The sequence below is a fragment of the Glycine max genome, chromosome 3, assembly GCF_000004515.6.
Source record: "Glycine max cultivar Williams 82 chromosome 3, Glycine_max_v4.0, whole genome shotgun sequence".
Classification (NCBI taxonomy): domain Eukaryota; kingdom Viridiplantae; phylum Streptophyta; class Magnoliopsida; order Fabales; family Fabaceae; genus Glycine; species Glycine max.
In genome coordinates, this window is record NC_016090.4 from 1,092,035 (window position 1) to 1,236,213 (window position 144,179).

Genomic DNA, 144,179 nt, shown 5'->3' on the forward strand with positions numbered 1-144,179 from the left:
GCCATATGAAATCAGTAAAACACAAGTAGCCTTTTCATCCAACTGAAATTTTTTTTAAGTGCCGTTATGAAATGAGTATTACCAGAAAGCTTGAAATGAGTATAAGCCATATGAAATCAGTATTACCAGAATGCTTGGACAGTCAACAATCAAGCAATAAGGATCTAGCATGCCTACATCTTAGTACCTTCTACAAAACTGAAGAAAACCAAGTCAACCCAACAAACAGTTAAATCATAAATGCTACGTACCTTTGTGAAGCTCCGCTTATACATAAAATCTTCCTTTGTTTTTTGTACCTTAAAAGGATACTAATTAACAACGTTTCTCTTTACCTTGACCTACACATCAAAAGAGACAACAAATCAACTACCTCTCAGCCTGGAAGATTATGATTGTCATCAATTGGCTCAAAACCAACAAATTCCTATAGCTAGGAAAACTATTGTGGCAATCTTACAACTAGCTCAAATTCATTTACAAAGAAAAGCTGCATACATTCTAGCAGCAACGGTCTTCGACTCTTGGTAAAATCCTCAACCCTAGTCACTGGTCAGCAAGGATCCCAAACTCTTGTAACATCCTCAACCCTGTTCATAAATACGACAATGTTATAAATATTCTAAGTATCACCCTTTTAGTATTTTATTCCTTATTCATAAATAAAGAAAACCAAGCAACCACAAATATCACAATGTTATAAATATTCTAAGTATCATCCAACATCATTAAAGGGCTAATAAAAACATCTCAATGTAGAACCACAACAAACATCTTATGTACCACACGAGTGAGCAACTAATAAGTAAAACAAAGCATTCACAACAAAAATTCAGCAGAAAGTAAAAAAAATGATTGAACAAATGAACAATATTTCACCACATATGCAAACCCTAATCCAAGAACTATTGCAAAGACAAAATTTACCATGAATTGGAATTGGGTAACTCAGAATTGAAGCTCGGCATTCCTCTTTCAGCTCCCTTGTCATCTTCAACAACAACAATCCTCCTGGTAGTTCTACTCCCCATACATCATTCTCACCACCACATCATCAATTCCCCTGCACCTCAACAAAACATGAAAACCTTAAAACCCCTAACCCAAAAAAAACAACAAATTCAACAACAAAGTAGCTTCCTCGGTAAAGTTAAAATCAAACTACTAAGAAATTCTCAGAACTAGTACAACGCAAAACAGAATCAGAAACAAATATAGAACAAACCAATCCTAGGTTTGAGCTTCTAATTGACAAGTCTTTATGTGTAAGTGACTAAATCTAAAGACTTGAAAAGAATCTGATTACCTTGAGACGTCTCCATGCAGAACCAGGCCACCTAATACTATCGATATCTTCATTACCAATTATTGTACCTGCATGTCCAGTTACTCAAACAAAAAGGCAATAGACCTGGTTACAAAAAGTTTCCTTGTAGATACTATAACTACCATTAAAAGCTTTTGTAATTATTTTTTTCCTTAGGGATAGATGCATTTCAAAATAAACCATGCATGACTTAGCCATCTTGTCAGCACTTGCTACCTCAAAACCATCTCTTCTATGGAACTCTTTAACTTGCTCCATTAGTTAAAAATAAAACAAGGATCAGAAAATCCTTCAGAAAAATGTCTTACAATACATATTATATTAGCAGGTCATTCAAATTCTTAAAGTAGTCCAGAGTTTCACCAGTAACCAAAAAAATTGGTCATAAAATTAGTCCTAATCATCAACAACCAAAGATAAGAATTATGATAAAAAGTTGAAAGCTGATGTTGAAAAGAAAGAATGATGCTTACCTCTGTGTCAGGTAAATTTTTATACTGCGGCAGCACCAGTCGCTCGGCAAATTCAGTGTATGAGCATGGAACTGATTCAGTTATACCATCAGAAAATTTGAAAGAAATTGAATCTTCTACAGTTGAGCTTTGCTGGAGAAGACAATCAGGGCTCACTGGAAGTAGAGGAAATATTCAAATCATTCACATGATCCTTGATCACAATGAATTACAACTTGCTATGGTCATCTTCAATTTCAAGATGATTATATCAGCACGTTCATAGTAAATCTAGGTTATAATTTCAGTATACATCTCATAATCAGGAGCATGCAAACAGATTAAACAGCTTTACAGGACTTCTATTTCCAACATAGGAGTGAGGGAAAGAAGATAGATCTGATGAATTTAAAGAAAAATAAATTATGCATAATAACAAATATCTCTAAAACTACAAGGCAGCGTGAACATTGCAAGTGATCAATATCAGAATTCAGAAGCTACTAACTGAACACTGCAAGCATGTTGTATCTCCAACCACAAAGGCAGCAAAGAGAGGGGAAAACGAAACACATAGAAAAATCAAAGAGATAGGAAAAAAGAAAGCTTACAAGATGAGAAGGCTAGGGTTCAGTTTGGCCTTCAAAGATGATTACAACATGAACGGCGGCCAAATACGTTTCACCAAAATAATAATCAATAACTATAGTTATGTATGTAAGGGTAATAATTAATTTACCTCTACAACAGGATCCTGGTATGAAGTAGTTTTGTATGTAAATCTTGCACAGACAGCCAAAATAATAAAGCATTGACCAACCTGTTATTTACCCCTGAATCATCAGCCCTCCCAAGAAGCCTCGGTCCCAACTGCCTACCTAAACAGTCTGGAGAACAAAATAAGTAGTCCATAAATGGTTTAAAACAGGCACAAGGTGAGACATAAAACATGCACTTAAACCAGTATTCATTCCTCAAACTCAATACTAAACTAGCGTTTAGAATTCAGGAACACTTGCCCCAAAACATCACTTACACAAGTTGCACTTAAACCACCTGGTCACACTTCAAAATTCAGAAACTAAAACAAAGTATGTACACTAGCCAGAGCTACAAAACTTTCACCACAAAAATCACTTACACCAATTACTCTACCACACACAACAACACAACTTTTATTTATCTTAGCGGATGACATTAACTACACAGATCAGCAGGCAACTGAAATTCATCAATCTACCAAACACAGATCACTCACGACAAACAACAACAAGAACAATAACAAACAAAGCCTTACTCAGTCAGACTTACACATTAATTGTACTAAAAATGTAAAACACAAAACATCTATACTCCCTGTTAAGAATCTAAAAATCTAAAAATGATTAAAATGATACTTAAATTAACACCAATGAATCCCCTGACTGGCTACCCTGAATCAGCCACCTCATGCCCATTTGAATGTTATATTTTGTCGGGAATTTTAGCGGCTCTCTCTACTCCATATCATCTGCGAGTAGGTTCTGAATGTTTAGATATGGAAATGAAGAAATAACGTAGTACATGGTGCTTTAGGAGATTTGTAAAGTAAAAAAGAAAAAAGAAAAAAAGAACACATTTAACATTTATTCCCCCTCAATTCCTTATTTATTTTGTCTCTGTATCTATACATTTTAGTCCTTATATCTAAAAAATACTCATTTTAATAGGTTTTGTACCACTCTTGGGCCAAAGATCAAATAAATACCTGGTAGCTTGTTCACTGTAGAAAGTATCTGGCCTTGTTCCAAGTTTCATGAACTTCATATCTACTTATTGTGATCTATCCCCAATGATCAAGAAAAAACCTCTACTTGAAAGCCTGCACAAATTCTGAACACTACAACTTTAATGCTACTACAGATCCCATAAAGTAAAGGTCAGGATACTATGCTTAAGTAATTATAGAGGGAGAAAACAGCCCAAGATAGGAATTCACATGATTATGTCATGGTTGTAGTTGTTGCACGATGTTGGAGACCATGCACTCATGGATTATATCATGGTTCTGGTTCATGATTATGCAACACCCCAACATGATAGTAGCACCTTCTATTTCAATAAACAAACTAAGAACTGGAGGAGAGGGTGAATAAATCACTATATACGAAGGTTGAAGACCAGGACATGAATTCACATGAGAAAAACCCAAAAAATAAAGAACAGAAAGAAATATGCAAAAAATCCTTACCTCAACTTTCATATAACAATGGCCCTCACAACCTCATTGGTTTGCATATAACTCTGCAAGAACTTCAATTTATAGATGTGGTGTCCTCATCTACAGATGAAATAAAGCAAGAAACAGTAAATTCCAATTTTTGCCTTCATGCACTGAGAAAGAGTACACAGCACAGTAATTGTATAGAAAAGTACTTGTGCTAGATGCCATGCATTGATGCGAAACAATAAACTGTATAGAGAAGAACTTATGCTAGATGCCATGCATTGATGCAAATTTGTCTCTACCCTAGTGCCTTTGGAAGTTACTTCCAACTTCAAGCTGAACTAGATGGATGAAGAATACTCTAATTTAGTTACACCAGATTTCTGATCCTTATGCCCACAATGCCGGTTCCAGACATGTAACAACTAATAAGAAACTGAAGAACTTTAAAATTCAAATACCGATGACTTATAACGTTACACAACTCATCAGTATTGTTTTGTTCATATTTTGAGCAAGGGAATTGAGAGAAAGGCTATAACAAGAATATTTTTTCACAAATAATTACTAGGATAGACAAAGTAATCTCTTCTTAGACTTTTGATTTATTTTTTCACAAATAATTAAAAGAATCACCCCCATCTTCAAATATTATAAAAAATTATGAACCTTACCTTAAGTACGCACTATACAAAATGGAGTCACAGTTCACACAGTCAGGAGTCATGAAATTTTGAAAACTTGCCATCTGAAACTGAATTATACTACGCTTTTCAATCCCCTAATCCTCTTTAAATCTCTTAGAAATGATTTGGGGAGAGAATTTGTTATCATTCATTTATCAATATTGCAGACTTAAATGACCTCTTCAGCATAAATTTGTGACTTTGTTATGTTGTCACTAGATGAACGACTTAATATACATTTCAACAATTGAAATTTCTTCTAAACCCATGCTTGAGCCTATCTGAGTCAAACTACACATTTCACTTAATCTAAACAAGTGTTTATTGGTAGAGGGTTTCTTTATGTACATGTTTTATTTGTTCTAATTCATTTTCTAATTAAGGCAGATACGACATATTCCAACTAATGGTAAATCTGTACGCAGAGAGGTTTATTCAGATGCTAAGATTGCTTAGCGACAGGGCGAATGAATTAACAAACATTGAGATATTAAAGGTATTTCTCTGAAGTTATTATTTATGTATAACATCTTGCATACTTAGAAGTAAGAATGCCATTTTCTTCCTAGACAAAGGTGAGCCAGCCTTAAATTTTCCAACTCTCTAGCATATGGGAAATTAAGTTACCTGCTTTCCTATTCATCTGTATTATAGACTACGTTGTGATGTGATACTACCATAGAATGGATCAGAAAAGTGACTTACATGCTAAGAATGGAATTTTATTGCAATTCTCTCTTGTTCCATGAAGTGCTCCTCATAGCACAATGTGTAGTGCTTACTCCTTATATCAATAGCTTTGTCTCCTGTGGAATGATGTACATTGGATTTAAAATGTCATCGGACTCTCATTAACAAAATTTCTAGATATTTGTTAATTTCATATGAAATGAGTATAAGCCATATGAAATAAGTAAAACACAAGTAGCCTTTCCATCCAACTGAAAAAATTTTAAGTGCCGTTATGAAATGAGTATTACCAGAAAGCTTGAAATGAGTATGGCTTACAGTATTACCAGAATGCTTGGACAGTCAACAGTCAAGCAATAAGGATCTAGCATGCCTACATCTTAGTACCTTCTACAAAACTGAAGAAAACCAAGTCAACCCAACAAACAGTTAAATCATAAAGGCTACGTACCTTTGTGAAGCTCCGCTTATACGTAAAATCTTCCTTTTTTTTTTTACCTTAAAAGGATACTAATTAATAACGTTTCTCTTTACCTTGACCTACACATCAAAAGAGACAACAAATCAACTACCTCTCAGCCTGGAAGATTATAATTGGCTCAAAACCAACAAATTCCTATAGCTAGGAAAACTATTGTGGCAATCTTACAACTAGCTCAAATTCATTTACAAAGAAAAGCTGCATACATTCTAGCAGCAACGGTCTTCGACTCTTGGTAACATCCTCAACCCTGGTCACTGGTCAGCAAGGATCCCAAACTCTTGTAACATCCTCAACCCTGTTCATAAATACGACAATGTTATAAATATTCTAGATGGAGGTTTTGGTGGGTGGCTCTTACATGGTCTGTATGGCAGCTGAGGAACAAGATTATATTATCAAGTGGGACTTTCAACGGAAACAAACTGATGGAGGACTCCCTATTTTTACTTTGGACGTGGCTCAGAAACTATGAGAAAGATTTTATATCTCATTACAATCAGTGGTCATCTAACCTTAGAGAGACTTTTGTTTTTAGACAAGGGTAGCAGTCATAGTGTATTGATAGTTGTATAACCAAGCTGTCTAGTTTGGTTCCCAACAAGACTGCTGTCAACTGTCTAGTCTGTCTTGGGAACTATTTATCTGGATTTTATTGTAATCACGGTACCTCTGGTACTTAGATTCATTTCTTATATATATATATATATATATATATATATATATATATATATATATATATTTTTTTTTTGCTGACAAAAAAAATAAAAAAATAAAAATTCTAAGTATCACCCTTTTAGTATTTTATTCCTTATTCATAAATAAAGAAAACCAAGCAACCACAAATATCAAAATGTTATAAATATTCTAAGTATCATCCAACATCATTAAAGGGCTAATAAAAACATCTCAATGTAAAACCACAACAAACATCTTATGTACCACACGAGTGAGCAACTAATAAGTAAAACAAAGCATTCACAACGAAAATTCAGCAGAAAGTAAAGAAAATGATTGAACAAATGAACAAGATTTCTCCACATATGCAAACCCTATCAAGGAACTATTGCAAAGACAAAATTTACCATGAATTGGAATTGGGTAACTCAGAATTGAAGCTCGACATTCCTCTTTCAGCTCCCTTGTCATCTTCAACAACAATCCTCCTGGTAGTTCTACTCCCCATACATCATTCTCACCACCACATCATCAATTCCCCTGCACCTCAACAAAACATGAAAACCTTAAAACCCCTAACCCAAAACAAATAACAAATTCAATAGTTAAATCATAAATCAACAAACAGTTAAATCAGTTGGTGAGTGGGTCATGGCGGAAAGAATCCACGCGGTGGAGAAAGAAAGTGGAGAGTGGGTCACAGCGGAGCAGCGAAACAGCGACTACCCACGGCAGTGCAGTAGCAGTCTTGATGATGGACAGCACGGCGAACAGCGCGCTATACTACCCAATGGTCATTCACAAAAACCAATGGGTAATAGTATTATCCTGCAGACAACAACGGCTTGGCATAAAAGTAAAGCAAAGGAGACTATAGGGGGAAACATTGTAGAACGGGTGGCGAGTCATTCGAGGGGGAGTGAGACCAACCAGGATGATGAGAGTGGTGAAGAGGGTAGCTTCATGGGATCTCCGACAGCGGAGAGAACCCAAGTGGTGGAGAAAGAAGTTGGTGAGTGGGTCATGGTGGAAAGAACCCACGTGGTGGAGAAAGAAAGTGGAGAGTGGGTCACGGTGGAGCAGCCAAACAGCGAAGACCCACGGCGGTGCAGTAGCGGTCTCGATGATGGACATAACGACGAACAACGCGTTACACTACCCAGTGGTCATTCACACAGACCTATGGGAAACTCGGTCTAGTCGGATACACTCAATTTCCCAGTTGTACTCTCTCACTTTCCAATACACTTTGGTCTGTCTATTATATCTACTTTCACATAGTCCTACACCTGTCTACTGTTCTCACACGCTGCCCAATGTTTGTTTATTGCTTTCTCACACAGCCCAATACATTACTTTTTTTGTGGTTTAAGCTACTTTTTGTTGTTTGTTAACATGTGAATATAAAAATAGAGAAAAACAACACAAAATAAGATTTGAACCAAAGGTCATTAAGTTTTCTAAACTATTTAAAGCCACTGCACATTTATTACTATTGAGTAGATAACCTTAAGAATTTGAACATGCAAAAATTATATACTTGAAAATACTAAACTATTTTTTTCTCCCCATAAAAAAAATAGATGTCTACACCATAAGATAATTATAAAATTATAAAAGATGAAAGAGAAAATAAATCAGTACTAATGTTATCTTTTTATCCTTTTAATTTTTATTGTTTTCAATTTCTCTCATATCCTTTTAATGAAGTTTATATTATTTTTCTTCTGATAAAATATTAGACTATTTTTTTCTAACATCAAAGAGAAATTCTGGATCTGTCAATGGTAGGATGATATACCTCACGGCATCTTCCTTGAGAACCTTAGTTGGTTGCCGCTCAAGAAGCAGGAATAGTTCTCCTCTAGGACAATAATTAGTAATCAAACAAACGTGAGTTTTGGTTTGCAGGTTTGAAATATTTAACAAATTTAGTAAATTAAATAGTAAAGGAGCCACGTGAAAATCCTTGCTACTCTTTAGCTTCAGAATTAAATGTAATAGGAAATAAAGGCAATAGTCCAGCTCAAGACAATATAATTTGTGAAATCATTATCTATAAAACAAGGATATCTATGATAAAAAGGTTGTGATGTGACATATTGGAACTCTGTCATCGCTAAAGAGATCCTAATGTTCCTACCAGTTATTCTAATTGATAAATACTAATCATTCTGTTACTTATTTTAAAGTAGTATTCGAGTTTCAAACCTGGAAGGAAGCATATAGATAATGCAGGTAGAAAAGGGTGGTTCAACTTGTCAAGAATTTCGCTGCATAGCCGTGGACAATTTGAGATCAGAATTCCCTGCACACAGCCAAAAGATTTGATTGTATCCCGCAGCTTGCTTCCAATGTCAATCATGAAACAAAAAATGTTATTGTCACCATAAAATCGTACAGAAAAATACTAAATTATCAAAAAATGGTTATGTTAAATACCACCATAAAGCATGGAAGAGCAAGAATCCCAGAGTATTTGATATTGGTGTTATAAGTAGGAAAAAATCATGAAATTAGAAAATTAAATATAATAAGGAAATGAATTTGCAATTCCTTCTTACTCACTGTCATGACATTGTCCCATGTAAAAATTTATATAACCTCATTGAAAACCTGGTCCTTGAGATCAATGACAAAAAGTAAAAGAGCTAGGGGAGGGGGCAAAGAATGAGTTAAATTATTTTTTTTTACCAAAACCTGATGCATTCACAGAGGAAAACTTTGAAAGCAATTAAAATTATAGATTTTGCAAGCTTGTCCAATGAGGTGACAATGAAAATACCTAGTGTTACTACCTGATATACAGTTTTTGCTGCTCGTTTTATTGTCAATTCCAACTGCATCAATGCATCTTTAACAAGCATACCACGAACCAGAGCAGCAACCAAGTTGACCTTCTTTGGACTCTAAAATACCATAGAAAACAAGGTATGTAAAATGTGCAACTAGTCAGATATTAATCAGATCCTTCTTAAACCATAAATTAAGGCATTTTCCACAGCAAACCAGGGAAGGCATTTCAATGGCTAAAAAATTAGATGCCAACTTTTCTGCAAAATAACATGTTGGTTAAAACACAGAAGTTTCTTAGCAAGTAGCTAGGCAGTGGCACCACATAAATGTAACAAAACATTGTAATTTTTCAATATTTATGTTATGGCTAAGCTGAACATACTTGTGATAATACTTATGTTCACTTTAGCATGCATACTAGAAATGTGATTAGCAAGTTAAAATTAAATAAAATAGATGCTCTATCAAGATAACACCAAAAGTTAACATATATTGTTCCAAGTGACAATAGTTTCATTTAAATAAGGTATTAAGTTTGAGCTTTGTTAATAGAAAAATTAGGCACTAGGAAAGTTTTATCCCCTTAAATGGGTCCACCTAACCTGAGTTGGATTAGTTAGAGCTCCTTGTGATTTCACATATCAAAGAGTCACAAATAGGAAATAAGATAAAATAAAATAAATTAAAATTTAGTGCAGTGTTATAGGAAACTTTGGTTGTCATGTTTGATATACAAAATGCTATAGGTTTTCTTTGCTGCACTTGTCAACACTTAAAATTAGAATTTTTTCAAATAAATTAAAATTTAGTGCAGTGTTATAGGAAACTTTGGTTGTCATGTTTGATATACAAAATGCTATAGGTTTTCTTTGCTGCACTTGTCAACACTTAAAATTAGAATTTTTTCAAACATAATACATTCAATGTATAACTTTTCAGGTTTATCAAGCATGCCCTTAATGTAAGAAAACCAACTTGAAAACCAAAAGAAATCAATCACGATCAGTGATAAGGCCTCTCAAACATGTTTTATTGCCTTTAATACCGCTTGAACTTTTACTTGCTTAGTAACAACTTTCTGCTTCTGGTCTTCACCTTTTGAACTACCCAATAATGAAACTGGGACTAAAGGTGACAAAACAGGTGTTTCCTCAGATGAATTTGCCCAACACAGCAACACTTTGAACAAAAGAGGTATCCATGCTTCATAGCTATTCTACAAAAGATTAGCAATCAAACAATGTAAAATTAAAAATATAACTACATCAGATTTGATCATGCAAGAATCACTACTATTGATTCCATTCAATCCCTCAGTCCAAGCAAAAGCCTTCTCCATAAAAGGAACTTTGAAATTTCAAATAAATTTATCAATGGTGAACTTTTCTCAATTAGGAAAATGAGTTAAGACATGAAAGAATCCAAATTAGAGAAACCACTAGAAAGGTCCAGAATCCAAATTCTCCTAACTGTGACAAATGAAAGATTGACATATTCTAGGAGAGATTGTAAGCCTTGAGCTTTGCTATGATTAAGATACCAAAAGTGAGATTCCCAGGAAATACAGTCACCCTGAAGAAAACACAAAAGGAAGACTGGTTATGTATACTGAAATTTCATCCTTCTGTAATTACACTTTCGGTTTCTTTGTTTTATGTTTACAGAAGGCTGAAATGAGATGTCTTTTACCCAAAACTTTGCTGGATAATGGATAGTTTCCAATAGGCACCCAAAACAGTGGAGAAAATAACAAGGGCAAAGTTGACAAAGTTTGCAACTATAGTTGGGGTGGTCAAACAAAGATGCCATCTTATGTAAACAAACTGGTGTTCCCTGAGATAGGCATGACTACTTTGAGGACCATAGTCATGCAAGAAGATGAGCTTTTCAAGTTTTCCTGAATGCTGGAAGAGGTTTGGTTTCTCTGCAACATTTTATTTTTCATATTTCCCTTGGAATGTCAGAAAATTAGCTCCTTCGCAGTCTAAACGATTTCAGTATTTTTCTGTCCACCCAAATCCTCAAATAATGAAAGGGAGTAAATAATGAGGGGAGGGATGATAGCCCCTTCACTTCCCCTTCCCCACCAAACATTGACCCAAACAAGCTATTCTTTAAAAGACAAAGGCTAATCCAATACAGACAAAAAAACAGGCAGCCAAAAAGTTGTAGACACAAAGGCTCCCCACCCCCCAACTTCATCAATTATATCATTACATTATTAACATCCCTAATCTTTAGCCTTTTTGTGTTGAAATTCAGACTTGTTAGCATCACTATTTGAAATACAAGGCCAAGCAAATCAAAACATGATAAATATTATGCAAAAAGAATTGAACATACCCTGCAAACGTGCATTCAAGGAGAAGAAAGTAACAGTCATGGCAGGTCCATAAAGTGTCTGACCCATGTCCATAAAGTAACAGTCATGGCAGGTGCATATAATAAGATTTTACACTTTCCTAAAGTTCCATTGGCTGAAAAGTATTTTTCTTTGTTCTACTATTAATGCATAGCATTTTGATCTGGTCATGCTCAAAATTAGAGTATCATAACTGCTGTAATTTAAAAACAGAAATACTAACGAATCTAGTTCAGTTGGTTGAGCAATGTGCGTGACTTGTTGTATACCCCCCCTCCTGTATCTGAGTTCAATTCCTATGGATCAAAAAAAAAAAAAAAACAGAACTTTATGTTCTCAATGTATAGTTTACTCTGGAGTTTGGACAGTGTCAAGACACACATTTAGCATTTAGGACTTATAATAATTCATTGGCATCTTAGAAGCCAGTTCTTATGCCTGATAAGTTTTCATTCTGCTGCAGGATCAAGTAATTGGAATACTAGATTGGGAATTGTCTACCCTTGGTAACCAAATGTGTGATGTTGCATATAGCTGTATGGTATGTACTATATTGTCATTTTTCTGCATCAATACTTTTTGGCAAATAAAGAGGGCGAGCCCTGGTGCAGCAGTAAAGTTGTGCCTTGGTGACTTGTTGGTCATGGGTTCGAATCCGGAAACAGCCTCTTTGCATATGCAAGGGTAAGGTTGCGTACAATATCCCTTCCCCATACCTTCGCATAGCGAAGAGCCTCTGGGCAATGGGGTACGAAGTTTTTTAATACTTTTTGGCAAATAAAGATGTGTTATAATAATGCATTCCACTTACAGTGTGCTTGGTTGGACGGAAATGGAGGAGGATAGAAAACAATCATTCCTTCTTTTCAAATTTCAAAAAGAGTGTAGAAAATTAAGTGAAGGATCTATCAATAATAAGTGAATTGATTTATGTTAGGGCACCACTCACAATGACTGGCTGGCCTGCTCTCAACAATGGCCTACTCTCAATACTTTTTGGCAAATAAAGATGTGTTATAATAATGCATTCCACTTACAGTGTGCTTGGTTGGACGGAAATGGAGGAGGATAGAAAACAATCATTCCTTCTTTTCAAATTTCAAAAAGAGTGTAGAAAATTAAGTGAAGGATCTATCAATAATAAGTGAATTGATTTATGTTAGGGCACCACTCACAATGACTGGCTGGCCTGCTCTCAACAATGCCCAAGTCTAACTAACTAGTTCCAACTCATCATTACTCACTAACTCCTGCTAGCCAGCTTCCTGATCTGTCTTTTTCCTGACCAACTCTTATGTTGTCTACTCCATGACTGAACCATGTGTCCTAACATGTCCCTTTCTTGGAGCTACAGCCTTGTCCTTAAGGATCAAAGAAGGAAACTGGCTACATCGCACAAATTCATCCTCCCACATTGTGATTAATTTTCCCTTCCTCTTTTCCAGCCTTTGTTGAATCTTGTCTCTCCTAAATAACTTGTCTGCTAACCATTACCATTACATATTCTGGCCCCACTTCATCTTGTAACTCAATTTCCAGATGATATACCAGGTGGTTAGGCACAATTTAATTATGAATATTTTTTTTTGGAAGGTAGAAAATATATAGTATTAATATAAACATATCAGTACCTGAGGTACGGATGAAAGATGAACAAATACAAGACACCTATGGTGCCGCCCTCCAAAAAAGAGAAGAAACCCAACCAAGACCCCACCACAAAAGATACAGGAAACCCAACCCAACTTAACCAAAAGATTCCGAAAGATTGGTAGACCAGTGGTTAAAAAGAGTGTTGAAATCTTTCTCTCTAGCTTTTAACCAAGACCAAGCTAGAAATAAAGCATCATCCATCACTTTGGATGAGCACTATATGACAGCATAGGAATTTAATTATGAATATTATAATGCATATTTAGTGATTAACATAAATGAATTTTGAATGTGCAGTGAACGTATCCTTTTTCATTAGCATAATAGACACTCTTAAAAAAAACCATTATACAATTCAAAACTACAACATAATAAGCACAAACAACATTATGCTCCCTTTGTTCTAATTTTTATACCACCATACGGAATACTGATACAAAAGCTGAGGAACAAGGGGCAGTTAACAGAGAACACAAACCAGAGGTCCAAATACAGAAGCCAGGGGTACACCATAAGACTACGTATAAGAAAGAAAGGGAGAAAGGAAGCTGACCTGGAATGAAGAATTGCTAGATGGTTGATGGTCCTGCCTTAGGGAGACAAGCTTACCCATAAATTGTTAGCCAATAATTCCTTAGATATACACCTTTGCACAAAATGTCAAATTATGTTACCAAGGAATTAGTATAAATAAAGCAATTGTAAGGCACAATGGAGATATGAAAACTTAAGCTTACCTTCCACTCTTACCTTGTCTGGAGGTGCTGGCCTCGAATCCAATTTTTCTCTTCGATTTTCTGTATCAAATACACAGCATCAGTAGTATACAATAATACCCTAGGGTATATATATTCAAAACTAGAAGTGTATAATTGTCGACGATCTGGCCTGTATAATCGTCGACGACAACCATGACAGTGCTGGTGTGCTTCACGACGGCAACCAACTTAGAGAGACAAGCTTAAGGGCGCAAAATGAGTGAGGTAATGCGGGCTAGAGTAGAGTGCAAGTATGCTAGGGAAAAAGATGAAAATTTACTTCAGATTCAAAGACGGTGTTTATAAAACCCGTCTTTGGATAATGCAGTTCAACAACGGTGTCCACTAAACCCGTTTTTGTAACGCGCAGATGACGTTGTTTTCAACAAAAACGTAGTTGAAATAAATCTCTTATTTACTATAATGCCACCGCCTCTAAAACAACATCATTTTTGGAACCACCGTTGTTGAATGCGCATCGTAGAATACTATTATTTTAGTAGTATTTATTGCTTTCTCACACAGCCCAGTACATTACTTTTTTGTTGTTGACGCTACTTTTTGTTGTTTGTGAACATAAAAATAGAGAAAAACAACACAAAATAGGATTTGAACCAAGGTCATTAAGTTTTCTAAAATATTAAAAGCCACTGCACATTTTGAGTTGCCTCAAAATAAGTGGCACAAAATCTTGACTTGCCTCCACAACCTGCACATTTTGTTAGTCACCTAAAGAGATCAAAAATATTATTTGTATCTTAACAAACTTGAATAATTTATTCCTCTTCCAAATCAAGACTTTCAGTCCCCCTATTTTTAGAATATCCTAGATGATCTCTTAAGAATTATTCTTCTTTTTATATTTTATGATTTGTTCCCTTATTTAATTAGGATCTTTGTAATTATAGGCATGTTTGATTAGAATGTGATTTATAGGCATATCAAATCATGTATATAAGAATAAAATCTCCTGTAATTATATTTATTGCAATCATACTGTATAAAGCAGACTTTGTTGTGTAGTTAAGACACAGTTCCAACGTCTGTTGTATTGGTTTTTCTGTCTTTCAACAACAGTTTTTCATGAGAGGAATAAGCATATAAATTGTCATTTTATCAGAGAGAAGGTTCAACAAAATCTTATATCTACCTCCCACATAAGGGCAAGTGACCAACTAACAGATCTGTTCACAAAGGTTGTGACCAGAAAACACTGTTATTTCATTTGTAACAAGCTAGGCATGATTAATATTTATGCTCAAACTTGGGATTTGGGAACAATGTTAAAGAGTTATTATGGATTGAGTTAGAATTAGACTATTGAAAGAATATGGGCTTGGCCCAAATATAGTTTGCACTGCATTGTATTTAACTCTTAAAATATTAGCATATAATACAAAAAAAAAATACAACAATAACGAAAATAGCCTTTGAGCATTAACATTTAACCAGACCCAAGGAAAAGAAAATGCAAAAGACAAATATCAACTAAAGAAACATGTCAAACAAATATTGGCATTCAGGGAAGTAACAACTAGTTGCAAGTAAAACTTACATATTATTAGGAAAGAAATGAGCTTATACGCTTGGAATAGATCTATCTTCTACCAAATTGAGTTTTTTGAGGGCAGCTCTAGTGCATTTGGATTTCCGTGTGTCAATAGTAGACCAGACATGACACATAACCAACACCGTAGGAAATAGCATCAAGCATAAATACAGGAGGGAGTTGATGTTTTTATTTTTTCAGAACCCAAGAAGAACATAAGGATCCTCTAGATTATAGGAAACAAAGAGAAAGGCCCAACCAAACCATAATGAAAGATTCCCTTTTTTCATTCACAAAGGTGTAAAAACTGATACAAAAAAGAATTGACCATTTAACTTTAAATATTCCAAATTACATGAAAAATGATAGAAGCAGGGAATGATGGTAAATAAAACAACAAAACAGAAAAGATATCAAAAAGGCATGTTAGACACCTGGTCTAGAGAATCTTGAAGCGAATAATGGGCTTCTTGAAAAGTAGAGAAGGAAAATTCATCCCATGCAAGGGTCATGGACAGAATGGAAATACTTTCCAGCTCATCTAACTCAATCTGGGAGCGGCTAAAGAATTAGTATTTAAAGTTATTAAAGTAATGGCAATAAGAAGTTGAACCTTTACCTGACAGAAGGCCAGTTATCGTGCATCAAATATCAATACCACATTCATAAACCACTCTTAAACAAGAATAGTCACAAATAAAATATAAAGTTCAAGGCTGAAAATATGCTGCTATTCAACTGGATAGTTCCAAAACAAAGATCACTTTGGATTAAGCTCGCCACATATTAGTAGAAGAACATTACAAAACATAAGCATATTTGATAATTAAGGAAACGCTCTCCATTTTACTTTGATTGAATTGAACCCTTATAAGGTAAAATTGTTATACTTTAGAGTGTAAGAGAATCACTCATTACAAGACATAACATTTAGAGTTTGGTTCTAATGATTGGATATTTTTAGCCAGATCAGACTTGACCTGCATTAGAGTTCAGTAGTAGTTAGTAGATTAGGTTGCAGTCCCTACAGGAAAAATATATATCAGCCCATATTAACCATAAACAGTAATAAATTCTTCTTACAAATTTAAAAAAGAATACACATTGAAACCATATTTCTCCAAAATATAGTGTTGGAATTTTGTTTGGTACACTTGAATGCATGAAAGTGTTTCATTTTTAAGTATATTGAATACATGAACACTGTATAAAAAAAAATAAAAAAATACATGAACACAATATAACAAAATATAAAACCAACGTGCATTAAGGATCTCATGTTTTTGTATAAAAGCATAAGTTTTATTTTGATATACTGTCAAATGTAAAAAAAAATTGTAAATTAATTTAATATTGAGTTAATTAATAGGCATGTGCATTGTTTGTGCAAGAAAATTATATTATCAATCAACTAGAAATATTTATCATATAACTTTAATAATAATTATCATGAATATCAATAAATTTATCACACATATGACAGTTTGTGATTAAATAATAATCTAAAAGTTTTTTACACTTTCAATCAACTAACTAGAAATGATGACATATAAAAAATTATTAAATTAATTATTATAAAAGTTAACAGACTTATTATATATGATAATTTATAATTAAATAAAAGTGTAAAAAGTTTTTATAAAATTTCAGTGCATAAATTATTTACTATGTATTATTTATTCTAAAAAATTATTTTAGATACGATTTTTAAATAATTATTATAAAAATCAATACTCTTATCATAATCGATAATTTATGATCAGATTATTATCATAGTTAGTGGATTTGAATTAAACTCTAAAAGCAAATACAATTCAAACCTTGAGGGGAATTAAACTCTAAGAGAAAACTACAAATCAAGTTGATGGAAATAAAAGTAAAAACTAAGTGCAAAAAAAGAGCCAGCAAAGCAACCAATTGAACTCCAATAATGCATGTATTAGCAACAGCATACAGAATGACAACAAACCAAGTCACAGGAATGAAATTAATAAATCATCACACATTCAAAATAAAATAAAGGCTAAAATACACTATTGGTCCCCTATAATGCTCAATCCGCAATTTTGGTCCCCCTATTTCCAAATCAAGACATTCAGTCCCCCTATTTTTCAAAATCAGCGATTTTGGTTCTTCTGTTAGTTGACCGTTAATTGATTATCCATGGTCAAACATTGAGTGAAAAATAAAAGTATCTAGGAGACCAAAATTGCAGATTGAGCATTATAGGGGGACCAAAAATGTATTTTACCCTAAAATAAATTCATGAAAATAAGGACATCCATGTAAAACAAGCAATATTAATGAAACATACAGCAGGAAGAAGGTTGGAAACTGCAGTGCCTGATGATGTAATGGCTACTGCTGGAATGTGAGATCCTCTTCCATATCCAACAGCATGATATGCAAGTGAACGCTCATTGAAGCATGAAATACATGTGATTAATTTGTGACTTGCAGCAGCAACAGCAACAGGGGAAGGTCTAGATCCAGGAGCAATACACAAATACTAAACAAAAGAATAAATCAGAATCATGCATTAATATTGGTGCAGATGTAATATTTATCAGATCATCTCACCATCAAACCAAGTCTTGTGCATTCTTCAACAATAAGCGATGCCCGAACAGTGTTAATATTGGAACTTTCTTTCAGGGAGTTTGATAATTCATTGGCATGATCCAACTGATAATACAAGAGACAAACATAACAAGGACAAACTTCAGACAAATACAACAGAGAAACATAACAACTAGAAATAACCTGGCAAATGAATAATTTTCTTCTTTTTTCTATGGTACATGAATTAAATTTCCCAAAATCTAGGTGAAATAGAGCTTATTTTTAGATCTAGACCATTTGGTTATTTAAATTTTAAAAATCTTGTTCATCTTATAATTGATTTTGAGATAGAATTTGTTCTTAAAAAGCTCAACTCTAAGTTGGCTTTCTTCTAGTCTAAAATTTTCCAAACTTCCATTCCCTTTTATTCTTCCTCTCTCACAGAGTCATTGCAGAATAAGATAAAGGCGTAAAGACCTATACATCCAAAAGTCAATCATCCTGCAAAAAAAAAAATATTATAAATTGAATTTGAATTAGTTTTTTTGTTAGAGCTGTAATAAAAAGAGTATAAACAATTCATAAACTTTACCTAATGTAACATGAATAGAGTTCAAATGTGCTGTCTTCGTTCTTTTAATAAAATGTTGAATTTCAGTACAAGGTAAGTGGGCAGTGTACTGTCTGTGATTCAAGACCAAAGGGATCTTGTGTGCAGTGTTATAACACTCAGACTGGACCAGCCAGTCCAACCGGTTAAACCGGAACCCGGGCATAGCACCGGTTCGGGTCACATATCAAATCGGATATGCATCTAACCCGGTGCCATGTAATCAACCCAACACTGAACCAGTAAGAACTGGGAAACTCGGTCTAGTCGGATACACTCAATTTCCCGGTTGTACTCTCTCACTTTGCAAATTATAAAACATATTTATTTGAAAAATTATTGAATGTTTTGGACTGGTAATTGCACTATAATGCTATTCCTAGCCTTTGTTTAAAGAACGAACACAGTTGCAATTGCATGACATCTATTGTCATATTAATGAAAAGCTCATTACCACATAATAAAATAAACAAAGAAACATTTTTTTTATTTTCTAAATAACTATTTATTAGCAGCTTGATCCTTCACCCAATCCTTTATGACATGCATATTTAATGAAATTTTTATCAGAATAAAATAAGGGAATGGGAGAATGTCAATGTTATAAGGGTGCAAAGCTCCAAATATTAAAATTTAAAAATATAACCTAAAGGTGAAAATATTTGTTATAAATGACTCAGGTTGATAAGGAGTACTCAGACAAATAACTGAATCATTTTAATAATTTACCTGCTTTAAAGGACAGCAATGGACATGCCTAAACTCTCTGAAATGCTTCTTCAGATATTCCTGCAACTTAGGGACATCCTGTCTCCGAAAAATATCCCAGAGAGCACCATCTGAAGCATCCCCCCCAAACAACAAATCACCTTGATTTATTTTTACTTTGTCAACCTCTATGACCTCTGATCCATATGAAATACCATCCTCATTAGCAATGGCAACCTCATTACTACCAGACGGTTGATGAAACTGATCAACTTCTTTCCCATCACATAATCCACCTTCTTGTTCCATGACTTCAACACTACTTTGCCTGTCCAAAGCATTTATTGTAGAAGGTGAATTATTAAGCATGTCAACATTAGTTTCTCCATCCTGATCATCACCAAGTAGCTCCCTTTTCTCTTGCTCGAGATGCTTTTGCTTCAACTTCTCAATGACAGTAAGTTGATCAGAATCCAGTTTCACTTCAGCAATATGAGTCAACACATTTACCTAAAACAGCCAAATTATTAAAAAAAAAATGCTTCAATTCCTTCATTGATAAGCATGCACTCAGGGCCACATACAGCAAAATATACAAAACACTAACAAATGTTTGATCAGGAAAATCTATGCAACTGACATAAGTATATATACGCAAATTAAAGCCTTCTCTAAGCCAAAGGCATCATTCATTTCAAGTCCTTAAACATACTAATGTGATGATTCTACTATCATAACAAGAGTAGTTTTTCTAATTATCAATCAATCATTATAACAATCAGGGAAATAACTCGTCAAATATAGAATCAAATGAGAGTTTATGAATTGAAGACAATGCACAGAACTTAAAAACTGACATGGAATTGAAGCCACAAACTACTCATAAGAAACAGAACAGAGAAATGCAATGGCTTATCAAAGACAACACTTTATACATCCTACAAACTATACACCATCCAATATGAAATCTATTTAAAAAGTTCAAATAATTTAGAAGAAATCCTTGAAAATAACAGCCCAGGAAAGAAATAGGCAAATAGAGCATACTGCATCAGACATATCACAATGGAGCTTAGTCACTGAATCACCACGTCCAAGCTCCTGAGGAAATCCATAAGCAATATATGTTTTTGGCCCCAGGTCTGGCTTTAGAGAACCATTAGGCAACTTCACAGCAAGGTTAAGAGAACCTTTGTGAGGATCAGTATATTCCTTGAAGGGTAAGGAAGATATGAACTCAGCAAATGACAGGCAATTGTTCCTCAAATAAATTAGAAGGAGGCCAATCTTTTAATTTCAATATCTGTGGCCAAGCAAGCCAATCCCTACGACCATTTGTAGAGCCAGTAAAAAGTTGGTGGATATTAATTTCCCCCTGCATTTAACCAATACCTCAAAAGAGAAATGCAGAAATCAGCAGCAACTGAGTAAACAAGTCCAGTAAAAGCAGTAAAGAATTACTAAATCAGTAAAATAAAGCAGATATGATTTACTCTAGTCTGATTACTAAACAGAAAAACAGAATGAGTACAAATCGAAAATAACATTTTCAACAAACTAAAAAAAATAAAAAGTACATTTTACCCAACATCAGCTAGATGCTGTAAGTCTAAGAACTAGACAAACATACCAAAGGATGCAAGGGCAACAAGAAAGGTCTGGGCAGGCAAAGCAAAAACAGCAAAATGGGGCAGGGACAAGAAACAGCCAAACATTGAGATAAAATTTTCTAAGATGATAAGATAAGGAGCAAAACCTAGGACTAAGAAGATGAATATGATGATGATGGTAGCAGGATAAATTGATCACACTAGCCATATTTCTTGAGAATGATGGAGAGACAGCATAAAGCATGAAACAAGGGCTTAAAATTTGAGACTAATATAAAAACTACACTCAGAAAAATGATTTCTAATTATCACCCTAATGTGTGTTTTGTTTACCAACATTCCACCTTAGGCCGGTATCTCTTTATGACCCAGATAGCAGAACATCTACAAACTGTTTCTTAAAGTGGAACCATCCACCAAAAAATTGTAATTTTTCAGTACTTCACAAAATATTTCAAGGACATTCTGTTCTGATGACTCTATGGAATTCAATAACTGACAATATTAAATGCACTGAAATAACTCTCAAGTCTCAATCCAGAAAAGGTGGAGTTACTGAATTCAGGAAACATGTAGGAAATTCAACAACATAAAAATTGCTAATATTAAATAATTCTCCAAATGCCATAACTGCAGTGGTTCCAGTTAAAATAAGTACCAACATTAAACAATTAAACATAATCTTCATGAGAATGAAGGTGAAGAATGAAATTTGTGTAAAAAGCTCTCCATGGTCAATAAAGTTAAAGATTGGGAAATTAAGCAAACCTCAGTCCAATCTAAGCAATCAATTGTTTTCTCCGCCAAATGTTGGCCATGCTTGGTATTAGTTACATGACGTAATGCACGCCACATGACAAGCGGTTCCCAGCTTAAACCAGATGTACATTCAAGCACATTGCTGACAATGACAGGCTCCCCCTTTTCCCAATGCCACTGAAAATGCCTTAAATCCTTGTACTGAGGATCTACAGCTTTAGGACAGAATAAATAGTTGTCAGTCAAATCTTCTCAAGAAGCAGCCTTCCTCATATTACTATAGCTAACATCTGTGTTTCTATCAAGCTTCAAACATGAACAGAAGTTGTCTGCAGTCTTAACTAGTTCTTTTGCTTTACACACTAACTCAGACAAAATGTTGACCCAATATGCTTCTCAGTTCAAGAAAACCATGGTTACATTCATCATTGACTTTTGGACAAGGAATTCAGGTAAGTAACAACTAGTTGCAAGTAAAACTTACATATTATTAGGAAAGAAATGAGCTTATACGCTTGGAATAGATCTATCTTCTACCAAATTGAGTTTTTTGAGGGCAGCTCTAGTGCATTTGGATTTACATGTGTCAATCGTAGACCAGACATGACACATAACCCACACCGTAGGAAATAACATCAAGCATAAATACAGGAGGGAGTTGATGTTTTTATTTTTTCAGAACCCAAGAAGAAGATAAGGATCCTCTAGATTATAGGAAACGAAGAGAAAGGCCCAACCAAACCATAATGAAAGATTCCCTTTTTTCATTCACAAAGGTGTAAAAACTGATACAAAAAAGAATTGACCATTTAACTTTAAATATTCCAAATTACATGAAAAATGATAGAAGCAGGGAATGATGGTAAATAAAAGCAGAAAAGATATCAAAAAGGCATGTCAGGCACCTGGTCTAGAGAATCTTGAAGCGAATAATGGACTTCTTGAAAAGTAGAGAAGGAAAATTCATCCCATGCAAGGGTCATTGACAGAATGGAAACACTTTCCAGCTCATCTAACTCAATCTGGGAGCGGCAAAAGAATTAGTATTTAAAGTTATTAAAGTAATGGCAATAAGATTGTTGAACCTTTACCTGAGGTATGGAAAACCAAAAAGAACCTTTCTTTCTGGTAACTCACATTATCATCCAAATTGACATAGAGTGATTTAGAGTCGGCGTCGTTCTTGGAAACATAAATGAGAGGAAAGTCCGAGGAGGAGTGGGGTTGGGAGCAAAACAAAGTGAAGGTCTTAGGACAGTAGGGGGAGAAGGGGAAGGAGAATTCAAGATTTGGAGAGCCTCCTTCAGTTTCTCAAGTCCCTCCTCCAATGTCAACGCGCCGGAGACAGAGTCCGCGTCACGCACTGCTCGAAAACCACTTCCTTTTCCAAAACGTCGTCTTTTAGGGGCACAGGTCCATCCAGCCTCACTCCGACTCTGACTGCACACTCTCCCACTTCCCATTCCCAAACCATTACCCCCTCCCTCAAGCAAAAACATTGCTCCATTGCGCACCCTCCACCCTCCCAACGCTCCCAATGCCGACACCGACAAATTCACCGCTAACGGATATAAAACCAAACTCTCACTCTCTATATATAAAAGAAAACCGGCAAAGGAAATTATATTATTGAGGCCAAATTCACCGCTAACGGATATAAAACCAAACTCTCACTCTCTCCATATAAAAAAAACCGCCAACATAATTATAAGATTGAACATTATATTATTGATATCGGTAAGAATAGGAGATTATTACATTTACCTTTTATTCACTATCTATATATATATAAAAAGGAAAATTATCAACATAATTATAAAATTGAACATCTTATATTATTGACATTAGGTAAAAATAGGAGAAAAAAAGTCTACTTATGAGTTTTTTTTATTAATTAGGGGTAAAAAAAATATTCAATTTTTCAATCGGAGATATATTTTAAAAAATTACTCAAAATGGGGTAAGTCGAAACAGGTGTTAGGACTTGTAACTCAGAAGTAATAACACCGATTATGACTTGTTATTTTTTTTTTTAACTGAAGTCGTAAAAATATGTACGACTTCAGTGCAAATGTTATTTTTTTTTATGACTTTAAAGTCGTTTTTTTAAAACATTAGTCATATTTTGTTTTACAACTTTAAAATTTCGTAAAACTATTTTTTTCTTTTTGTTAAATTCGTATTTTTTTTCTCTTCTTAAATCTGTTTTTTCTTTTAAATTTAATATTTTTTACGGTTTTATTTTTATTTTAAATAAAAAAAGTTAAAAAATATATTTAAATATATAATAAATAATATTAAGTTGATTTTATTAGTATATTTTTTGTGATTTTATTTGATATGTTATTATTTTATTTTAATGTTTTGTTATTTGAAACATGTTATATATATTTTTAATATAGTTTACTTTAATTTTTTTTATTTAAAGTTTAAATAATCTATCAATAAAAATTAAAAATAACATAATTAATACATTAATATAAAACACACAATACACATAAAACGCATAATTGTTTGGTTCACCATGTTCATCAAAATCATGTTGTTGCTCGTAATCACTGAAGTCGCTAACATTATCTCTTATTATGGGTTGTTCAGTAGTCATTTGTAAAAGAATTATTGATTAGTAAGGAATCATTGGATTCTATGTAACGTAAAAAAGAAAAACTTTTTAAATATCTTTTTTGTGTGTGTAACACTAAAAAAATTATGCCAGTATAACTCTAAGAAACACGTCAAAATCAAAGAACCAATTAATTTATTTGGATGCAACATACGAGGTGAGAATGAACCCTTCTTTTATACATTCCACGAGAGTGAACAGTGTTTTGTTGAACAGTTCATGCTACAACTAAACACTAATATTCTAACACACAAAATAATAATTTAACAAAATTAATTTAACATGTATAATAATTTATGTAACTAATTCGTAAATTAATAATAACTAAACACTATTATTCTAAAACATAAAATAATAATTTAACAAAATTAATTTATCATGTATAATAATTTATCTAACTAAACCCTAAATTAATAAAAACTAAACACTATTATTCTAAAACATAAAATAATAATTTAATAAAATTAATTTGCCATGTATAATAATTTATCTAACTAAATCGTAAATTAATAACAACTAAACACTATTATTCTAAAACATAAAATAATAATTTAAAAAAATTAATTTATCATGTATAATAATTTATCTAACTAAACTGTAAATTAATAATAACTAAACACTATTATTCTAAAACATAAAATAATAATTTAAGAAAATTAATTTATCTTGTATAATAATTTATCTACCTAAACCGTAAATTAATAATAACTAAACACTATTATTCTAAAACACAAAATAATAATTTACCAAAATTAATTTAACACTAAACCATAAATTAATAATAACTAAGTGATATTAAAAATGCAAAACTAATTAATTATTTTCAGCATGCAAACTAATTAATTATAAGAAATCACCGATTACATGAATAGTGAAGTCGTGTGGTATTCTATGACTTCAACAATTTAGCAATTGTCTCGTGAATTAATAGTGAAGTGGTACTGCAAAGTAAAAAGCATAAAATAAACAACAAAGCAAAACCAGAAAACAACATGCCATTAGTTCACTAGTGTAGCAAAGAAAACAAGAAAAAACAGAAAACAGGTCCTTGAAAATATCATGCGTAGTGTATTGTTCATGCAGCAAAGAAAAATAAACTTTAGAACAGTAGTGTATTGTTCACTCACGTTAATGCAGTGCATTGTTCACTCGCGTTACAACACTGAAATAGCAGAAAACAACAGTCAAGGGAATAACTTTAGAACAATAATGCTGAAAACAAGCTTCATAGGCTCCAATAATTTACACCCGTGAAGGTTGCACATGCATGAATAGAATAAAAGTAGTCATGAAGCATGCTTATACGGTCATTTATGGTGAAATGATTTATGATAGCATGGAATCTTGCCAGAAATAAAGTAGTCAAATTTAACTTATGTTGTAAAAATGATTTATGATAGCACGGACCAACTTGCTTTAAGTTGTTAAATTTTTTAAATGCTTTTTTATTATTTGTAGACATATTTTTGTTATGTTAACCTATTTTTTTCTTTTAAATTTAATATTTTTTACGATTTTATTTTTATTTTAAATAAAAAAGTTAAAAAATATATTTAAGTATATAATAAATAATATTAAGTTGATTTTATTAGTATATTTTTTGTGATTTTATTTGATATGTTATTATTTTATTTTAATCTTTTATTATTTAAAACATGTTATATATATTTTTAATATAGTTTACTTTAAATATTTCTTATTTAAAGTTTAAATAATCTATCAATAAAAATTAAAAATAACATAATTAATATATTAATATAAAACGCACAATACAAATGAAAGAAAAACATAAAAATTACAAGTTATTTTAATCATGTACTTGTTTGTATGGACAGTTAGTCCGATTATGTCCTTCACTTCTACATAATGAGCATTTCTTAGGCCTATTTGAAATTGGTTCAGCCATCTCATTATGTCTTCGAGTAGTGGTCGGCTTGCCTGATGTCAATCGTCGTTTCGAAGGATCAGACATAAAATACGAACCTAAATATTGTGGCCATGTGTCTTCACTTCCAAGGGAATGAAAATGATGTTGATAAACTTTGAAAATGTTTTCCAACTTGTATACAGGGTCAACAAAGTCATCATAATTTAAATTGCAAAACACACACGCTGCAATTGCATGCAAGCAAGGTAGTCGAAGTGCTTGAAATTGTCCACAATCACACGACCATTCATTCAATTTGACAATGCATGCCATTGCTCGTCAATCAAGTCGCGTATTTGCAATTTCTTGAACCTCAAACTCCCCTGTTTCTCGAACATACGTGCGAACATAATGTGAGGTAGCAATGTGTTGATTTTCTTGCATCATGACATATACGTCTTAGGAGTACCTATGCCCTGCCTTTATCATATTCATGATTTTGATGTCGTTAGTAACAAATGAATCATTTATTTTATTAAATGTTTCATTGACTAAGGCAGCAATAGGTAATGCTCGGGCTCCTTTCAAAACAGAATTCATACATTTAGCAAGGTTGGTAGTCATATGGTCATACTCTTTTCCTTTATCATACGCCTGAGTCCATTTTAACTGAGGAAAGTAATTTATGAGAGAATTTGAATTTCTGTAATTTAGAATTCATTGTTTGGATACTTTTTATGAAGAATTTAAAATTTTGAAATTTTAAAACAAAATTTTAAACAACTAAAAATCTGGAATTTCAATTTCCTTCTAAAAGGTGAGAAATTGAAATTCTTTTCTTACCGTCTTCTCCGAGCTCCTAAGATATCAATCGAGTGTGAGCATAGAGGAACACGTATAACTAGCACATCAACCATATTTTTTTTATTCATTTTTTTCATTCTCATAATTTTAATTTTTTTTATCCAAACACAAAATTTTAAAAATAAAAGAATTTCAATTGAAGTATTTGAAATTCTTAGAATTTAAAATTTCTCAGAATTTTAAATTTCTCCATTCAAACACATTGTTAGGAATTTGATCCAACCAATCTGCTGCTTGTGAAAACTTTGCTCGCATAGCGAGCATCTTAGCCTCAAATTATGGTTTCCTCATCTCATACTCATTGGTGTAAATGGGAGTCTTATTTAGAGTTGACAATAAATCAGATTTTCAAATCTGATGCTAATTTTCTTAGAATACTAAAAAGTTGGTTTCACCAATATTTTGGGACTAAAAGGTATAGATGTTGCAATACACCAGAGAAAGCAACACAACACAGTTATTATAGATTAAGCATCCACCCTACTGATCGTGAGGCACACCTAAGATTTTCCAGACAGCCTTGGAGGCATCAACAATGTTGTTGATAATCATGGTCTTCGTCACATACGACCACCATGGCCACCCCGTTTTGCCATTTGCACTAATGGTGATGTTGTGGAGGCACCTGCTCCTATTGTTGAACCATCCAGTGGAAAGTGCAACTACTGGTGTGTCATTAGAAAGGTACTGAAGGGCCACCTCCATTCATTTCCACCCTTTTTCAAAACTATTCAGAGTGAGTTGTGCCTTGACACTGCTGGAGAACATTTGTATGTCGTTACATGTTGCCTTGTACTCAACAATCTGAATCGTTCTCTTGGTTGCATTCTCCGGGAGGGGGGTTCTTTCCTATGATGACACTGTTGTGCTTCAGAAAACAAACATTTTGTTGAAACTAGAATGAGCAACAGAACAAAGGATGTTATTGAGGTAGAAACCTTCATTTTGTGTATGCCCTCTCGACAATGGTGTCAGACAGCTTAAAGAAAGGGTGCCATTGATTAACTGCAATAGAACGAACCACTATTTGCCATGGCCCTTCAATTAGGGTGTTTTTATAATCTTCCCCAGCGGAGAATTGGACACAACAATTGTGCAAATCTTGGGACAAATTAGTCCAACATTTAAATATATTTACAATTTGATTCTTAAAGCATGACATTGTACATAGGAGAAAATAACCATTCCATTATGAATTATGATCCCTGAGTGCCTCACCACAAGCAGCTTGACCCCATTGCCACAGCACCATCGCAGTTAAGTTTGAACCTTCTGTGTGGTGGAGATTGCCAACAAGTTGAAATACTAGAGTTTAACTTGGTCCCAGTATTGTTCAACAAACATTCATCATGTTAACTTTTAATAAATACTGGAAATCACATTCCAAATGTTTGCTGCAATACCTGAAGCTGACAGCTTTTTGAGAAAAGATGATATCATTTGTCTAAAGAATTGACAGTGCAACACCAAAATTGATTGTCCAATGATCAACGTCATGACTCTTCTTATGTCCAATGTTATTTAGCTTCCAGTTCCTGCAATCATTTGTTAAGGGAGTTTAACTCAGTTGATTGAGGAAGAGTGCGTGAGTTGTTGTAAAGTTCCTGATATTGTCTTTGATTTCCAATGATAAAAAAAAATCCATGAAAAAGGAAGGACTTCAAGCATCCCCAGACAAGATATTCCCCACCTGGCAGCAATATAGCAGTTACGCATAACATGCATAACAGTATCTCAGGCTCCTCTCTCTGCGAAGATGGCAAATATTTGAACTGCCAATCCCCTATCAAAATGAACATTTTTATTTGTAAGCAGACAATGTTTTCCCATATGAAAGTTGAGCATATGATGTGTGTACGTTTAGGCTCCGATAGATTTGTAGTTCATAAACAATGGGGGGTGCAAAATCCAGTTTTTAAAGTGAACCAAACCGTTTCTAATAGTTTGGTTCTTCATCCAAAAAATGCAAACGGTTTTAGTAAACTGGTTTTGAACTGAACTCCTTTTGAAGAACCAACCGGTTTTACATTGAACTGATTTTAAGAATCAAACCGGCTTCAAATTTGAACTGGTTTTAAAAACCAAAATTGTTTCATAAAACTGGTTTTGAAACCTTTTTTGCTTTTTTTAATTTAAAATCCGGTCATCTAATTTCTAAACGTCTAACATCTAGTTTTAAAGGGCATATTGTGGTTGGGTCGGAGAACAAAGTATAAGCTTTAAGCTTCAAGTTTGCAACTCACAACAATAAAAGGTGAAGAAAGATAAGAGATACTGATCAGTCCTCTTTTGTTGCTTGAAATATCAAGGACTCTGCGATAAAGTACTAATTTTATTCATAATTAATAACCAAAATCACAATTGTGACATTTGGATTAAGAGAGAGTTTACTACAGAAGCTTATTGAACTCCAAAGAAGCATATATGTTACTAATGTAAAAAAAGGGATCTAAATCGAAGATGCTTAACCCATTATGATTTCTGAATGTCATGCTCATCCACACCTACACAATCCCATGCAATCGCAGCTTAAAAATATATAGTAACTATGTTGACTTTTAATTCTACGAAATTCTATTTTTTTATTAGAAAACAGTACCAAAAGTACTTAAGGAAATGCATGTAAGTTATGTCTTTTATGAATTTTGATTAAAAACTCTCTTTATTTCAAAGACATTCCTTATTTACCAATTAATTATATGACATCCCTAGTTGCCATGGCCAATATGTCAGCACTTGAAACCTTATTCTGGCAGCGAGGTACACTGTCAACCGCAGCATTGGCTTTGATCACAGTGTCAAACCCATCACCAGCTAGCACCACAGAAGCATTGTATTTTTGGAAAAATACAATGTATCTGATCGACTTGAGCATCATTTGCACCAATGTATCAACCATTGCGTGTTGTCATGAAAATCTGTTACTCTATTTATCCCTAATAGCAATTCAAATCACCGAGAAAAAAGAAATGAGAAGGAAATTATTTACTATGATATATATACTCTTCAAAAGTATGGAAGACCAATGAAAAAATTCCCTAACCATCATTTAACTGCAGAGGTCAGTCTGATGTTGAATGCTTGGAAAAGCCATACTAGAAAAATGCCTGTATAGTTGTATTGACGGATTTGTATTCAGACTACTATAATTTTAGAACATACTGAGAGTTTTTCAGTAATCTTGTGCATCTTCAGATACTACTTTCTGGTGAAGATCAAATCAATAATTGCATAACCATGAGTTAGAGTCTTCTGATGACATGCAAGGTCCTGCACACCAAAAGCTATTAATTATATCAATTGTTTGAAGGGTCTACCTTCCTATGTTATAGATTCGTAGTAGTGATGAAAAACATTTATTGGTACAAAAAAAAGAAAGAAAAGAAAGACAAAGATAAACACTCGTTGTAAACTCAACACTCAAGTTTATGTAAGATTTCACTTCATCCTTGGCAGAGAAACTCAAATCAAATAACTGCTGATAAGAAAACCAAAGCCGAAAGCTCATCCGCAATATAAAATAAAACTTCCATGATCAACACAAAGCCATCATTTGTAAATATCCAGGATCCAGGGTTAAAAATGTATAAGCCATTCCTTTCCAATCAACAGCATTAAAACAAGTATCAGGTTCAGTAAAAAAAGGAAGCAAGAGTCAGGTGACAGTCACCCAACCAGAACTTCGTTAATGAGAAAAAAATGTTCAGTTATAAGTGAACCACACTTTATAAAAACGGTTTGATTTGAAGCGAACCAGTTTTTAAAAACAGTTCAGTTCTTTTTCTAAAACCAGTTTGGTCCTAAACTGGTTCGGTTTGGTTCAGTCCTAAAATAGTTTGGTTTGAACCGGTTATTTTGCACACCTCTTGAACAATTACACTTGTTTGATTACTTATACCCACATTTCTTATTCCCTCACACAGTCACACATGCAATTAGTCAAATGGCAATACTTTATGGAGTTATCAATACCATGATTGATTAATTACAAAGACACAGGGACTGACTGAGATGGTGGATATGGTAAAGGTACTGTCCTGGAGATGGATCATTAATAAAGGAGATTTTTCTTACACTTTTCTTTGTCATGCTGGTTTAATGATCCTAAGTCATGCATTGCAGAAAGCATATGATGATGTTTCCTGAGTGGTTCATGGCTTTTCGTTGTAGTGCTGGGAATAATTTGCATGAATGTTTAGTGTCAGATTTTTAATCTAGTATTATGCTGGAAAAAGAGAAGAAAACACTGATAGTAACTCCATGTTCTTGGCTATCCTAGGTTCATATTTTTAATCGGATTTTCTCAGAATAATAAAAATTTGGTTTTACCTGTATTTGGGGACTAAAATGTTTGTTTAATTTTTTTCTACCCTAATCCAATTGAACAATTATCCTCCGAGTTCCTTTTTGATTAATTGGCATCCCAAATTTATAACAATATAGTTGAAAATGTATAACAATACCATATAAAGGTATATATATACATACAACAATTTTTACATGACACACTAGACAAATTAATTAACCAACACAACACATAGAGAATAGCTAGATAGAAGGCAGGCATGTACTAGTATAGTAGCATTAATTAGATTAAGCATCAGACCATGTAATTTCTAATCCACCCCACTGATTGTGAGGCACACCTAAGGCTTTCCAGACAGCCTTGGAGGCATCAACAATGTTGTTGGAACAAGGTGGTTGATAATCATGGTCTTCATCACATCCCATGGTTGAGTCACACTCGTCGACCACCATAGCCACCACGCTTTTGCCATTTCCACTGATGGTGATGTTGTGGAGGCACCTACTCCTGTCGTTGAACCATCCGGTGGAGAGTGCGACTACCGGTGTGTCATCGGAATGGTACTGGTTGTCACATTCTGAAGGGCCACCTCCATCTCCACCCTTTTCAAAACTATTCAGAGTGAGTTCAGCCTTTGTGTGCCTTGAAACTGCTGGCGAACATTTGTATGTTGTGTACGCCTTGCCTTGCACACAACAATCTGAATCATTCTCTTTGTTGCATTCTCCAGGAGGAGGCTTCTTTCCCATGATTCTCCCACTTGGACGACACTGTTGTGCTGAACACAAACAATTTGTTGAAATGAGAATGAGCAGCAGAACAAAGGATGCTATTGAGTTAGACATCTTCATTTTGTATATGTTCTCTCTTTTCTATGTTGTTTTTTGCTGTGTGCTTGGTGAAAAGGGTGACATTTAGATGGTAATTTATAGGTGTAGTACTCTTTCATAATCTTCTTTTTTAATTGTTTTAAATTTATTTTGGAAAGATGAGTTTCGTTACTGCTGGATTGTGCTAGAAAAGGACCACTGTATATTGTACTAGCATCCAATGCATGCTTCCATGCCTTAATACTATATAACTATATATATTTATTTGCAATATTGGCGTTCCCTGTACGTCCTTTAAAGTAAATTTCCTTGCTTTCTTGCAACAATTTATTTGATCCAAGTTTGACATGAAAGTTTCACTTATCGAGTTCTTGGCTTCTAGCTATGACATGAAATATTTCTCTGGTTCTTAATATTTAAAGGATTAGCTAGCAAGTGGTGATATTTGAAATTTGAAGCTAAAGGCCTCTATTTTGTCTCTTGGCTTTCCACAGTCGTTGAACCATCCGATATGGCATCTATTTGATTATTTAATAATTTTTTATAGTTGGCCAAATATTGTGGAATATGGCATCTATTTGATTATTTAATAATTTTTTATAGTTGGCCAAATATTGTGGAGGCCAAGGTTGATTTAAAAATCAATATATATACCTTTACCCGGTATTGTTTTACATTTTTGAACTATATTATTAGATATGAAAATTGGAATTATATTGGGTTGCCAATTAATTAGATATGAAATCGGAGGAAAAAAAAAAATTAAACAAACACTTTAGTCCCAAAATACAGGTGAAATCAAATTTTTAGTTCTCTATCAAAACTAGCATCAATTTTGTTCCTTAATTACAAAATTCGATATCAGTTAATTCAAAAAAAGAAAAAAAAAGAATTTTTTGAAGGTTCCTAGGAAATACGAACAAGGAGGGCAGGCAATAATAGATGTAGATACTTCTAACTGAAAATTAATCTGAAACTAGAATAGCCAAGTACTGTAGTTAGTTTCTATGTGTTTTTTTCTTCTTTTCTTTTTAGCAGAATACTAGGTTAAATTGTATTTAAGTAACATGGATAGCACAATCATAAGTTGCATTTATGGATAAACTTAAAGAGTTATGTGCATGCTCCCATTAACTCTGAAGACAAAAAAAAAAAAAAGAAGCTTATAGGAACTAGAACAGAATCTTAATCTCCAGAAACAACATTAATTTTAACTTCCCTATCTCTATCTTATATAAAAATAAGGCCTTGACTGCCTGTTGTCTGTCCTGTTGACACCTGTCCAATAAAAAAATAATAAACCCTCCAATCCTTCTTTGCTCACTTCAATCCACGTGTCCTGCCCGTTTTTGCTTTTTTCCTTTTCCCCTTCCCATTATTGAAGTCCCTTCCTCCATGTGTCCTGTTTGGGTTTTTTCCATTTCTTCTTTTCCCATTCCTATTCTTTTCCAATTCTTACTCCGTTCACTCTCCAATCCTTCTTTGCTCACTTCAATCCTGGTGTCCTGCCCGTTTTTGCTTTTTTCCTTTTCCCCTTCCCATTATTGAAGCCCCTCCCTCCATGTGTCCTGTCCGAGTTTTTTCCATTTCTTCTTTTCCCATTCTCACTCCGTTCACTCTTTCTCTCCTGGTTTTTTTTTCCATTTCTTCTTCTCTTCTATTCCCATTCTCACTCCGTTCACTCTTTCTCTCCTTTGGGCTTGCTTTCACAACTTTCGGTTTGTCATGCATTTGTCTTGCTTTTTTTTTTTTTGTGGTTGCGTGTTCATTCTCTATTTTCCTTTTTTGGTTTGGGTTTTTGTTGATGGGTTTTTGTTTTGCTTCCTGCTCGCTCAGTTTTTTGTTTTGTATTTTGCTTCTTTTTCATTCTCGGCCCTTTGCATGTAATCGTTTTATTTTTATTTGGTTATTATGTATACTGCTTTGAACTGAAAAATTGAAAAAATGCGTGACCTTTGTCTGATTCTGATTTAGTTTGCTATTGTTTATCTGACCTCCTATGCGGTTTTGCCTTTCTGTTCATTTTGATGGCTAAATTTTTTTGGCTTTCCCTCAATTCTTTTGCATTTTTCTTTTCCGGTTACAGATGACCTTTTTTTGTTGGGTTTTGTTGACGTCTGTTGCTATTTTGTTCTTCTATATCCAGGTTTGGAACTACGATTTTGTTCTTCTTTTTCCAGGTTTGTATTTGGTTCCTTTTGGCCTTTATGTTGGTTTTCATGTGTTAAAAGCTTTCACCTTTGTATTTTTTTTATGTATATTGCTTTGAATTGGGAAACTGAAAAAAGGTGTGGCCTTTGTTTGATTCTGATTTAGTTTGCTACTATTTATCTGGCCTCCTCTATCGTTTTGCGTTTCTGTTCGTTTTGATGTCTAAAAATTTTTGGCTTTCCCTATATTCTTTTGCATATTTCTTTTCCGGTTACAAATGACCTTTTTTTTCTTGGGTTTTGCTGATGTCTGTTGTTATTTTGTTCTTTTATATCCAGGTCTGGAACTGCGATTTTGTTGTTCTTATTCCAGATTTGTATTTGGTTCCTCTTGGCCTTTATGTTGGTTGTCATGTGTTAAAAGCTTTCACCTTTGTATTTGGTTTTTATGTATATTGCTTTGGACTGAAAAACTGAAAAAAGGCATGACCTTTGTCTGATTTTGATTTTGATTTGGTTTGGTTTTATATTGCTTTGGACTGAAAACAAACGTGGGGTTTGTCTGATTCTCATTTTGTTGCCTACTGTTTATTTTGCCTCCTCTGTGGTTTTGTGTTTCTGTTCGTTTTGATTGATGTCTAAAAAGATTTTACCTTTGTATTTGGTTCCTTTTTTATTCCCTCTATTTTTCGGCATCCTTCTTTTCCAGTTACTCTTTACCTTTTTTCTTGGGTTTTGCTAATGTCTGTTGCTATTTTGTTCTCCTATCCAGGTTTCTATTTTTCTGCATCTTTCTTTTTTGGTTACTCTTTACCTTTTTTTCTTCAGTTTTGCTAACGTCTGTTGTTATTTTGTTCTCCTATCCAGGTTTTGAATTGCGCTTTTGCTCTTCTTTTTCGATTGCTTTCATTGACCAAGTTTGTATTTGGTTCCTTTTGATTCTCTGTCCATTTGTTGGTTTTTATAAACGTCTCTGATCACTAAATGCTGCAAATACACTATTTTTGAGTCTGTCTATGTCTTCCATTGTCAGTAGTATTTTGTCTCCTACTATTTCCGTGTTCTTTAGTGTTTCATTCTGAACAAAAAGGTTTTGGATGTTGGTATCCTTCCCGTTATTTGCTCCTGTTTGCCACTGTTTTCAGGAACAAAAAGGTTTTTGATTCTCTACCCATTTGTTGTGTACGCCTTGCCTTGCACACAACAATCTGAATCATTCTCTTTGTTGCATTCTCCAGGAGGAGGCTTCTTTCCCATGATTCTCCCACTTGGACGACACTGTTGTGCTTCAGAACACAAACAATTTGTTGAAATGAGAATGAGCAGCAGAACAAAGGATGCTATTAAGTTAGACATCTTCATTTTGTGTATGTTCTCTCTTTTCTATGTTGTTTTTTGCTTTGTGCTTGCTGAAAAGGCTGACATTTAGATGGTAATTTATAGTTGTAAATGTGTAATGTTTTTTTTCCTCAATCTTTGTCTTTTGTTTATTTTAGAACTAGGATTTTCGTTACTGATGGATTCTGCTAGAAAAGGACCACAATAGTACTAGCATCAAATTCAAGCTTCCACGCCTCAATACTATATTGAATTGTTGTAACGAAAATTACATATATATTAAAATTAGTAAATTTATTTGTATTAATGGGAGTCCCTATACATGCCGTCGAAAGTAAATTTCATTGCTTTCGTGCAACAATTTATTTGCTTTCGCTTAAATTGGGCAGGACCATGATATAATTTCTCCAAGTATAGGTAGTGGCTTTGAAATTTTACTCCATAAATTCCATAGTGTTATTTATATTTGATTTGGGTCAGATTTTACCTGTGATTATAATTTATCTAAAAAATATATAAAATCTGCTAAGAGAAGCATGTGGTTTATTCTATGTAATCAACTTCTTGGTGTTGCTTGTGTAGCTGCAATTCGTGTTCACGGTTGCATAATATAATAACTCTTTAATCAGAAGATGTTCAAATACTAGTTCCATGCAGCACACGTGAAGACCTGAAGTGATTTATCTTATTAAGACTCTGTTCTCACACTGCAGAACATTGATGGAAGTCTTATAAGGATTTGTCAATTAATTAGAGTTTGGAAAGTCACTTTTGATTTCTATACTACAAAGATTCATTTGTTAATTTGGGAGAATGACTTAGCTTAAGAATTATTATATTCACTAGTCGAATGCCCATGCGATGCACGGGGCGGTATTTTAGTGTAAGTGACATAAACACTATGTAAATTGTTTGTAAAAGGGTTGATCGTGTTGGAAACTTTTTAAAATTGCTGAAAATAATATGAAACAAACCTAGAAAATAAATAAAAAATTTCTGAATGTATAAACCAAGTTTGAGTGTCTATTAAAAGTTACATTCATCAATTGTATTGTTAAACAACAATCAATAGAATGAATGTGTAAAGATAAACATTAGTATTATCATAATTTCGTGCATCATTAATGAATGGATAACGGCGAAAAAAGGAAAACAAAATTATGAGGTTCAGAACGGTGACGCAACGGAAAAATAAAAACAAATGCGAGTTTGTTTAATAAAGTAATTTGCATATCATTGGAGCAGATATAGTTAATATATTGTCGGATTTGATAAGAAACAGGATAAAATGATGAATTAAATAAAGAAAACTGTTCAAGCTGTTAAAAATAACTATAAAATAACTCAGTTGTCGAAGTTGATCTCCTCGTTGTCCCATTCGATATCTTTTCTGATGAGCACTTCCCATGCATGTTCATCAAAACGGTAGTAGAAGACTACCTCATCTCCGGGTATCATTTTATTTTCATGAATAAAGTTGAACCATGGTTTTGCAATTGCTGGGACGTCATTGTGGATGGTGATGTGCCACTGGGTGCGCTTTGGAAGGTCGCGCTGTAGGGTAATAGTTTTCTTTGAACCACAGACGAATCTGGAAGATGCTGCGGGAAGTATCTGTATGAACAACACAAAGGATGGCCAAACAATTTGATGAGGAAGGAATGATCAGGCAATGGAAGGAAAAAAAAAACAATGACAAACTATTATAAATGAAAAAAAGTGCAGTAAAACCCACCAAAGAAAGGTTGTTTTGTATCATGTCTTGTGTGATATCAGTTGTAAAAATGTATCTTCTAGTTGATATAATGGGCTTTACACGGGACTGGCGGTGTGTAGGTCCGACGACATCAACTGAGAAAGTAGTATTTTTGTCAAAAGAAACGAAACGCAGAATCACACTTTCATTTAGATTGTGTGTCGTTCTAAATTCCTTTAAACCATCAGCAAAGAAACATCTGCTACCATGTGTCCTTACTCGAATGAAATGTTTGTTGCCATCAAAGTGGAATAAAACATACTTTGGGTATTTGCGAATACATTGCCTATGATAAGAGAATGGAACTTGCAGAAGGTTCTGCACGGAAAAGAAGTCAACCGAAGTAGTTGATAATAAATGGAAATGAAGTTAAGTGTAAGATGGTTGTGAATGTGAATTCTGACCTTTTGAACACGGAATGGTGCAGTAAATATGATGGTGTCCATTGAATCAGATGGAGACTACACGAATGATGTAAAAATAGTAAGTAACCAAACGAACAGAGCAAATAGATATAACAAAGATGAAAATGAGAAAGCGCAAGAAAAAAGTTAAAATAGTGGAGCGGGAACCGGAAGTGGTCATGTTTGTTTGTTTACGTAATATGCGAAAAAGTTGAATAGGTGATGTAGTATATATATATATATATATATATATATATATATATATATATATATATATATATATATATATATATATATATAGTATTTGTTGGGCTTGTAACTGGCGGTACGGTTAATTCGATATAAACACCAATTAAATTAAATGGTGACTCCCCGATGATCAGTTCAAAAAAGAGTTGTGAAGAGTCACAACTGATAGATGTAAACAGTGGTGACGGCTCCCGATATTAATATTGTTGAGTACGAATGTATGATAATGATTACATCTAATGTAGTATATGAAGATACAACTGTAGTAATTGTGCAGTGCATTTATTAGGAAGGGGGCCTGAGTGGTGTAACTTTGATTTGGGAGGGGAAAGTGGTTTTTTTTGTAGACAAAGTGGAAGTTCAGAAGGAAAACCCATAGGAGAGTAAGCATGGATAGAAAGTGTGCAGGAGAGGTGGAGAGAGTGGGAAAAGAAAACATTCAGCAACAATTGTGCAGTGCATTTATTAGGAACGCAGTTTGAGTGGTGTAACTTTGATTTGGGAATTGGGAGTGGAAAAGTCATTTTTTTTTTTTGTAGACAAAGTGGAAGTTCAGAAGGCAAACCCATAGGAGAGTAAGGACGGATAGAAAACGTGCAGGAGAGGTGGAGGGAGTGGGAAAACATTTTTATTAAATCACATTAAATTTAAAAAGCATTTCAAATTAATTTACCAAAATATACATTTGTATGTGTAATTTCTAAATTATTGTATCATTTCTACTTATATAAATAAATTTCCATGAAATAAAGTATTTTATATTTACCATGTAAAATAAATTAAAAAATAAGATCTAGAATTATTAAATAAATTTGTCTTTATGTAAGGTTGAATAAATTTGTCTTTATGTAAGGTTGAATTAACACATTCATGAATAAGGGGATCTTAATTTGGTTGAAGTTGCATTGAATTCTCGGAAATCATCATAGCAATTTTGGAATGCAACAACATACATGATACATGTGTTATGTGTAAAAGTAAATAAAACAAACAAACAGAAAGATGCAACGTAATTGAATTGTAAGATGAAAGGATACCTGTTTATAAATTGGCAAATACTTCGTTGTAAACAACATTAGTGGTAATATTTTTTGGATTACCATCATTGTCTTGTATGAGAATATGAAGTCCATATTTGCTTTTAACTCTTGAAAGTGCAACATATAGTTGGTCATGGCTAAAAACTGGGTGTGGCAAATACAGTCCTACGTGTTGCAATGATTGTCCCTAAGACTTGTTTATAGTCATAGCGTAAGAAACTATAAATGGAAATTGCCTCCTAATAAGTTTGAATGGCCATGGAGATTCAGAAGGAGACATATTTATTTTGGGTATGTATGTTCTATTTCCTGTATTAGGCCTAGTAATGACTTCCGACACAACCACATTAGAGCCAAGTTTGGTGATAATGAGCCTAGTTCCATTGCACAGTCCATCAGCCTGGTCGAGATTTCGTATTAGCATGATTGGAGTTCCGACCTTAAGTTTTAATTTATGATTAGGTATGCATGATGTTTGCAATGAATTCAAAAATTCAGGTGGCAATAATCCGAAAGCAGGATTGAGTAGTTCGTCTGATTTATCGATACTATTCGCGTTGCAATACTCCCTTTCGTTATTGGGTATAAGTGATAAGACATAATCATTTATTTTGTCAACAATTTCTTTTTTAGAGGCAAGAACAACTCTTTTTTGCAAGTAACCTGTGTTGCTATAGTTATGTATCAAGTTGGGATATGTGACTTCAACAATAGCATGGATAGGATCGGTATAATCCTTTATAAGAAACTCATATGTGTTGCAAGCACCGGTATATCAAATTTGGAATATGCTGTCCGACCACCAGGTAATAGTAATGAAGCAATTCCACTTGAAGCAATTGTACAAACAATTCCACCATTGGAGCGTATAGCAAATGATAAGGTTGCCTAAACAAATGTTTTACCAGTTCCACCATATCCATAGAGGAAGTAAACTGCAGCTGATTGAGTGTTAACTACACGGATAATGGTATCGACAATAGTTTTTTGCTCATCTCTAATTATACATTGACATATTAAGAAATAGTAATATGCACTATTGTGATTGATGAGTGACTTAATAAAATTTGTAATAATTTGTGAATACCTGTTAGCAAATGGTATATTCTGTTGAATTCTGCTGCGAGCATTTGTTTGTCATATCACTATTAGAAAATATGCTTTCTACATCGGTTATTTATAACTTTCAACATCAGTTTTTGAACCGATGTTGAATGTACCGACGTTGATAGTATTATCGTTAACATCGGTTTTTTAAAAACCGATGTTAACGTAAAATTATCAACATCGGTTATATAAATAACCGATGTTGCTAATATGAATTACACCCAAAAAATGTATATTAATGTTGAAAGTTAACATCGGTTTTTTGAAAAAACCGATGTTAACGTTGGTTAACATCGGTTTTCTATAAAAAACCGATGTTAACGAATGTGTTAATGTTAACAGTTAACATCAGTTTTTTGAAAAAACCGATGTTAACGTAATTTAACATCGGTTTTCTGTAAAAACCAATGTTAACGTTTTCGATATTAACATCGGTTTTTTACAAAAAACCGATGTTGAATTACATTAACATCGGTTTTTTTTATAAAAAAACCGATGTTAACTGTCAAATTAACACATTCGTTAACATCGGTTTTTCCAAAAAACCGATGTTGTTTTCAAAAAAAAAAATTAAATAATATCTCTGTTTTTACAAAACAACCAAAATTTAACCTATAAATTTAAAATCAGACCACACAGCACACAACATATGTCATTTCATTGTGGATCAATTTATTATGGTGTTGGTTGGGCGTATATCCTATTGGGTATGACATGGATGGAAAATCTCACAAGCTTTTTCTGTTGGCTTGTAGCATATTCTCAATATCAGTCAAGCATAAATGAATTGTTTCCTTTTCAGTTAGTTGGATACCTGTGATTAGTAAAATAATAAACATAATGATTATGAGTAAACAATAATTATTTAGAATATATAGTATTACCTTGTTTTCTATGATTGAATTTGATATCATCTGCCATCCATTGCCATGTTTGTTGCCAAACATATTCTGGTCTATCCATGGTGTTCATAAATAAAAGCTTGACAAATAATTTTCTTAGGTAGTGTGTAGTGACCCAATTATTAGCTTCTTGTAGAGCACTGATAAATTCTTGATCACTACCTAGAAAGCCTTTTGCAAAACATGCTTCCCTAAATGTACCATATACCACACCATTGACTGTTCTAATGTCATTGTAAGACTATGCATCTTTGGCAGTGGATAGCATCATTCTAAGGTAAAACAATTCACCAACTAAAGGTGGGACCCATATGAGTCTGCCTATTGTATTCCCTTGTTTTCTTGGTTGCCAACATCTTTTGCGGGCAACATAAACAAATCTCGAGATATATTGATGATAAGTAAGATCTCATCCATAAGAACATATTTTGTTAGAATGTATCCAGGCTGTGAACATGAATTCTTTGATTGTGTTTTTTGATAGGACTTCACCAATTTGTTGATCATCTGTCCAGTAAACATGCAGTTGATTTTCAAGGTGGAAATATAGCCGCTCCACTGCTGGGGAACGTCCGTGCATCGGGAATGCGAAGATATTCCAACATGCTTCTGGGGGAGATACATACCTAATGATTGAAGCATGATAGATATATTCTTGAAGATACAGTCGGATGTTGGTAAGTTTGAGTTAAATATATAATATTATAATAAATAAACTTACGTGAAATGATGTTGTTATTTTAATGAGGTGAGAATAGAAGCATACCTACAATCAAGATATTGTTTAATTTCATCTTGAACCTGAGAGTGGGAACCATTTGAGGTGCGATGATTTAGAAGAGTGGCTATGATACGGTCAGATCCTTTGTTGATGTATTTGAAGAGATATTTGATGGATGTACTTTGATTGCACCATTCCACATTTAGGTGTGTTTTATATTTCAATAACAATTGTGGATTGTATGGTACAACAAATTTGTTATCTAGTTCAATACCATTTTTCATCACTGCGCGTCCATCATTTCTTCTCCTATAAACTGGGAATCCATCTTGGTCAACAATTGTTGCTCCATGGAATTTTTTGGAAAACATCTAATACACTTCCCATTGACCATACACAGTGATCTTTTATTTGCAAACCCACATGGTCCATGCATCTTATGGCTGGAGACTATTTCAAATAATTCTGCATGGGTGTGTTTGTTAGGTACTTCTGCTGAAATGATGTGATCAATATCCTCTGGATTTGGTAACTTGTTTGAAGGGTGCAGAAAGATTAAAATGTGGGCATGTGACAATCCTCTTTTTTGCCACTCAATTGTATAAATAATTGCAATAAAGTTGGATCAGTGATACTATAAACATCAATTTACAAAACTCATAGATCTTTTTATCACTTACATCCAATAATGTTACCAAAGATATTGCCATGTTTTAAGTCATTCATCAATTGATTGAGTTTTATTTTTGAAAACTCGTGTGATAATATCAGGGCAATTATGAGGGGTGAGATTGGATTGTGTGACCTTGCGTTGTATTTCTGGCCATGTTGGATTACATGTTATTGTTAAGAATAAGTCTGGAAATCCAAGATGTCCACAAATTGTCATCCCATCAAAATAGAGTTGCTCCATATATCTTTGACTACCAACAAAACTACTTGGCAGTATGATTCTTTTTCCTTTATCCCTACCAAGTATTTCAGGATAATCATTAGAGACACTTAAATTGATGTATTTGTCAACCCTGAGTTGTTGTTGATGTTGTCTCACATAGTTCAATTTTTGAGACTTAATCATACAATATCCATCAACAATCCATTGTTGAAATAATCTTCTGGAATGAAGTATAGTCTGAGCTTCGTTGGTTCTTGATTGTAGCCTGTAGCAAAAATATTCGCGTAATGTAACTTTTTTCCTCTTTGCAGTATGTATATTGGCATGATCTTTATGAGGTATATCTACTCTGTAACCATCTTCTCCTTTTGGGTATAAAAGTGGATATTGCAAAGGCAAATATGCAGGATGAAGTTCATGTATTCTCTTCAGAAGTCCGGATTGTTTTTCTATTATGATATCTCTTTTATCAGCTGAGTGTTCATCACCCACAATCAAAGCACCAACTTTAGTGGTAGTTGGTAAGTTATATAACCTTCCGTCTGTTTGTCTTTGACTAATCAGTTTTATCTTTAGGTCTAGAAGTGCAGCAGATTGCAATTTGTCCCTTGTCATCCTAAACTTTTGGGCATAATGATTGTGATGATCGAGCATGTTTTTTATTGCAATGATAATCTGTTCATCAAGCATATCATGCATGCTGTAAGTTAAAAATTAGTCAGAGCAGAATAGGCAAGCATTTGAAAATGTAATTTTTTATAGGCGTAACATAAGTATAAATATTGACGAGTTCTGTGAAAGTCTATTGTTGATCTCATTGTCTGTATCATAAATATATAGTTGTGCAAACTTTGGTGGATTATTAGGCATAGGGAGGAGGCTTCCAATAAGATGATGTGTTTGGCCATGTATACAAAAAGTTGGAGGTCCCTTTCCAGTGTTATAGGATGTGTCAATTTTGATATCAGGAGATGTGAACGTAAACATTAGATTATACGTTCGTATGTGCTGCTGGAAATTCTTAGCTGTAGGATCGTGGTTATTGAAAAGTAAGTAATTCAATGGATGAGGTGGTTGTTGCTATAGAGGCAATTGTATTTTTCCATCAGAACAACATAATGAAAACCTTGGTTTCTTGGTTTGTTTGTCTTTATTTATCCTCACATCATACCACATCATAGCTTTACAATGTGGGCATTCCCAAACAAGATCTCCAATATCAATGTAAGCACCACCTATAAATAACTTATCAGTAATTATATATATCAAACACATTTGAATGCATTTTTTAGTTGGAAGATAAAACTTGTATTTTGATATGCAGATGAGGCGGTTAGAATAGTCTGCTCATCATAATCATCAAGATCATCTATCGTTGGGTCATTCAATGAGTATTCTACATATGACAGGAGGATAAAGCATCGAAGGAAGTATTTTGTTCATGACACAGTCAATGTCGACTTAGTAACATCCAAACAAAGCAAACCGAATCGGTTTATATGTTATTGTATGGTTAATTGAACAGTAAATTGTTATGCTCCGATTTAATTGATTTAATAATTATAACGGCAATGGCGATAGTAAAGAGTATGGGACAGATGAAAAACAAACAAAAGTCAAAGGATAAATACATATTCACATATATATATATTTGACATTCGATTGTTTATACATCATTGCTACTAAATGATGGTGGACTTCACAAAATATATTGTCATATGTAATGAGTTAGCACATTCAAAATGATCAAATTGATGTAAACCAAAACATAGAGGCTGATACCACAGGATTGTGTAACCACTAATTACTCAGCTTTGATATGTTTGTTAGTTGATTACTGATACTGTGTATACTCATCAGAACTGGTTTGCTGACAACTAATCCTTTTGGTTGGAGTTAAACAGGTTGAGTTTCCCGGATCGTAATCAGCGGACTGTGACAACGATGGCTGTGGACCCATTTAGCAATATATATATTAACAACAATATGATAAGGAAAAATTTGTCATCATGTAATAATAGTTTAAAACATCTGTCAATCCTACACCCAGAAAAATATCGAAACAAAATACCCACCGTAGGATGGAAAATTGGCGGTGAACTTTCAGGTTCAACAACTATTGCCTTTCCCTTACTTGATTCTTCCTATATGAAAAATATTAACACAGGAGAAACACTATTTTTTGTTGTTGACCTTATATTCTAATAAACTTAATTAGTTATTACCTTCAACCCAAGGGTGGCTGTCAATGTTTGAATATGATGGGGTTCTTCACTGACATCCAACATCCAGAGAATTATTATTTAATCTATGTTTGTATCGTGTAGAACATACCGCTATCAATTCATCTCGACATTCTGCAGCAGTCTTACCAAACAGCTTGATACATGTTGCATCCCAGAAAAGGAAGTTTCCTTTGTCCCCATTATGCTCCATCCTAACATTTAACTTATACCTTGGCATCCATAGCAGTGTTAGCAAAATTTGGTAATACAGTTAAACGTGTAAGTAAATAATTAGTGCAAAAAATAATCAGGGCTAACCGTGGAACTGTATCGGTCACACTGTTTTGGCAAGAACAACAAGCTGAGCCACCTTTTGATGAATCAAATGTGGTGGTACAGTTAGGACAACTGTCATAACTCCATGGAGCATCAATGATGATTTCTTCAACTGTCCCAACAGTCAAGCAGTAACAATCCTAAAACACGGTAAATAATAGATGACAAAACAAAGAAGAGGTAAAGCCCACATTAAGGAAAGCACTGTTCAATTAATAACCTGTCTGAGGTTGTTAATTTCACCTATACTGACCACCCGAGCATTGTGCAAAAACTTCTCCACCAGATTACTCTGGCTAGATTGGGACTGAGAACCACCTTTATCATGGGTTATTCCACCACAGTAAAATGGGACACACAAACTGAATAAACCGCAAGTAAAAAAATTAGAGTTGCAGCATCACAACATATAAAAATGCAAAGAAAGTAAAAAAAATGAGGGCTGCAGCATGACAACATTTTAAAAATGTAAAATTAATGACAAACCTTTGACGAAATTGTTGTATCTTTGCAATGTCAGTGTTCACATACAATCTAGATCCAAATTTGACATTTTGCACGTTTAGAGGATACTTGTCTGGAATGATATCCGTCAACATCATCAACAACATAGATATTTATTAACCAAAGTGAATAAATCTGTAAAACAAAGACCAACCAACACCACACTGACCTATAGCATCCTTGATTTTACCCAGGGTCAACATAACAACAAATGGTTCCTGAAGCAGAAGGTTTTTGTCAATAGCATCATGGAGCTGAATAGCATAGTCCTCTCAAACAGTCATTAGAATCTCGCAATTACTATGACCAGACAATGACAATCAGCATATTAGTTGTTGCTAACCCATTGATCATATAAAATAATAAGGAGAAGCTGGAATGGTCTGATTTGGTTAGTCTGGGAGGATATATATATGTTAAATTATGACATTTGAATACCTGTTATCCCTGAGCCTGACTGTCATCCTGTGAGGGGGATTATCTATCTTAACATCAATGAGATCAGCAACCACACCAACGATGTCTTGCCAAACATGGCCACCCAACACAAACGTTAGTCTGAGACAAAGATGTATATCAAATTGTTGGTTATACGAAAAACAAAACAAACTGACCCACTAAACTATGGCGGGGTGCCACCCCAGAGATTATATCAGCAAAAGGAGTAATCAGGTAAATATTAGAAGGAATTTTTGTACGCTGGATTTCCTTGACAGATGTAGTTTTTAGGAAATAAACCAAAAGTGGAACTGGGCTGACTCTGTATTCAGATTGGTTGTCAACAATCCTCAGGTTCTGAATCAAATACGAAGAACTACAATGTAACTTGTCCCGCAACTCAGTGAACAGTTCTTGCAAGAGAGTAGCCCCAATTTTTGAACCCTGAAACACTTAAACCACAAAATGAAGTGACATCACATACAATACAAATGACTAATAACAACAAACAGAAAGAACTCAACAATAACCGTTTGGTCCATCAACACCATCTCAATTGCTTGTTTACTATTTTGCTTCCGAACTTGCCAAAGATCAGTGATACGAACAACTATTTTCCATGTTCCTTTTCTAGTGTGTAACTCAGATATGAGATTTTCTTTCCGAGACATGGCTACAACACAGATAATGAAGACCACATGAAATCACAAAAAAATAGACAAATATAGAGAAAATAGGAAGCACATTCAAATAGGAGCAAATAGCGGGAAGGATACCAACATCCAAAACCTTTTTGTTCTTGAAAAATGTGGCAAACAAGAGCAAATAACGGGAAGGATACCAACATCCAAAACCTTTTTGTTCAGAATGAAACACCAAAGGACACATAAATAGTAGGAGAGAAAATACTACTGACAATGGAAGACATAGACAGATGCAAAAACAGTGTATTTGCAACATTTAGTGATCAGAGACGTTTATAAAAATCAACAAATGGGCAGAGAATCAAAACAAACCAAATACAAACTTGGTTAATGAAAGCAATCGAAAAAGAAGAGCAAAAGCGTAGTTCAAAACCTGGATAGGAGAACAAAATAACAACAGACGTTAGCAAAATCGAAGAAAAATAGGTAAAGAGTAACCGGAAAAGAAAGATGTAGAAAAATAGAAACCTGGATAGGAGAACAAAATAGCAACAGACGTTAGGAAAACCCAAGAAAAAAGGTAAAGAGTAACCGGAAAAGAAGGATGCCAAAAAATAGAGGGAATAAAAAAGGAACCAAATACAAAGGTAAAAGCTTTTTAGACATCAATCAAAATGAATAGAAACGCAAAACCACAGAGGAGGCAAAAAAAATAGTAGGCAACAAAATGAGAATCAGACAAACGTCTCGTTTGTTTTCAGTCCAAAGCAATATAAAACCAAACAAAATCAAAATCAAAATCAGACAAAGGTCACGCCTTTTTTCAGTTTTTCAGTCCAAAGCAATATACATAAAAACCAAATACAAACCTGGAATAAGAACAACAAAATTGCAGTTCCAGACCTGGATATAGAAGAACAAAATAGCAACAGACGTCAGCAAAACCCAAGAAAAAAAAGGTCATCTGTAACCGGAAAAGAAATATGTAAAAGAATATAGGGAAAGCCAAAATTTTTTAGACATCAAAACGAACAAAAACGCAAAACGACAGAGGAGGCCAGACAGTAGCAAACTAAATCAGAATCAGACAAAGGCCACGCCTTTTGTCAGTTTCCCAGTCCAAAGCAATATACATAAAAAACAAATACAAAGGTGAAAGCTTTTAACACATGAAAACCAACATAAAGGCCAAAAGGAACCAAATACAAACCTGGAAAAAGAAGAACAAAATCGTAGTTCCAGACCTGGATATAGAAGAACAAAATAGCAACAGACGTTAGCAAAACCCAACAAAAAAAGGCCATCTGTAACCGGAAAAGAAAAATGCAGAAGAATAAAGGGAAAGCCAAAATTTTTTAGCCATCAAAACGAACAGAAAGGCAAAACCACATAGGAGGCTAGATAAACAGTAGCAAACTAAATCAGAATCAGACAAAGGTCACACATTTTTTCAGTTTTTCAGTCCAAAGCAATATACATAAAAACCAAATAAAAAATAAAATGATTACATGCAAAGGGCCGAGAATGAAAAGGAAGCAAAATACAAAACAAAAAGCTGAGCGAGCAGGAAGCAAAACAAAAACCCATCAACAAAAACCCAAACCGAAAAAGGAAAACAAAGAATGAACGTGCAACCACAAAAATAAAAGCAAATGCAAGACAAACAGAAAGTTGAGAAAGCAAGCCCAAAGGAGAGAAAGAGTGAACGGAGTGAGAATGGGAAAAGAAGAAATGGAAAAAACCCGGACAGGACACGTGGAGGGAGGGGCTTCAATAATGGGAAGGGGAAAAGGAAAAAAGCAAAAACGGGCAGGACGCGTGGATTGAAGTGAGCAAATAAGTATTGGAGGGTTTATCATTTTTTTATTGGACAGGTGTCAACAGGACAGACAACAGGCAGTCAGGGCCTTGTTTGTATATAAGATAGAGATAGAGATAGAGATTAAAATATGAGACAGAAATTGCTTGATAAACATCTTAATATATAAGTATTTAATACGACAAGAACAAACAAGACGAAGAAGATACCAAAAATATTCACAATTTTTCTCGAGTTGTATGAAATGTGCTCATGAGGCCACACACGTAAGAATTAATGCCTAATCATAAAAATAAGCACATGATTGATCATTATCTATATGCATAGCTTAGTCATATACAACCATTGATACCAATTTCATTTTGAATTCTGAAACTTTTGTGCTCTATTAGGATGCATTTATTTTAGTTGTTTAGATGAGACTCAAATGATAATATAAATGATTAAATTTTTGTGAGTGGCACCTAATTATAGTATTTCTATATATTTTCTCATTCATAAAAAAATATTTCTCTTGAATTGAAATGGAAAAATAGAGGTAACTTAAATTACTATGGAAATTGTAAGAATTTTGGTGTACGAACGCAAGAGGAGAAGTAGATCTATGTCATCTCCACTTAGTTTTCTTTTTGTTTTTTTTATAATAAAATCAAGTTAGATGTTTCGTTGCTCCTATCGTATAGATCATGTAAAGTCAAATTTTCTTCATGAAAAATTTATTTTAGTTAGATCCGCATCTCTGTGAAACTTATTTTCTATGCTGCAAATATTGTATTAGTTATAACTTATAAACAAAACTTATTTTTTTAAAATATTTTTAATATCAATTTTTTATGTTACAAAATTTATTGTTTATATTTATGAGAAAAACTTTCATGTTTTATAATTCTTATCGATTTTGTGTGGATCACATTTCTCTATATTTTATATTATGGAGGATAAATTTATCTTTTTCATAAAGTTTTCTTATTTATTTTCTTCCGCATTTCAATCTAACCAAACAAGTCAAAAAATATTTTATTCATTCTTTCATTATTTGATTAATCCAAACAACTTTAAATTCATCTTAATTTAAATAATGCATATCTCACTTTTGTTTTTTACTTTAATTTAAATATATTTTTTAATTCTCTTACATTCTTTTCTCTTTCACACCATCAAACTCATCCTAAAAGATGGGAGGAGGATTGTATATCTTTATGAGTTGGGCAAATGTCCACCACCAATGTCTTCTAATGTTGGAACAAGTATTCTTGGGATCCTCAATAAAAAAATAATCTTGAATTCCACATATAATCTAGGTACTCTAGCTGGTTGTGTGTATACTGCAACGGTTGAGTACTAAGGCACTAAGCAAAGCTATCACGAAGGGGATACACATGTGTTTTGACGGTCTCATTTAGAAATTATCTTTTATATAATATATAACTAATTATTAAATCATCATTATTAAAAGAAATTAAGCTTGGTTAAACTTTTCAATTAGTTAGTTATCTAGAAACGAATAGTTTGGGCTATGGCGAAAAAGGAGTGGTTTAAGCCCAATACAAAAACGTATTTCCATATTGAAAATAGATTATTGTATATTTATATAATTAGGATGTAAAATAATATGAGGGAGAGGATCGTGGAATTGTAAAAAACGATGAGGAGCGTCTCTTCTCCGTGGAATTCTCCATCCCTTTCTTTTCATGCTTTTTCAATGTCTTATAATTTATAATCATAGATAGACTAACCATGTTCTACATTTATGTTTCAACTTGTATGAGTTGTGTACCTCAACCAATGACTGGATCCAGAAAATTCTGTTAATAGAGACAGTAAATAATTTATAATATTTGTAAAAAAAATATCACAGACTTTACAAAATAAATAATATTATAACAAAAGAAATCCAAGATACTAAAGTTATGCATGAATGTTCATTAAAGGATCTGTATTTATCTCTCAATAAGCTTTTTTCTATATAAATAATAAGGAGTTGAATCCCTAATGACATGTTAAAAAAACTCCTATATACCAATTATAACTTTGCTAAATCTTGTTGATTGTACACCTCAACATACATGTTATGATGTTGGAGGTTTTTAAAGATGTTTCTATAAAATCAATGTCTTTAAAAATTGAGTGGTACTTTTAAATATATGCATTCCCTCTCTCCTCGCAATCCCAATGCGTCCTAAGTCAGGAATTTGTATTTGATGAGGCCGTAACTATGATTTAGTAATCATCAATGAATGAAATTCACGTATTCTACTAATCTTTCTTCCACTGAATGCATCTACTTTTGAAAGTGAAGTAGTATTTTGTGACAATAATTGCCATCTATATATGTTTTACAAATTCAAGACTAAATTCATACTCCATCTGAATCAAAGTTATTGATATTCTACAAATGTCAAGTCTCAAATTATTTTCTTCCATAGATAGCCATTTAATATGACTTACTAATTATGATTTATTTCATAATTTTCTTTCATCATAGATATTAAATAAGAACATTTTAAACAAAATATGTTATTTGTGAATAATATTTATTTTATTGTAGTTTGGGAAAGATATTAAATATTTCATACAAGTTGTGTGTATCAACCTTAAAAGTTAGTAGTTTTTTTTAGGGAGTATTTTTTTAATTTCTTTCAAAGTATACATTTTTTTTTCTTTCAATAAATTAATTATATTTTCTAATATCTGTCTCAAAATCTTAAATGTTATATATCTGGAACGAGAATTAATATTATTGTGAACTTTTAGGCTCATCGTTAGTGTTGATGTACTTTATTTGTCTTTTAATAACGATAAATAAATATAGAGAATATCTCATTAAGGTAGGTTTTAAAAGGAGTTTGTTATATTTCTATTTGAATGTGTTTATTATAAACATATTTTATCCCTCTATCAATGGAATCAAATGTTATTTTTTATCTCTTTTAATTGTAAAATGATAGGAGTAAAGTAAAATAAATTCCTTCACTTATCAGCAGTGCTTTCATTAGTCCATTCTCCTCTCACACACTCCACCTCCTTCATGCCCTTGCTCCAGTTTGCAATTCAACAATACTTCATATCTCTATGTACGAAAAAAAAATACTTTCATCTCTCTAAACATGTTCAACTAAATTGTAAATTTGAATATGGAAAAATGTGCAGAGTCAGCGGGATTGTTATTGGCTTACTGTTAACTTCTTACTGTTAACTTCTTGCTTAATGTTAAAGCTTGAGTTTTACATATTTTAGTATTTATTTAGCTTTTTTTTCCATGATCTTTCTCTTCAAATGAACACCACCTAAAATTGAGATATTTAGCCGACACAAAAAAAATGGAGAAGACATAAGATAGATAAAATAGTTTGGGAACCGGAACAAAGGTAGGTAAAATAGTTTTCACCGAATCACATGATTATGTTCCCATGACTATGACTTTTCTGTCAATGTGGTTCAAATTAGTAATGCTTCAATCTATAAGAACTGAATTAGCTCCCCAAAAATTTTGTTTCTTGTCTTTTTTTATTTAAAAGCACAAAATTTTGCTGGATAATTAGACTTTGCGTTGTTAAACTACCCAACTTGTTTTCAATTCATCTTTGTGGCCATCATGTATCTGCATTGTAGCTCACAATGACTTTATGTTCATTGTTAGCAGAATGGGTGAAAAGCGCGATTAGACTAAGGACAAGAAGATGCGATAAATCTCTTCTTTCAACCCCTCAGCATCAACTGAATAAATTTAAGAAATAAAAAAAAAGAAGATAAAAAGATTCACCCAGTTTATCACACTCTAATTTCTAATTTCTAATTCAGTCCTTATAGATTGAAGCATTGTCACTATCTTATTGTACACTCTAAATAAAAAAGTTGAAAAGATCCGGCCAATTTTAATTTTCACTATTTTATCACATTCTAAATGAACGATGAACTTAGAAATTAGAAAATGCATGAGTTCGATCAAATCATCATGTATGTTTGTCCAATAGCAAATTCTTTCATTTCAAAGTATAATTGACAACTAGGAGATCTGTATATATAGACAAAAAGATGCCCTCCCATTGTCTTCAATGAATATCATCCATCACAAAGATTACTTTTTTCCTTTTCTTTTTTTTTTTTTTATCAAACCCGTCTCAATGTGTTTTTGGGTCCAAAAATCTATATGTACAGACCTATTTCTTCTCCTCCAGATACAAGTCTCCACCGTTGCCAAGGCCTAATTCATCCAAGGTTGAGCTGCCATCTTCAATACTGTAACAACGACGTGGGATTTCGTTGCCTGTGAAAATATTGGAGCAGTTAAAAGTGGATCATTTCAATTATATAGAGATCATATGCTGCTAGTTATAATTAATGATCAAGATTTTAAAAAAAAAAACCAGTATATTATTATATTTATGTAAATTTGAGACTCGTTGGTATACACATCTTGTGATTCTATACTGCAATTGAAGTTAGCATGGCATAAACACCTTTAGTTACTTACACCGTTGACAGAAATCATGCCATAGTAAAATAACATGAAGGTTCAATCCAGAAATCAAGTGGATAGGGAAAGAGGCACTCACAAGTCTACAGGATTCAGACGCGTATTCTCCTAATCCAAGTAAGCGTAAGTACCCATAGACATCCTACCAAGGTAACAAAATGACAATTGGTTAGCCATGTATGCAAACTTTCACGGTAATGTAAAATAGACAGTACTACATCCTGTGGTGTTTGTTCCTGTTTTCTTGTTGTTCTTTCTCTGTTTTGGGACGAAAAAGGAGCTGAGATCCATTCCTTTAAACTGAATATTATCCAGAATTTAGTTTTCATCATATTCTAATGCTAATTCTACCTCAAGAGTGTCAGATTTGACAAAGATACGTCCAACGCAACCACCACCCGGTATGTGAAGAGTAATATGAATAGGATTAGGTGCATTCGAATAATCCTGCAATCATGAGGCAGCGAGGTACACACAATTAAGTAGTGCTTTTAGAAACAAAAGTACAAGAAATCCTCCTACCAAATCAATAAAAAATTATAAGGGTAATGTACCCACACACAGGACAGTAAAGGCTAACACTTTTAATGCAAAATTTAAAACCCCTGGTTAGAATTTGAATTGTTGCACCCTCTTTAACACAAGTTTCAGTTACACATCGCGTGTATAATGCATGTCCAATATGTGTCTGAAAGATATCCTTTTTTGAAGTGTATATATGCTTCTTAGCAAACGCCACAAATGCAAAAGAGAAATGGAAACAATAAACAAGAAGGACAAAGTGGTGCTTTTACCCCTAGATAGAAGTAGCAGCCACAATTTGGTGCGTTTTTCTGTTGTGATGACTATTACATGAATTGCAACTACTGAAAACTATGATTGGATTTCATAAAAGATTTCAGTTGTTCAAATGAAAGTTGGAAATCATCACTGTCAACTTAATCATCTATATTTACTAGAAAACAACATATTTATATTAGATCATAAGTATTTTTTTATTTTTTTTCAGTACTTTGGTGATAAAAAAAAGAAAAAAGAAAAAAAGACCACTACCCATACCACTCTGTCTAACCAATCACCTTAGGAAGGCCCCAAAGAATTTGATCTTGGGTGGTCTAATGCACAAACAGTTACACAAAAGTAAGCTTGAGAAACAGTGGTTAATTGAGTTACTTCAACATTTTCATAAGTCAACATAATGAAACAAAAACCTCAAGCATATGTTCCCTTAATAGTGTAAACATTAAACATCAGACACAGAGTACTTGCCTCTGGCACAGGGTAACAATGGATTTGTATTTATATACTTTATAACAATCATATATCTAAGAATAACCGCCATTGATGAATACAGGAAAACCAAACAAACTTAAAATAACTACCCATGCAGGCAAACACATACATGGGGCATGCCATGCAACCTTTAATTAACTTGTAATATTGGCCATCCATAACTTATTCAATGGTTGTTTAGTGTTACGCTTCATATTCACATCATAACCAACAGCGGGAACAAAGACAACAGATCACAAACTCAGCAAATACATTACCATCCAAAGTCGGTCTAAGTACTCCCTTCGTTTATCATCTGGTATGCGAGAATACGGAAGTTTAGGCGGCCGTGTTAATGGATCGATAGCTTTTTGTTTGACAGGGCCCTGCACAAAATTGTGAAAAATGATGTATCATGTCATAAACCTTAATCACACAGCCATCACAGGCAAGAATCTAAATTCTAAACCTATTGTTGTTTCAGCAACCGATTGTCATCAAGAAGTGGACAGATATTGAAATTGTACAAATAAAATGAACATTCAAAAACCTTTGAGGACGAGGACATTGGAAGCTGGCCCCACTTAGCTTTTTGTTTTTTCTGAGAATGACTTGGAAGAATCTTATAGATATAGAAGAAACAACAAAATGGTAAGCAGGGATAATAAATTTTAGAAATAGAAGTGACAACAATATGGTAAACTTCATGCTATGAGTATTATACTTTGGGAACTGCCCATTTCTGCCACGAAGAAGATCCCTCAGTGCCTTCGTCCAACAATTCCGCCTCTGTTTTCTGAGAATGACTTAGAGGAATCTTATAGAAATAGAAGAAACAACAAAATGGTAAGCAGGGATAATAAATTTTAGAAATAGAAGAAACAACAATATGGTAAACTTCATGCTATGAGTATTATACTTTGGAAGCTGCCCATTTCTGCCACGAAAAAGATCCCTCAGTGCCTTCGTCCAACAATTCCGCCAGTGTTTTTTTCTGTTATAGAAAATGGTAAGCAGGGATAATAAATTTTAGAAATAGAAGTAACAACAATATGGTAAACTTCATGCTATGAGTATTATACTTTGGGATATGCTTCCAAAAATTCCGCCACTGTTAAGCCCTTTTGGCTACGATGTTGCTCATTTTGACCTGGGTTTCTAGTCGAAACAAGAATCATACAAACTATTAGTACATAAAATAAATCAAAGAAATTAATTAAACTCGGCTTCTTAGAACATGTTTAGTAAAAAAAAACAATAATTATCATTTATAAAGATTTCAATTTCAAAGGTATGAAAGAAAAATAAAATTAAGAAGCACATTGCCATACTGGAGCGAATCCTTTTCATAAAAGTCTTCAAGAGCTTTATTTAGATTGCTGCCTCCATGTTTCTGCAGACCAGTTAAGCAAAAACTCAGAAAAATATTAAAAAAAATGCACGAAAAAACGAAAATTAAAGTGAGTAGTTACAATATTGCAAGTATCGTAAGTACAAACGAATCGGAGGAGGAAAAAAGAAAGAAAATAGAAAAAGTGTGAGAGTGAGAGAATCATGCTATGAGTATTATACTTTGGGATATGCTTCCAAAAATTCCGCCACTGTTAAGCCCTTTTGGCTACGATGTTGCTCATTTTGACTTGGGTTTCTAGTCGAAACAAGAATCATACAAACTATTAGTACATAAAATAAATCAAAGAAATTAATTAAACTCGGCTTCTTAAAACATGTTTAGTAAAAAAAATAACAATAATTATCATTTATAAAGATTTCAATTTCAAAGGTATGAAAGAAAAATAAAATTAAGAAGCACATTGCCATACTGGAGCGAATCCTTTTCATAAAATTCTTCAAGAGCTTTATTTAGATTGCCTCCATGTTTCTGCAGACCAGTTAAGCAAAAACTCAGAAAAATATTATAAAAAATGCGCGAAAAAACGAAAATTAAAGTGAGTAGTTACAATATTGCAAGTATCGTAACTACAAACGAATCGGAGGAGGAAAAAAGAAAGAAAATAGAAAAAGTGAGAGTGAGAGAATGTGAAGTGGGACCTCTAATTTCTGAACGGCGACGGACAACGGTGCTTCAGTGACTTGCATGAAGTATTCCATCTTCTGCTCCTCTGGCATCGGCTTCGGCTTCGGCATCGGCATCGGCATCGGCATCGTTTGCTCGGTCGATCTGAAAGTGTTTGTGACTTTTTGCAGTGAAAGTGTGTAGTGTTTGTTTGTTATGGTTATGCGCGCTAGCCACAATTTCATTTATAGTTCAACTTTGTGATGTGGGGCCCAACCTCTGAATCCGTTGGACTCGTGCTAACCGTTAACCGTTAACAGTTAGTGCTAACTAACTTCGTGTATTATTAACTAATAAATGTAAAAAAATAAAAGAAACTTCTAAGTCCTATGCTAACACTTTGCACTGTTCTCCACTTGCCACTAATAAACTTCATATTATTAGAAAGATTATTCAAATTAAAAAAAAATGTTTAAAAACCTCAATTGTTTATTTTATTTAAAAAATATTTGGCAGTGTCATATATAAGAAATAAATAAATAAATAATAGGAATAGTTAAATGAGTTAATTTTAGTTAAACTTTGTGATGGGTCGTTGGACTCGTGCTAACCGTTAACTGTTAACTGTAAGCGCTAACTAACTTCGTAAAAGAAACTGTTATGTCTGATGCTAACACTTTGCACTGTTCTCCACTTGCCACTAACAAACTTCATATTATCCAAATTAAAAAAAAATGTTTAAAAACCTCAATTGTTTATTTTATTTCAAAATATTTGGCAGTGCGTCACATATAAGATATAAATAATAGGAATAGTTAAATGAGTTCATTTTAGTTAATAATTTTTCAAGTAATATATTAGTTCGTCGTTGGTGATGATCTTTGGGGGATGTGAGTGGGGCTTTCAAAGACCAATATGTTGACACACGACAATGTGATTCTAGCACATTAGGTTTAAGATAGAGTATAATTGGAATTATTTAAAAATTATGTTATATGTTGTTATTATTTAAAAATTATCGTCTCATACTTGCATAACACATATTAGATTCATCCTTTAACTTTGCTGCAATACAAAAACATGTGGCCAATTCCAGTTCTTTGATATTATGCCTCGTCAAACCAAGGTTTAATTTTTATTGAGCATTCTTATGTTTTTCCCCACTGTTTTCTTCACTTTGTTTATTCACATAGCCAAGGTTTAAGTTTTATTGACTGCTATGCATGTGTGGCCCTTACTTTGGTGTTTATTGTTACTTTTTTTTTTTATTGCTTTTGGGTTTACAAAGTTTCTTGCGAACCCATGCAGGAAAAAATTGTTTCCTGTTTTTGGGTGTTCCATTCAAGTTGTGTGATTATTTGTTATATGTTTTTTTGGGCGGGGTTTTTCCTGGGTTTTTTAATCTAATCCTCTTTCCTTAAATTTTGCAATCTTAGATAGTATTTTATTCATGGTAATATAGGGTACAAAAGAATTTTAAATCAAATAGAAATTGTAAGAGAAAGAGAAAGACTAGACCAAAGAAGCAAAGGAAGAGAGAGAAACACCAAAGATGGGTCTTTGCTTTGGTTGCTTCCGCGTAGACAAACACATGTGCAAGGAAGAAGAGAGATTGACGTTTGAAGAAGCACATGCCAAAGCTGCACCGAAAAGGTTTTACCTTTGTGATTTCTGAATTATTTATTATAGAGACGAGTTTATTTGATTTTATAGTATGGACCCAAAGGTGATCTTTACAAGGAATCGCAAAAATGAAAATATTTTAGTCAAAGGCGTGTAACTATTGTAAGTATATATCATACAACATTCCTTGTTTTCTTCTCCCCATATGTTGTTGTTTGTGGATTGCAAAATTCCATACTGAGTGACAAAATAATGTTTATTTTGTGATTAAGGCAGTATGTTGCATCATTGGCCCGGGCCCTTGTATATTCCTTCTTTTCCTCTCCCCATATGCTGTTGAAACATACTATTATAAAATTTTGCATTGTTGTGGTTACTATCAACATTTTTTCGTCATCTTCCATATTGTGAAAAGTTCCAAACAAATATAATTGATGTGACCTTGATTGTGGTCATCATTTGATATAGGAAAGAATAAAATCTATTGTCTATGATATTAAGATGTTTTTGAGATATTCTAGCACACTCCCTCTAGCTAAATGTTATGAAGCTTTAACCTTGATACAAATGAACAGTAGGGATAACTTACGAAGAGGAGGAAGAAGAGATTTTGCCTACGATATTCCCATGATTCAAATTTGTCTTTTGAATCAAGTTTTGTGATTTTAATTTTGTAGGTTAATTTAGAATACCTTGGTAGAGTTGTGTTCAACACAAATGACGAGAACTGATTCAGACACAACTATCATTGATGACCTGGGTGTTGCTGGATAGGGAGTTGGTGGAATATAAGTAGAAGCTGCAATGCTTGGCTAGGTACAAAAACAGGTTCTCATTTTTTATTCCAATATTACTTCAGGTTATTATTATTATTGTTGTTGTTGTTGTTGTTGTTGTTGTTGTTATTACTCAAGTCAAGTGACCATGACTATACTAGGGTGTTGCCTACGATATTCCCATGGTTCAAATTTGTTTTCTGAATCAAGTTTTACGATTTTAATTTAGAATACCTTGATAGAGTTGTGTTCAACACAAATGACAGAAACTGATTTAGACATAACTATCATTGATGGTATGGATTTTGTTGGATGGGCAATTGGTGGACTAGAAGTAGAAGCTACAATGCTTGGCCAAGTACAAAATCAGGTTTTCATTTTTGATTCTGATAGCAGAAGCTGCAATGCTTGGCCAGGTACAAAATCAGGTTTCCATTTTTGATTCCAATATTACTATAGGTTATTATTATTATTATTATTATTACTCTCAAGTGGTTCTGTTTAGTGGACTGAATAATTGGGTTTGAATATTCTGAATACGACCAATGTATATAGGAGTTGATTATTAAATGGCTGCAAAATTGAGAATTGACGTGCTCATAGTAACCTTTTGATAGTCTGTTTTATTTCTCCATTGCGTGTTTAGTTAGCTCTTGAACACACAAAAATTGTCAAATTGATGCAATGAGTTCGAAGAAGCTCCCGTGTGTTAATTAGGGGAACAACTATCTACTGCCCTTGAAGGATCAAGGATGTTTTGCATTCAATAGTGTTCAATCAAATGAAAAACCAAATGGGAAGTTGCTTAATGGATGTCTAATTGATCCTTGATAGTTTCTAATGCCCAAAGTTTGAATAAATAACATCATTATGATAGTTTGGCCTCTCTGCCATTTTGGTGTTCATTTTACTACATTGGTTTTTGGTACTACTTGCATTGGTCAAGTTAACAGTGGGGCAAGCTGACTATATGTGCTTTTCTTTCTTTTTTTCTCTTGAATTTTGGATGTTGTACATGGTCTAATGCATATTTTGTTTTGGTCCTTGCTGATTAATTGGCTATAATATGTTCATGGTATTGGCAAGATGACCACATACTTCATGACTTTAACTACTGGAAATCTTGCAGACCATACATTACATTGAGTGTGTGTGGGTAACTATAATGAGGTTTTCCATTGGTTACATGATAGGGAATATTGACTTAATAGAATAATCTATGATGCATTGCAGATTCTCAAAAGAGAGCCCATTATGGCATGTACCTGTTGTATCAGAAAAAACTTATGCACATGTATTCTGGATAGGGTTCAAAATTGAAAATTTACACATCACAGGCTACTGTGTTCAAGGAGATGGAAGTTGCTGAATGGTTAAAATGGTGCAGATTAACTATAAATAATATTTTGGCGGAAAAGAAGATGGTAGTTGGATCTGGCTATTCTGATGTATTTGGGAGAGATTTTTATTCAGCTATTCATGCAGCATACTATGGTCCTAAAATTCAGTCCATGGAGCTTCTTCCTGATGTAGTTTGAACAATAACTTTATTATAAATATTAAGATTGCAGTTAAAATATGCTCCACTAGCTCGCTTACCCAACAACCTGTGCATGTGCACAGGTTACAGACTAGTTATTGTTAAAGGGGCACTTTTACTTGTTATCTAGTAAGTGAACGTGTGTCGTCCTTAAAATAATTCTCCACGCAACACAAACCCGAAGCCATGAACAAAACCCATTAAAAGAGGATTGCTTTTAGTTAAAATTAAAATATGAGACATAAATTGCTTGATAAACATCTTAATATATAAGTATTTAATACGACAAGAACAAAAAAGAAGAAGATACAAAAAATATTCACAATTTTTCTCCAGTTGTATGTAATGTGCTCATGAGGTGCCACACACGTAAGAATTAATGCCTAATCATAAAAATAAGCACGTGATTGATCATTATCTATATGCATAGCTTAGTCATATACAACCATTGATGCCAATTTCATTTTGAATTCTGAAACTTTTGTGCTCTATTAGGATGCATTTATTTTAGTCGTTTAGATGAGACTCAAATGATAATATAAATGATTAAATTTTTGTGATCGAGTGGCACCTAATTATAGTATTTCTACATATTTTCTCGTTCATAAAAAAATATTTCAATTTTCTCTTCACTATGGTGTAAAATAGAGCCAGAATTTCCCCCCAAAAAAAACCCCAATATTGAAAATAACATTTTATTTTTTATTTTCAATATTATGTTTCCTATGCCAATAGTATAAAAGCAAAGGATAACGTAAAAATAAATAAAACCTCTTGAATTGAAATGGCAAAAATAGAGGTAACTTATTTTATTATGGAAATTGTAAGAATTTTGGTGTACGAACTTAAGAGAAGTAGATCTATATCATTTCGACTTAGTTTTTATTCTGTTTTTTTTGAAGAAAATCAAGTTAGATATGCTTCTATGCTCCTATCATATAGATCATGTAAAGTCAAATTTTCTTCATAAAAAATTTATTTTAGTTACATCCGCATCGCTGCGAAACTTATTTTCTAGGCTGCAAATATTGTATTAGTTATAACTTATAAACAAAACTTATTTTTTTTAAATATTTTTCATATCAATTTTTTATGTTACAAAATTTATTGTTTACATTTATGAAAAAAACTTTCAAGTTTTATAATTCTTATCGATTTTGTGTGGATCACATTTATCTATATTTTATATCATGGAGGATAAATTTATCTTTTTCATAAAATTTTCTTATTTATTTTCTTTCACATTTCAATCTAACCAAACAAGTCAAGAAAGATTTCATTAATCCAAAAAATTTTAAATTCATCTTAATTTAAATAATGCATATCTCACTTTTGTTCTTTACTTTAATTTAAATATATTTTTTAATTCTCTTATATTCTTTTTTCTTTCACACCATCAAACTCATCCTAAAAGATGGGAGGATTGTATATCTTCATGAGTTGGGCAAATGTCCACCACAAATGTCTTCTAGTGTTGGAACAAGTATTCTTGGGATCCTCAATAAAAAATAATCTTGAATTCCACATCTAACCTTGGTACTCTAGCTGGTTGTGTGTATACTACAACAGTTGAGTACTAAGGCACTAAGCAAAGCCATCACGAAGAGGATACACATGTGTTTTGCCGGTCTTATTTAGAAATGATCTTTTATATAATATATAACTAATTATTAAATTATCATTATTAAAAGAAATTAAGCTTGGTTAAACTTTTCAATTAGTTATCTTGAAACCAATACTTTGGGCTTTGGCGAAAAGGGAGTGGTTTAAGCCCAATACAAAAACGTACTTTCATACTCAAATAGATTATTGTATATTTATATGATTAGGATGTAAAATAATACGAGGGAGAGGATCGAGGAAGTGTAAAAAATGATGAGGAGCGTCTCTGTTCTGTGTGGAATTCTCCATCCCTTTCTTTTCATGCTTTTTCAATGTCTTATAATTTATAATAATAGATAGACTAACCATGTTCTACATTTATGTTTCAACTTGTATGAGTTGTGTACCTCAACCAATGACTGGATCCAGAAAATTATGTTAATAGAGACAGTAAATAATTTATAATATTTGTAAAAAAAATATCACAGACTTTACAAAATAAATAATATTATAACAAAAGAAATCCAAGATACTAAAGTTATGCATGGATGTTCATTAGAGGATCTGTATTTATCTCTCAATAAAAAAATTTCTATATAAATAATAAGGAATTGAATCCCTAATGACATGTTAAAAAACCTCCTATCTACCAATTACAACTTTGCTAAATCTTGTTGATTGTACACCTCAACATACATGTTATGATGTTGGAGGTTTTTAGAGATGTTTCTATAAAATCAATGTCTTTAAAAATTGAGTGGTACTTTTAAATATATGCATTCCCTCTCTCCACGCAATCCCAATATATGCGTCCTAAGCTAGGAATTTGTATTTGATGAGGCCGTAACTATTAGTACTTAAATTTTGTTCGTTCTCAAATTATTGATGTTTTACAAATTCGACTAAATTCATACTCCATCTAAATCAAAATTATTGATGTTCTCCAAATGTCAAGTCTCATAAATTATTTTCTGCCATAGATACCCCATTTAATATGACTTAACAATTATGATTTATTTCATAACTTTCTTTCATCGTAGATATTAAATAAGAACATTTTAATCAAAATATGTTATTTGTGAATAATATTTTTTTATTGTAGTTTGGGAATGGTATTAAATATTTCATACAAGTTGTGTGTATCAATCTTAAAAGTTAGTAGTTTTTTTTAGGGAGTATTTTTTTTTAATTTCTTTCAAAGTATACCTTTTTTTCTTTCAAAATATTAATTATATTTCTTAATATCTGTGTCAAAATCTTAAATGTTATATATCTGAAACGAAAATTAAAAAAATAACTTCTATTCATGTCAATGTCATAAATATCCAAGTGATTTTTTTAACTCGAGTTTGTTACAAATCATCTATTATTATAAGATCTAACATAGAGAATTAATATTATTGTGAACTTTTAGGCTCATTGTTAGTATTGATGTCCTTTATTTGTCTTTTAATAACAATAAATAAATATAGAGAATATCTCATTTAGGTAGGTTTTAAAAGGAGTTTGTTATATTTCTATTTGAATGTGTTTATTATAAACATATTTTATCCCTCGATCAATGGAATCAAATGTTAATTTTTTATCTCTTTTAATTGTAAAATGATAGAAGTAAAGTAAAATATATTCCTTCACTTATCAGCAGTGCTTTCATTAGTCCATTCTCCTCTCACACACTCCACCTCCTTCATGCCCTTGCTCCAGTTTGCAATTCAACAATATTTTCATATCTCTATGTACGAAAAAAAAAATACTTTCATCTCTCTAAACATGTTCAACTAAATTGTAAATTTGAATATGGAAAAATGTGCAGAGTCAGCGGGATTGTTATTGGCTTACTGTTAACTTCTTGCTTAATGTTAAAGCTTGAGTTTTACATATTTTAGTATTTATTTAGCTTTTTTTTTTTAATGATCTTTCTCTTCAAATGAACACCACCTAAAATTGAGATATTTAGCCGACACAAAAAAAATGGAGAGGACATAAGATAGATGCAAAATCAATGAAATGGATAATAAAAAAATAGAACACCATCCAAAGTGAAATACAATTCAAGCTGAAAATAAATATACATCAAGTGCTATGATAGTTACTGATCCAAACCGGAACAAAGGTAGGTAAAATAGTTTTCACCGAATCACTTGATTATGTTCCCATGACTATGACTTTTCTGTCAATGTGGTCCAAATTAGTAATGCTTCAATCTATAAGAACTGAATGGGTGAAAACCGCGATTAGACTAAGGACAAGAAGATGCAACATTTATGTTTCACCAATGACTGGATCCAGAAAGTTCTGTTAATAGAGACAGTAAATAATTTATAATATTTGTAAAAAAAAATATCACAGACTTTACAAAATAAATAATATTATAACAAAAGAAATCCAAGATACTAAAGTTATGCATGGATGTTCATTAGAGGATCTGTATTAATTTATCTCTCAATAAGCTTTTTTTCTATATAAATAATAAGGAATTGAATCCCTAATGACATGTTAAAAAAACTCCTATCTACCAATTATAACTTTGCTAAATCTTGTTGATTGTACACCTCAACATACATGTTATGATGTTGGAGGTTTTTAAAGATGTTTCTATAAAATCAATGTCTTTAAAAATTGAGTGGTACTTTTAAATATATGCATTCCCTCTCTCCACGCAATCCCAATGCGTCCTAAGCTAGGAATTTGTATTTGATGAGGCCGTAACTATGATTTAGTAATCATCAATGAATGAAATTCACGTATTCTACTAATCTTTCTTCCACTGAATGCATCTACTTTTGAAAGTGAAGTAGTATTTTGTGACAATAATTGCCATCTATATAATATATAAATTCCCTCTCTCCACATATGGGGATTGTTGACCCATTCCGACTGTTCGTTCTCAAATTATTGATGTTTTACAAATTCAAGACTAAATTCATACTCCATCTGAATCAAAGTTATTGATATTCTACAAATGTCAAGTCTCAAATTATTTTCTTCCATAGATACCCCATTTAATATGACTTAATAATTATGATTTATTTCATAATTTTCTTTCATCGTAGATATTAAATAAGAACATTTTAAATAAAATATATTATTTGTGAATAATATTTTTTTTATTGTAGTTTGGGAATTATATTAAATATTTCATACAATTTGTGTGTATCAATCATAAAAGTTAGTATTTTTTTAATTTTATTTCAAAGTATACATTTTTTTTTCTTTCAATAAATTAATTATATTTTCTAATATCTGTGTCAAAATCTTAAATGTTATATACAGACCTATTTCTTCTTCTCCAGGTACAAATCTCCACCGTTGCCAAGGCCTAATTCATCCAAGGTTAACCAGCCATCTTCAATACTGTAACAACGACCTGGGAATTGCGTTTCCTGTGAAAATGTTGGAGCAGTTAAAAGTGGATCATTTCAATTATATAGAGATCATATGCTGCTAGTTATATTTATGTAAATTTGAGACTCGTTGGTATACACATCTTGTGATTCTATACTGCAATTGAAGTTAGCATGGCATAAACACCTTTAGTTACTTACACCGTTGACAGAAATCATGTGGATAGGGAAAGAGGCACTCACAAGTCTATAGGATTCAGACGCGTATTCTCCTAATCCAAGTTGCCATAAGTACCCATAGACATCCTACCAAGGTAACAAAATGACAATTGGTTAGCCATGTATGCAAACTTTCACAGTAATGTAAAATAGACAGTACTACCATTTTAAATAGACTGTGGTGTTTGTTCCTGTTTTCGTAAAAAGGAGCTGAATATTATCCAGAATTTAGTTTTCATCATATTCTAATGTTAATTCTACCTGAAGATTGTCAGATTTGACAAAGATACATCGAAGGCAACCACCACCCGGCATGTGAATAGTAATATGAATATGATTATGTAAGTCTTCAAGAGCTTTACTTAGATTGCCTCCATGTTTCTGCAGACCAGTTAAGCAAAAACTCAGAAAAATATTAAAAATAAAGAAAGAAAATAGAAAAAGTGCGAGAGTGGGAGAATGTGAATTGGGACCTGTAATTTCCGAACGGCGACGGACCACGGTGCGTCAGTGACTTGCATGAAGTATTTGATCTTCTCCTCCATCCGCATCGGCTTCGGCATCGTTTGCTCGGTCGATCTGAAAGTGCGTAGTGTTTGTTTGTTATGGTTATGCACGCTTGCGACAATTTCATTTATAGTTCAACTTTGTGATGCAGGGCCCAACCTCCGAATCCGTTGGACTCGCTAACTGTTAACCTCAATTGTTTAAAAACCTCAATTGTTTATTTTATTTCAAAAATATTTGGCAGTGTAATATATAAGAAATAAATAAATAAATAATAGAAATAGTTAATTGAGTTAATTTTAGTTAATAACTTTTCAAGTAATATATTAGTTCTCCTTGGTGATGATGATCTTTGGGGGATGTGAGTGGGGAGTAATCATCACTTTATAAGTCGGTTTTGTAGGATTATTTTTTAAGTGGTTGTGAAGTGAGATTAATTAACTTGTCATAATTCCTAAGATTCAACTTAATAAATTTAAGAAATAAAAAAAAGATACAAATGATCCACCCAATTTTTTTCCCACTAATCTAAAAAATAAATCTTTTCACTCTTTATCACTCTGAATGACTAATGTAGAAATTAGAAAACGAGTTCGATGAAACGACCATGTATGTTTGTCTAATAGCCAATTCTTTCATTTCAAAATATAATACTTGACAAGTAATAAGATTTGTTGGCAAAAAGATGCCCTCCATTGTCTTCAATGAATATCAATCGTCCACTTTTCTTTTTTCTTTTTTATCAACTGTCTCAAAAGTTTTTTTGGGGTCCAAATCTAAATTGTACAGATCAAGATACTAAAAAGTCAGGAAAAAAAGAAGAAGAAGATCAGGACACTACAAGGAAAATAGGTGAGACTAAATCAACTCTAGAAATAAAGCTTCATTGTTTTTGCTAAGGCCTACTTTATTGAAGGTTGACGAGCAATCGTTAATACTATAGGCACGATGCGGTTATGACTTTACCTGTTAAAAAATATTGGAGCAATGATAGCATATGATGGTTAAATATAATTAATGATCAAGATAATTGTCCCCATACTACAAAAATTGTATCCGATGGAAATGCATTACATACTTAAACCCAAGGGTAAAAAAAACTAAGTGCCATCATCTAAGCCTTTGTCAGTTTTCGTAAAAAACCTTAACAATCACTAAATTAGTTATAGGATATATTATCAAACTACTACAAGTTTAATGCATTCCCAAGTATTAGTTACACATCAATTGGAACCAGCATAATTCATGGCATGCATGCATCAAGAAACAATAGTCACTGAGAAAGTTGTTTAAATCATATACTTTAAGCATGAAGTTAATGTTGGAAATAATCAAAGTCCCACATCGACTAACAATACAACCATATTAGACTTTATAAGTGAGGGGCAGCCCTCACCCCTTAAACTAGCTTTTGGGGTTAAGATAGACCCAAACTCACCCCTCACCCCTCGCTTGTGGTGACAAGAACCTACCATTTAATGTTCACGCATCAAGTCCAAGAAGTGCTTGGCGTGAGGGGGTGTGCCATTGGCTTTTCTTTAGAAGAACTTCTAAGGAAAAAATGAGATGAGTTTCTCCATAAGTTAAAATGAGCTCTTGGAAAGCCTAACTTCTTTGTTGTCAAGCATTTTCCTCAATTCCTGCAATCACAAGCCACACACAATTCAGTCGTGCTTGGCTCTAGCCACATCTTATAATGGATTTGTATTTATATAGTTTATAATGATGATATATTTAAGAATCACCACCATTTACAAGTACAGGAAAACGATACAAACTTAGAATAACTACCCATGCGCACAAAATTATGACAAATGATGCATCATGTCATAAACCTTGATCACACAACCATCACAGGCAAGAATCCAAACCTGTTGTTGTTTCAGCAAGCGAGAGTCATTTAATAATTGTGACATAGAAGTGGACAGACATTGTGCCTTCGGATCCACATTTTGTTCTGGATGATGTTGCAGATTAGGCAAGGATGAAATATTGTGACAACTGTGATTGGAAATTTCACCAAAAAGTGCAGTTTCAGCAAACAATGCTTCGCTAAGCTCTTCAGAAGAACTACCATCCCACTACATTGTGAGATGAAAGAAATATATGTTTGAGATTAAAATTTAGTCCAAAGATTTGATTGGAAGAAGCAACTATTGAAATACTTTTACAAACTACAATCTAAGCATGCACTTATAGTTATAAAATAAAAACCACATTCAAAAAATGAAAAAATTGAATAAATTGATAACTGAAATTTATTATTTTTTTATTAATTTATTACATTATAAGGGTTTTATTTATTAAAAAAATTACTCAGCAAAAAAAGTGTGTTATTACACTTAGTAATTTATTTTATTATTTTGTCTTAACTATTAAAACTAACTTTATCTTTTTTTAAAGCATGGATATCATACTGTTAAAAGTAACCAAACTAAACTCCTAGTCATAAAGATCATCAATGTGAATATTATCATTTTTAATAAAATATTCTTCACAACTAAAAAATAAAACCTTTGTTAATATACTTACAGAACTCAACTATTTATCAAATTGTTGAAGTTTGTTGGCTAAATTATCACATTTAATTTTAAAAAATTATCTTTTATCATTCCAACTTCATATTTTTTAAGAGCTCATAATTTACCTCTCTTGTTATATTTTGTCTTCCCATTTTTTTCATCTCAAAATTTCAACCTTCAAATGTAGGACCCAGTTTTGACCCTAAAAAAATGAGACGGAGGAAGGCATCCAAGGGGAGGGAGGGATGGGGTTTAGATTGAAGAAGTGGGGTGGGAGAGGAAAGTCAAACAAAGAATTTAGGGATTTTTAAACTTGTGAATCTATTTTAACATGTCCCACTTTGACTTGCCAAAACATGGGTTAAGGAAAAAAAAATGAGACTAATAGAGGAAACATACAATCCTAGCTTACACAAGGAAACATATAATCCTAGCTTAAATGTTACATAATAGAGGAAACATATAATCCTAGCTTAAATTATTTGACAGCGGAGCATTACTTTCCTTTCCTTATTTTTCCTTCCACATATATTATATTTATGAGCATATATATTACATATCTGAGAATATGATTTGATTTCATTTTATCCTCCTAGGTTCTAGGTCATTCTATTCCCATTATACACACTATAAATAATGCAATCATTGCTATTATTGAACGAAGAATTTTATACCAATTGTATTTGCCTCATTTCCTTTAGTTTTCTGTTATGGTATCAAGAGCCTTCTAAGCTTCCCATCGCCATCTTCCTGTGGCTACCTCCGGCTCATCTGGTGAGGACGATCTTACTCCACCACCACCACCACCTTCCTTGTCTCACATCACAATGGCCCAATACCAACAATTCATGAATCTTCTCAGCAAATCCTCTGGACCTTGTGGTGCAAGCTCAGAGACTACTCTTACACGAGCCAACCTCACTCATTCTAACCCAAATCAAATTCACAATTCTGGTTTTGGTAGTCATTTTTTTTCTATTCCCACCACACACACACCTAACACTCTTAGTTCACACACTGCACCATGGTTAATTGATTCTAGAGTCACAGACCATATAACTTGTTCCTTAGATTATTTTTATACATATTCTACAATTGTCCACTTTCCCATGTCGTATTATTTTTTCTAGTGATCTTTCTAAAATTTCTTGTGAAATACAGGACCTAAGCACGTTGAAGACAATTGGTTTGGCTGACTTGAAGGAAGGCCTTTTTCACTTGATAGTTGGAAAGGATAAAAGCCCATCTACCAACAATATCACCACCACCAACACCAATACCTCCAAGCTTTGGCATTTTAGATTAGGTCATTTATTTGGTAATCGTCTTAATGTCTTAAACCAACAATTCCCTTTTATTTCAAAAGATTCTAATGAAATTTGTGACATTTGTCATTTAGCTAAACAAAAACGATTTCCCTATTCTCTTAGTTTGAGTAGAAGCTCTAAAATTTTTGAGTTGATTCATATGGATATTTGGGGACCATTTTCTAAATCATCAATTCATGGACATAGATATTTCTTAACTATACTTGATGATTTTAGTAGATATACTTGGGTGGTTTTATTAAAATCAAAAAGTGAAGTGAAAACACATGTTCAAAATTTTATTAATTTGGTTGAAAATCAATTTGAAACAAAAATTAAATGCATTCAATCCGATAATGGTCCTGAATTTTTTCTTAAAGTTTTTTTTTCTTCAAAGGGTATAATTCACCAAACTAGTTGTGTGTATACCCCTCAACAAAATGGAAGAGTGGAACGCAAACATTAACATATCCATAATATAGCTACGACACTTGTGTTTCAATCTAAAATTCCAACAAATTTTTGTCCTATGCTATAAAACATGCCATTTTCCTCATAAATCGCGTTCCCTCTCCTGTTATTTCTTATAAAACACCATTTGAGCTTATATACAAAACTCACCCAGATTTTTCTATGATCAAAGTTTTTGGTTGCTTATACTATGCATCAACTCATAATCAAACTCACAAGTTTCAACCTCGTTCAAGAAAAGGAGCATTCTTAGGTTTTCAAAATGGTACCAAGGGATATGTTGTTTTAGACATTAACACAAGAGAAATATTCATTTCCAGAAATGTTGTTTTCCATGAATCCTTCTTTCCTTTCCACACAAACCAAAACCTCTCTACTAGCGAAGCCCAACCACATTCACATATAGACCCAATTTCACATGCACTACATATAGACCCAATTTCATATACACTACCCACACCACCTCAATTTACCCCATCCACACCTATCACAACAAACCCTGAACCAACAATTCCTCAACCCAATGGCTCACCATCACCTTTCCCAAATCCTTCAACTCCTCCTACAATCGACACACCAAATCCCAACATCATTGATCGACACATCCAAGAGCTATCATCTAACCATGCTTTACCACGTCCCTCCAACCGCGACACTCATCCTCCTTCTTACCTTTCTGATTATCAGTTTCAAATTCCTTCCCTCAAGTATGCTAAATCCTCATCAACATGCACGAACCCACCAATTTTCATGAAGCTGTGAAACATCAATGTTAGCGTGATGCCATGAAATGTGAGATCAAGGCTCTACAGTTGAATCAAACCTGGGACATTGTTCAAACCCCTTCTCATCTACGACCAATTGGGTGCAAGTGGGTATATAAAATCAAACGACTACTTAATAGCAGTATTGTGCGTTACACGACTCATCTTGTTGCAAAAGGATACTCTCAAATTGAGGGCATAGATTACTTTGAAACCTTCTCCCCTGTTGTTAAGATGACCATGCCACTTTTAGAGTTGTTATTGCTCTAGCATCGATTAATCAATGGCACCTCCATCAATTAGATGTTAGCAATGCTTTCTTACACGGGGACCTCGGGGAGGACGTTTACATGAGGATCCCTCTTGGCTTGCTTGGTTACACATCAAGTCAGAGTTGCAAATTGAAGAAATCACTCTATGGATTAAAGCAATCCAACAGACAATGGTATGAAAAATTATCTATTCTATTGCTGACTTGTGGTTATTCACATGCCCATGCTGATCATAGTCTATTCATCAAGGCTCATAATTCTGAATTTACTGCTTTAATTGTATATGTTGATGACATTGTGCTGATCGGTAATTCCCTTGCTGAGATTGAACGCATTAAGCATATTCTTCACACTAATTTTCACATTAAGGATTTGGGGAAACTGAAATATTTTTTGGGGATTGAAGTTGCACATTCTCATAAAGGAATTTCATTATGCCAACGTAAGTATTGTTTGGATTTACTGAAAGATTCAGGTATGCTTGGGTGTAAGCCATCCTCCACTCCTATGGATAGTTCTCTTCGACTCCATAATGATTCCTCTGGTTTTCTTGATGATCCCCTATCTTATAGACGCCTAGTTGGAAGACTGGTCTATTTGACAAGCACACGCCCTGATATTGCCTTTGCTACACAGCAACTAAGTCAATTTATGTCCAAACCAACAAAACCCCATCATGCTACAGTTGTCCGCGTTCTTCGATATCTCAAAGGGTGTCCAGGCAAAGGATTATTTTTTCCAAGGACTTGCTCTGGTCATCTACTTGGGTTTAGTGATGTTGATTGGGCAACATGTATTGACTCTAGGTGCTTTATTACTGGTTATTGCTTCTTTATAGGCAATTCGCTTGTTTCATGGAAAACCAAGAAGCAAACTATAGTATCATGTTCCTCTTCTGAGGCTGAATATCGAGCACTTGCTTCTGCAACTTGTGAATTACTATGGCTTTCTTACCTTCTAAGAGATCTACGAATTCCTCTTTTAAAGACTCCCGTACTTTACTATGATAATCATAATGCTCTTCACATTACTGTCAATCCAGTCTTTCATGAACGCACCAAACATTTGGACATTGATTGTCATCTAGTCTGTGAAAAGTCCCAAGCTGGACTCATGTTACTGCTCCTAGCCCCTTATTCAAATCAACTTGCGGATATATTCACAAAGGTTCTCCCTCCTCAATCCTTCAACACCAATCTTTCCAAGCTGCAGTTACAAAACATTTTTGCACCTCCAGCTTGTGGGGGGCTAATAGAGGAAACATATAATCCTAGCTTAAATGCTACGTAATGGAGGAAACATATAATCCTAGCTTAAATGCTACATAATAGAGAAAACATATAATCCTAGCTTAAATTATTTGACAGCGGAGCATTAGTTTCCTTTCCTTATTTTTCCTTCCATATCTATTATATTTATGAGCCATATACATTACATTTATAAGAATATAATTTGATTCCATTTTATCCTGCTAGGTTCTAGGTCATTCTATTCCCATTATACAGAATATAAATAATATAATCATTGCTATTATTGAACGAAGAATTTTATACCAATTCTATTTGTCTCATTTCCTTTAGTTTTCCGTTAGAGACACACCAATCCGTTAACCTGTTTTTTTAATAAGTATTTAATATTTATTTTGATATATATATATATTATTAATTTTTTATTTAATTTATTTTTTGTCTAAATAAGTTATTATTCAAAATTTAATGTAATACATTTAATTTTTTTAGTAAGTATTTATTATTTAATATTAATTAAAGATAAAATTAACTAAAAACATATTTATTATTTTATTTCTTTTTTAATTTTTTTTTTGTTTTCGATTGGTTAACGCATCAACCCAAACATATATGGGACAAACTTAAATTTTTAACTCACTTTTCTTATGGGGAACAAGGTGGATCAACATGTTTCTTTTATGAGTTGGGACATATTGACCCATTTTATCACCCCTGCAGAGGATGATTAAAAAAAAGGAGAGCTGAGGTTTCTAGATGGGAGAGTGGATAAAATAGGAGGAAAGTTACTAGGAAAAAATGAGAGGTTATGATATTGAGATAGATGAATCCATTAGGGTACTATGATTTTTCTGTATTCTTAACACGCAGTTGACATTTCTTTGACAAAGTAATATAAATGTATCGGATTATAATATGTTATATAACTGTACGAACACTCCTAATTTTCATGCACAAAACATTCTCTCAAGATCTGTCAAAATTCTATGAGGAATAAATGAAGTACACCATCCGGAAGATGTTGATTTTCATCAAAAGACACGTTTTATTGTTGCAAACCTACTATGATGAAAAACGTGAATTTCCTGTTAAATTACAAGACATGTTAACCTATAAATATGAACTTTGTATGAAAAAGGAACATGCATTTAATGTAAGTATTAAATGCTCCAATGGACTCAAGGCTTGAGAAGGGTGAGGTGAAGAACAAAATGAAAAATCTAACCGCTATGAGACAACAAATACGTGAAGATGAATACTATATATAGAAAAAGTTTTGAAGAAACAAGACATGAATTATCTCACAAACATATTATTTCATTCTTTTTTTGTAAAATTTTCTGTAAATCTTTATATAGATATTAAGATCTTAAAACAGTTTGTATATCTTGAAGAAAAAAAGATTAAAAATACGTGTTGAGTGATTTATCATTTTATAAGACGATCACAAATTTAGTCCGTATATAAACCTTCAACAAATCTTGTTTATTTGTTTAGAGTCAATAATGACTTGATAAGATAAAAAATATTGAATTTAAGATGAGCTTGAACTAAAACATGCATTGTATTTGATTCTCATTTGCAGGAAAAAATATATAAGATCAGGGATATACACAAAAGGCATTCATTGTATAAGCTAGCTTAAGAATGGAGTAAACTAATTACCATAACAAAGTGGATTAAACTATTTTATCCGGTGGATAGCGATCAGTGGTTTAAAAAACCGAATGCATCAACCTCTTCATGTGTATATGTTGCCACTCACTTGCCAGAGTAAGATGTAAACAACACAATTTTTTTTTAGAGAGAATAAACAACACAAGTTCATGCTGATATTTCGGGGAAAATTTTGAAAGCAGTAAGTGCTGCAAATACCAAAAAACTTAATGGGCATCCATGCATTACACTTACGCTAGTTTTTTTTTTTTTTTTTAGATTCCAGTGCTTGAATATCACATTATACATTCAATAAACACAACTACATTCACATAACCACTACTAAAAAATAGGTTTTTTACGACGTCCCTTCTATGACGGTCGTGAGAAAACCGTTTTAATTAATAATGCGGTGGCATTACCGTAAATATAAGCATTTCTGGAATGAACTCTACGACGGTTGCATTAAAGACGTCTTAGAAAGCACGGTCTAGTGGCATTTTTGAAATTAAATGAAAGATGATTTAAGACGGTCCTATCATAAACACGTCGTTGTTTTAATATATATATTTTCAATAAAACCCTACTCAGTCTCGTGTAACGCCGCACCTCTCCTTCTCCCGCTCGAAGCCTCTCAAGTTCTCCAGAATAATCAAAGCAGCAGCCGCCGATGACGACACCATAGAGGCACCAGCAAAAGAAGAGGCTGCATCGGTTGGGTTCACCCCACCAAAAAAAATGTACTAATTTCTGTTTTGTTAGGCAAAAATTCCATATTTTTATTTTTTGTCGAGAGGGAATTTTCTTGCTTTTATATTTTCTCTGCTTCATGTTGTTGGGGATGTCTGTGAGATGAACATATAAAGTTGAGATTTTTTCAATTATCTTCAATTTAGCAAGTTTAATTTTGTGCCCTCAAAATTCCCTTTATCTTCCTGTTTTCGATCTCTCTAACCCTTTCCAAAAGATGCTTCCTGGCTAGGTACAGAGAGCCACTTGGTATTTGTCTTCCCGTTTTTGATCTCTCTAACACTTTAGAACCGCTTAAGGTGTACCTGGCTAGGTACAGAGAGATAATTTTTCTTTTTTCTTTTGCTTCCTTTTTTCTTGGTATAGTTTTCGATGGTTTCTATCAAATTTTGTTTTTAGTTGATTTAAATACATCATAAGGATATATGTTAGAACATGAGGAGACAATTGAAATAATCTAAATTAAAGTTGTCTGATACATCTAGCTCTCTTGAAATGTAGAATCCAGATATACATACAAAAGACAAATTTATTCTTGAGTAAATTACACTAACTATGAGGTTTTGTGAAATCACACAAACTTCCTAGTTTTCATTTCCTTTTCCCTCTTGAGGTGCGGTTTGGTGTTTGGTTAGATGAACTGGGTGGGTGGGAAACCTTTTAAACTACTGGATCTGTACAATTCTTATCCTCCTCCCTTCATTTATAATTATTTGGTTGGTGATTTTCGAAAGATGCTTCCAATTTTGTGCCCTCAAAAGTGTAGCATTAGGCTGTAAATTTGACTCATTTTAGTATAGTTTTAATGCTGTTGTTTCACATTAAACAGTACTCATTTAGTTAAGTTGATATCCTAGGACATTGTATATCTCTTGGGCTGGAAGAAAATTAAATTAATGAAGGTGGTGTTACTTGTCATCAGAGTACTTGGCCTGGGACTTTGTGGCTGGTGGCAGGAATGTATTGGCCTCCATCTCCATAAGAAGCTATAGTTGCTGCATTACTTGTGATCAATTGTATGCTTTTCTACTCTTGTAACTAATGCTTCTACTTTTCTTTTATGTGCTCTTTGAATGATGTGTTTTTTTTTCCTTCAAGTAATGTTTGGCTTGCTCTGCCTAGCATATGCATTACTTGTGCCGTGTTAGCAAACAACCTGTAAGTATATTTATTTATTAACAAGTGATTAATTGAATTTGATTATATATATACTATCTTGAAAGATTACTCAAATTTGAAAATTTTGGGTACATGCCATGATGATTTGATGCTCCTACATGTGAATAAAGAGTGTGCACAATTTTAATAGGAAACTTACTTGTGGTTTTTGAAGCAAATCTGTAGGTTACAAAAGGAAATATTACAGTGCTACTTGTTATTGGCAATAGAAAAAAAAACTAGCTTTGAAGTACAACTATGTTTACAGAATGGTATCATCAGCCTTCTTTTAGAATCTGCACTCTGTCCAAATGCCAATGCTATGGACAAGTTTGAAAGTATATATATTGTGCTTCCTATGTTTGTTGTACATCTCTAAAACACTTGTGTTGCAACTTTGACAGTGATAGTGGACAATTGTGTGCAATAAAAGAAGTCAGGGTTGTCTGTGATGACCAATCATCAAAAGAGTGCCTCAAACAACTTAATCAGGTAATTCTATTATTTTTAAAGTTTTATGCATGTTGCCTTAAGCCTTCAATACTGTTGCCTTAAGTCTTCATTTGTTTTAGAGGGGCTAACATTCTAGTTGATCCTAATGGTGAAATCAAGCTGACAGACTTTGGAATGGCTAAACATGTAAGTTTATTTGCTTTTAGAGAATGAATTACTTTTGCTTAGTTGAAAAGTTATTGCTTCTGGTAAAATAAATTGCTTTATTGTTATACACTTGTATTTTAATTAAAGTATGTTAATAGGTTACATTTTGATTTTAAGATAATTTTTAGTTATAATTTATTAATTTATTTTAATTAAAAAAATAAGAAAGTATAACTTAACAAATCTTATAAACATTTATTTGTTAGGTCAGAAATTCTATTTGTTTTCCAATCAATTGAATTAAAAACTAATCACAGTAAAAATTAAATACACATTTTTTTCACTAATTAAATCATTCTCTCCGGTATGATTATATTACTATAATTCAATTTCAAAAATTTACACAAACAATTAAAGGAATATATAATATTTTTTGAAATATTATTTGTGGATTTTCCTTTTGGGTGATGGGCCTGCTTGTGACTTGTGTTCATTGGATCAAAGGCCCCCGTCAAACATGATTGAGTTGAGCTATTAGCAGTATGTGTATGGCTATTATTTGTGTACGGCTATTATTTGGTTTTCCTCTTGTGTATTTGTGTATGGCTATTATTTCTTTGTTAATTAATCAAATGCACAAGCTATTAATAGTTTTAGTATTGTGAATTTGGTTTTCCTCTGCTTGTGTATTTGTGTATGGCCATTATTTCCTTGTTATTTAATCAAATGCACAAGCTATTAATAGTTTCAGTATTGTTTCCATTCTTTTCTTTTACATAAGTACGTAACCTCATGGCTGGGGCCAAATTTGTATATAACCTTTCCTCCATGACAAGTGATGAAAAGAAAAAAAAAAGTTGGATTAATTAGGATTTTAGTCCCTCAAATTTTAATTTTTGGTCCTTCAAGTTTTTTTGGGTAATTTTCAGTTTTTCCTCAATTTTTCTTAGTATTTTTAGTTCCTCTAAATTTTTCTCTATTTTTAGTTCCTTGTTTATTTTTATTTCTTAAAATTAATTCATGTTTTGTCTATTTTTAGCCCCTTATTTATTTTATATTTGAGAGTAATTTTGAACAATAAAAATAAATGAGGGATTAAAAATAGACAAAAAATTTAGAGGGACTAAAAGTGATGTCAAAAAAATTAATAAAAGACTAAAAGTTATTATAAAAAATTTGAGGGATTAAAAATTAGAAGCTAAAAAACTCGAGAGATAAAACTTAGGTAGAAGCTAAACTTTGTATTAAGTAGACAAATTCAATCATTTAACTTAATGTCCAACTTTTTTCCTTACTCAAAGTTAAAGTTTGTTTTAAAAATATATTTTGTCTTTGAAACTTTTTACGACTAATTAAGTACCCAGGCTAATGTTAAAAAAAAATTAGGACAACTTTTATAATGTTTATTAGTTTTATTACAAATAATATAACTAAATAAAAAGTTATTCTCCAAAATTGACCTTGGTTTGGATATGTTATAAATTTTTAACTCATGTTTTGTCTACCTGCAAATTCAAACCTTTTATTTTTTTAATTCACGTTTGATTCCACTTGCTGCAATATAAAAACAGGAACATAAGATTAAGAGGGTCAAAGTTCAAAAGCGTATTCTAGGAAAAAAGACTCAACAGGAGCACACAAAAGTAAAATAAGAGCACGGTGCCCAAACTAACGCTCTGTCTCTCTCTCTGCACGCTTATATTCACTTCCTCTTTAATTGATTCACCTTCCTTACTTTTATTTTCTTTCTCTGCTCTCTCTTTAATTTGTCTCTACGTTGAAGTGAATTGCTTCAAGTCCAAAAATGGAGCAGTATGAAATTCTTGAACACATTGGAAGAGGTTCCTTTGCTTCAGCTCTACTTGTCAGACACAGGCACGAAAACAAAAGGTGAGCCCACTCACTCTTATCGTGTTTGTCTCATGTTTCCTTATTCTCACTCACACTCATGAAAAACTTGCATATATATAATTTTTTTTCATTATTATGTTGTTATTTTTTGTGTTTGTAAAATTAGGTATGTCCTTAAGAAGATACGTCTTGCCCGCCAGACTAACATAACTCATAGATTTGCTTACCAGGAGGTAATACTAACATTAACACCACCTTTTTAGGTTTTATTCTTTATATTATTCACTATTGCATTTCATTTTTAATATTTGTTGCTTTATGTTTTAAAATGCGGAATGGGGTGCTTACTTTTTTTCTTTCTATGCTAACTAAGGGTGCATTTCATTATGTTGGTTAATTTATATATAAATAGGCACCGATGTATGAATATGTTTAGAAAATAAAGCTTTCTACATCGGTCGTAAAAGGACCGATGTAGAACATGTGATAAACAAAGTCGTTTATCTGCAGGAAGCGATGTAGAGATCATAACTTTCTACATCGGTCATAAAAGGACCGTCGTAGAACACGTCATAAAAGAAGTCGTGTCTACAACACCATCGATGTAGAAAATCACGTGTTTCTAAGACGGTCCTTTTACGACCGTCGTAGAAATCCGTCCTCTACAACGACACTCGTTTCAAAGACGGGCGTCAACCCGTCTTTGAAATACATTTTCCACCGATGTAAAATGAGATTTTTCTAGTAGTGAACACCTAAGCTCAACATCCCTGATCAGGCTAAAAAAAATCATACTATTTGAATAATGCACTCATCGGTTCGCGCTTGCGTTACTATGAGGGGGAAAATAAGAATTCCTATATATAGAAAATAAATAAAGTAGAAAATGCACTTATAATCAATTAATTATTTGATAAAGTGTATATGACATTATTTTTAATTGTGTAGGTACACTGAGTGTAAATTGATTATTCGAAAATACCATCGGTTAAGCAGGCAAGATGGAATGAATACTTTTGGATTTTTATACTCTAATTTCAAGTTTTGTCAATTGTCAAATGCTTGTTCAAACATAGTGATTCATAGTACTTTAATTATCGAAAGAAAAAATTGTTATTAACTCGTCTAATGTTGATTGACTTCATGCATTAATTCTTATCTATTGGAATAAAGAAATCCAGTTCTTATCCAAATACTAGGTTTTTGTTGAACTTTTCTAGATTTCCTAGATAGCATCAATCATAGAGTCAACTATTGATTATGGGTTCAATTTATTTTTTCACCTTTATTGGTATTTAATTTCAATAGTGTGTAATTTATTGGTATTTAATTTTCTTAACTGATTATGGGTTCAATTTATGTTTTCACCTTTATTTTAAAATTGAATTTCAATAGTTTATTAAGAAAATCATTAATAATAAAATAATACTCCATATCTAGTTCTCTAGTTATATAGTTTTGTATTAGAATATAGTTTATATAATTATATATTTAAAAATAATTATTTATTGTTAATTTTAATTATATAAACATAAACGACATTAGTGTATAAAGGAAAAGGAAAGATCAATATATCTATATACTATTTATAAAAGAGAAGTCCATCCAAAATTTCTATTGTGCCCCTGCTTAGAAATTAGACAGCTGTCCCTTTTAATGGTTTTTTGGTCATTTTAGATGTCCAGTTCCCACACCTTTGGTTGTGATAGGTGTTTGCTGAGTAATCCAGTTTTTACTGTTTTGTTGTGCCACGTGCTTCGCCGGTTCTTCTGCATTGTGTTACCTTTTTTCCTTCATTTTGCACCTTTTTTTTAGTCCTTTGCTAACTTTCATGCTTTGTTTTTTACTGACCTCCGTTAGTTTTTCAGTTTGGCTTTCCTGCGTTTTTCGGTTTGGTTGTGAGAAGTAAAGGTGGTTCTTTTGTCTTTTATTCATTCGCGTTTATGGATTCTTATCTTTTTCCCCACTGCTTTCTTCACTTTGTTTATTCACATAGCTAAGGTTTAATTTTTATTGAGTATTCTTATTTTTTCCCCACTATTTTCTTCACTTTGTTTATTCACACAGCCAAGGTTTAATTTTTATTGACTGATATGCATGTGTGGCTCTTACTTTGGTGTTTATTGTTACTTTTTTTGTTGCTTTTGGGTTTACAAAGTTTCTTGCGAACGCATGCAGAAAAAAATTGTTTCCTGTTTTTGGGTGTTCCTTTCATGTTTTGTGATTCTTTATTATATGTTTTTTTGGGCAGGGTTTTTCCTGGGTTTTTTAATCTAACCCTCTTTACTTAAATTTTGTAATCTTAGATAGTATTTTACTCCTGGTGATAGAGGGTACAAAAGAATTTTAAATCAAATAGAAATGGTAAGAGAAAGAGAAAGCCTAGACCAAACAAGCAGAGGAAGAGAGAGAAACACCAAATATGGGTCTTTGCTTTGGTTGCTACAGCGTAGACAAACGCATGTGCAAGGAAGAAGAGAGATTGACGTATGAAGAAGCACATGCCAAAGCTGCACAGAAAAGGTTTTACCTTTATCCATTCCTCAATTTTTCATTTTTTATTAATTCAATTTCATTAATATTCTCAATTCCTGCTAAAAATTAAAATTCACGGATTTGGGTTTTTATTTGTATACCCACATGGCGAGTGTAGGTGGTGATAACAAAGAAAATCATTTTTCTTTTAGGAAGCGTTAACTGTCATACGGTCACATTGTTGGTGAAACGGGTTGTAAGTTATGTATTTGGTGAAATGCCTAAATGAAGTTTTAGTTTTTAATCTTAAAAATTCATGTGTGCTGATTTTGGGATACCTCCCTGTTTATGATTTCTGAATTATGTATTATAGAAACGAGTTTATTTGATTTTATAGTATGCACCCAAAGGTGATCTTTACAAGGAATCGCAAAAATGCAAATATTTCAGTCAAAGGCGTGTAACTATTGTAAGTATATATCATACAATAACATTCCTTGTTTTCTTCTCCCCATATGTTGTTGTTTGTGAATTGCAAAATTCCATACTAATTGACAAAATAATGTTTATTTTGTGATTGAGACAGTATGTTGCATCATTGGCCCGGGCCCTTGTATATTCCTTCTTTTCCTCTTCCCATATGTTGTTGAAACATACTATTATAAAATTTTGCATTGTTGTTGTGGTCACTATCAACAATTTTTTCATCATCTTCCATATTGTGAAAAGTTCCAAACAAATATAGTTGATGTGGTCTTGATTGTGGTCATCATTTGATATATGAAAGAATAAAATCTATTGTCTATGATATTGAGATGTTTTTGAGATATTCTAGCACACTCCCTCTAGCTAAATGTTATGAAGCTTGAACCTTGATACAAATGAACACGAGGGATAACTTATGAAGAGGAGGAAGAAGAGAATTTGTCGGGGTGATCCTTAGAAGAAATTTCCCAACAATCAGTGATACTCTGCAAGAACTTAAACTTCTATAACATACAGTATAAAAACTTAGGAGACCCAAAAACTTGAAAATATGATTTGTGATTGTGAATTATATTTGAAAATATAATTGTTCTTTCTTCAAATTATGTGTTTCACATAATCAGAGTAGTTTTAGTGTTTTTCTTAATTTATAAGCATATTCTACTAGGACACCTTTATGTTCTTGCAGGTTTATGTAAATATTATGTTATCTGGATTGAATGCTTTTAAATAGATTCACGGGTACTTAGGTTCATCATTTTTGCCCCTAAATTCCAAATTTTTTTAACAAGTGCAGAAAATAAATTGTTGGTTTGTTGAGTGGGGCAAAAAAATGAAGTTTTAAACAAGCACTTGTCTTCTTTATACTCTCTCTTAGTTTGTGTCATTTTTTGGTTTTGTTTAATTATTATTATTGTTGTTGTTGTTGTTATTGTTATTATTATTATTATGTGTATTGTGCAGAGTATCATCTCGGGTAGCTAAGGCAAAAATAGCAAAGACGAGTTAAATGGGATAAGTTGAATTTTGATGTTCTAATTGTGGAATTCTTTTTCTTTTTTCCAACCTGATACTACTGAGTACATTGTTGTTGTTGTTGTTGTTGTTGTTGTTGTTGTTGTTGTTATTATTATTATTACTACTACTACTCTATTCTAGGTGCACCAACTAGAGGTTACTACCCTATTCTATTTTGTTTTTTTCAAAGAAAATTATTTTCTACCATTTTTGCTACAAGAGTTGTTGCCGATTTCTTTTTATTTCTCTTGTGTTCTTTTTCATTTTTTAAAAATTATCTTCTGCCATTTTTACTACAAGAGTTGTTGTTGATTTTTTGTGGTTTGATTTTTGGGCCAGGCTACAGTAACAATGACGCTCCTGGAGGTGACGATGCTTTGCCCATGCAAGGGTTGAAACAATAGGATTCACGGGGCGGTTGTCAGAGAAGTTAAGAGGAAGATAGAAGTTCTTCTATTTTGATTTAATTAAAACGGTCTTTATGTTTTTTTTTGTCTAATTTTTTGTGGTTCGATTTTTGGAACAGGCTACAGTCACAATGGCGATGCGGAAGGTGACGCCGCTTCGCCCATGTAAGGGTTGCAACAATGAGATTCACAAGGCAATATTGAAGAATAAAGGTGTCATTTTTATCTATTTATTGATTTAGCGTAGGAGTTAATGACGTTCGCCGCTGATCTTTCTCAACCTCGACCGCCATATTTACCTGGCAAGATCAGGTTTTCATTTTTTATTCCAATATTACATCTGGTTATTATTATTATTATTATTATTATTACTCAAGTCAAGTGACCATGACTATGCTAGGATGTTGCTTACGATATTCTCATGATTCAAATTTGTCTTCTGAATCAAGTTTTGTGATTTTAATTTTGCAGGTTAATTTAGAATACCTTGGTAGAGTTGTGTTCAACACAAATGGCGGAAACTAATTCAGACACAACTATCATTGATGACCTGGGTGTTGCTGGATGGGGAGTTGGTGGAATATAAGTAGAAGCTGCAATGCTTGGCTAGGTACAAAATCAGGTTCTCATTTTTTATTCCAATATTACTTTAGGTTTTTATTATTATTATTATTATTATTGTTGTTGTTGTTGTTGTTGTTGTTATTACTCAAGTCAAGTGAGCATGACTATGCTAGGGTGTTTCCTACGATATTCCCATGATTCAAATTTGTCTTCTGAATCAAGTTTTATGATTTTAATTTAGAATACCTTGGTAGAGTTGTGTTCAACACAAATGACAGAAACTGATTTAGACATAACTATCATTGATGGTCTGGGTTTTGCTGGATGGGCAGTTGGTGGACTAGAAGTAGAAGCTACAATGCTTGGCCAAGTACAAAATCAGGTTTTCATTTTTGATTCCAATAGCAAAAGTTGCAATGCTTGGCCAGGTACAAAATCAGGTTTCCATTTTTTATTCCAATATTACTTTAGGTTATTATTATTATTATTATTATTATTATTATTATTATTATTATTACTCAAGTCGTTGTGATTAGTGGACTGAATAATTGGGTTTGAATATTCTGAAAATGACCAATGTATATAGGAATTGATTATTAAATGGCTGCGAAATTGAGAAATGACGTGCTCATAGTAGCCTTTTGATGGTTTGTTTTATTTCTCCATTGCGTGTTTAGTTAGCTCTTGAACACAGAAAAATTGTCAAATTGATGCAATGAGTTCAAAGAAGCTCCCCTGTGTTAATTAGGGGAACAACTATCTACTGCCCTTAAAGGATCAAGGATGTTCTGCATTCAATAGTTCAATCAAATGAAAAACCAAATGGGAAGTTGCTTAATGGATGTCTGATTGATCCTTGATAGTTTCTAATGCCCAAAGTTTGAATAAATAACATCATTATGATAGTTTGGCCTCTCTGTCATTTTGGTGTTCATTTTACTACATTGGTTTTTGGTACTGCTTGCATTGGTCAAGTTAACAGTGGGGCAAACTAACTATATGTGCTTTTCTTTTCTTTTTTTCTCCTGAATTTTGGATATGTTGTACATGGTCTAATGCATATTTTGTTTTGGTCCTTGCTGATTAATTGGCTATAATATGTTCATGGTATTGGCAAGATGACCACATACTTCATGACTTTAACTACTGGAAATCTTGCAGACCATACATTACATTGAGTGTGTGTGGGTAACTATAATGAGCTTTTCCATTGGTTACATGATAGGGAATATTGACTTAACAGAATAATCTATGATGCATTGCAGATCCTTTCAGATTCTCAAAAGAGAGCCCATTATGGCATGTACCTGTTGTATCAGAAAAAACTTATGCACATGTATTCTGGATAGGGTTCAAAATTGAAAATTTACACATCACAGGCTACTGTGTTCAAGGAGATGGAAGTTGCTGAATGGTTAAAATGGTGCAGATTAACTATAAATAATATTTTGGCGGAAAAGAAGATGGTAGTTGGATCTGGCTATTCTGATGTATTTTGGAGAGATTTTTATTCAGCTATTCATGCAGCATACTATGGTCCTAAAATTCAATCCATGGAGCTTCTTCCTGATGTAGTTTGAACAATAACTTTATTATAAATATTAAGATTGCAGTTAAAATATGCTCCACTAGCTCGCTTACCAAACAACCTGTGCATGTGCACAGGTTACAGACTAGTTATTGTTAAAGGGGCACTTTTACTTGTTATCTAGTAAGTGATCGTGTGTCGTCCTTAAAATAATTCTCCACGCAACACAAACCCGAAGCCATGAACAAAACCCATTAAAAGAGGATTGCTTTTAGTTACAACTAGTCGAATGCCCGTGCGATGCACGGGCGGTATTTTACTGTAAGTGACATAAACACTATGTAAATTGTTTGTAGAAAGGGTTGATCGTGATGGAAACTTTTTAAAATTGCTGAAAATAATATCAAACAAACCTAGAAAATAAATAAAAAATTTATGAATGTATAAACCAAGTCTGAGTGTCTATTAAAAGTTGCATTCATCAATTGTATTGTTAAACAACAATCAATAGAATGAATGTGTAAAGATAAAAATTAGTATTATCATTATTTCGTGCATCATTAACGAATGAATAACGGCGAAAAAAGAAAAACAAAATTATGAGGTTCAGAATGGTGACGCAACAGAAAAATAAAAATAAATGCGAGTTTGTTTAATAAAGTAAATTGCATACCATTGGAGCAGATATAGTTAATATATTGTCGGATTTGTTAAGAAACGGGATAAAAGGATGAATTAAAAAGGGAAAATTGTTCAAGCTGTTAAAAATAACTATAAAATAACTCAGTCGTCGAAGTTGATCTCCTCGTTGTCCTATTCAATATCTTTTCTGATGAGCACTTCCCATGCATGTTCGTCAAAACGGTAGTAGAAGACTACCTCATCTCCAGGTATCAATTTATTTTCATGAATAAAGTTGAACCATGGTTCTGCAATTGCTGGGACTTCATTGTGGATGGTGATGTGCCACTAGGTGCGTTTTGGAAGGCCGCGCTGTAGGGTAATAGTTTTCTTTGCACCATAGACGAATCTGGAAGATGCTGCGGGAAGTATCTGTATGAACAACACAAAGGATGGTCAAACAATTTGATGAGGAAGGAATGATCAGGCAATGGAAGGAAAAAAAACAACGACAAACTATTATAAATGAAAAAAAGTGCAGTAAAACCCACCAAAGGGAGGTTGTTCTGTATCATGTCTTGTGTGATATTAGTTGTAAAAATGTATCTTCTAGTTGATATAACAGGCTTTACACGGGACTGGCGGTGTGTAGGTCCGACGACATCAACCGAGAAAGTAGTATTTTTGTCAAAAGAAACGAAACACAGAATCACACTCTCATTTAGATTATGTGTCATTCTAAATTCCTTTAAACCATCAGGAAAGAAACATTTGCTACCATGTATCCTTACTCGAATGAAATGTTTGTTGCCATCAAAGTGTAATAAAACATACTTTGGGTATTTGCGCATCCATTGCCTATGATAAGAGAATGGAACTTGCAGAAGGTTCTGCACGGAAAAGAAGTCAACCGAAGTAGTTGATAATAAATGGAAATGAAGTTAAGTGTATAATGGTTATGAATGTGAATTCTGACCTTTTGAACACAGAATGGTGTAGTAAATCTGATGGTGGCCATTGAATCGGATGGAGACTACACGAATGATGTAAAAATAGTAAGTAACCAAACGAACAAAGCAAATAGATATAACAAAGATGAAAATGAGAAAGCGTAGGAAAAAAGTTACAATAGTGGAGCAGGAACCGGAAGTGGTCATGTTTGTTTGTTTACGTAAGATGCGAAGAAGTTGAATAGGTGATGTGGTATATACATACATATATATATATATATATATATATATATATATATATATAGTATTTGTTGGGCTTGTAACTGGCGGTACGGTTAGTTCGATATAAACACCAATTAAATTAAATGGTGACTCCCCGATGATCGGTTCAAAAAAGAGTTGTGAAGAGTCACAACTGATAGATGTAAACAGCGGTGACGACTCCCAATATTAATATTGTTGAGTATGAATGTATGATAATGATTACATCTAATGTAGTATAGGGAGATACAACTGCAGTAATTGTGCAGTGCATTTGTTAGGAAGGGGGCCTAAGTGGTGTAACTTTGATTTGGGAGGGGAAAGTGGTTTTTTTGTAGACAAAATGGAAGTTCAGAAGGCAAACCCATAGGAGAGTAAGCACGAATAGAAAGCGTGCAGGAGAGGTGGAGGGAGTGGGAAAAGAAAACGTTCAACAACAATTGTGCAGTGCATTTATTAGGAACGCGATTTTAGTGGTGTAACTTTGATTTGGGAGTGGAAAATTCGTTTTTTTTTAAGACAAAGTGGAAGTTCAGAAGGCAAACCCATAGGAGAGTAAGGACGGATAGAAAACGTGCAGGAGAGGTGGCGGGAGTGGGAAAACATTTTTATTAAATCACATTAAATTTAAAAAGCATTTCAAATTAATTTACCAAAATATGCATTTGTATGTGTAATTTCTAAATTATTGTATCATTTCTACTCATATAAATAAATTTCCATGAAATAAAGTATTTGGTATTTACCATGTAAAATAAATTTAAAAATAAGATCTAGAATTATTAAATAAATTTGTCTTTATGTAAGGTTGAATTAACACATTCATGAATAAGGGGAGCCTAATTTGGTTGAAGTTGCATTGAATTCTCAGAAATCATCATAGCAATTTTGGAATGCAACAACATACATGATACATGTGTTATGTGTAAAAGTAAATAAAACAAAAAACAGAAAGATGCAACGTAATTGAATTGTAAGATGAAAGGATACCTGTTTATAAATTGGCAAATACTTTGTTGTAAACAACATTAGTGGTAATATTTTTGGGATTACCATCATTGTCATGTATAAGAATATGAAGTTCGTATTTTCTTTTAACTCTTGAAAGTGCAACATATAGTTGGCTATGGCTAAAAACTGGGTGGGGCAATACAGTCCTACGTGTTGCAATGATTGTCCCTGAGACTTGTTTATAGTCATAGCATAAGAAACTATAAATGGAAATTGACTCCTAATAAGTTTGAATGGCCATGGAGATTCAGAATGAGACATATTTATTTTGGGTATGTATGTTCTATTTCCTGTATTAGGCCCAGTAATGACTTCCGCCTCAACCACATTAGAACCAAGTTTGGTGATAATGAGCCTAGTTCCATTGCACAATCCATCAGCCTGGTCGAGATTTCGTGTTAGCATGATTGAAGTTCCGACCTTAAGTTTTAATTTATGATTAGGTATGCCTGATGTTTGCAATGAATTCAGAAATTCAGGTGGCAATAATCCGAAAGCGGGATTGAGTAATTCGTCTGATTTATCGATACTATCCGCGCTGCAATACTCCCTTTCATTATTGGGTATAAGTGATAAGACATAATCATTTATTTTGTCAACAATTTTTTTTAGAGGGAAGAACAACTCTTTTTTGCAAGTAATCTGTGTAGCTATAGTTATGTATCAAGTTGGGGATATATGGCTTCAACAATAGCATGGATAGGATCGATATAATCCTTTATAAGAAACTCATCTGGGATGGTGATTTTTGAAAATCCGTCATTACCTTGTCCAATTTTGCCATCTCCTATGTCAAGTAGCCAATCTGAAAATTGTTTGAGCTCTTGATTGTTGGGCTGCTCGGGAGCACTTGATAGCAACCTCATGTTTTTTGTCAGTCTAAGAATTTGGCAATGGTCCCAAATGTATAATGCATTTATAGTTGCATGAACAATGTCTGAGCGATTACCTTTTGGAACAATAGGTAATATCTGTCGAAAATCTCCACCAAAAACTACAATTTTGCCTCCAAAAGGTAGATTGTTCTGCATGATGTCTTTAAGGCTTTTATCTAGTGCCTCAAATGCAAATCTGTGACATATTGGAGCTTCATCCCAGACTATTAGTTTTGTAACCTTCAATAATTCAGCTAACTCGCTGCCTTGATGAATATTGCATGTTGAATTCTGTGTTGCAGGCACCGGTATAGCAAATTTGGAATATGTTGTCCAACCACTAGGTAATAGTAATGAAGCAATTCCACTTGAAGCAACTGTATAAACAATTTCACTATTGGAGCGTATAGCAGATGATAAGGTTGTCCAAACAAATGTTTTGCTAGTTCCACCATATCCATAGAGGAAGTAAACTGCAGCTGATTGAGTGTTAACTACACGGATAATGGTATCGACAATAGTTTTTTGCTCATCTGTAATTATATATTGACATATTAAGAAATAGTAATATGCATTATTGTGATTGATGAGTGGCTTAATAAAATCTGTAATAATTTGTGAATACCTGTGAGCAAATGGTATATTTTGTTGAATTCTGCTGCGAGCATTTGTTTGTCATATGTCATTTCATTGTGAATCAGTCAATGGTGTTGGTTGGGTGCATATCCTATTAGGTATGGCATGGATGGAAAATCTCGCAAGCTTCTTCTGTTGGCTTGTAGCATATTCTCAATATCAATCAAGCATAAATGAATTGTTTCCTTTTCAGTAAGTTGGATACCTGTGATTAGTAAAATAATAAACATAATGATTATGAGTAAACAATAATTATTTAGAATATATAGAATTACCTTGTTTTCTATTATTGAATCTGATATCATCTGCCATCCATTGCCATGTTTGTTGCCAAACATATTCTGGTCTGTCCATGGTGTTCATAAATAAAAGCTTGACAAATAATTTTCTTAGGTAGTGTGCAATGCCCCAATTATTAGCTTCTTGTAAAGCACTAATAAATTCTTGATCACTACCTAGAAATCCTTTTGCAAAACATGCTTCCCTAAATGTACCATATACCACACCATTGACTGTTCTAATGTCACTATAAGACTGTGCAGCTTTGCCAGTGGATAGCATCATTCTAAGGTAAAACAATTCACTAGCTGAAGGTGGGACCCATATGAGTCTGCCTATTGTATTCCCTTGTTTTCTTGGTTGCCAGCATCTTTTGCAGGCAACATAAAAAAATCTTGAGATATATTGATGATAAGTAAGATCCAGTCCATAAGAACATATTTTGTTAGAATGCATCCAGGCTGTGAACATGGATTCTTTGATTGTGTTTTTTGATAAGACTTCACCAATTTGTTAATCATCTATCCAATAAACATGCTATTGATTTTTAAGGTGGAAATATAGCCGCTCCACTGCTGGGGAACGTCCGTGCATCGGGAATGCGAAGATTTTCCAACATGCTTATGGGGAGATACATACCTAATGATTGAAGCAGGATAGATGTATTCTTGAAGATATAGTCGGATGTTGGTAAGTTTGAGTTAAATATATAATATTATAATAAATAAACTTACGTGAAATGATGTTGTTATTTTAATGAGGTGAGAATAGAAGCATACCTACAATCAAGATATTGTTTAATTTCATCTTGAACCTGAGAGTGGGCACCATTCGAGGTGTGATGATTTAGAAGAGTGGTTGTGATACGCTCAAAACCTTTGTTGATGTATTTGAACATATATTTGATGGATGTACTTTGATTGCACCATTCCACATTTAGGTGTGTTTTATATTTCAATAACAGTTGTGGATTGTATTGTACAACAAATTTGTTATCTAGTTCAATACCATTTTTCATCACTGTGCGTCCATCATTTCTTCTCCTATAAACTGGGAATCCATCTTGGTCAACAATTGTTGCTCCATGGAATTCTTTTGGAAAACATCTAATACACTTCCCATTGACCATACACGGTGATCATTTATTTGCAAACCCACATGGTCCATGCATCATATGGCTGGAGACTATTTCAAATAATTCTGCATGGGTGTGTTTGTTAGGTATTTCTGCTGAAATGATGTGATCAATATCCTCTGGATTTGGTAATTTGTTTGAAGGGTGCAGAAAGATTAAAATGTGGGCATGTGGCAATCCTCTTTTTTGCCACTCAATTGTATAAATAACTGCAATAAAGTTGGATCAGTGATACTATAAACATCAATTTACAAAGTAGGATAAAAGTCATAGATCTTTTTATCACTTACATCCAATAATGTTACCAAAGATATTGCCATGTTTTAAGTCATTCATCAATTGATTGAGTTTTATTTTGAAAACTCGTGTGATAATATCAGGGCAATTATGAGGGGTGAGATTTGATTGTGTGACCTTGCGTTGTATTTCTGGCCATGTTGGATTACATGTTATTGTTAAGAATAAGTCTGGAAATCCAAGATGTCCACAAATCGTCATCCCATCAAAATAGAGTTGCTCCATATATCTTTGACTACCAACAAAACTATTTGGCAGTATGATTCTTTTTCCTTTATCCCTACCAAGTGTTTCAGGATGATCATTAGAGGCACTTAAATTGATGTATTTGTCAACCCTAAGTTGTTGTTGATGCTGTCTCACATAGTTCAGTTTTTGAGACTCAATCATACAATATCCATCAACAATCCATTGCTGAAATAATCTTTTGGAATGAAGTATAGTCTGAGCTTCATTGGTTCTTGATTGTAGCCTGTAGTAAAAATATTCGCGTAACGTAACTTTTTTCCTCTTTGCAGTATATATATTGGCATGATCTTTATGAGGTATATCTACTCTGTAACCATCTTCTCCTTTTGGGTATAAAAGTGGATATTGCAAAGGCAAATATGCAAGATAAAGTTCATGTATTCTCTTCAGAAGTCCAGATTGTTTTTCTATTATGATATATCTTTTATCAGCTGAGTGTTCATCACCAACAATCAAAGCAACAACTTCAGTGGTAGTTGGTAAGTTATATAACCTTCCGTCTGTTTGTCTTTGACTAGTCAGTTTTATCTTTAGGTTTGGAAGTGCAGCAGATTGCAATTTGTCCCTTGCCATCCTAAACTTTTGGGCATAATGATTGTGATGATCGAGCATGTTTTTGATTGCAATGATAATTTATTCATCAAGCATATCATGCATGCTGTAAATTAAAAATTAGTCAGAGCAGAATAGGCAGACATTTGAAAATGTAATTTTTTATAGGAGTAACATAAGTATAAATACCGACGGGTTCTGTGAAAGTCTATTGTTGATCTCATTGTCTGTATCATAAATATATAGTTGTGCAAACTTGGGTGGGTTATTAGGCATAGGGAGGAGGCTTCCAATAAAATGATGTGTTTGGCCATGTATACGGAAAGTTTGAGGTCCCTTTCCAGTGTTATAGGATGTGTCAATTTTGATACCGGGAGATGTGAACGCAAACATTAGATTATACATTCGTATGTGCTGCTGGAAATTCTTAGTCGTAGGATCGTGGTTATTGAAAAGTAAGTAATTCAATGGATGGGGTGGTTGTTGCAACAAAGGCAATTGTATTTTTCCATCAGAACAACATAATGAAAACCTTGGTTTCTTGGTTTGTTTGTCTTTATTTATCCTCTCATCATACCACATCATAGCTTTACAATATGGGCATTCCCATACAGGATCTCCAATATCAATGTAAGCACCACCTATAAATAACTTATCAGTAATTATATATATCAAACACATTTGAATGCATTTTTTAGTTGGAAGATAAAACCTGTATTTTGATATGCAGATGAGGCGGTTAGAATAGTCTGCTCATCATAATCATCAAGATCATCTATCGTTGGGTCATTCAATGAGTATTCTACATATATTGATTTAGTATAAAACACATCAGCCGAAAGTATTTCATTGATTTATTTAATGATGGAAGAAGCACAATATAAATAATGGATGATTACCTATATATAGCGATGTTTTCCTGTGTCATATTCAGATCATCATCAGTGGAATCTCAGAGGTCATGGCTGACAAATTGATGATCCTGTGTAGTGTTAGATGGTGTGTGATTTTTATCTACATAATAAACACACAATATGGCATCATATATATAAGTTGATTGTAGAATAAGATTTGAAATTGATGTAATAATAAATAAAATGTGTCTATGTAGATATGTAATAATAGCATAACAAAAAAAATTACCTATATGAATATCACACTGTGTGATATTGAAATAATGATCACTGACTTGACATGTGGATGTAGAAGGGGTTGTTATATTTTTTTGATTGTCATAACATGACATTAAATTCCTCTGGATGGAACAAAGATTGACTGTATGGTTTGTCGAGCAATGTCCAGATTGATTCATAGATAAAGTTCTATGTGTTGGTGGTGTACATTGGGAGCTTGTAGTGGGGTTATTATTATGGTTAATGGTTGGGCTACATTGTGAGGTTTACTGCAAGTTGCTTATAATAATAGTCTTTGTAAGTATAATGTTAATTTGAATAATGTATAAATGAATTACAAATTTGTATTAATTGTTACCATTAGTGACTGGATGTTATGTTTTTCATTGTAAAATAATTTTCCTACGCTTCCTTTGTTCAGCATAGTTATCCATGAGAAGTTTAATTTCTGCAACAACTGGCTTATGATTGTCAAACAACATGAAAATCAGACGTTGAAACTGACTTAAATAAGTAGCTGTAGTAGCTGGATTTTAAAATGATACCAATATTACAGCTATTTGGATGAGCGAGTAAAGGGATATGTATTTGCAATTGAAAAAGCACAATAGTATAAAAGAATACAGAAATTTGTAGTAAAACACGAATTAAATTTCATACTTGATGGTTTGGTCTACTGCGAATGGTCTGCTACTGTAAAGTGTTTGGTTTGCAAATTCTCTGATGTGTGAACATTTATGATCATCGTCCTTGTTTTTGAAGTTGAATACATTCAGTGTTTGATGAGGGAGGAAACAAAATATTTGAAATTAAATTGTGCATTGTCAGATGAATTGAAAGTAACAAAATTTTTTGAAGAATACTTAGCATCAATATTGATATTGATTGATTAACATCAATGGAGGATTGACAAAGGCCGTCGAATGAGGGAAGTAAGTTTATACACTGGGTGAAACCACCTAACCAATCAAGGTCAGTCAGTGTTGCTGGTAAAGGTGTATCTAAATTTGTTTCATTAAATGCATGGAGCGTGGCATCCCAAAAAATAGCCGCCTATAAAACGCAAAACAATCATACCATACGTTTTTATAGCTATACACATTAAATGTGTTTGCAGCTAATGAGATTAGTGACAATATAATAATAATTTTAAGTATTGAAAAATTCACAAAGCAATAGACATATATTAACGGCATTGTTGTTACTGTTTTGCATATGACTAATAATTTGTGGAAGCCTGGGATAGCTTAAGCATGGGATATTAATTATTAATATAACTGATGTGTTGAATTCATGAACTTTTATTGTGTTGTGTTATAGGCTAAGTAAATAGAATTGATTCTGTGTGTCGGTAGACAATGTTTTACGCAGGTATATAATAGTAATAATTGAATTAAAATTTAAGATCACAAAAAGCAAGAGATTGAACAGTTGATTAAGAAACATGTTTATTATACCATATATAATAGTGATTCAAGTGGAACAACAAATATGATATTGTCTAATATCCCAACACATATGAAAGCAAAAAAAATATAAATTTTCTAATGGACAACTTGATTAAGAAACATGTTTATTATACCATATATAATATTGATTCAAGTGGAACAACAAATATGATATTGTCTAATATCCCAGCACATATGAAAGCAAAAAAAATATAAATTTTCTAATGGACAACCAAAGCAACGAAACACTGTTATAAGTGTTATCCCTCTTATTTAGGTAGACTCCTTTTCATCCCATCCGATGTCTTCGCTCAGGATGATCAGCCATAGACCTCTGTTTGGGTGGTAATAAAAGACAACCTCATGTTGAGGCATCAGGTTATTGTGTCTCAGGTCAACAACAAGATATTGAGATTTGCCATCAATGATATGCACGCCATGTGCTGGCAACAATAATATTTAAACAAACGGAGTTAAATATAATGGGATGGACGTGTTTTTGTATATCAATATTTCCATGTGAGGAAATGATGGTCATCTTACCTGCAACAGACAAATGATTGTAAGCTATAGCTATTGTGGTCACTAACAAAGGCAGAACCCCAAAAATTGCTATATAGATTTCCTAAGAAATACAATCACACACTACAAATAATGGATCTTGATAGTTTCCGTAAGTTTCGATTTATTTAAAAGTCATACTGGAAGCTGCATCCCTCGTAAAGTAATAAGCATCTGTGACATTAAAGCACAACAAATGTAAATATAATATACTATAATATAAAAATATATAATATAAACATGAATATTTAATATATATATATATATATATATATATGTATGTATAAAATAAAATTATAAATATGAATATAACAATAAATAAATAAAAACATTAAATGACATAAGCTAATATTTGGATATATCCCAATATTAGGATATATAATAAAATGGTAAATATGACAGGAGGATAAAGCATCAAAGGAAGTATTTCGTTTGTGACACAGTCAATGTCGACTTAGTAATATCCAAACAAAGCAAACCAAATCGATTTATATGTTATTGTATGGTTAATTGAGCAGTAAACTGTTATGCTCCGATTTAATTGATTTAATAATTATAACGGCAATGGGGATAGTAAAGAGTATGGGACAGATGAAAAACAAACAAAAGTCAAAGGATAAATACATATTCACATATATATTTGACATTCGATTGTTTATACATCATTGCTATTAAATGATGGTGGACTTCACAAAATATATTGTCATATGTACTGAGTTAGCACATTCAAAACGATCAAATTGATGTAAAACAAAACATAGAGGCTGATACCACAGGATTATGTAACCACTAATTACTCAGCTTTGATATGTTTGTTAGTTGATAGCTAATATTGTGTATACTCATCAGAATCCAAATCAGAACTGGTTTGCTGACAACTAATCCTTTTGGTTGGAGTTAAACAGGTTGAGTTTCCCATATCGTAATCAGCGGACTGTGACAACGATGGCTGTGGACCCATTTAGCAATATATATATTAACAATATGATAAGGAAAAATTTGTCATCATGTAATAATAGTTTAAAACATTTGTCAATCCTACACCCAGAAAAATATCGAAACAAAATACCCACCGTAGGATGGAAAATTGGCGGCGAACTTTCAAGTTCAACAACTATTGCTTTTCCCTTACTTGATTCTTCCTGTATGAAAAATATTAACACAGGAGAAACACCATTTTTTGTTTTTGACATATATTCTGATAAACTTAATTAGTTATTACCTTCAACCCAAGGGTGGCTGTCAATGTTTGAATATGATGGGGTTCTGCACTGACATCCAACACAGATGATTGGCGTAATTGTGAACGGAACTTAAATCTTACAGCCCAAGTTTTGGACAGAATTTCATCAACACAGGTTGGAAACACCTTAATATCGTCCCCAACCTACACAGGGGAATTAATTGGTGTCAATCACAAACCACAGAATTATTATTTAATCTATGATTGTATCGTACAGAACATACCGCTATCAATTCATCTCGACATTCTGCAGCAGTCTTACCAAACAGCTTGATACATGTTGCACCCCAAAAAAGGAAGTTTCCTTTGTCCCCATTATGCTCCATCCTAACATTTAACTTATACCTTGGCATCCATAGCAGTGTCAGCAAAATTTGGTAATACAGTTAAACGTGTAAGTAAATAATTAGTGCAAAAAACAATCATGGCTAACCGTGAAACTGTATCGGTCACACTGTTTTGGCAAGAACGAAAAGCTGACCCACCTTTCGATGGATCAAATGTGGTGGTACAATTAGGACAACTGTCATAACTCCATGGAGCATCAATGATGATTTCGTCAATTGTCTCAACAGTCGAGCAATAACAATCCTGAAACACGATAAATAATAGATGACGAAACAAAGATGGGGTAAAGCCCACATTAAGGAAAGCATTGTTCAATTAGTAACCTGTCTGAGGTTGTAAATTTCAGCTGTACTAACCACTCGAGCATTATGCAAAAACTTCTCCACCAGATTACTCTGGCTAGATTGGGAATGAGAACCACCTTTATCATGGGTTATTCCACCACAGTAAAATGGGACACACAAACTGAATGGACCACAAGTAAAAAAATTAGAGTTGCCGCATTACAACATATAAAAAATGCAAAGAAAGTAAAAAAAAAATGAGGGCTGCAGCATGAAAACATTTTAAAAATGTAAAATTAATGACAAACCTTGGACAAAATTGTTGTATCTCTGCAATGTCAGTGTTCACATACAATCTAGATCCAAATTTGACATTTTGCACGCTTAGAGGATACTTTTCTGGAATGATATCCGTCAACATCATCAAAAACATAGATATTTATTAACCAAAGTGAATAAATCTGTAAAACAAAGACCAACCAACACCACACTGACCTGTAGCATCCTTGATTTTACCCAGGGTCAACATAACAACCAATGGTTTCTGAAGCAGAAGGTTTTTGTCAATAGCATCATGGAGCTAAATAGCATAGTCCTCCCAAACAGTCATTAGAATCTCGCAGTTACTATGACCAGACAATGACAATCAGCATATTAGTTGTTGCTAACCCATTGATCATATAAAATAATAAGGAGAAGCTGGAATGGTCTGATTTGGTTAGTCTGGGAGGATATATATATAAATATATATGTTAAATTAGGACATTTGAATACCTGTTATCCCTGAGCCTGACTGTCATCCTGTGAGGGGGATTAACTGTCTTAACATCAATGAGATCAGCAACCACACCAACGATGTCTTGCCAAACATGGCCACCCAACACAAATGTTAGTCCGAGACAAAGATGTATATCAAATTGTTGGTTATACGAAAAACAAAACAAACTGACCCACTAAAGTATGGCAGGGTGCCACCCCAGAGATTATATCAGCAAAAGGAGTAATTAGGTAAATATTAGAAGCAATTTATGGACGCTGGATTTCCTTGACAGATGTAGTTTTCAGGAAATAAACCAAAAGTGGAACTGGGCTAACTCTGTATTCATATTGGTTGTCAATAATCCTCAGGTTCTGAATCAAATACGAAGAACCACAATGTAACTTGTCCCGCAACTCAGTGAACAGTTCTTGCTAGAGAGTAGCCCCAATTTTTGAACCTTGAAACACTTAAACCACAAAATGAAGTGACATCACATACAATACAAATGACTAATAACAACAAACAGAAAGAACACAACAATAACCGTTTGGTCCATCAACACCATCTCAATTGCTTGTTTACTATTTTGCTTCCGAACTTGCCAAAGATCAGTGATACGAACAACTATTTTCCATGTTCCTTTTCTGGTGTGTAACTCAGATATGAAATTTTCTTTTCGAGACATGGCCACAACACAGATAATGAAGACCACAGGAAATCACAAAAAAAAAAAACAAACAAATATAGAGAAAATAAGAAGCACATTCAAACAGGAGCAAATAGCGGGAAGGATACCAACATCCAAAACCTTTTTGTTCCTGAAAACAGTGGCAAACAGGAGCAAATAACGGGAAGGATACCAACATCCAAAACCTTTTTGTTTAGAATGAAACACTAAAGAACACGGAAATAGTAGGAGACAAAATACTACTGACAATGGAAGACACATAGACAAACTCAAAAACAATGTATTTGCAGCATTTAGTGATCAGAGATGTTTATAAAAACAAACAAATGGGCAGAGAATCAAAAGGAACCAAATACAAACTTGGTCAATGAAAGTAATCAAAAAAGAAGAGCAAAAGCGCAGTTCAAAACCTGGATAGGAGAACAAAATAACAACAAACGTTAGCAAAACCGAAGAAAAAAAAGGTAAAGAGTAACCGAAAAAGAAAGATGCAGAAAAATAGAAACCTGGATAGGAGAACAAAATAGCAACAGACGTTAGCAAAACCCCAGAAAAAAGGTAAAGAGTAACCGGAAAAGAAGGATGCCGAAAAATAGAGGGAATAAAAAAGGAACCAAATACAAAGGTAAAAGCTTTTTAGACATCAATCAAAACGAACAGAAACACAAAACCACAGAGGAGGCAAAATAAACAGTAGGCTACAAAAGGAGAATCAGACAAACGTCACATTTGTTTTCAGTCCAAAATAATATAAAACCAAACCAAATCAAAATCAGACAAAGGTCACGCCTTTTTTCAGTTTTTCAGTCCAAAGCAATATACATAAAAACCAAATACAAAGGTGAAAGCTTTTAACACATGACAACCAACATAAAGGCCAAGAGGAACCAAATACAAACCTGGAATAAGAACAACAAAATCGCAGTTCCAGGCCTGGATATAGAAGAACAAAATAGCAACAGACGTCAGCAAAACCCAAGAAAAAAAGGTCATCAGTAACCGGAAAAGAAATACGCAGAAGAATATAGGGAAAGCCAAAATTTTTTAGACATCAAAACGAACAGAAACGCAAAACGACAGAGGAGGCCAGATAAACAGTAGCAAACTAAATCCGAATCAGACAAAGGCCACGCCTTTTTTCAGTTTCCCAGTCCAAAGCAATATACATAAAAAAACAAATACAAAGGTGAAAGCTTTTAACACATGAAAACCAACATAAAGGCCAAAAGGAACCAAATACAAACCTGGAAAAAGAAGAACAAAATCGTAGTTCCAGACCTGGATATAGAAGAACAAAATAGCAACAGACGTCAGCAAAACCCAACAAAAAAAGGTCATTTGTAACCGGAAAAGAAAAATGCAGAAGAATAGAGGGAAAGCCAAATTTTGTTAGCCATCAAAATGAACAGAAAGGCAAAACCACAGAGGAGGCCAAATAAACAGTAGCAAACTAAATCAGAATCAGACAAAGGTCACACATTTTTTTAGTTTTTCAGTCCAAAGCAATATACATAAAAACCAAATAAAAAATAAAACGATTACATGCAAAGGGCCGAGAATGAAAAGTAAGCAAAATACAAAACAAAAAGCTGAGCGAGTAGGAAGCAAAACAAAAACCCATCAACAAAAACCCAAACTTAAAAAGGAAAACAGAGAATGAACGCGCAACCACAAAAAAAAAAAAAAAGCAAATGCAAGACAAACCGAAAGTTGAGAAAGCAAGCCCAAAGGAGAGAAAGAGTGAACGGAGTGAGAACGGGAATAGAAGAGAAGAAGAAATGGAAAAAAAAAACCCAGGAGAGAAAGAGTGAACGGAGTGAGAATGGGAAAAGAATGGAAATGGGAAAAGAAGAAATGGAAAGAACCCGGACAGGACACGTGGAGGGAGGGGCATCAATAATGGGAAGGGGAAAAGGAAAAAAGCAAAACCGGGCAGGACACGTGGATTGAAGTGAGAAAAGAAGGATTGGAGGGTTTATTATTTTTTTATTGGACAGGTGTCAACAGGACAAACAACAGGCAGTCAGGGTCTTGTTTGTATATAAGATAGAGATAGAGATAGAGAAGAGATACAGATTAAAAAATGAGACAGAAATTGCTTGATAAACATCTTAATATATAAGTATTTAATACGACAAGAACAAACAAGACGAAGAAGATACCAAAAATATTCACAATTTTTCTCCAGTTGTATGTAATGTGCTCATGAGGCCACACACGTAAGAATTAATGCCTAATCATAAAAATAAGCACATGATTGATCATTATCTATATGCATAGCTTAGTCATATACAACCATTGATACCAATTTCATTTTGATTTCCGAAACTTTTGTGCTCTATTAGGATGCATTTATTTTAGTCGTTTAGATGAGACTCAAATGATAATATAAATGATTAAATTTTTGTGAGTGGCACCTAATTATAGTATTTCTATATATTTTCTCATTCATAAAAAAATATTTCTCTTGAATTGAAATGGAAAAATAGAGGTAACTTAAATTACTATGGAAATTGTAAGAATTTTGGTGTACGAACGCAAGAGGAGAAGTAGATCTATATCATCTCGACTTAGTTTTTTTTTTTGTTTTTTTTAATAAAATCAAGTTAGATGTTTCTTTGCTCCTATCGTATAGATCATGTAAAGTCAAATTTTCTTCATGAAAAATTTATTTTAGTAAGATCCGCATCGCTGTGAAACTTATTTTCTAGGCTGCAAATATTGTATTAGTTATAACTTATAAACAAAACTTATTTTTTTTAAATATTTTTAATATCAATTTTTTATGTTACAAAATTTATTGTTTATATTTATGAGAAAAACTTTCATGTTTTATAATTCTTATCGATTTTGTGTGGATCACATTTCTCTATATTTTATATTATGGAGGATAAATTTATCTTTTTGATAAAGTTTTCTTATTTATTTTCTTCCGCATTTCAATCTAACCAAACAAGTCAAAAAATATTATATTCATTCTTTCATTATTTCATTAATCCAAACAACTTTAAATTCATCTTAATTTAAATAATGCATATCTCACTTTTGTTTTTTACTTTAATTTAAATATATTTTTTAATTCTCTTACATTCTTTTCTCTTTCACACCATCAAACTCATCCTAAAAGATGGGAGGAGGATTGTATATCTTTATGAGTTGGGCAAATGTCCACCACCAATGTCTTCTAGTGTTGGAACAAGTATTCTTGGGATCCTCAATAAAAAAAATAATCTTGAATTCCACATCTAATTTTGGCCAATATCTAGGTACTCTAGCTGGTTGTGTGTATACTACAACAGTTGAGTACTAAGGCACTAAGCAAAGCTATCACGAAGAGGATACACATGTGTTTTGACGGTCTCATTTAAAAATTATATTTTATATAATATATAACTAATTATTAAAAGAAATTAAGCTTGGTTAAACTTTTCAATTAGTTAGTTATCTAGAAACGAATAGTTTGGGCTATGGCGAAAAAGGAGTGGTTTAAGCCCAATACAAAAACGTATTTCCATACTGAAAATAGATTATTGTATATTTATATAATTAGGATGTAAAATAATATGAGGGAGAGGATCGAGGAAGTGTAAAAAATGATGAGGAGCGTCTCTTCTCCGTGGAATTCTCCATCCCTTTTTTTTCATGCTTTTTCAATGTCTTATAATTTATAATCATAGATAGACTAACCATGTTCTACATTTATGTTTCAACTTGTATGAGTTGTGTACCTCAACCAATGACTGGATCCAGACAATTCTGTTAATAGAGACAGTAAATAATTTATAATATTAGCAAAAAAAATATCACAGACTTTACAAAAATAAATAATATTATAACAAAAGAAATCCAAAATACTAAAGTTATGCATGGATGTTCATTAGAGGATCTGTATTTATCTCTCAATAAGCTTTTTTCTATATAAATAATAAGGAATTGAATCCCTAATGACATGTTAAAAAAACTCCAATCTACCAATTATAACTTTGCTAAATCTTGTTGATTGTACACCTCAACATACATGTTATGATGTTGGAGGTTTTTAAAGATGTTTTTATAAAATCAATGTCTTTAAAAATTGAGTGGTACTTTTAAATATATGCATTCCCTCTCTCCACTGAATGTCTTTAAAAATTGAGTGGTACTTTTAAAAATTGAGCCAGGAATTTGTATTTGATGAGGCCGTAACTATGATTTAGTAATCATCGATGAATGAAATTCACGTATTCTACTAATCTTTCTTCCACTGAATGCATCTACTTTTGAAAGTGAAGCAGTATTTTGTGACAATAATTGCCATCTATATAATATATAGATTCCCTCTCTCCACGTATGGGGATTGTTGACCCATTCGGACGGGTCATCTATTACGTCTCCAATTATTGATGTTTTAGAAATTCAAGACTAAATTCATACTCCATCTGAATCAAAGTTATTGATATTCTACAAATGTCAAGTCTCAAATTATTTTCTTGCATAGATACCCATTTAATATGACTTACTAATTATGATTTATTTCATAATTTTCTTTCGTCATAGATATTAAATAAGAACATTTTAAACAAAATATGTTATTTGTGAATAATATTTATTTTATTGTAGTTTGGAAAAGATATTAAATATTTCATACAAGTTGTGTGTATCAACCTTAAAAGTTAGTAGTTTTTTTTAGGCAGTATTTTTTTAATTTCTTTCAAAGTATACATTTTTTTTTCTTTCAATAAATTAATTATATTTTCTAATATCTGTGTCAAAATCTTAAATGTTATATATCTGGAACGAAAATTAAAGAAGTAGCTTCTATTCATGTCCATGTCATAAATATCTAAGTGGTTTTTTTAACTCAGTTTGTTACAAATTATCTATTATTATAAGATCTAACCTAGAGAATTAATATTATTGTGAACATTTAGGCTCATTGTTAGTATTGATGTCCTTTATTTGTCTTTTAATAACAATAAATAATTATAGAGAATATCTCATTTAGGTAGGTTTTAAAAGGAGTTTGTTATATTTCTATTTGAATGTGTTTATTATAAACATATTTTATCCCTCTATCAATGGAATCAAATGTTATTTTTTATCTCTTTTAATTGTAAAATGATAGGAGTAAAGTAAAATAAATTCCTTCACTTATCAGCAGTGCTTTCATTAGTCCATTCTCCTCTCACACACTCCACCTCCTTCATGCCCTTGCTCCAGTTTGCAATTCAACAATACTTGATATCTCTATGTACGAAAACAAAAATACGTTCATCTCTCTAAACATGTTCAACTAAATTGTAAATTTGAATATGGAAAAATGTGCAGAGTCAGCGGGATTGTTATTGAGAGTCAGCGGGATTGTTATTGGCTTACTGTTAACTTCTTACTGTTAACTTCTTGCTTAATGTTAAAGCTTGAGTTTTACATATTTTAGTATTTATTTAGCTTTTTTTTCCATGATCTTTCTCTTCAAATGAACACCACCTAAAATTGAGATATTTAGCCGACACAAAAAAAATGGAGAAGACATAAGATAGATGCAAAATCAATGAAATGGATAATGAAAAAATAGAACACCATCCAAAGTGAAATACAATTCAAGCTGAAAATAAATATACATCAAGTGCTATGATAGTTAGTGATCCAAACCAGAACAAAGGTAGGTAAAATAGTTTTCACCGAATCACATGATTATGTTCCCATGACTTTGACTTTTCTGTCAATGTGGTTCAAATTAGTAATGCTTCAATCTATAAGAACTGAATTAGCTCCCCAAAAATTTTGTTTCTTGTCTTTTTTTATTTAAAAGCACAAAATTTTGATGGATAATTAGACTTTGCATTGTTAAACTACCCAACTTGTTTTCAATTCATCTTTGTGGCCATCATGTATCTGCATTGTAGCTCACAATGACTTTATGTTCATTGTTAGCGGAATGGGTGAAAAGCGCGATTAGACTAAGGACAAGAAGATGCGATAAATCTCTTCTTTCAATCCCTCAGCATCAATTGAATAAATTTAAGAAATAAAAAAAAAAGATAAAAAGATTCACCCAGTTTATCACACTCTAATTTCTAATTTCTAATTCAGTCCTTATAGATTGAAGAAGCATTGTCACATCAATAACCTTTTTCACTATCTTATTGTACACTCTAAATAAAAAAGTTAAAAAGATCCGGCCAATTTTAATTTTCACTATTTTATCACATTCTAAATGAACCATGAACTTAGAAATTAGAAAATGCATGAGTTTGATCAAATCATCATGTATGTTTGTCCAATAGCAAATTCTTTCATTTCAAAGTATAATTGACAACTAGGAGATCTGTATAGACAAAAAGATGCCCTCCCATTGTCTTCAATGAATATCATCCATCACAAAGATTACTTTTTTCCTTTTTTCTTTTTTTTATCAAACCCGTCTCAATGTGTTTTTGGGTCCAAAAATCTATATGTACAGACCTATTTCTTCTTCTCCAGATACAAGTCTCCACCGTTGCCAAGGCCTAATTCATCCAAGGTTGAGCTGCCATCTTCAATACTGTAACAACGACGTGGGGATTTCGTTGCCTGTGAAAATATTGGAGCAGTTAAAAGTGGATCATTTCAATTATATAGAGATCATATGCTGCTAGTTATAATTAATGATCAAGATTTAAAAAAAAACCAGTATATTATTATATTTATGTAAATTTGAGACTCGTTGGTATACACATCTTGTGATTCTATACTGCAATTGAAGTTAGCATGGCATAAACACCTTTAGTTACTTACACCGTTGACAGAAATCATGCCATAGTAAAATAACATGAAGGTTCAATCCAGAAATCAAGTGGATAGGGAAAGAGGCACTCACAAGTCTACAGGATTCAGACGCGTATTCTCCTAATCCAAGTAAGCGTAAGTACCCATAGACATCCTACCAAGGTAACAAAATGACAATTGGTTAGCCATGTATGCAAACTTTCACGGTAATGTAAAATAGACAGTACTACATCCTGTGGTGTTTGTTCCTGTTTTCTTGTTGTTCTTTCTCTGTTTTGGGACGAAAAAGGAGCTGAGATCCATTCCTTTAAACTGAATATTATCCAGAATTTAGTTTTCATCATATTCTAATGCTAATTCTACCTCAAGAGTGTCAGATTTGACAAAGATACGTGCAACGCAACCACCACCCGGTATGTGAAGAGTAATATGAATAGGATTAGGTGCATCCGAATAATCCTGCAATCATGAGGCAGCGAGGTACACACAATTAAGTAGTGCTTTTAGAAACAAAAGTACAAGAAATCCTCCTACCAAATCAATAAAAAATTATAAGGGTAATGTACCCACACACAGGACAGTAAAGGCTAACACTTTTAATGCAAAATTTAAAACCCCTCGTTAGAATTTGAATTGTTGCACCCTCTTTAACACAAGTTTCAGTTACACATCGCGTGTATAATGCATGTCCAATATGTGTCTGAAAGATATCCTTTTTTGAAGTGTATATATGCTTCTTAGCAAACGCCACAAATGCAAAAGAGAAATGGAAACAATAAACAAGAAGGACAAAGTGGTGCTTTTACCCCTAGATAGAAGTAGCAGCCACAATTTGGTGCGTTTTTCTGTTGTGATGACTATTACATGAATTGCAACTACTGAAAACTATGATTGGATTTCATAAAAGATTTCAGTTGTTCAAATGAAAGTTGGAAATCATCACTGTCAACTTAATCATCTATATTTACTAGAAAACAACATATTTATATTAGATCACAAGTATTTTTTATTTTTTTTCAGTACTTTGGTGATAAAAAAAAAGAATAAAGAAAAAAAGACCACTACCTATGCACTCTGTCTAACCAATCACCTTAGGAAGGCCCCAAAGAATTTGATCTTGGGTGGTCTAATGCACAAACAGTTACACAAAAGTAAGCTTGAGAAACAGTGGTTAATTGAGTTACTTCAACATTTTCATAAGTCAACATAATGAAACAAAAACCTCAAGCATATGTTCCCTTAATAGTGTAAACATTAAACATCAGACAGAGAGTACTTGCCTCTGGCACAGGGTAACAATGGATTTGTATTTATATACTTTATAATAATCATATATTTAAGAATAACCGCCATTGATGAATACAGGAAAACCAAACAAACTTAAAATAACTACCCATGCAGGCAAACACATACATGGGGCATGCCTGCAACCTTTAATTAACTTGTAATATTGGCCATCCATAGCATATTCAATGGTTTAGTGTTACACTTCATATTCACATCATAACCAACAGCGGGAACAAAGACAACAGATCACAAACTCAGCAAATACATTACCATCCAAAGTCGGTCGAAGTAGTTCCCTTGTTCATAAGCATTTATGGCTATATTTGAAAGTTTTTTAGGCCGTGCTAATGGATCGCTAGCTTCTTGTTCGTCAGGGCCCTGCACAAAATTGTGAAAAATGACGTATCATGTCATAAACCTTAATCACACAGCCATCACAGGCAAGAATCTAAATTCTAAACCTATTGTTGTTTCAGCAGCCGATTGTCATCAAGAAGTGGACAGATATTGAAATTGTACAAATAAAATGAACATTCAAAAACCTTTGAGGACGAGGCAATTGGAAGCAGGCCCAACTTAGCTTTTTGTTTTTGCGGAGAATAACTTGGAGGAATCTTATAGGAATAGAAGAAACAACAAAATGGTAAGCAGGGATAATAAATTTTAGAAATAAAAGTAACAACAATATGGTAAACTTCATGCTATGAGTATTATACTTTGGGAAATGCCAATTTCTGCGGCGAAGAAGATCCCTCAGTGTCTTCGCCGAAATCAAAAAAGTCCGCCAATCTCATGCTTTCGGCCAACAATTCCGCCTCTGTTATGTCCTTTTCTTTTTCTTTTTTATCATGTTGCTCATTTTGACTTGGGTTTCTAGTCGTAACAAGAATCATACAAACTATGAGTACATAAAATAAATCAAAGAAATCAATTAAACTCGGGCTTCAAAGAACATGTTTAGTAAAAAAAAAAAAAAAATTATCATTTATAAAGATTTCAATTTCAAAGGTATGAAAGAAAAATAAAATTAAGAAGCACATTGCCATACTCGAGCGAATCTTCAAGAGCTTTATTTAGATCGGCTCGATGTTTCTGCAGACCAGTTAAGCAAGAACTCAGAAAAATATTAAAAAGAATGCACCAAAAAACCATGTATAGTAACGGAGGAGGAAAAAAGAAAGTGAAGTGGGACCATTAATTTCTGAAAGGCGACGGACCGCGGTTCTCCAGTGACTTGCATGAAGTATTCCATCTTCTGATCCAGCGTCATCCCCATCGTCATCTTTGGTCGATCTGACTTTTTGCAGTGAAAGTGTGTAGTGTTTGTTTGTTATGGTTATGCGCGCTAGCCACAATTTCATTTATAGTTCAACTTTGTGATGGGTCGTTGGACTCGTGCTAACCGTTAACTGTTAACTGTAAGTGCTAACTAACTTCGCAACAGAAACTGTTATGTCTTATGCTAACACTTTGCACTGTTCTCCACTTGCCACTAACAAACTTCATACTATTATAAAGATTATCCAAATAAAAAAAAATATATCATATAATTATGTTATATGTTGTTATTATTTAAAAATTGTCGTCTCATACTTGCATAACACATATTAGATTCATCCTTTAACTTACTTTTTAACTTTGCTGCAATACAAAAAGATGTGGCCAATTTCAGTTCTTTGATATTATGCCTCGTCAAACCAAACACTACGTACCTTAGTGAAATTTGAATCCTTGGTTCCAACAAAATCCCAAGTCATTCACTTGGGTGTTGTTTTTCAAGTGGTTGTAAAGTGAGATTAATTAACTTGTTATAATCCCTAAGATTCAACTTAATAAATTTAAGAAATAAAAAAAAAAGATACAAATGATCCACCCAATTTTTCCCCGCTAATCTAAAAAATAAACCTTTTCACTCTTTATCACTCTGCATGAATAATGTAGAAATTAGAAAATCAGCTCGATCAAACCATCATGTATGTTTGTCTAATACCCAATTCTTTCATTTCAAAATATAATACTTGACAAGTAATAAGATCTGTTGTCCAAAAGATGTCTTCCATGGTCTTCAATGAATATCAATTGTCCACTTTTCTTTTTTCTTTTTTATCAACCATCTCAAAGGTTTTTTTGGGGTCCAAATCTATATTGTACAGATCAAGATACTAAAAGTTGAGAAAAAAAAGAAGATCAAGACACTACAAGGAAAATAGGTGAAACTAAATCAACTCTAGAAATAAAGCTTCATTGTTTTTGCTAAGGCCTACTTCATTGAAGGTTGACGAGCAATCGTTAATACTATAGGCACGACGCGGTTATGACTTTACCTGTTAAAAAATATTGGAGCAATGATAGCATATGATGGTTAAATATAATTAATGATCAAGATAATTACCCCCATACTACAAAAATTGTATCCGATGGAAATGCATTACATACTTAAACCCAAGGATAAAAAAAACTAAGTGCAGTCATCTAAGCCTTTGTCAGTTTTCATAAAAAACCTTAACAATCACTAAATTAGTTTTAGGATATATTATCAAACTACTATAAGTTTAATGCATTCCCAAGTATTAGTTACACATCAATTGGAACCAGCATAATTCATGGCATGCATCAAGAAACAATAGTCACTGAGAAAGTTGTTTAAATCATATACTTTAAGCATGAAGTTAAACACCTTTAGCTACACTATTGACAAAAAGAGGAGTGCCAGCACCACACTTTTTGACATGCTCCCAACACTCTCTGTTATTGGTTAAAATCTATTGAAAACTACAAATCATGAGAAAGATTCATTAAATAAGATGTAAAATCCATGCAATTTTATAATTTTCAATAAATTTCAACCAATAAGAAAGAGTGTTCAAAAAGTGTGTTCAAATGGTATGACATAAATCATGCCATAGAAGTAAAACAATATGAAGGTTCAATCTAGAAATGAAGTGGATAGGAAAGAGACACTCACAAGTCTATAGGTTCTAGGCTTCTATGCTCCACAAATGTCTATGAAATCAAAAAGAAGCTACCAAGGTAACAAAATGACAATTCGTTAGCCAAGGATGCCAACTTTCACAGTAATGTAATATAGACATATTACACCTCAAAATAATTTCATGCCTATTTCATAGGTATGCATTCATGAAGTAAATAAGGGAAAGATAGAAAAGACTTGTTTGAATTTTTTGAAAGAAATGACTTAAAACTGAAGTGAGAAATTATTTTCCTCTAGGTTCTTGTGAGAGAAAATTGATAATTCAAAAATAAACTTTGAAAAAGTATGCTAATTTAAATACAGAACTTACAAAGAATTTGATTTCATCTGGTATTTAAAATGAATTCGATTGTAGGAAACATTGTCTCAATTCTCCAAACAGGAGAGAGATAAAACAGAAAAATGGGCTTAAGGGAAGCAAATGTCTGTTGGTGTATGAAAGAAGAACAGATAAAAGGGGAAAGCATGGAAATTTAATGTAAGAAGGGAGTCAGGAAGTGGAGAAATCCGTTGGAAATGAACGGAAATGCTGAACATAATGGGCTGCCGGCCGGCAAGAGGAGATTGGGGGAAGAGAATTGGAGAAATGTAATGTAATGATGAAGGAAATCACAAAGGAGAGGGTGGCTAGAACGTTTAGGAGGATATATGAGCACTCTTTCTAATGGATGTGTCATTGGCTTTTCTTTAGAAGCACTTCTAAGAAAAGAAGATAAGAAGAAAAAAAATGAGATGAGTTTCTCCATAAGCTAAAATGAGCTCTTGATTAGCTAATCATTAGGGGCCTGTTTGTTCCTACTTTCTTTATTCTGGTTTATCTTTCCTATTTTTGTTTCTGTTTCGGGGCGGTATCCTCTGCTTCAACAGAGATTTCTTATTTATGCTGTAAGGATTTCATCATATTCTAACGCTAATTTTACCTCTAGTTTGTCAACTGGCATTCAAACAACAATAGTAATTACTTCATCAGATAACGGCGGTTCTTTGGAAAGCCTAACTTCTTTCTTGTAAAGCATCTTCCTCAATTCCTGCAATCACAAGGCACACACAATTCAGTGGTGCTTGCCTCTAGCAACATCTTATAATGGATTTGTATTTATATATTTAAGAATCACCACCATTTACAAATACAGGAAAACCATACAAACTTAGAATAACTACCCATGCGCACAAAATTATGACAAATGATGCATCATGTCATAAACCTTGATCACACAACCATCACAGGCAAGAATCCAAACCTGTTGTTGTTTCAGCAAGCGAGAGTCATTTAATAATTGTGACATAGAAGTGGACAGACATTGTGCCTTCGGATCCACATTTTGTTCTGGATGATGTTGCAGATTAGGCAAGGATGAAATATTGTGCGAACTGTGATTGGAAATTTCACCAAAAAGTGCAGTTTCAGCGAACAATGCTTCATTAAGCTCTTCAGAAGAAATACCACCCCACTACATTGTGAGATGAGATTGAATGGTCAATAATTTAATGAAATAAGATTGAATGACCAATATATCTTTCTCTCTTTGACACACACACACACACACACATATATATATATATATATGTTTATTGAAAGCAGGGCAAATTTTAGAAAGCATATAGAAATAGAAATAAAAGTAAAAACAAGATGAAAGAAATATATGTTTGAGATTAAAATTTAGTCCAAAGATTTGATTCGAAGAAGCAACTATTGAAATACTTTTACAAACTACAATCTAAGCATGCACTTATAGTTATAAAATAAAAATCACATTCAAAAAATGAAAAAAATTGAATAAATTGATAACTGAAATTTATTATTTTATTATTAATTTATTACATTATAAGTGTTTTATTTATTAAAAAAATTACTCAGCAAAAAAAGTGTGTTATTACACTTAGTAATTTATTTTATTATTTTGTCTTAACTATTAAAACTAATTTTATCTTTTTTAAAGCATGAATATCATACAGTTAAAAGTCACCAAACTAAACTCCTAGTCATAAAAGATCATCAATGTGAATATTATCTTTTTTAATAAAATATTCTTCACGACTGAAAAATAAAACCTTTGTTAATATCCTTACAGAACTCAACTATTTATCAAATTGTTGAAGTTTGTTGGTTAAATTATCACTTTTAATTTTAAAAAATTATCTTTTATCATTCCAACTTCATATTTTTTAAGAGCTCATAATATACCTCTCTTGTTATATTTTCTCTTCCCATTTTTTTCATCTCAAAATTTCAACCTTCAAATGTGGGAACCAGTTTTGACCCTAGAAAAAATGAGACGTAGGAAGGCATCCATGGGGAGGGGGGATGGGGGATGGGGTTGAGATTGAAGAAGTGGGGTGGGAGAGAAAAGTCAGACAAAGAAGTTAGGGGTTTTTTAACTTGTCAATCTATTTTAACATGTCCCATTTTGACTTGCCAAAACATGGGTTGAGGTAAAAAAAATGAGACTAATAGAGGAAACATATAATCCTAGCTTAAATAAGGAAACATATAATCCTAGCTTAAATGCTACATAATAGAGGAAACATATAATCCTAGCTTAAATTATTTGACAGCGGAGCATTACTTTCCTTTCCTTATTTTTCCTTCCATATATATTATATTTATGTGCATATATATTACATTTATGAGAATATGATTTGATTCCATTTTATCCTCCTAGGTTCTAGGTCATTCTATTCTCATTATACCGACTATGAATAATGTAATCATTGCTATTATTGAACGAAAAATTTTATACCAATTCTATTTGCCTCATTTCCTTTAGTTTTTTGTTATGGTATCAAGAACCTTCTAAGCTTCCCACCGTCATCTTCCTGTGGCTACCTCCGGCTCATCTGGTGAGGACGATCTTACTCCACCACCACCACCTTCCTTGTCTCACATCACAATGGCCCAATACCAATAATTGATGAATCTTCTCAGCAAATCCTTTGGACCTGGTGGTGCAAGCTTAGAGACTACTCTTACACGAGCCAACCTCACTCATTCTAACCCAAATCAAATTCACAATTCTGGTTATGGTAGTCATTGTTTTTTCTATTCCCACCACACACACACTTAACACTCTTAGTTCACACACCACACCATGGTTAACTAACAATATATTATGCTTTGCTAGTATGTTATACCTTTATTGTAAAATTGAATTTCAATAGTTTATTAAGAAAATCATTAATAATAAAATAATACTCCGTATCTAGTTCTCTAGTTGTTATATAGTTTTGTATTAGAATATAGTTTATATGATTATATATTTAAAAATAATTATTTATTATAAATTTTAATTATATAAACATAAACGACATTCGTGTATAAAGGAAAAGGAAAGATCAATATATCTATATATTATTTATAAAAGAGAAGTCCACCCAAAATTATTGTTGTGCCCCTGCTTAGAAATTAGACAACTGTTCCTTTTAATGGTGTTTTTTTGGTAATTTTGGATGTCCAATTTTCACTCCTTTCGTTGTGGCAGGTGTTTGCTGAGTAATCTAGTTTTTACTGTTTTGTTATGCCAAGTGCTTCACCGGTTCTTCTGCATTGTGTTATCTTTTTTTCCCTCATTTTGCACCTTTTTTTTAGTCCTTTGCTAACTTCCGTAATTTGTTTTTTACTTACCTCCGTTAGTTTTTCAGTTTGGCTTTCCTGCGTTTTTCGGTTTGGTTGCGAGAAGTGAAGGTAATATTTTTGCAATATATGTTGTTCGCTTTGGTTGCCGGTGGTGAAGGTTGTTCTTTTGCCTTTTATTCATTCGCGTTTATGCATTCTTATCTTTTTCCCCATTGCTTTCTTCACTTTGTTTATTCACATAGCCAAGGTTTAATTTTTATTGAGCATTCTTATGTTTTTCCCCACTGTTTTCTTCACTTTGTTTATTCACATAGCCAAGGTTTAAGTTTTATTGACTATTATGCATGTGTGGCCCTTAATTTGGTGTTTATTGTTACTTTTTTTTATTGCTTTTGGGTTTACAAAGTTTCTTGCGAACGCATGCAGGAAAAAATTGTTTCCTATTTTTGGGTGTTCCTTTCAAGTTCTGTGATTCTTTGTTATATATTTTTTTGGGCGGGGTTTTTCCTGGGTTTTTTAATCTAATCCTCTTTCCTTAAATTTTGCAATCTTAGATAGTATTTTACTCATGGTAATAGAGGGTACAAAAGAATTTTGAATCAAATAGAAATTGTAAGAGAAAGAGAAAGACTAGACCAAAGAAGCAAAGGAAGAGAGAGAAACACCAAAGATGGGTCTTTGCTTTGGTTGCTTCCGCGTAGACAAACACATGTGCAAGGAAGAAGAGAGATTGACGTCTGAAGAAGCACATGCCAAAGCTGCACCGAAAAGGTTTTACCTTTGTGATTTCTGAATTATTTATTATAGAGACGAGTTTATTTGATTTTATAGTATGGATCCAAAGGTGATCTTTACAAGGAATCGCAAAAATGAAAATATTTTAGTCAAAGGCGTGTAACTATTGTAAATATATATCATACAACATTCCTTGTTTTCTTCTCCCCATATGTTGTTGTTTGTGGATTGCAAAATTCCATACTGAGTGACAAAATAATGTTTATTTTGTGATTAAGGTAGTATGTTGCATCATTGGCCCGGGCCCTTGTATATTCCTTCTTTTCCTCTCCCCATATGCCGTTGTAACATACTATTATAAAATTTTGCATTGTTGTGGTCACTATCAACATTTTTTCGTCATCTTCCATATTGTGAAAAGTTCCAAACAAATATAGTTGATGTGACCTTGATTGTGGTCATCATTTGATATAGGAAAGAATAAAATCTATTGTCTATGATATTAAGATGTTTTTGAGATATTCTAGCACACTCCCTCTAGCTAAATGTTATGAAGCTTTAACCTTGATACAAATGAATAGTAGGGATAACTTACGAAGAGGAGGAAGAAGAGATTTTGCCTATGATATTCCCATGATTCAAATTTGTCTTTTGAATCAAGTTTTGTGATTTTAATTTTGCAGGTTAATTTAGAATACCATGGTAGAGTTGTGTTCAACACAAATGACGAGAACTGATTTAGACACAACTATCATTGATGACCTGTGTGTTGCTGGATGGGGAGTTGGTGGAATATAAGTAGAAGCTGCAATGCTTGGCTAGGTACAAAATCAGGTTCTCATTTTTTATTCCAATATTACTTCAGGTTTTTATTATTATTATTGTTGTTGTTGTTGTTGTTGTTGTTGTTGTTATTACTCAAGTCAAGTGACCATGACTATACTAGGGTGTTGCCTACGATATTCCCATGATTCAAATTTGTTTTCTGAATCAAGTTTTACGATTTTAATTTAGAATACCTTGGTAGAGTTGTGTTCAACACAAATGACAGAAACTGATTTAGACATAACTATCATTGATGGTATGGGTTTTGTTGGATGGGCAATTGGTGGACTAGAAGTAGAAGCTACAATGCTTGGCCAAGTACAAAATCAGGTTTTCATTTTTTATTCCGATAGCAGAAGCTGCAATGCTTGGCCAGGTACAAAATCAAGTTTCCATTTTTTATTCCAATATTACTTTAGGTTATTATTATTATTACTCAAGTAATTCTGTTTAGTGGACTGAATAATTGGGTTTGAATATTCTGAATACGACCAATGTATATAGGAGTTGATTATTAAATGGCTGCAAAATTGAGAACTGACGTGCTCATAGTAACCTTTTGATAGTCTGTTTTATTTCTCCATTGCGTGTTTAGTTAGCTCTTGAACACAGAAAATTTGTCAAATTGATGCAATGAGTTCGAAGAAGCTCCCCTGTGTTAATTAGGGGAACAACTATCTACTGCCCTTGAAGGATCAAGGATGTTCTGCAGTCAATAGTTCAATCAAATGAAAAACCAAATGGGAAGTTGCTTAATGGATGTCTGATTGATCCTTGATAGTTTCTAATGCCCAAAGTTTGAATAAATAACATCATTATGATAGTTTGGCCTCTCTGCCATTTTGGTGTTCATTTTACTACATTGGTTTTTGGTACTGCTTGCATTGGTCAAGTTAACAGTGGGGCAAGCTGACTATATGTGCTTTTCTTTCTTTTTTTCTCCTGAATTTTGGATGTTGTACATGGTCTAATGCATATTTTGTTTTGGTCCTTGCTGATTAATTGGCTATAATATGTTCATGGTATTGGCAAGATGACCACATACTTCATGACTTTAACTACTGGAAATCTTGCAGACCATACATTACATTGAGTGTGTGTGGGTAACTATAATGAGGTTTTTCATTGGTTACATGATAGGGAATATTGACTTAACAGAATAATCTATGATGCATTGCAGATTCTCAAAAGAGAGCCCATTATGACATGTACCTGTTGTATCAGAAAAAACTTATGCACATGTATTCTGGACAGGGTTCAAAATTGCAAATTTACACATCACAGGCTACTGCGTTCAAGGAGATGGAAGTTGCTGAATGGTTAAAATGGTGCAGATTAACTATAAATAATATTTTGGCAGAAAAGAAGATGGTAGTTGGATCTGGCTATTTTGATGTATTTGGGAGAGATTTTTATTTAGCTATTCATGCAGCATACTATGGTCCTAAAATTCAGTCCATGGAGCTTCTTCCTGATGTAGTTCGAACAATCACTTTATTACAAATATTAAGATTGTAGTTAAAATATGCTCGCTAGCTCGCTTACCAAACAACCCGTGCATGTGCACAGGTTACAGACTAGTTATTGTTAAAGGGGCACTTTTACTTGTTATCAAGTAAGTGAACGTGTGTCGTCCTTAAAATAATTTTCCATGCAACACAAACCCGAAGCCATGAACAAAACCCATTAAAAGAGGATTGCTTTTAGTTAAAATTAAAATATGAGACAGAAATTGCTTGATAAACATCTTAATATATAAGTATTTAATATGACAAGAACAAAAAAGAAGAAGATACCAAAAATATTCACAATTTTTCTCCGGTTGTATGTAATGTGCTCATGAGGTGCCACACACGTATGAATTAATGCCTAATCATAAAAATAAGCACGTGATTGATCATTATCTATATGCATAGCTTAGTCATATACAACCATTGATACCAATTTCATTTTGAATTCTGAAACTTTTGTGCTCTATTAGGATGCATTTATTTTAGTCGTTTAGGTGAGACTCAAATGATAATATAAAGATTAAATTTTTGTGATCGAGTGGCACCTAATTATAGTATTTCTACATATTTTCTTGTTCATAAAAAATATTTCAATTTTCTCTTCACTATGGTGTAAAATAGAGCCAGAATTTCCCAAAAAAAACCCAATATTGAAAATAACCTTTTGTTTTATATTTTCAATATTATGTTTCCTATGCCAATAGTATAAAAGCAAGGGATAACGTAAAAATAAATAAAAACTCTTGAATTGAAATGGAAAAATAGAGGTAACTTAAATTATTATGGAAATTGTAAGAATTTTGGTGTACGAACTTAAGAGGACAAGTAGATCTATATCATCTCGACTTAGTTTTTATTTTGTTTTTTTTTTTATTTAAGAAAATCAAGTTAGATGCTTCTCTGCTCCTATCATACAGATCATGTAAAGTTAAATTTTCTTCATAAAAAATTTATTTTAGTTAGATCCACATCGCTGTGAAACTTATTTTCTAGACTGCAAATATTGTATTAGTTATAACTTATAAAAAAAAACTTATTTTTTTAAAATGTTTTTCATATCAATTTTTTATGTTACAAAATTTATTGTTTATAGTTATGAGAAAAAATTTCATGTTTTATAATTCTTATCGATTTTGTGTGGATCACATTTATCTATATTTTATATTATGGAGGAAAAATTTGTCTTTTTCATAAAAAAAATTTATTTATTTTCTTTCACATTTCAATCTAACCAAACAAGTCAAAAAAGATTTCATTAATCCAAACAACTTTAAATTCATCTTAAATTAAATAATGCATATCTCACTTTTGTTTTTTACTTTAATTTAAATATATTTTTTAATTCTCTTACATTCTTTTCTCTTTCACACCATCAAACTCATCCTAAAAGATGGGAGGATTGTATATCTTTATGAGTTGGGCAAATGTCCACCACAAATGTCACAAATGTCTTCTAGTGTTGGAACAAGTATTTTAGGGATCCTCAATAAAAAAATAATCTTGAATTCCACATCTAACCTTGGTACTCTAGCTGGTTGTGTGTATACTACAATGGTTGAGTACTAAGACACTAAGCAAAGCTATCACGAAGAGGATACACATGTGTTTTGACGGTCTCATTTAGAAATTATCTTTTATATAATATATAACTAATTATTAAATTATCATTATTAAAAGAAATTAAGCTTGGTTAAACTTTTCAATTAGTTATCTAGAAACGAATACTTTGGGCTTTGGCGAAAAAGGAGTGGTTTAAGCCCAATACAAAAACGTATTCCCATCCTGAAATAGATTATTGTATATTTATATGATTAGGATGTAAAATAATACTAGGGAGAGGATCGAGGAAGTGTAAAAAATGATGAGGAGCGTCTCTGTTCTCTGTGGAATTCTCCATCCCTTTCTTTTCATGCTTTTTCAATGTCTTATAATTTATAATCATAGATAGACCAACTATGTTCTACATTTATGTTTCAACTTGTATGAGTTGAGAACCTCAACCAATGACTGGATCCAGAAAATTCTGTTAATAGAGACAGTAAATAATTTATAATATTTGTAAAAAAAATATCACAGACTTTACAAAATAAATAATATTATAACAAAAGAAATCCAAGATACTAAAGTTATGCATGGATGTTCATTAGAGGATCTGTATTTATCTCTCAATAAACTTTTTTCTATATAAATAATAAGGAATTGAATCCCTAATGACATGTTAAAAAAACTCCTATCTACCAATTATAACTTTGCTAAATCTTGTTGATTGTACACCTCAACATACATGTTATGATGTTGGAGGTTTTTAAAGATGTTTCTATAAAATCAATGTCTTTAAAAATTGAGTGGTACTTTTAAATATATGCATTCCCTCTCTCCACGCAATCCCAATGCGTCCTAAGCTAGGAATTTGTATTTGATGAGGCCGTAACTATTAGTACTTAAATTTTGTTCGTTCTCAAATTATTGATGTTTTACAAATTCAAGACTAAATTCATACTTCATCTAAATCAAAATTATTGATGTTCTCCAAATGTCAAGTCTCATAAATTATTTTCTTCCATAGATACCCCATTTAATATGACTTAATAATTATGATTTATTTCATAATTTTCTTTCATAGTAGATACTAAATAAGAACATTTTAAACGAAATATGTTATTTGTGAATAATATTTTTTTTTTATTGTAGTTTGGGAATGGTATTAAATATTTCATACAAGTTGTGTGTATCAACCTTAAAAGTTAGTAGTTTTTTTGAGGGAGTATTTTTTTAATTTCTTTCAAAGTATACCTTTTTTTCCTTCAATAAATTAATTATATTTCTTAATATCTGTGTCAAAATTTTAAATGTTATATATCTGAAACGAAAATTAAAAAAATAACTTCTATTCATGTCAATGTCATAAATATCCAAGTGATTTTTTTAACTCGAGTTTGTTACAAATCATCTATTATTATAAGATCTAACATAGAGAATTAATATTATTGTGAACTTTTAGGCTCATTGTTAGTATTGATGTCCTTTATTTGTCTTTTAATAACAATAAATAAATATAGAGAATATCTCATTTAGGTAGGTTTTAAAAGGAGTTTGTTATATTTCTATTTGAATGTGTTTATTATAAACATATTTTATCCCTCGATCAATGGAATCAAATGTTTTTTTTTTTTTAATGATCTTTCTCTTCAAATGAACAGCACCTAAAATTGAGATATTTAGCCGACACTAAAAAAATGGAGAGGACATAAGATAGATGCAAAATCAATGAAATGGATAATAAAAAAATAGAACACCATCCAAAGTGAAATACAATTCAAGCTGAAAATAAATATACATCAAGTGCTATGATAGTTACTTATTCAAACCGGAACAAAGGTAGGTAAAATAGTTTTCACCGAATCACATGATTATATTCCCATGACTATGATTTTTCTGTCAATGTGGTCCAAATTAGTAATGCTTCAATCTATAAGAACTGAATGGGTGAAAAGCGCGATCAGACTAAGGACAAGAAGATGCGACATTTATGTTTCACCAATGACTGGATCCAGAAAATTCTGTTAATAGAGACAGTAAATAATTTATAATATTTGTAAAAAAAAATATCACAGACTTTACAAAATAAATAATATTATAACAAAAGAAATCCAAGATACTAAAGTTATGCATGGATGTTCATTAGAGGATCTGTAGTTATCTCTCAATAAACTTTTTTCTATATAAATAATAAGGAATTGAATCCCTAATGACATGTTAAAAAAACTCCTATGTACCAATTATAACTTTGCTAAATATTGTTGATTGTACACCTCAACATACATGTTATGATGTTGGAGGTTTTTAAAGATGTTTCTATAAAATCAATGTCTTTAAAAATTGAGTGGTACTTTTAAATATATGCATTCCCTCTCTCCACGCAATCCCAATGCATCCTAAGCTAGGAATTTGTATTTGATGAGGCAGTAACTATGATTTAGTAATCATCAATGAATGAAATTCACGTATTCTACTAATCTTTCTTCCACTGAATGCAACTACTTTTGAAAGTGAAGTAGTATTTTGTGACAATAATTGCCATCTATATACAAGTTGTGTGTATCAACCTTAAAAGTTAGTAGTTTTTTTTTTTAGGGAGTATTTTTTTTAATTTTATTTCAAAGTATACATTTTTTTCTTTCAATAAATTAATTATATTTTCTAATATCTGTATCAAAATGTTAAATGTTATATACAGACCTATTTCTTCTTCTCCAGATACAAATCTCCACCGTTGCCAAGGCCTAATTCATCCAAGGTTGACCAGCGATCTTCAATACTGTAACAACGACGTCGGGATTCCGTTGCCTGTGAAAATGTTGGAGCAGTTAAAAGTGGATCATTTCAATTATATAGAGATCATATGCTGCTAGTTATAATTAATGATCAAGATTTAAAAAAAAACAGTATATTATTATATTTATGTAAATTTGAGACTCGTTGGTATACACATCTTGTGATTCTATACTGCAATTGAAGTTAGCATGGCATAAACACCTTTTGTTACTTACACCGTTGACAGAAATCATGTGGATAGGGAAAGAGGCACTCACAAGTCTATATGATTCAGACGCGTATTCTCCTAATCCAAGTACGCGTAAGTACCCATAGACAACCTACCAAGGTATCAAAATGACAATTGGTTAGCCATGTATGCAAACTTTCACAGTAATGTAAAATAGACAGTACTACATCCTGTGGTGTTTGTTCCTGTTTTCTTGTTGTTCTTTCTCTGTTTTGGGACGAAAAAGGAGCTGAGATCCATTCCTTTAAACTGAATATCATCCAGAATTTAGTTTTCATCATATTCTAATGCTAATTCTACCTGAAGATTGTCAGATTTGACAAAGATACGTCGAACGCAACCACCACCCGGCATGTGAATAGTAATATGAATATTCGATCTTTCTTGCATGAAGTATTCGATCTTCTCCTCCATCGGCATCGGCTTCGGCATCGTTTGCTCGGTCGATCTGAAAGTGTGTAGTGTTTGTTTGTTATGGTTATGCACGCTAGCGACAATTTCATTTATAGTTCAACTTTCTGATGCAGGGTCCAACCTCCGAATCCGTTGGACTCGCTAACTGTTAACCTCAATTGTTTAAAAAAAATATGTTTAAAAACCTCGATTGTTTATTTTATTTCAAAAATATTTGGCAGTGTCATATATAAGAAATAAATAAATAATAGAAATAAATAAATAATAGAAATAGTTAAATGAGTTAATTTTAGTTAATAATTATTCAAGTAATATATTAGTTCGTCGTTGGTGATGATGATGATCTTTGGGGGATGTGAGTGGGGCTTTCAAAGACCAATATGTTGACCCACGACAATGCGATTCTAGCACATTAGGTTTAAGATAGAGTATAATTGGAATTTCCTTCATTCCATCCTTCTTAATTAACTTTGGGTTTCCTGCATTAATTGCTAACCACATCACAGTTCATGGATTCAATTTCTCCATCCGTAGGAATGAGACCAACCTAGAGAATTTTTACGAGGGTTGATCCTTCACTCACACATTTACTTTTTGTCAATGATGTGTTACTTTTTTAGAGGCTTTGAAAGAACATAATTATGCTATATGTTGTAATTATTTAAAAATTATCGTCTCATAATTGCATAACACATATTAGATTGATCCTTTAACTTACTTTTTAACTTTGCTGCAATACAAAAAGATGTGGCCAATTCGAGTTCTTTGATATTATACATTCTCAAACCAAACACAACCTTAGTGAAATTTGAATCCTTTTAAGTATTGGGTTTTGAGAAAAAATGGGACATGATGAGGTCTCACATCGAATCAAGATAATACCAAGATAGACTATATAAGTGAGGAGTAATCATCACCTTATAAGTCGGTTTTATAGGATTATTTTTCAAGTGGTTGTGAGGTGAGATTAATTAACTTGTTATAATTCCTAAGATTCAACTTAATAAATTTAAGAAATAAAAAAAAAAGATACAAATGATCCACCCAAATTTTTTCCACTAATCTAAAAAATAAATCTTTTCACTCTTTATCACTCTGAATGACTAATGTAGAAATTAGAAAACGAGCTCGATCAAACGACCATGTATGTTTGTCTAATAGCCAATTCTTTCATTTCAAAATATAATACTTGACAAGTAATAAGATCTGTTGGCAAAAAGATGCCCTCCATTGTCATCAATGAATATCAATCGTCCACTCTTCTTTTTTCTTTTTTATCAACCGTCTCAAAAGTTTTTTTGGGGTCCAAATCTATATTGTACAGATCAAGATACTAAAAAGTCAGAAAAAAAAAAAAAAAAGAAGATCAGGATACTACAAGGAAAATAGGTGAGACTAAATTAACTCTAGAAATAAAACTTCATTGTTTTTGCTAAGGCCAACTTTATTGAAGGTTGACGAGCAATCGTTAATACTATAGGCACAACGTGGTTATGACTTTACCTGTTAAAAAATATTGGAGCAATGATAGCATATGATGGTTAAATATAATTAATGATCAAGATAATTGTCCCCATACTACAAAAATTGTATCCGATGGAAATGCATTACATACTTAAACCCAAGGATAAAAAAAACTAAGTGCCATCATCTAAGCCTTTGTCGGTTTTTGGTAAAAAAAACCTTAACAATCACTAAATTAGTTTTAGGATATATTATCAAACTACTATAAGTTTAATGCATTCCCAAGTATTAGTTACACATCAATTGGAACCAGCATAATTCATGGCATGCATCAAGAAACAATAGTCACTGAGAAAGTTGTTTAAATCATATACTTTAAGCATGAAGTTAATGTTGGAAATAATCAAAGTCCCACATCAGCTAACAATACAACCATATTAGACTTTATAAGTGAGGGGCAGCCTTCACCCTTTAAGCTAGCTTTTGGGGTTAAGATAGACTCAAACTCACCCCTCACCCCTCGCTTGTGGTGACAAGCACCCACCATTTATTGTTCACGCATCAAGCCCAAGAAGTGCTTCGCGTGAGGGGTGTGTTGGAAATAATCCAAGTTCCACATCGGCTAACAATACAACCATATTAGACTTTATAAGTGAAGGACAACCATTCAGCTACACTATTGACAAAAAGAGGAGTGTCAACACCATATTAGACTTTATAAGTGAAGGACAATTATATTAGACTTTATAAGGTCCATGCTTTGTTTTTTACTGACCTCCGTCAGTTTTTCAGTTTGGTTTTCCTGTGTTTTTCAGTTTGGTTGTGAGAAGTAAAGGTGGTTCTTTTGTCTTTTATTCATTCGCGTTTATGCATTCTTATCTTTTTCCCCACTGCTTTCTTCACTTTGTTTATTCACATAGCCAAGGTTTAATTTTTATTGAGCATTCTTATGTTTTTCCCCACTGTTTTCTTCACTTTGTTTTTTCACATAGCCAAGGTTTAATTTTTATTGACTGTTATGCATGTGTGGCTCTTACTTTGGTGTTTATTGTTACTTTTTTTGTTGCTTTTGGGTTTACAAAGTTTCTTGCAAACGCATGCAGGAAAAAATTGTTTCCTGTTTTTGGGTGTTCCTTTCATGTTCTGTTATTAAATTATATGTTTTTTTGGGCAGGGTTTTTCTTGAGTTTTTTAATCTAACCCTCTTTCCTTAAATTTTGTAATCTTAGATAGTATTTTACTCACGGTGATAGAGGGTACAAAAGAATTTTAAATCAAATAGAAATGGTAAGAGAAAGAGAAAGCCTAGACAAAAGAAGCAGAGGAAGAGAGAGAAACACCAAATATGGGTCTTTGCTTTGGTTGCTTCAGCGTAGACAAACACATGCGCAAGGAAGAAGAGAGATTGACATATGAAGAAGCATATGCCAAAGCTGCCGAAGTTGCACAGAAAAGGTTTTACCTTTATCCATTCCTCAATTTTCCGTTTTTTATTAATTCAATTTCATTAATATTCTCAATTCCTGCAAAAAATTAAAATTCACGAATTTGGGTTTTTATTTGTATACCCACACGGCCAGTGTAGGTGGTGATAATAAAGAAAATCATTTTTCTTTTTGGAAGAGTTAACTGTCATGCGATCTCATTGTTGGTAAAACGGGTTGTAAGTTATGTGTTTGGTGAAATGCCTAAATGAAGTTTTAGTTTTTAATCTTAAAAATTCGTGTGTGCTGATTTGGGATATCTCCCTGTTTATGATTTCTGAATTATCTATTATAGGAACAAGTTTATTTGATTTTATAGTATGCACCCAAAGGTGATATTTACAAGGAATCACAAAAATGCAAATATTTCAGTCAAAGGCGTGTAACTATTGTAAGTATATATCATACAATAACATTCCTTGTTTTCTTCTCCCCATATGTTGTTGTTTGTGGATTGCAAAATTCCATACTGATTGACAAAATAATGTTTATTTTGTGATTGAGATAGTATGTTGCATCATTGGCCCGGGCCCTTGTATATTCCTTCTTTTCCTCTTCCCATATGTCGTTGAAACATACTATTATAAAATTTTGCGTTGTTGTTGTGGCCACTATCAACAATTTTTTTGTCATCTTCCAAATTGTGAAAAGTTCCAAACAAATATAGTTGATGTGGTCTTGATTATGGTCATCATTTGATATATGAAAGAATAAAATATATTGTCTATGATATTGACATGTTTTTTAGATATTCTAGCACACTCCCTCTAGCTAAATGTTATGAAGCTTTAACCTTGATACAAATGAACAAGAGGGATAACTTATGAAGAGGAGGAAGAACAAATTTTGTCGGGGTGATCATTAGAAGAAATTTCCCAGCAATCAATGATACTCTACAAGAACTTAAACTTCTATAACATACAGTATAAAAACTTAGGAGACCCAAAAACTTGAAAATATGACTTGTGATTGTGAATTATATTTGAAAATATAATTGTTCTTTCTTCAAATTATGTGTTTCACATAATCAGAGTAGTTTTAGTGTTTTTCTTAATTTATAAGCATATTCTACTAGGACACCTTTTTTTTCTTGCAGGTCTATGTAAATATTATGTTGTCTGGATTGAATGCTTTTAAATAGATTCACGAGTTCTTAGGTTCAGCATTTTTGCCCCTAAATTCCAAATTTTTTTAACAAGTGCAGAAAATATATTGTTGTTTTGTTGAGTGGGGCAAAAAAATGAACTTTTAAACAAGCACCTGTCTTCTTTATACTCTCTGTTAGTTTGTGTCTTTTTGTTTTTTGTTTAATTATTATTGTTGTTGTTGTTGTTGTTGTTGTTGTTGTTGTTGTTGTTATTATGTGTATTATGCAGAGTATTATCTCGGGTAGCTAAAGCAAAAATAGCAAAGACGAGTTAAATGAGATAAGTTGAATTTTGATTTTCACCGACTCAAAGTTACTTCTCTATTCTTTTTTGTTTTTTCAAAGAAAATTATTTTCTGCCATTTTTGCTACAAGAGTTGTTGCTGACTTCTTTTTGTTTCTCTCGTGTTCTTTTTCATTTTTTTTTTAAATTATCTTCTGTCATTTTTGCTTTAAGAGTTGTTGTTGATTTTTTGTGGTTTGATTTTTGGGCCAGACTACAGTAACAACGACAGTCCTGGAGGTGACGATGCTTTGCCCATGCAAGAGTTGCAACAATAGGATTCACGGGACGGTTGTCGGAGAAGTTAAGAGGAAGATAGAGGTTATTCTATTTTGATTTAATTAAAACAGTCTTTACGTTTTTTTTGTGGTTTGATTTTTGGAACAAGCTATAGTCACAACGACGATACTGAAAGTGACGCCGCTTTGCCCATGTAAGGGTTGCAATAATGGGATTCACAAGGCAATATTGAAGAATAAATGTGTCATTTTTATCTATTTATTGATTTAGCATAGGAGTTAATGACGTTCGCCGCTGATCATTCTCAGCCTCGACCGCCACATTTACCAAGCAAGATCAGGTTTTCATTTTTTATTTCAATATTACTTCTGGTTATTATTATTATTATTATTATTATTATTATTATTATTACTACTACTACTCAAGTCATGTGACCATGACTATGCTAGGGTGTTGCCTACGATATTCCCGTGATTCAAATTTGTCTTCTGAATCAAGTTTTGTGATTTTAATTTAGAATACCTTGGTAGAGTTGTGTTCAACACAAATGACAGAAACTGATTTAGACACAACTATCATTGATGGCCTGAGTTTTACTGGATGGACAGTTGGTGGAATAGAAGTAGAAGCTACAATGCTTGGCCAAGTACAAAATCAGGTTTTCATTTTTTATTCCAATAGCAGAAGCTGCAATGCTTGGCCAGGTACAAAATCAGGTTTCCATTTTTTATTCCAATATTACTTTAGGTTTTTATTATTATTATTATTATTACTCAAGTCGTTGTATCTAGTGGACTGAATAATTGGGCTTGAATATTCTGTATACGACCAATGTATATAGGAGTTGATTATTAAATGGTTGCGACATTGAGAAATGACGTGCTCATAGTAACCTTTTGATAGTCTGTTTTATTTCTCCATTGCGTGTTTAGTTAGCTCTTGAACACAAAAAATTTGTCAAATTGATGTAATGAGTTTGAAGAAGCTCCGGTCTGTTAATTAGGGAAACAACTATCTACGGCCCTTGAAGGATTAAGAATGTTATGCATTCAATAGTTCAATCAAAAGAAAAACCAAATGGGAAGTTGCTTAATGAATGTTTGATTGATCCTTGATAGTTTCTAATGCCCAAAGTTTGAATAAATAACATCATTATGATAGTTTGGCCTCTCTGCCATTTTGGTGTTCATTTTACTACATTGGTTTTTGGTACTGCTTGCATTGGTCAAGTTAGTAGTAGGGCAAACTGACTCTAACATCCCAATTTTTCGTAAATAAATTTAAAAAGTTTTTTAGTAAATAAATAAATAAATATAGAGCAAATAATAGGCTGAGTATCCTAGGTATAAATAGCTATGTTAGGTCAGGTGCCTCCTCTTGCCCTCATTTTCGTTTTTCCCCTTCTCTTCTCAAAACCCTTTCTTTTTCCCGCAGCCCACCAAACCTGCCTCAGGAAAACAATGATCTCGGACTCACTTTCCGTTGGATCATTGTGAAATTTTAGTAACACATTCGTAACCCAATTCCGAGCATTCTCACCGTTGGGAATTGTAAAAACATGTCGGATCAAAGAGAAATACCCTTTTCACCGTAGCTTTCTCTTTTCCCACAGAAACCCAGAACAATCTCAGTAAAACTACGATCCCAGTTTCGTTAACCGTTGGATTTTCATAAAATTTGGATATATTGTTTTTAGTTCAATTGCGCAGACTTTAACCGTTGAGATTTCGATATAGTATTCTTTGAGGGAGAAAAATGAATCTCATGAAGATAGTATAAGTGGAGGCTTCAATCTCTTCTCCGTTTCTCTGACGTTTGGGAATTCTATCGAGACAGTCGGAGGAATAACTGGAGGAATCTCAGGGAACCGCTAGAGATGCTGCTATTGCTGGTTGAAGACACGTGAGCCCACTCAGAGGTAAGGGATGGGTTATTCACAATTGGGGATTAGTGAGAACATGTGTAGAGATCCTTAGAGATATCAATTGGAATGAGTTTTGGGGTATTTTTTGCAATTTTCATTTTATCCTTATAATTATTACAATGAATTATATATGTTTGACAGACCAATTGTTGTGAAATTGATATGTTATTATGTTGAGCGTAAACCTTATAAATCGAGCATTTTTCCAATTAATATGAATTGATGAAATAAAGTAAGGAAAAATTTAGAGAGAGATATTGATTTTGTATTTTCTCTTTTTCTTGCTTTTTTTAGGTTTTTATATATAATTTTAAAAAATTAATATCATAATTGAAATTAACCAAAGTGTTCATATAATTTAAAAACATGTGATAGTGGATTGTGACATTATGAGATGTGAAATTGTGAATGAGTTTTGGTCGTGAATAAGTGTGTGACTAACTCTTGATGTGACATTATTGGTGTTGTAAGCTGTGAATTGTACAATAACCCGACCAGTGTTATCTTGAGAAAAGTGTAAATGCGCAGTGTTAAAGAGAAAGTGTAGGTTTCCTATTTAGGAACCAGTGTTAAATTGTAGCGCAATATGTTGTGCGTGTTTAACACACGAGTGTGAGGTCGTGGGTATTGTATAATTCACGAGCAGTGTCTATGTGCTAAAATGATTTTAGGGGTTGGACCTGAATCAGGAGGGAGAGGCCCAGACAGACTCTTCGGAATGTAGGCCTTGGGGGTCACCGGGTTTGAGTGTTCCTTTAAGCCTATGTTGATCCCATATGGTTGGAGCATTCTTGCAAAACATCGTGACCCTGACTGGTCTCCCTATGATCTACTTAGTGAGAGTGACCTGACAAACCCATTGTGAGGTGTGTCTTGTTATGTACTCCTAAGCGCCCCAGGGTGATTTTTCGCTGACATGGTACCACATTGCATATAGGCTTGAGTCTTAGCATAACTGTCTCATGCGCTTGCTAATTGTTTATTATGAAATTGATGTGTTATTATGTCTTGATCAGAGCGTGTGATTCTTGTGTAATGTGATTGATGATTAAAAAGTGTGATTGATGGATGAAAAGTGAACTATGAATGACAAAGTGGTGGAATTACGTGAATTACGTGTAAGTAAGTTTTATTAGGTTTATATGATATGTATATCTAGTTGTCTTGTTTCTCTATTAGTTAGGAATGTGATACCTCACTCCCTGTGTGTTGTTTGTGTTTGAATCCTGTGATGATCTTGTACTTTGAGATCGGGGGAGCAGATGACTAGGTGAATTGCTTTAAGAAATATTGTGCTGAAGGACGTCGAGACACAACGCTCTGATAGGATGTGATAGTGGGACATAAGTTTTTATATTAATGGTATGATGTTAGTCTATTTTATTTTATTTCACTGATTTAACAAAATATCTATGTAAATTTTTACGGCCTTATTTTGAGCCGAATATGTTTTAATAAGTTTTAATTGATAATAGTGAAGTGAATGTGAACATTTTACCCATGTGAATTTGGTTACCGATATTTTTATATATTTTGTTTATTTATATATATGTCGGGGTAGAGGGTGTCACACTGACTATATGTGCTTTTCTTTCCTTTTTTTCTCCTAAATTTTGGATATGTTTTACATAGTCTAATGCATATTTTATTTTCGTCCTTGCTGATTAATTGGCTATAATATGTTCATGGTATTGGCAAGATGACCACATACTTCATGACTTTAACTATTGGAAATCTTGCAGACCATACATTACATTGAGTTTGTGTGGGTAACTATAATGAGGTTTTCCCTTGGTTACATGATGCATTGCAGATTCTTTCAGATTCTCAAAAGAGAGCCCATTATGATGCATTGCATATTCTTTCAGATTCTCAAAAGAGAGCCCATTATGACATGTACCTATTGTATCAGAAAAAACTTATGCACATGTATTTTGGACAGGGTTCAAAATTGCAAATTTACACATCACAGGCTACTGCCTTCAAGGAGATGGAAGTTGCTAAATGGTTAAAATGGTGCAGATTAACTATAAATAGTATTTTGACAGAAAAGAAGATGGTAGTTGGATTTGGCTATTTTATTGTATTTGAGAGAGATTTTTATTCAGTTATTCATGCAGCATACTATGGTCCTAAAATTCAGTCCATGGAGCTTCTTCCTGATGTAGTTTGAACAATCACTTTATTATAAATATTAAGATTGCAGTGAAAATATGCTTGCTAGCTCACTTACCAAACAACATGTGCATGTGTACAGGTTACAGACTAGTTATTGTTAAAGGGGCACTTTTACTTGTTATCTAGTAAGTGAACATGACATCCTTAAAATAATTTTCCACACAACACAAACTCGAAGCCATGAACAAAACCCATTAAAAGAGGATTGCTTTTAGTTAAAACTAGTCGAATGCCCATTCGATGCACGGGGCGGTATTTTACTGTAAATGACATAAACACTATGTAAATTGTTTGTAGAAAGGGTTGATCGTGTTGGAAACTTTTTAAAATTGCTGAAAATAATATGAAACAAACCTAGAAAATAAATAAAAAATTTCTGAATGTATAAACCAAGTTTGAGTGTCTTTTAAACGTTGCATTCATCAATTGTATTGTTAAACAACAATCAATAGAATGAATGTGTAAAGATAAACATTAGTATTATCATTATTTCGTGCATCATTAACGAATGGATAACAGCGAAAAAAGGAAAACAAAATTATGAGGTTCAGAATGGTGAAGCAACGGAAAAATAAAAACAAATGTGAGTTTGTTTAATAAAGTAAATTGCATATCATTGGAGCAGATATAGTTAATATATTGTCGGATTTGATAAGAAACGGGATAAAAGGATGAATTAAAATGGGAAAATTGTTCAAGCTGTTAAAAATAACTATAAAGTAACTCAGTCGTCGAAGTTGATCTCCTCGTTGTCCCATTCGATATCTTTTCTGATGAGCACTTCCCATGCATGTTCGTCAAAACGGTAGTAGAAGACTACCTCATCTCCGGGTATCAATTTATTTTCATGAATAAAGTTGAACCATGGTTCTGCAATTGCTGGGACGTCATTCTGGATGGTGATGTGCCACTGGGTGCATTTTGGAAGGCCGCGCTGTAGGGTAATAGTTTTCTTTGAACCATAGACAAATCTAGAAGATGTTGCGGGATGTATCTGTATGAACAACACAAAGGATGGTCAAACAATTTGATGAGCAAGGAATGATCAGGCAATGGAAGGAAAAAAAAACAACGACAAACTATTATAAATGAAAAAAAGTGCAGTAAAACCCACCAAAGGGAGGCTATTATGTATCATGTCTTGTGTGATATCAGTTGTAAAAATGTATCTTCTAGTTGATATAATGGGCTTTACACGGGATTGGCGGTGTGTAGGTCCGACGACATCAACCGAGAAAGTAGTATTTTTGTCAAAAGAAACGAAACGCAGAATCACACTCTCATTTAGATTGTGTGTCGTTCTAAATTCCTTTAAACCATCAGCAAAGAAACATTTGCTACCATGTGTCCTTACTCGAATGAAATGTTTATTTCCATCAAAGTGTAATAAAACATACTTTGGGTATTTGCGCATCCATTGCCTATGATAAGAGAATGGAACTTGCAAAAGGTTTTGCAGGGAAAAGAAGTCAATCGAAGTAGTTGATAATAAATGGAAATAAAGTTAAGTGTATGATGGTTGTGAATGTGAATTCTGACCTTTTGAACACGGAATGGTGCAGTAAATCTGATGGTGGCCATTGAATCGGATGGAGACCATACAAATGATGTAAAAATAGTAAGTAACCAAACGAACAAAGCAAATAGATATAACAAAGATGAAAATGAGAAAGCGCAGGAAAAAAGTTACAATAGTGGAGCAGGAACCATAAGTGGTCATGTTTGTTTGTTTACGTAAGATGCGAAGAAGTTGAATAGGTGATGTAGTATATACATATACATACATATATATATATATATATATAGTATTTGTTGGGCTTGTAATTGGCGGTACGGTTAGTTCGATATAAACACCAATTAGATGTAAACAGCGGTGACGGCTCCCAATATTAATATTGTTGAGTATGAATGTATGATAATGATTACATCTAATGTAGTATAGGGAGATACAACTGCAGTAGTTGTGCAGTGCATTTACTAGGAAGGGGGCCAAGTGGTGTAACTCTGATTTGGGAAGGGAAAGTGGTTTTTTTGTAGACAAAGTGAAAGATCAGAAGGCAAACCCATAGGAGAGTAAGCACGGATAGAAAGCGTGCATGAGAGGTGGAGGGAGTGGGAATAGAAAATGTTCAGCAGCAATTGTGCAGTCCATTGCCATGTTTGTTGCCAAACATATTCTGGTCTGTCCATAACGTTCATAAATAAAAGCTTGACAAATAATTTTCTTAGGTAGTGTGCAGTGCCCCAATTATTAGCTTCTTGTAAAGCACTAATAAATTATTGATCACTACCTAGAAAGCCTTTTGCAAAACATGCTTCCCTAAATGTATCATATACCACACCATTCACTGTTCTAATATCACTGTAAGGTTGTGCACCTTTGGCAGTGGATAGTATCATTCTAAGGTAAAACAATTCACCAGCTGAAAGTGGGATCCATATGAGTCTGCCTATTGTATTCCCTTGTTTTCTTGGTTGCCAACATCTTTTTCGGGCAACATAAACAAATCTCGAGATATATTGATGATAAGTAAGATCTCGTCCATAAGAACATATTTTGTTAGAATGCATCCAGGTTGTGAACATGGATTCTTTGATTGTGTTTTTTGATAGGACTTTACCAATTTGTTGATCATCTGTCCAGTAAACACGTTGTTGATTTTCAAGGTGGAAATATAGTCGCTCCACTGCTGGGGAACGTCTGTGCATCAGGAATGCGAAGATTTTCCAACATGCTTCTAGGGAGATACATACCTAATGATTGAAGCAGGATAGATATATTCTTGAATATACAGTCGGATGTTGGTAAGTTTAAGTTCAATATATAATATTATAATAAATAAACTTATGTGAAATGATGTTTTTATTTTAATGAGGTGAGAATAGAAGCATACCTACAATCAAGGTATTGTTTAATTTCATCTTGAACCCTAGAATGGGCACCATTCGAGGTGTGATGATTTAGAAGAGTGGTTGTGATATGGTGAGAACCTTTGTTGATGTATTTGAACAAATATTTGATGGATGTACTTTGATTGCACCATTCCACATTTAGGTGTGTTTTATATTTCAATAACAGTTTTGGATTGTATGGTACAACAAATTTGTTATCTAGTTCAATACCATTTTTCATCACTGTGCATTCATCATTTCTTCTCCTATAAACTGGGAATCCATCTTGGTCAAAAATTGTTTCTCCATGGAATTTTTTTGGAAAGCATCTAATACACTTCCCATTGACCATACACGGTGATCTTTTATTTGCAAACCCACATGGTCCATGCATCATATGGCTGGAGACTATTTCAAATAATTCTGCATGGGTGTGTTTGTTAGGTATTTCTACTGAAATGATGTGATCAATACCCTCTGGATTTGGTAATTTGTTTGAAAGGTGCAAAAAGATTAAATGTGGGCATGTGGCAATCCTCTTTTTTGCCACTCAATTGTATAAATAACTGCAATAAAGTTGGGTCAATGATACTATAAACAACAATTTACAAAGTAGGAGAAAAGTCATAGATCTTTTTATCACTTACATCCAATAATGTTACCAAAGATATTGTCATGTTTTAAGTCATTCATCAATTTATTGAGTTTTATTTTGAAAACTCGTGTGATAATATCAGGGCAATTATGAGGGGTGAGATTGGATTGTGTGACCTGGCATTGCATTTCTGGCCATGTTGGATTACATGTTATTGTTAAGAATAAGTCTGGAAATCCAAGATGTCCACAAATTGTCATCCCATCAAAATAGAGTTGTTCCATATATCTTTGACTACCAACAAAACTACTTGGCAGTATGATTCTTTTTCCTTTATCCCTACCAAGTGTTTCAGGACGATCATTAGAGGCACTTAAATTGATGTATTTGTCAACCCTGAGTTGTTGTTGATGTTGTCTCACATAGTTCAGTTTTTTAGACTCAATCATACAATATTCATCAACAATCCATTTCTGAAATAATCTTCAGGAATGAAGTATAGTTAGAGCTTTGTTGGTTCTTGATTGTAGCCTGTAACAAAAATATTTGCGTAACGTAACTTTTTCCCTCTTTGCAATATGTATATTGGCATGATCTTTATGAGGTATATCTACTATGTAACCATCTTCTCCTTTTGGGTATAAAAATGGATATTGCAAAGGCAAATATGTAGGATGAAGTTCATGTATTCTCTTCAGAGGTACGGATTGTTTTTCTATTATGATATCTCTTTTATCAGCTGAGTGTTCATCACCAACAATCAAAGTAGCAACTTCAGTGGTAGTTGGTAAGTTATATAACCTTCCGTCTGTTTGTCTTTGACTAATCAGTTTTATCTTTAAGTCTGGAAGTGCAGCAGATTGCAATTTGTCCCTTGCCATCCTAAACTTTTGGGCATAATGATTGTGATGATCGAGCATGTTTTTTATTGCAATGATAATTTGTTCATCAAGTATATCATGCATGCTGTAAATTAAAAATTAGTCAGAGCAGAATAGGCAGGCATTTGAAAATGTAATTTTTTATAGGCGTAACATAAATATAAATACTGACGGGTTCTGTGAAAGTTTGTTGTTGATCTCATTGTTTGTATCATAAATATATAGTTGTGCAAACTTGGGTGGGTTATTAGGCATAGGGAGGAGGCTTCCAATAAGATGATGTGTTTGGCCATGTATATGGAAAGTTTGAGGTCCCTTTCCAGTGTTATAGGATGTGTCAATTTTGATACCGGGAGATGTGAACGCAAACATTAGATTATACATTTGTATGTGCTGCTGGAAATTCTTAGCTGTAGTATCGTGGTTATTGAAAAGTAAGTAATTCGATGGATGAGGTGGTTGTTGCAACAGAGGCAATTGTATTTTTCCATCAGAACAACATAATGAAAACCTTGGTTTCTTGGTTTGTTTGTCTTTATTTATCCTCTCATCATACCACATCATAGCTTTACAATGTAGGCATTCCCATACAGGATCTCCAATATCAATGTAAGCACCACCTATAAATAACTTATCAGTAATTATATATATCAAACACATTTGAATGAATTTTTTAGTTGGAAGATAAAACATGTATTTTGATATGCAGATGAGGCGGTTAGAATAATCTGCTCATCATAATCATCAAGATCATTTATCGGTTGGTCATTCAATGAGTATTCTACATATATTGATTTAGTATAAAACACATCAGCCGAAAGTATTTGATTAATTTATTTGATGATGGAAGAAGCAAAATATAAATAATGGATGATTACCTATAGCAATGTTTTCCTGTGTCATATTCAGATCATCATCAGTGGAATATGAGAGGTCATGGCTGACAAATTGATGATCCTGTGTAGTGTTAGATGGTGTGTGATTTTTATCTGCATAATAAACACACAATATGGCATCATATATATAAGTTGATTGTAGAATAAGATTTGAAATTGATGTAATAATAAATAAAATGTTTCTATGTAGATATGTAATAATAACATAACAAAAAAAATTACCTATATGAATATAACACTGTGTGATATTGGAATAATGATCACTGACTTGGCATGTGGATGTAGAAGGGGTTGTTGTATTTTTTTTATTGTCATAACATGACATCAAATTCCTCTAGATGGAAGAAAGATTGATTGTATGGTTTGTCAAGCAATGTCCAGATTGATTCATAGATAAAGTTATGTGTGTTGGTGGTGTACATTGGGAGCTTGTAGTGGGGTTATTATTATGGTTAATGGTTGGGCTACATTGTGAGGTATACTGCAAGTTGCTTATAATAATAGTCTTTGTAAGTATAATGTTAATTTGAATAATGTATAAATGAATTACAAATTTGTATTAATTGTTACCATTAGTGACTGGACGTTATGCTTTTTGTTGTAAAATAATTTTCCTACGCTTACTTCGTTCAGCATAGTTGTCCATGAGAAGTTTGATTTCTGCAACAATTGGCTTATGATTTTCAAACAACATGAAAATCAGACGTTGAAACTGACTTAAATAAGTAGCTGTAGTAGCTGGATTTTAAAATGATACCAATATTACAGCTATTTGGATGAGCGAGTAAAGGGATATGTATTTGCAATTGAAAAAGCACAATAGCATAAAAGAATACAAAAATTTGTAGTAAAACACGCATTAAATTTCATACTCGATGGTTTGGTCTACTGCGAATGGTCTATTGTTGTAAAGTGTTTGGTTTGCAAATTCTCTTATGTGTGAACATTTATGATCATCGTCCTTGTTTTTGAAGTTGAATACATTCAGTGTTTGATGAGGGAGGAAACAAAATATTTGAAATTAAATGGTGCATTGCCAGATGAATTGAAAGTAACAAAAGTTTTTAAAGAATACTTTCCATAGCATTAATATTGATATTGATTGATTAACATCAATGGAGGATTGACAAAGGCCGTAGAATGAGGGAAGTAAGTTTATACACTGGGTGAAACCACCTAACCAATCAAGGTCAGTCAGTGTTGTTGGTAAAGGTGTATCTAAATTTGTTTCATTAAATGCATGGAGCGTGGCATCCCAAAAAATAGCGGCCTATAAAACGCAGAACAATCATACCATATGTTTTTATTGTTATACACATTAAATGTGTTTGCAACTAATGAGATTAGTGTCAATATAATAATAATTTTAAGTACTGAAAAATTCACAAAGCAATAGACATATATTAACGGCATTGTTGTTACTATTTTGCATATGACTAATAATTTGTGGAAGCCTGGGATAGCTTAAGCATGAGATATTAATTATTAATATAACTGATGTGATGAATTCATGAACTTTTATTGTGTTGTGTTATAAGCTAAGTAAATAGAATTGATTATGTGTGTCGATAGACAATGTTTTACGTAGGTATATAATAGTAATAATTGAATTAAAATTTAAGATCACAAAAAGCAAGAGATTGAACAGTTGATTAAGAAACATGTTTATTATACCATATATAATATTGATTCAAGTGGAACAACAAATATGATATTGTCTAATATCCCAACACATATGAAAGCAAAAAAAAAATATAAATTTTCTAATGGACAACTTCATTAAGAAACATGTTTATTATACCATATATAATATTGATTCAAGTGGAACAACAAATATGATATTGTCTAATATCCCAACACATATGAAAGCAAAAAAAATATAAATTTTCTAATGGACAACCAAAGCAACGAAACACTCTTATAAGTGTTATCCCTCTTATTTAGGTAGACTCCTTTTCATCCCATCTGATGTCTTCGCTCAGGATGATCAGTCATAGACCTCCATTTGGGTGGTAATAAAAGACAACCTCATGTCGAGGCATCAGGTTATTGTGTCTCAGGTCAACAGCAAGATATTGAGATCTGCCATCAATGATATGCATGCCATGTGCTGGCAACAGTAATATTTAAACAAATGGAGTTAAATATAATGGGATGGACGTGTTTTTGTATATCAATATTTCCATGTGAGGAAATGATGGTCATCTCACCTGCAACAGACAAATGATTGTAAGCTATAGCTATTGTGGTCACGGACAAAGGCAGAACCCCAAAAATTGCTATATAGATTTCCTAAGAAATACAATCACACACTACAAATACTGGATCTTGATAGTTTCCGTAAGTTTCGATTTATTTCAAAGTCATACTGGAAGCTGCATCCCTCATAAAGTAATAAGCATCTGTGACATTAAAGCACAACAAATGTAAATATAATATACTATAATATAAAATATATAATATAAACATGAATATTTAATATATATATATATATATATATATATATATATATATATATATATATATATATATGTATGTATGTATGTATGTATGTATGTATGTATGTATGTATAATATGAAATTATAAATATGAATATAGCAATAAATAAATAAAAACATTAAATGACATAAGCTAATATTTGGATATATCCCAATATTAGGATATATAATAAAACGGTAAATATGACAGGAGGATAAAGCATCGAAGTATTTCGTTCGTCACACAGTCAATGTCAACTTAGTAACATCCAAACAAAGCAAACCGAATCGATTTATATGTTATTGTATGGTTAATTGAACAATAAATTGTTATGCTCCGATTTAATTGATTTAATAATTATAACGGCAATGGCGATAGTAAAGAGTATGGGACGAATGAAAAATAAACAAAAGTCAAAGGATAAATAAATATTCACATATATATTTGACATTCGATTGTTTATACATCATTGCTATTAAATGATGGTGGACTTCACAAAATATATTGTCATATGTACTGAGTTAGCACATTCAAAGTGATCAAATTGATGTAAAACAAAACATAGAGGCTGATACCACAGGATTGTGTAACCACTAATTACTTAGCTTTGATATGTTTGTTAGTTGATACATGTTGCATCCCAGAAAAGGAAGTTTCCTTTGTCCCCATTATGCTTCATCCTAACATTTAACTTATACCTTGGCATCCATAGCAGTGTCAGCAAAATTTGGTAATACAGTAAAACGTGTAAGTAAATAATTAGTGCAAAAAACAATCATGGCTAACTGTGGAACTGTATCGGCCGGTCACACTGTTTTGGCAAGAACGGCAAGCTGAGCCACCTTTCGATGGATCAAATGTGGTGGTACAGTTAGGACAACTGTCATAACTCCATGGAGCATCAATGATGATTTTGTCAACTGTTCCAACAGTCAAGCATTAACAATCCTGAAACACGGTAAATAATAGATGACGAAACAAAGATGGGGTAAAGCCCACATTAAGGAAAGCACTGTTCAATTAGTAACTTGTCTGAGGTTGTTAATTTCACCTATACTAACCACTCGAGCATTATGAAAAAACTTCTCCAGCAGATTACTTTGGCTAGATTGAGAATGAGAACCACCTTTATCATGGGTTATTCCACCACAGTAAAAGGGACACACAAACTGAATGGACCGCAAGTAAAAAAATTAGAGTTGCAGCATTACAACATATAAAAAATGCAAAGAAAGTAAAAAAAAAATGAGGGCTACAGCATGACAACATTTTAAAAATGTAAAATTAATGACAAACCTTTGACGAAATTGTTGTATCTCTGCAATGTCAGTGTTCACATACAATCTAGATCCAAATTTGACATTTTGCACGCTTAGAGGATACTTGTCTGGAATAATATCCGTCAACATCATCAACAACATAGATATTTATTAATCAAAGTGAATAAATTTGTAAAACAAAGACCAACCAACACCACACTGACCTGTAGCATCCTTGATTTTACCCAGGGTCAACATAACAACCAATGGTTACTGAAGCAGAAGGTTTTTGTCAATAGCATCATGGAGCTGAATATCATAGTCCTCCCAAACAGTCATTAGAATCTCACAATTACTATGACCAGACAATGACAATCAGCATATTAGTTGTTGCTAACCCATTGATCATATAAAATAATAAGGAGAAGCTGGAATGGTCTGATTTGGTTAGTCTGGGAGGATATATATATATATATATATATATATATTAAATTAGGACATTTGAATACCTGTTATCCCTGAGCCTGACTGTCATCCTGTGAGGGGGATTAACTGTCTTAACATCAATGAGATCAGCAACCACACCAACGATGTCTTGCCAAACATGGCCACCCAAAACAAACGTTAGTCCGAGACAAAGATGTATATCAAATTGTTGGTTATACGAAAAACAAAACAAACTGACCCACTAAAGTATGGCAGGGTGCCACCCCAGAGATTATATCAGCAAAAGGAGTAATTAGGTCAATATTAGAAGCAATTTCTGGACGTTGGATTTCCTTGACAGATGTAGTTTTCAGGAAATAAACCAAAAGTGGAACTTGACTGACTCTGTATTCAGATTGGTTGTCAACAATCCTCAGGTTCTGAATCAAATACGAAGAACCACAATGTAACTTGTCCCGCAACTTAGTGAACAGTTCTTGCCAGAGAGTAGCCCCAATTTTTGAACCCTGAAACACTTAAACCACAAAATGAAGTGACATCACATACAATACAAATGACTAATAAAAACAAACAGAAAAAACACAACAATAACTGTTTGGTCCATCAACACCATCTCAATTGCTTGTTTACTATTTTGCTTCCGAACTTGCCAAAGATCAGTGATACGAACAGCTATTTTCCATGTTCCTTTTCTGGTGCGTAACTCATATATGAAATTTTCTTTTTGAGACATGGCTACAACACAGATAATAAAGACCACAGGAAATCACAAAAAAATAGACAAATATAGAGAAAATAGGAAGCACATTCAAACAGGAGCAAATAGCGGGAAGGATACCAACATCCAAAACCTTTTTGTTCCTGAAAACAGTGGCAAACAGGAGCAAATAACGGGAAGGATACCAACATCCAAAACCTTTTTGTTCAGAATGAAACACTAAAGAACATAGAAATAGTAGGAGACAAAATACTACTGACAATGGAAGACATAGACAGACTCAAAAATAGTGTATTTGCAGCATTTAGTGATCAGAGATGTTTATAAAAACCAACAAATGGGCAGAGAATCAAAAGGAACCAAATACAAACTTGGTCAATGAAAGCAATCGAAAAAGAAGAGCAAAAGCGCAATTCAAAACCTGGATAGGAGAACAAAATAACAACAGACGTTGGCAAAACTGAAGAAAAAAAGGTAAAGAGTAACCGAAAAAGAAAGATGCAGAAAAATAGAAACCTGGATAGGAGAACAAAATAGCAACAGACATTAGCAAAACCCAAGAAAAAAGGTAAAGAGTAACCGAAAAAGAAGGATGCCGAAAAATAAAGGGAATAAAAAAGGAACCAAATACAATGGTAAAATCTTTTTAGACATCAATCAAAATGAACAGAAACACAAAACCACAGAGGAGGCAAAATAAACAGTAGGCAACAAAATGAGAATCAGACAAACGCCACGTTTGTTTTTAGTCCAAAGCAATATAAAACCAAACCAAATCAAAATCAAAATCAGACAAAGGTCATGCCTTTTTTCAGTTTTTCAGTCCAAAGCAATATACATAAAAACCAAATACAAAGGTGAAAGCTTTTAACACATGACAACCAACATAAAGGCCAAGAGGAACCAAATACAAATCTGGAATAAGAACAACAAAATCGCAGTTCCAAACCTGGATATAAAAGAACAAAATAGCAACAGACGTCAGCAAAACCCAAGAAAAAAAGGTCATTTGTAACCGGAAAAGAAATATGCAAAAGAATATAGGGAAAGCCAAAAAAATTTAGACATCAAAACGAACAAAAACGCAAAACGACAGAGGAGGCCAGATAAATAGTAGCAAACTAAATCAGAATCAGACAAAGGCCATGCCTTTTTTCAGTTTCCCAATTCAAAGCAATATACATAAAAAAAATACAAAGGTGAAAGCTTTTAACACATGAAAACCATCATAAAGGCCAAAAGGAACCAAATACAAACCTGGAAAAAGAAGAACAAAATCGTAGTTCCAAACCTGGATATAGAATAACAAAATAGCAACAGACGTCAGCAAAACCCAACAAAAAAAGGTCATCTGTAACCGGAAAAGAAAAATGCAAAAGAATAGAGGGAAAGCCAAAAAAATTAGCCATCAAAACGAACAGAAAGGCAAAACCACAGAGGAGGCCAGATAAACAGTAGCAAACTAAATCAGAATCAGACAAAGGTCACGCATTTTTTCAGTTTTTCAGTCCAAAGCAATATACATAAAAACCAAATAAAAAATAAAACGATTACATGCAAAGGGCCGAAAATGAAAAGGAAGCAAAATACAAAACAAAAAACTGAGCGAGCAGGAAGCAAAACAAAAACCCATCAACAAAAACCCAAACCAAAAAAGGAAAATAGAGAATGAACACGCAACCACAAAAAAAAAAAAAAAAAAAGCAAGACAAATGCAAGACAAACCGAAAGTTGTGAAAGCAAGCCCAAAGGAGAGAAAGAGTGAACGGAGTGAGAACGGGAATAGAAGAGAAGAAGAAATGGAAAAAAAAACCAGGAGAGAAAGAGTGAACGGAGTGAGAATGGGAAAAGAAGAAATGGAAAAAACCCGGACAGGACACGTGGAGGGAGGGGCTTCAATAATGGGAAGGGGAAAAGGAAAAAAGCAAAAACGGGAAGGACACCTGGATTGAAGTGAGCAAAGAAGGATTGGAGAGTGAACGGAGTAAGAATGGGAAAAGAAGAAATGAAAAAAACCCAGACAGGACACATGGAGGGAGGGACTTCAATAATGGGAAGGGGAAAAGGAAAAAAGCAAAAAAACGGGCAGGACACGTGGATTGAAGTGAGCAAAGAAAGATTAGAGGGTTTATTATTTTTTGATTGGACAGGTGTCAACAGGACAGACAACAGGCAGTCAACGCCTTGTTTGTATATTAATGTTGTTTCTGGAAATTAAGATTCTGTTCTGGTTGCTATAAGCTTTTTTTTTTTTTTTGTCTCCAGAGTTAATGGGAGCATGTACATAGCTCTTTAAGTTTATCTATAAATGCAACTTATGACTGTGCTATCCATGTTACTTAAATACAATTTAATCTAGTATTCTGCTAAAAAGAAAACAAGAAAAAACCACACAGAAACTAACTGCAGTACTTGGCTATTCTAGTTTCAGATTTTCAGTTAGAAGTATCTACATCTATTATTGCCTGCCTTCCTTGTTCGTATTTCCTAGGAACCTTCAAAAATTTTCTTTTTTTGAATTAACTGATATCGAATTTTGTAATTAAGGAACAAAATTGATGCTAGTTTTCATACAGAACTAAAAATTTGATTTCACCTGTATTTTGGGACTAAAGTGTTTGTTTAATTTTTTTTTCTCCGATTTCATATCTGATTAATTGGCAACCCAATATAATTCCAATTTTCATATCTAATAATATAGTTCAAAAATGTAAAACAATACCGGGTAAAGGTATATATATTGATTTTTAAATCAACCTTGGCCTCCACAATATTTGGCCAACTATAAAAAATTATTAAATAATCAAATAGATGCCATATTCCACAATATTTGGCCAACTATAAAAAATTATTAAATAATCAAATAGATGCCATATCGGATGGTTCAACGACAGTGGAAAGCCAAGTGACAAAATAGAGGCCTTTAGCTTCAAATTTCAAATATCACCACTTGCTAGCTAATCCTTTAAATATTAAGAACCAGAGAAATATTTCATGTCATAGCTAGAAGCCAAGAACTCGATAAGTGAAACTTTCATGTCAAAACTTGGATCAAATAAATTGTTGCAAGAAAGCAAGGAAATTTACTTTAAAGGACGTACAGGGAACGCCAATATTGCAAATAAATATATATAGTTATATAGTATTAAGGCATGGAAGCATGCATTGGATGCTAGTACAATATACAGTGGTCCTTTTCTAGCACAATCCAGCAGTAACGAAACTCATCTTTCCAAAATAAATTTAAAACAATTAAAAAAGAAGATTATGAAAGAGTACTACACCTATAAATTACCATCTAAGTGTCATCCTTTTCAGCAAGCACACAGCAAAAAACAACATAGAAAAGAGAGAACATATACAAAATGAAGATGTCTAACTCAATAGCATCCTTTGTTCTGCTGCTCATTCTCATTTCAACAAATTGTTTGTGTTCAGCACAACAGTGTCGTCCAAGTGGGAGAATCATGGGAAAGAAGCCTCCTCCTGGAGAATGCAACAAAGAGAATGATTCAGATTGTTGTGTGCAAGGCAAGGCGTACACAACATACAAATGTTCGCCAGCAGTTTCAAGGCACACAAAGGCTGAACTCACTCTGAATAGTTTTGAAAAGGGTGGAGATGGAGGTGGCCCTTCAGAATGTGACAACCAGTACCATTCCGATGACACACCGGTAGTCGCACTCTCCACCGGATGGTTCAACGACAGGAGTAGGTGCCTCCACAACATCACCATCAGTGGAAATGGCAAAAGCGTGGTGGCTATGGTGGTCGACGAGTGTGACTCGACCATGGGATGTGATGAAGACCATGATTATCAACCACCTTGTTCCAACAACATTGTTGATGCCTCCAAGGCTGTCTGGAAAGCCTTAGGTGTGCCTCACAATCAGTGGGGTGGATTAGAAATTACATGGTCTGATGCTTAATCTAATTAATGCTACTATACTAGTAC

General features: G+C 33.0%; 8 protein-coding genes, 3 long non-coding RNA genes and 1 pseudogene across 13 annotated transcripts in view; 5 read left to right on the top strand and 7 right to left on the bottom strand.

Annotated features, from left to right (window-relative positions):
• Nucleotides 1-296: 296 nt before the first annotated feature.
• Nucleotides 297-23,386, bottom strand: LOC100791796 (uncharacterized). Its single transcript, XM_041014291.1, is given in 12 exon segments — nt 297-341; nt 499-590; nt 928-1,063; nt 1,307-1,576; nt 9,319-9,429; nt 17,953-18,147; nt 18,219-18,323; nt 19,540-20,028; nt 20,566-20,767; nt 20,769-20,893; nt 21,897-22,102; nt 23,125-23,386. Coding segments are annotated over 9 exon segments (1,881 nt in total). The 3' UTR covers nt 297-341; nt 499-590; nt 928-1,063; nt 1,307-1,390.
• LOC121174639 (uncharacterized) lies at nt 9,966-10,236 on the top strand. Its single transcript, XR_005890857.1, has 2 exons — nt 9,966-10,062; nt 10,179-10,236. It is a non-coding gene; the product is annotated as an uncharacterized lncRNA (long non-coding RNA).
• Nucleotides 23,387-25,664: 2,278 nt separating the features above from the next.
• On the bottom strand, nt 25,665-28,185 carry LOC100792321 (kiwellin-1-like; annotated as a pseudogene).
• A 3,649-nt stretch (nt 28,186-31,834) lies between these two features.
• Nucleotides 31,835-32,398, bottom strand: LOC100792850 (kiwellin-1). The gene has a single exon (XM_003521853.4). The coding sequence runs from the start codon at nt 32,396-32,398 to the stop codon at nt 31,835-31,837; it is 564 nt and encodes a 187-aa protein (XP_003521901.2).
• A 20,478-nt stretch (nt 32,399-52,876) lies between these two features.
• On the bottom strand, nt 52,877-56,970 carry LOC106794103 (uncharacterized). The gene is made up of 12 exons (XM_041014315.1): nt 56,707-56,970; nt 56,478-56,536; nt 56,227-56,302; nt 55,986-56,047; nt 55,737-55,812; nt 55,574-55,648; nt 55,379-55,471; nt 55,205-55,276; nt 54,933-55,040; nt 53,734-53,829; nt 53,462-53,524; nt 52,877-53,172 (listed from the first exon to the last, which is right to left on the bottom strand). The coding sequence occupies exons 1-12, from the start codon at nt 56,914-56,916 to the stop codon at nt 53,110-53,112; spliced, it is 1,053 nt and encodes a 350-aa protein (XP_040870249.1). The 5' UTR covers nt 56,917-56,970; the 3' UTR covers nt 52,877-53,109.
• Nucleotides 56,971-64,205: 7,235 nt separating this feature from the next.
• LOC102663854 (uncharacterized) lies at nt 64,206-66,367 on the bottom strand. Its single transcript, XM_006577316.3, has 5 exons — nt 66,249-66,367; nt 66,037-66,156; nt 65,800-65,862; nt 65,488-65,595; nt 64,206-64,507 (listed from the first exon to the last, which is right to left on the bottom strand). The coding sequence occupies exons 1-4, from the start codon at nt 66,336-66,338 to the stop codon at nt 65,488-65,490; spliced, it is 381 nt and encodes a 126-aa protein (XP_006577379.2). The 5' UTR covers nt 66,339-66,367; the 3' UTR covers nt 64,206-64,507.
• A 5,329-nt stretch (nt 66,368-71,696) lies between these two features.
• Nucleotides 71,697-72,908, top strand: LOC106798126 (uncharacterized mitochondrial protein AtMg00810-like). Its single transcript, XM_014774071.1, has one exon. It carries the CDS (start codon nt 71,697-71,699, stop codon nt 72,906-72,908), a length of 1,212 nt encoding a protein of 403 aa, XP_014629557.1.
• A 2,222-nt stretch (nt 72,909-75,130) lies between these two features.
• On the top strand, nt 75,131-79,767 carry LOC106798023 (uncharacterized). 3 transcript variants are annotated; one of them, XR_005890859.1, is made up of 7 exons: nt 75,131-75,261; nt 76,129-76,287; nt 76,834-76,921; nt 77,002-77,068; nt 78,601-78,672; nt 78,813-78,919; nt 79,047-79,767. It is a non-coding gene; the product is annotated as an uncharacterized lncRNA (long non-coding RNA). The 3 variants fall into 3 exon arrangements; XR_001387354.3 differs by having other exon boundaries at nt 78,601-78,919; XR_005890858.1 differs by having other exon boundaries at nt 76,194-76,287; nt 78,601-78,919.
• A 744-nt stretch (nt 79,768-80,511) lies between these two features.
• Nucleotides 80,512-85,394, top strand: LOC113001146 (uncharacterized). Its single transcript, XR_005890860.1, has 3 exons — nt 80,512-83,577; nt 83,737-84,257; nt 85,095-85,394. It is a non-coding gene; the product is annotated as an uncharacterized lncRNA (long non-coding RNA).
• Nucleotides 85,395-88,856: 3,462 nt separating this feature from the next.
• On the bottom strand, nt 88,857-90,272 carry LOC100794946 (ATP-dependent DNA helicase RRM3-like). The gene is made up of 2 exons (XM_006577317.1): nt 89,987-90,272; nt 88,857-89,608 (listed from the first exon to the last, which is right to left on the bottom strand). Exons 1-2 carry the CDS (start codon nt 90,270-90,272, stop codon nt 88,857-88,859), a joined length of 1,038 nt encoding a protein of 345 aa, XP_006577380.1.
• Nucleotides 90,273-104,905: 14,633 nt separating this feature from the next.
• LOC102664369 (uncharacterized) lies at nt 104,906-111,183 on the bottom strand. The gene is made up of 11 exons (XM_026127714.2): nt 110,956-111,183; nt 110,635-110,742; nt 109,688-109,744; nt 107,915-109,046; nt 107,771-107,814; nt 107,439-107,595; nt 107,265-107,336; nt 106,993-107,100; nt 105,799-105,894; nt 105,527-105,589; nt 104,906-105,240 (listed from the first exon to the last, which is right to left on the bottom strand). Exons 4-11 carry the CDS (start codon nt 108,002-108,004, stop codon nt 105,133-105,135), a joined length of 738 nt encoding a protein of 245 aa, XP_025983499.1. The 5' UTR covers nt 108,005-109,046; nt 109,688-109,744; nt 110,635-110,742; nt 110,956-111,183; the 3' UTR covers nt 104,906-105,132.
• A 32,406-nt stretch (nt 111,184-143,589) lies between these two features.
• LOC100795478 (putative ripening-related protein 1) overlaps nt 143,590-144,179 on the top strand; it is a 31,521-nt gene continuing 30,931 nt past the window's right edge. The window contains 1 exon segment of the mRNA XM_003521855.4: nt 143,590-144,146. Coding sequence (XP_003521903.3) covers nt 143,590-144,146 — 557 coding nt within the window.

What these genes read in the sequence shown, in the direction of transcription:
- LOC100792850 (XM_003521853.4), bottom strand. Translation starts at nt 32,398, where the DNA reads ATGAAGATGTCTAACTCAATAGCATCCTTTGTTCTGCTGCTCATTCTC.
- LOC106794103 (XM_041014315.1), bottom strand. Translation starts at nt 56,916, where the DNA reads ATGAAATTGTGGCTAGCGCGCATAACCATAACAAACAAACACTACACA. An exon ending in TTTTGGAAGCATATCCCAAA is followed by an intron (nt 55,649 to 55,736) that starts GTATAATACTCA and finishes TTTCTATAACAG; the next exon opens with AAAAAAACACTGGCGGAATT. An exon ending in CAATGTCCTCGTCCTCAAAG is followed by an intron (nt 55,041 to 55,204) that starts GTTTTTGAATGT and finishes AATTTTGTGCAG; the next exon opens with GGCCCTGTCAAACAAAAAGC.
- LOC102663854 (XM_006577316.3), bottom strand. Translation starts at nt 66,338, where the DNA reads ATGCCGAAGCCGATGCGGATGGAGGAGAAGATCAAATACTTCATGCAA. An exon ending in TCAAATCTGACAATCTTCAG is followed by an intron (nt 65,863 to 66,036) that starts GTAGAATTAACA and finishes TTACCTTGGTAG; the next exon opens with GATGTCTATGGGTACTTATG. An exon ending in CGTCTGAATCCTATAGACTT is followed by an intron (nt 65,596 to 65,799) that starts GTGAGTGCCTCT and finishes ACATTTTCACAG; the next exon opens with GAAACGCAATTCCCAGGTCG.
- LOC106798126 (XM_014774071.1), top strand. Translation starts at nt 71,697, where the DNA reads ATGAGGATCCCTCTTGGCTTGCTTGGTTACACATCAAGTCAGAGTTGC.
- LOC100794946 (XM_006577317.1), bottom strand. Translation starts at nt 90,272, where the DNA reads ATGCTATCCACTGGCAAAGCTGCACAGTCTTATAGTGACATTAGAACA. An exon ending in ATTCAATAATAGAAAACAAG is followed by an intron (nt 89,609 to 89,986) that starts GTAATTCTATAT and finishes ATATAATTACAG; the next exon opens with ATGAGCAAAAAACTATTGTC.
- LOC102664369 (XM_026127714.2), bottom strand. Translation starts at nt 108,004, where the DNA reads ATGACGATGGGGATGACGCTGGATCAGAAGATGGAATACTTCATGCAA. An exon ending in GCTCTTGAAGATTCGCTCGA is followed by an intron (nt 107,596 to 107,770) that starts GTATGGCAATGT and finishes TGTTACGACTAG; the next exon opens with AAACCCAAGTCAAAATGAGC. An exon ending in TCAAATCTGACACTCTTGAG is followed by an intron (nt 105,590 to 105,798) that starts GTAGAATTAGCA and finishes TTACCTTGGTAG; the next exon opens with GATGTCTATGGGTACTTACG.